The following is a 144,179-nucleotide window of genomic DNA, read 5'->3' on the forward strand; positions in this document are numbered from 1 at the left end:
ATACTGAAAGGAAAGTGGGTTTGCCTTCATATTTGAGCCAGAACAACTCAGTTCAGCATGGAAATATCATTGCAACAGGTTTTATTTAGCCATAAATCACGAGAGTAAGTTTTTATGCGCTTAAAAGCATTTTCAGGCCGAATGAGCAAATATGCCTGTTTCTGCCAAATGCAGCAAAATACTGAAAGGAAAGTGGGTTTGCCTTCATATTTGAGCCAGAACAACTCAGTTAAGCATGGAAATATCATTGCAACAGCTTTTATTTAGCCAGACATCACGAGAGTAAGTTTTTATGCGCTTAAAAGCATTTTCAGGCCGAATGAGCAAATATGCCTGTTTCTGCCAAATGCAGCAAAATACTGAAAGGAAAGTGGGTTTGCCTTCATATTTGAGCCAGAACAACTCAGTTCAGCATGGAAATATCATTGCAACAGCTTTTATTTAGCCAGAAATCAAGAGTGTAAGTTTTTATGCGCTTAAAAGCATTTTCAGGCCGAATGAGCAAATATGCCTGTTTCTGCCAAATGCAGCAAAATACTGAAAGGAAAGTGGGTTTGCCTTCATATTTGAGGCAGAACAACTCAGTTCAGTATGGAAATATCATTGCAACAGCTTTTATTTAGCCAGAAATCAAGTGTGTAAGATTTTATGCGCTTAAAAGCATTTTCAGGCCGAATGAGCAAATATGCTTGTTTCTGCCAAATGCAGCAAAATAATGAAAGGAAAGTGGGTTTGCCTTCATATTTGACCCAGAACAACTCAGTTCAGCATGGAAATATCATTGCAACAGCTTTTATTTAGCCAGAAATCAAGAGTGTAAGTTTTTATGCGCTTAAAAGCATTTTCAGGCCGAATGAGCAAATATGCCTGTTTCTGCCAAATGCAGCAAAATACTGAAAGGAAAGTGGGTTTGCCTTCATATTTGAGCCAGAACAACTCAGTTCAGCATGTAAATATCATTGCAACAACTTTTATTTAGCCAGAAATCCAGAGTGTAAGTTTTTATGCGCTTAAAAGCATTTTCAGGCCGAATGAGCAAATATGCCTGTTTCTGCCAAATGCAGCAAAATACTGAAAGGAAAGTGGGTTTGCCTTCATATTTGACCCATAACAACTCACTTCAGCATGGAAATATCATTGCAACAGCTTTTATTTAGCCAGAAATCAAGAGTGTAAGTTTTTATGCGCTTAAAAGCATTTTCAGGCCGAATGAGCAAATATGCCTGTTTCTGCCAAATGCAGCAAAATACTGAAAGGAAAGTGGGTTTGCCTTCATATTTGAGCCAGAACAACTCAGTTCAGCATGGAAATATCATTGCAACAGCTTTTATTTAGCCAGAAATCCAGAGTGTAAGTTTTTATGCGCTTAAAAGCATTTTCAGGTCGAATGAGCTGATTTCTGCCAAATGCAGCAAAATACTGAAAGGAAAGTGGGTTTGCCTTCATATTTGAGCCAGAACAACTCAGTTCAGCATGGAAATATCATTGCAACAGTTTTATTTAGCCAGAAATCCAGAGTGTAAGTTTTTATGCGCTTAAAAGCATTTTCAGGCCGAATGAGCAAATATGCCTGTTTCTGCCAAATGCAGCAAAATACTGAAAGGAAAGTGTGTTTGCCTTCATATTTGAGCGAGAACAACTCAGTTCAGCATGTAAATATCATTGCAACAGCTTTTATTTAGCCAGAAATCCAGAGTGTAAGTTTTTATGCGCTTAAAAGCATTTTCAGGCCGAATGAGCAAATATGCCTGTTTCTGCCAAATGCAGCAAAATACTGAAAGGAAAGTGTGTTTGCCTTCATATTTGAGCCAGAACAACTCAGTTCAGCATGGAAATATCATTGCAACAGCTTTTATTTAGCCGGAAATCAAGAGTGTAAGTTTTTATGCGCTTAAAATCATTTTCAGGCCGAATGAGCTGATTTCTGCCAAATGCAGCAAAATACTGAAAGTAAAGTAAGTTTGCCTTCATATTTGACCCAGAACAACTCAGTTCAGCATGGAAATATCATTGCAACAGCTTTTATTTAGCCAGAAATCAAGAGTGTAAGTTTTTATGCACTTAAAAGCATTTTCAGGCCGAATGAGCAAATATGCTTGTTTCTGACAAATGCAGCAAAATACTGAAAGGAAAGTGGGTTTGCCTTCATATTTGAGCCAGACCAACTCAGTTCAGCATGGAAATATCATTGCAACAGGTTTTATTTAGCCAGAAATCAAGAGTGTAAGTTTTTATGCGCTTAAAAGCATTTTCAGGCCGAATGAGCAAATATGCCTGTTTCTGCCAAATGCAGCAAAATACTGAAAGGAAAGTGGGTTTGCCTTCATATTTGAGCCAGGACAACTCAGTTCAGCATGGAAATATCATTGCAACAGCTTTTATTTAGCCAGAAATCAAGTGTGTAAGTTTTTATGCGCTTAAAAGCATTTTCAGGCCGAATGAGCAAATATGCTTGTTTCTGCCAAATGCAGCAAAATACTGAAAGGAAAGTGGGTTTGCCTTCATATTAGACCCAGAACAACTCAGTTCAGCATGGAAATATCATTGCAACAGCTTTTATTTAGCCAGAAATCCAGAGTGTAAGTTTTTATGCGCTTAAAAGCATTTTCAGGCCAAATGAGCTGATTTCTGCCAAATGCAGCAAAATACTGAAAGGAAAGTGGGTTTGCCTTCATATTTGAGCCAGAACAACTCAGTTCAGCATGGAAATATCATTGCAACAGCTTTTATTTAGCCAGAAATCAAGAGTGTAAGTTTTTATGCGCTTAAAAGAATTTTCAGGCCGAATGAGCAAATATGCCTGTTTCTGCCAAATGCAGCAAAATACTGAAAGGAAAGTGGGTTTGCCTTCATATTTGAGCCAGAACAACTCAGTTCAGCATGGAAATATCTTTGAAACAGCTTTTATTTAGCCAGAAATCAAGAGTGTAAGTTTTTATGCGCTTAAAAGCATTTTCAGGCCGAATGAGCAAATATGCTCTTTTCTGCCAAATGCAGCAAAATACTGAAAGGAAAGTGGGTTTGCCTTCATATTTGACCCAGAACAACTCAGTTCAGCATGGAAATATCATTGCAACAGCTTTTATTTAGCCAGAAATCAAGAGTGTAAGTTTTTATGCGCTTAAAAGGATTTTCAGGCCGAATGAGCAAATATGCCTGTTTCTGCCAAATGCAGCAAAATACTGAAAGGAAAGTGGTTTTGCCTTCATATTTGAGCCAGACCAACTCAGTTCAGCATGGAAATATCATTGCAACAGCTTTTATTTAGCCAGAAGTCAAGAGTGTAAGTTTTTATGCGCTTAAAAGCATTTTCAGGCCGAATGAACTGATTTCTGCCAAATGCAGCAAAATACTGAAAGGAAAGTGGGTTTGCCTTCATATTTGAGCCAGGACAACTCAGTTTAGCATGGAAATATCATTGCAACTGCTTTTATTTAGCCAGAAATCAAGTGTGTAAGATTTTATGCGCTTAAAAGCATTTTCAGGCCGAATGAGCAAATATGCTTGTTTCTGCCAAATGCAGCAAAATAATTAAAGGAAAGTGGGTTTGCCTTCATATTTGACCCAGAACAACTCAGTTCAGCATGGAAATATCATTGCAACAGCTTTTATTTAGCCAGAAATCAAGAGTGTAAGTTTTTATGCGCTTAAAAGCATTTTCAGGCCGAATGAGCAAATATGCCTGTTTCTGCCAAATGCAGCAAAATACTGAAAGGAAAGTGGGTTTGCCTTCATATTTGAGCCAGAACAACTCAGTTCAGCATGGAAATATCATTGCAACAGCTTTTATTTAGCCAGAAATCAAGAGTGTAAGTTTTTATGCGCTTAAAAGCATTTTCAGGCCGAATGAGCAAATATGCCTGTTTCTGCCAAATGCAGCAAAATACTGAAAGGAAAGTGGGTTTGCCTTCATATTTGAGCCAGAACAACTCAGTTCAGCATGTAAATATCATTGCAACAACTTTTATTTAGCCAGAAATCCAGAGTGTAAGTTTTTATGCGCTTAAAAGCATTTTCAGGCCGAATGAGCAAATATGCCTGTTTCTGCCAAATGCAGCAAAATACTGAAAGGAAAGTGGGTTTGCCTTCATATTTGACCCATAACAACTCACTTCAGCATGGAAATATCATTGCAACAGCTTTTATTTAGCCAGAAATCAAGAGTGTAAGTTTTTATGCGCTTAAAAGCATTTTCAGGCCGAATGAGCAAATATGCCTGTTTCTGCCAAATGCAGCAAAATACTGAAAGGAAAGTGGGTTTGCCTTCATATTTGAGCCAGAACAACTCAGTTCAGCATGGAAATATCATTGCAACAGCTTTTATTTAGCCAGAAATCCAGAGTGTAAGTTTTTATGCGCTTAAAAGCATTTTCAGGTCGAATGAGCTGATTTCTGCCAAATGCAGCAAAATACTGAAAGGAAAGTGGGTTTGCCTTCATATTTGAGCCAGAACAACTCAGTTCAGCATGGAAATATCATTGCAACAGTTTTATTTAGCCAGAAATCCAGAGTGTAAGTTTTTATGCGCTTAAAAGCATTTTCAGGCCGAATGAGCAAATATGCCTGTTTCTGCCAAATGCAGCAAAATACTGAAAGCAAAGTGGGTTTGCCTTCATATTTGAGCCAGAACAACTCAGTTCAGCATGGAAATATCATTGCAACAGCTTTTATTTAGCCAGAAATCAAGAGTGTAAGTTTTTATGCGCTTAAAAGCATTTTTAGACCGAATGAGCAAATATGCCTGTTTCTGCCAAATGCAGCAAAATACTGAAAGGAAAGTGGGTTTGCCTTCATATTTGAGCCAGGACAACTCAGTTCAGCATGGAAATATCATTGCAACAGCTTTTATTTAGCCAGAAATCAAGAGTGTAAGTTTTTATGTGCTTAAAAGCATTTTCAGGCCGAATGAGCAAATATGCTTGTTTCTGCCAAATGCAGCAAAATACTGAAAGGAAAGTGGGTTTGCCTTCATATTAGACCCAAAACAACTCAGTTCAGCATGGAAATATCATTGCAACAGCTTTTATTTAGCCAGAAATCCAGAGTGTAAGTTTTTATGCGCTTAAAAGCATTTTCAGGCCAAATGAGCTGATTTCTGCCAAATGCAGCAAAATACTGAAAGGAAAGTGGGTTTGCCTTCATAATTGATCCAGAAAAACTCAGTTCAGCATGGAAATATCATTGCAACAGCTTTTATTTAGCCAGAAATCAAGTGTGTAAGTTTTTATGCGCTTAAAAGCATTTTCAGGCCGAATGAGCAAATATGCTTGTTTCTGCCAAATGCAGCAAAATACTGAAAGGAAAGTGGGTTTGCCTTCATATTTGAGCCAGGACAACTCAGTTCAGCATGGAAATATCATTGCAACAGCTTTTATTTAGCCAGAAATCAAGTGTGTAAGTTTTTATGCGCTTAAAAGCATTTTCAGGCCGAATGAGCAAATATGCTTGTTTCTGCCAAATGCAGCAAAATACTGAAAGCAAAGTGGGTTTGCCTTCATATTTGAGCCAGAACAACTCAGTTCAGCATGGAAATATCATTGCAACAGCTTTTATTTAGCCAGAAATCAAGAGTGTAAGTTTTTATGCGCTTAAAAGCATTTTTAGACCGAATGAGCAAATATGCCTGTTTCTGCCAAATGCAGCAAAATACTGAAAGGAAAGTGGGTTTGCCTTCATATTTGAGCCAGGACAACTCAGTTCAGCATGGAAATATCATTGCAACAGCTTTTATTTAGCCAGAAATCAAGAGTGTAAGTTTTTATGTGCTTAAAAGCATTTTCAGGCCGAATGAGCAAATATGCTTGTTTCTGCCAAATGCAGCAAAATACTGAAAGGAAAGTGGGTTTGCCTTCATATTAGACCCAGAACAACTTAGTTCAGCATGGAAATATCATTGCAACAGCTTTTATTTAGCCAGAAATCCAGAGTGTAAGTTTTTATGCGCTTAAAAGCATTTTCAGGCCAAATGAGCTGATTTCTGCCAAATGCAGCAAAATACTGAAAGGAAAGTGGGTTTGCCTTCATAATTGATCCAGAAAAACTCAGTTCAGCATGGAAATATCATTGCAACAGCTTTTATTTAGCCAGAAATCAAGTGTGTAAGTTTTTATGCGCTTAAAAGCATTTTCAGGCCGAATGAGCAAATATGCTCTTTTCTGCCAAATGCAGCAAAATACTGAAAGGAAAGTGGGTTTGCCTTCATATTTGACCCAGAACAACTCAGTTCAGCATGGAAATATCATTGCAACAGCTTTTATTTAGCCAGAAATCCAGAGTGTAAGTTTTTATGCGCTTAAAAGCATTTTCAGGTCGAATGAGCTGATTTCTGCCAAATGCAGCAAAATACTGAAAGGAAAGTGGGTTTGCCTTCATATTTGAGCCAGAACAACTCAGTTCAGCATGGAAATATCATTGCAACAGCTTTTATTTAGCCAGAAATCCAGAGTGTAAGTTTTTATGCGCTTAAAAGCATTTTCAGGCCAAATGAGCTGATTTCTGCCAAATGCAGCAAAATACTGAAAGGAAAGTGGGTTTGCCTTCATATTTGAGCCAGAACAACTCAGTTCAGCATGGAAATATCATTGCAACAGGTTTTATTTAGCCATAAATCACGAGAGTAAGTTTTTATGCGCTTAAAAGCATTTTCAGGCCGAATGAGCAAATATGCCTGTTTCTGCCAAATGCAGCAAAATACTGAAAGGAAAGTGGGTTTGCCTTCATATTTGAGCCAGAACAACTCAGTTAAGCATGGAAATATCATTGCAACAGCTTTTATTTAGCCAGACATCACGAGAGTAAGTTTTTATGCGCTTAAAAGCATTTTCAGGCCGAATGAGCAAATATGCCTGTTTCTGCCAAATGCAGCAAAATACTGAAAGGAAAGTGGGTTTGCCTTCATATTTGAGCCAGAACAACTCAGTTCAGCATGGAAATATCATTGCAACAGCTTTTATTTAGCCAGAAATCAAGAGTGTAAGTTTTTATGCGCTTAAAAGCATTTTCAGGCCGAATGAGCAAATATGCCTGTTTCTGCCAAATGCAGCAAAATACTGAAAGGAAAGTGGGTTTGCCTTCATATTTGAGGCAGAACAACTCAGTTCAGTATGGAAATATCATTGCAACAGCTTTTATTTAGCCAGAAATCAAGTGTGTAAGATTTTATGCGCTTAAAAGCATTTTCAGGCCGAATGAGCAAATATGCTTGTTTCTGCCAAATGCAGCAAAATAATGAAAGGAAAGTGGGTTTGCCTTCATATTTGACCCAGAACAACTCAGTTCAGCATGGAAATATCATTGCAACAGCTTTTATTTAGCCAGAAATCAAGAGTGTAAGTTTTTATGCGCTTAAAAGCATTTTCAGGCCGAATGAGCAAATATGCCTGTTTCTGCCAAATGCAGCAAAATACTGAAAGGAAAGTGGGTTTGCCTTCATATTTGAGCCAGAACAACTCAGTTCAGCATGTAAATATCATTGCAACAACTTTTATTTAGCCAGAAATCCAGAGTGTAAGTTTTTATGCGCTTAAAAGCATTTTCAGGCCGAATGAGCAAATATGCCTGTTTCTGCCAAATGCAGCAAAATACTGAAAGGAAAGTGGGTTTGCCTTCATATTTGACCCATAACAACTCACTTCAGCATGGAAATATCATTGCAACAGCTTTTATTTAGCCAGAAATCAAGAGTGTAAGTTTTTATGCGCTTAAAAGCATTTTCAGGCCGAATGAGCAAATATGCCTGTTTCTGCCAAATGCAGCAAAATACTGAAAGGAAAGTGGGTTTGCCTTCATATTTGAGCCAGAACAACTCAGTTCAGCATGGAAATATCATTGCAACAGCTTTTATTTAGCCAGAAATCCAGAGTGTAAGTTTTTATGCGCTTAAAAGCATTTTCAGGTCGAATGAGCTGATTTCTGCCAAATGCAGCAAAATACTGAAAGGAAAGTGGGTTTGCCTTCATATTTGAGCCAGAACAACTCAGTTCAGCATGGAAATATCATTGCAACAGTTTTATTTAGCCAGAAATCCAGAGTGTAAGTTTTTATGCGCTTAAAAGCATTTTCAGGCCGAATGAGCAAATATGCCTGTTTCTGCCAAATGCAGCAAAATACTGAAAGGAAAGTGTGTTTGCCTTCATATTTGAGCGAGAACAACTCAGTTCAGCATGTAAATATCATTGCAACAGCTTTTATTTAGCCAGAAATCCAGAGTGTAAGTTTTTATGCGCTTAAAAGCATTTTCAGGCCGAATGAGCAAATATGCCTGTTTCTGCCAAATGCAGCAAAATACTGAAAGGAAAGTGTGTTTGCCTTCATATTTGAGCCAGAACAACTCAGTTCAGCATGGAAATATCATTGCAACAGCTTTTATTTAGCCGGAAATCAAGAGTGTAAGTTTTTATGCGCTTAAAATCATTTTCAGGCCGAATGAGCTGATTTCTGCCAAATGCAGCAAAATACTGAAAGTAAAGTAAGTTTGCCTTCATATTTGACCCAGAACAACTCAGTTCAGCATGGAAATATCATTGCAACAGCTTTTATTTAGCCAGAAATCAAGAGTGTAAGTTTTTATGCACTTAAAAGCATTTTCAGGCCGAATGAGCAAATATGCTTGTTTCTGACAAATGCAGCAAAATACTGAAAGGAAAGTGGGTTTGCCTTCATATTTGAGCCAGACCAACTCAGTTCAGCATGGAAATATCATTGCAACAGGTTTTATTTAGCCAGAAATCAAGAGTGTAAGTTTTTATGCGCTTAAAAGCATTTTCAGGCCGAATGAGCAAATATGCCTGTTTCTGCCAAATGCAGCAAAATACTGAAAGGAAAGTGGGTTTGCCTTCATATTTGAGCCAGGACAACTCAGTTCAGCATGGAAATATCATTGCAACAGCTTTTATTTAGCCAGAAATCAAGTGTGTAAGTTTTTATGCGCTTAAAAGCATTTTCAGGCCGAATGAGCAAATATGCTTGTTTCTGCCAAATGCAGCAAAATACTGAAAGGAAAGTGGGTTTGCCTTCATATTAGACCCAGAACAACTCAGTTCAGCATGGAAATATCATTGCAACAGCTTTTATTTAGCCAGAAATCCAGAGTGTAAGTTTTTATGCGCTTAAAAGCATTTTCAGGCCAAATGAGCTGATTTCTGCCAAATGCAGCAAAATACTGAAAGGAAAGTGGGTTTGCCTTCATATTTGAGCCAGAACAACTCAGTTCAGCATGGAAATATCATTGCAACAGCTTTTATTTAGCCAGAAATCAAGAGTGTAAGTTTTTATGCGCTTAAAAGAATTTTCAGGCCGAATGAGCAAATATGCCTGTTTCTGCCAAATGCAGCAAAATACTGAAAGGAAAGTGGGTTTGCCTTCATATTTGAGCCAGAACAACTCAGTTCAGCATGGAAATATCTTTGAAACAGCTTTTATTTAGCCAGAAATCAAGAGTGTAAGTTTTTATGCGCTTAAAAGCATTTTCAGGCCGAATGAGCAAATATGCTCTTTTCTGCCAAATGCAGCAAAATACTGAAAGGAAAGTGGGTTTGCCTTCATATTTGACCCAGAACAACTCAGTTCAGCATGGAAATATCATTGCAACAGCTTTTATTTAGCCAGAAATCAAGAGTGTAAGTTTTTATGCGCTTAAAAGGATTTTCAGGCCGAATGAGCAAATATGCCTGTTTCTGCCAAATGCAGCAAAATACTGAAAGGAAAGTGGTTTTGCCTTCATATTTGAGCCAGACCAACTCAGTTCAGCATGGAAATATCATTGCAACAGCTTTTATTTAGCCAGAAGTCAAGAGTGTAAGTTTTTATGCGCTTAAAAGCATTTTCAGGCCGAATGAACTGATTTCTGCCAAATGCAGCAAAATACTGAAAGGAAAGTGGGTTTGCCTTCATATTTGAGCCAGGACAACTCAGTTTAGCATGGAAATATCATTGCAACTGCTTTTATTTAGCCAGAAATCAAGTGTGTAAGATTTTATGCGCTTAAAAGCATTTTCAGGCCGAATGAGCAAATATGCTTGTTTCTGCCAAATGCAGCAAAATAATTAAAGGAAAGTGGGTTTGCCTTCATATTTGACCCAGAACAACTCAGTTCAGCATGGAAATATCATTGCAACAGCTTTTATTTAGCCAGAAATCAAGAGTGTAAGTTTTTATGCGCTTAAAAGCATTTTCAGGCCGAATGAGCAAATATGCCTGTTTCTGCCAAATGCAGCAAAATACTGAAAGGAAAGTGGGTTTGCCTTCATATTTGAGCCAGAACAACTCAGTTCAGCATGGAAATATCATTGCAACAACTTTTATTTAGCCAGAAATCCAGAGTGTAAGTTTCTATGCGCTTAAAAGCATTTTCAGGCCGAATGAGCAAATATGCCTGTTTCTGCCAAATGCAGCAAAATACTGAAAGGAAAGTGGGTTTGCCTTCATATTAGACCCAGAACAACTCAGTTCAGCATGGAAATATCATTGCAACAGCTTTTATTTAGCCAGAAATCAAGAGTGTAAGTTTTTATGCGCTTAAAAGCATTTTCAGGCCGAATGAGCAAATATGCCTGTTTCTGCCAAATGCAGCAAAATACTGAAAGGAAAGTGGGTTTGCCTTCATATTTGAGCCAGAACAACTCAGTTCAGCATGGAAATATCATTGCAACAGCTTTTATTTAGCCAGAAATCCAGAGTGTAAGTTTTTATGCGCTGAAAAGCATTTTCAGGTCGAATGAGCTGATTTCGGCCAAATGCAGCAAAATACTGAAAGGAAAGTGGGTTTGCCTTCATATTTGAGCCAGAACAACTCAGTTCAGCATGGAAATATCATTGCAACAGCTTTTATTTAGCCAGAAATCAAGAGCGTAAGTTTTTATGCCCTTAAAAGGATTTTCAGGTCGAATGAGCAAATATGCCTGTTTCTGCCAAATGCAGCAAAATACTGAAAGGAAAGTGGGCTTGCCTTCATATTTGAGCCAGAACAACTCAGTTCAGCATGGAAATATCATTGCAACAGCTTTTATTTAGCCAGAAATCAAGAGTGTAAGTTTTTATGCGCTTAAAAGTATTTTCAGGCCGAATGAGCTGATTTCTGCCAAATGCAGCAAAATACTGAAAGGAAAGTGGGTTTGCCTTCATATTTGAGCCAGGACAACTCAGTTCAGCATGGAAATATCATTGCAACTGCTTTTATTTAGCCAGAAATCAAGTGTGTAAGATTTTATGCGCTTAAAAGCATTTTCAGGCCGAATGAGCAAATATGCTTGTTTCTGCCAAATGCAGCAAAATACTGAAAGGAAAGTGGGTTTGCCTTCATATTTGACCCAGAACAACTCAGTTCAGCATGGAAATATCATTGCAACAGCTTTTATTTAGCCAGAAATCAAGAGTGTAAGTTTTTATGCGCTTAAAAGCATTTTCAGGCCGAATGAGCAAATATGCCTGTTTCTGCCAAATGCAGCAAAATACTGAAAGGAAAGTGGGTTTGCCTTCATATTTGAGCCAGAACAACTCAGTTCAGCATGGAAATATCATTGCAACAGCTTTTATTTAGCCAGAAATCCAGAGTGTAAGTTTTTATGCGCTTAAAAGCATTTTCAGGCCGAATGAGCTGATTTCTGCCAAATGCAGCAAAATACTGAAAGGAAAGTGGGTTTGCCTTCATATTTGAGCCAGAACAACTCAGTTCAGCATGGAAATATCATTGCAACAGCTTTTATTTAGCCAGAAATCCAGAGTGTAAGTTTTTATGCGCTTAAAAGCATTTTCAGGCCGAATGAGCTGATTTCTGCCAAATGCAGCAAAATACTGAAAGTAAAGTAGGTTTGCCTTCATATTTGACCCAGAACAACTCAGTTCAGCATGGAAATATCATTGCAACAGCTTTTATTTAGCCAGAAATCAAGAGTGTAAGTTTTTATGCGCTTAAAAGCATTTTCAGGCCGAATGAGCTGATTTCTGCCAAATGCAGCAAAATACTGAAAGGAAAGTGGGTTTGCCTTCATATTTGAGCCAGGACAACTCAGTTCAGCATGGAAATATCATTGCAACAGCTTTTATTTAGCCAGAAATCAAGAGTGTAAGTTTTTATGCGCTTAAAAGCATTTTCAGGCCGAATGAGCAAATATGCCTGTTTCTGCCAAATGCAGCAAAATACTGAAAGGAAAGTGGGTTTGCCTTCATATTTGAGCCAGAACAACTCAGTTCAGCATGGAAATATCATTGCAACAGCTTTTATTTAGCCAGAAATCCAGAGTGTAAGTTTTTATGCGCTTAAAAGCATTTTCAGGCCGAATGAGCTGATTTCTGCCAAATGCAGCAAAATACTGAAAGGAAAGTGGGTTTGCCTTCATATTTGAGCCAGAACAACTCAGTTCAGCATGGAAATATCATTGCAACAGCTTTTATTTAGCCAGAAATCCAGAGTGTAAGTTTTTTGCGCTTAAAAGCATTTTCAGGCCGAATGAGCAAATATGCTTGTTTCTGACAAATGCAGCAAAATACTGAAAGGAAAGTGGGTTTGCCTTCATATTTGACCCAGACCAACTCAGTTCAGCATGGAAATATCATTGCAACAGCTTTTATTTAGCCAAAAATCAAGAGTGTAAGTTTTTATGCGCTTAAAAGCATTTTCAGGCCGAATAAGCTGATTTCTGCCAAATGCAGCAAAATACTGAAAGTAAAGTAGGTTTGCCTTCATATTTGACCCAGAACAACTCAGTTCAGCATGGAAATATCATTGCAACTGCTTTTATTTAGCCAGAAATCGGGTGTGTAAATTTTTATGCGCTTAAAAGCATTTTCAGGCAGAATGAGCAAATATGCTTGTTTCTGCCAAATGCAGCAAAATAATGAAAGGAAAGTGGGTTTGCCTTCATATTTGACCCAGAACAACTCAGTTCAGCATGGAAATATCATTGCAACAGCTTTTATTTAGCCAGAAATCAAGAGTGTAAGTTTTTATGCGCTTAAAAGCATTTTCAGGCCGAATGAGCAAATATGCCTGTTTCTGCCAAATGCAGCAAAATACTGAAAGGAAAGTGGGTTTGCCTTCATATTTGAGCGAGAACAACTCAGTTCAGCATGGAAATATCATTGCAACAACTTTTATTTAGCCAGAAATCCAAAGTGTAAGTTTACATGCGCTTAAAAGCATTTTCAGGCCGAATGAGCAAATATGCTTGTTTCTGACAAATGCAGCAAAATACTGAAAGGAAAGTGGGTTTGCCTTCATATTTGACCCAGACCAACTCAGTTCAGCATGGAAATATCATTGTAACAGGTTTTATTTAGCCAGAAATCAAGAGTGTAAGTTTTTATGCGCTTAAAAGCATTTTCAGGCAGAATGAGCAAATATGCCTGTTTCTGCCAAATGCAGCAAAATACTGAAAGGAAAGTGGGTTTGCCTTCATATTTGAGCCAGGACAACTCAGTTCAGCATGGAAATATCATTGCAACAGCTTTTATTTAGCCAGAAATCAAGAGTGTAAGTTTTTATGCGCTTAAAAGCATTTTCAGGCCGAATGAGCAAATATGCCTGTTTCTGCCAAATGCAGCAAAATACTGAAAGGAAAGTGGGTTTGCCTTCATATTTGAGCCAGAACAACTCAGTTCAGCATGGAAATATCATTGCAACAGCTTTTATTTAGCCAGAAATCCAGAGTGTAAGTTTTTATGCGCTTAAAAGCATTTTCAGGCCGAATGAGCTGATTTCTGCCAAATGCAGCAAAATACTGAAAGGAAAGTGGGTTTGCCTTCATATTTGACCCAGAACAACTCAGTTCAGCATGGAAATATCATTGCAACAGCTTTTATTTAGCCAGAAATCAAGAGTGTAAGTTTTATGCGCTTAAAAGCATTTTCAGGCCGAATGAGCAAATATGCTTGTTTCTGACAAATGCAGCAAAATACTGAAAGGAAAGTGGGTTTGCCTTCATATTTGACCCAGACCAACTCAGTTCAGCATGGAAATATCAATGCAACAGCTTTTATTTAGCCAGAAATCAAGAGTGTAAGTTTTTATGCGCTTAAAAGCATTTTCAGGCCGAATAAGCTGATTTCTGCCAAATGCAGCAAAATACTGAAAGTAAAGTAGGTTTGCCTTCATATTTGACCCAGAACAACTCAGTTCAGCATGGAAATATCATTGCAACTGCTTTTATTTAGCCAGAAATCAAGTGTGTAATTTTTTATGCGCTTAAAAGCATTTTCAGGCAGAATGAGCAAATATGCTTGTTTCTGCCAAATGCAGCAAAATAATGAAAGGAAAGTGGGTTTGCCTTCATATTTTACCCAGAACAACTCAGTTCAGCATGGAAATATCATTGCAACAGCTTTTATTTAGCCAGAAATCAAGAGTGTAAGTTTTTATGCGCTTAAAAGCATTTTCAGGCCGAATGAGCAAATATGCCTGTTTCTGCCAAATGCAGCAAAATACTGAAAGGAAAGTGGGTTTGCCTTCATATTTGAGCGAGAACAACTCAGTTCAGCATGGAAATATCATTGCAACAACTTTTATTTAGCCAGAAATCCAAAGTGTAAGTTTACATGCGCTTAAAAGCATTTTCAGGCCGAATGAGCAAATATGCTTGTTTCTGACAAATGCAGCAAAATACTGAAAGGAAAGTGGGTTTGCCTTCATATTTGACCCAGACCAACTCAGTTCAGCATGGAAATATCATTGTAACAGGTTTTATTTAGCCAGAAATCAAGAGTGTAAGTTTTTATGCGCTTAAAAGCATTTTCAGGCAGAATGAGCAAATATGCCTGTTTCTGCCAAATGCAGCAAAATACTGAAAGGAAAGTGGGTTTGCCTTCATATTTGAGCCAGGACAACTCAGTTCAGCATGGAAATATCATTGCAACAGCTTTTATTTAGCCAGAAATCAAGAGTGTAAGTTTTTATGCGCTTAAAAGCATTTTCAGGCCGAATGAGCTGATTTCTGCCAAATGCAGCAAAATACTGAAAGGAAAGTGGGTTTGCCTTCATATTTGAGCCAGAACAACTCAGTTCAGCATGGAAATATCATTGCAACAGCTTTTATTTAGCCAGAAATCAAGAGTGTAAGTTTTTATGCGCTTAAAAGCATTTTCAGGCCGAATGAGCAAATATGCCTGTTTCTGCCAAATGCAGCAAAATACTGAAAGGAAAGTGGGTTTGCCTTCATATTTGAGCCAGAACAACTCAGTTCAGCATGGAAATATCATTGCAACAGCTTTTATTTAGCCAGAAATCCAGAGTGTAAGTTTTTATGCGCTTAAAAGCATTTTCAGGCCGAATGAGCTGATTTCTGCCAAATGCAGCAAAATACTGAAAGGAAAGTGGGTTTGCCTTCATATTTGAGCCAGAACAACTCAGTTCAGCATGGAAATATCATTGCAACAGCTTTTATTTAGCCAGAAATCAAGAGTGTAAGTTTTTTGCGCTTAAAAGCATTTTCAGGCCGAATGAGCAAATATGCTTGTTTCTGACAAATGCAGCAAAATACTGAAAGGAAAGTGGGTTTGCCTTCATATTTGACCCAGACCAACTCAGTTCAGCATGGAAATATCATTGCAACAGCTTTTATTTAGCCAGAAATCAAGAGTGTAAGTTTTTATGCGCTTAAAAGCATTTTCAGGCCGAATAAGCTGATTTCTGCCAAATGCAGCAAAATACTGAAAGTAAAGTAGGTTTGCCTTCATATTTGACCCAGAACAACTCAGTTCAGCATGGAAATATCATTGCAACTGCTTTTATTTAGCCAGAAATCAAGTGTGTAATTTTTTATGCGCTTAAAAGCATTTTCAGGCAGAATGAGCAAATATGCTTGTTTCTGCCAAATGCAGCAAAATAATGAAAGGAAAGTGGGTTTGCCTTCATATTTGACCCAGAACAACTCAGTTCAGCATGGAAATATCATTGCAACAGCTTTTATTTAGCCAGAAATCAAGAGTGTAAGTTTTTATGCGCTTAAAAGCATTTTCAGGCCGAATGAGCAAATATGCCTGTTTCTGCCAAATGCAGCAAAATACTGAAAGGAAAGTGGGTTTGCCTTCATATTTGAGCGAGAACAACTCAGTTCAGCATGGAAATATCATTGCAACAACTTTTATTTAGCCAGAAATCCAAAGTGTAAGTTTACATGCGCTTAAAAGCATTTTCAGGCCGAATGAGCAAATATGCTTGTTTCTGACAAATGCAGCAAAATACTGAAAGGAAAGTGGGTTTGCCTTCATATTTGAGCCAGGACAACTCAGTTCAGCATGGAAATATCATTGCAACAGCTTTTATTTAGCCAGAAATCAAGAGTGTAAGTTTTTATGCGCTTAAAAGCATTTTCAGGCCGAATGAGCAAATATGCCTGTTTCTGCCAAATGCAGCAAAATACTGAAAGGAAAGTGGGTTTGCCTTCATATTTGAGCCAGAACAACTCAGTTCAGCATGGAAATATCATTGCAACAGCTTTTATTTAGCCAGAAATCAAGAGTGTAAGTTTTTTGCGCTTAAAAGCATTTTCAGGCCGAATGAGCAAATATGCTTGTTTCTGACAAATGCAGCAAAATACTGAAAGGAAAGTAGGTTTGCCTTCATATTTGACCCAGACCAACTCAGTTCAGCATGGAAATATCATTGCAACAGCTTTTATTTAGCCAGAAATCAAGAGTGTAAGTTTTTATGCGCTTAAAAGCATTTTCAGGCCGAATGAGCAAATATGCCTGTTTCTGCCAAATGCAGCAAAATACTGAAAGGAAAGTGGGTTTGCCTTCATATTTGAGCCAGGACAACTCAGTTCAGCATGGAAATATCATTGCAACAGCTTGTATTTAGCCAGAAATCAAGAGTGTAAGTTTTTATGTGCTTAAAAGCATTTTCAGGCCGAATGAGCAAATATGCTTGTTTCTGCCAAATGCAGCAAAATACTGAAAGGAAAGTGGGTTTGCCTTCATATTTGAGCCAGAACAACTCAGTTCAGCATGGAAATATCATTGCCACAGGTTTTATTTACCCAGAAATCAAGTGTGTAAGTTTTTATGCGCTTAAAAGCATTTTCAGGCCGAATGAGCAAATATGCTTGTTTCTGCCAATTGCAGCAAAATACTGAAAGGAAAGTGGGTTTGCCTTCATATTTGAGCCAGAACAACTCAGTTCAGCATGGAAATATCATTGCAACAGCTTTTATTTAGCCAGAAATCAAGAGTGTAAGTTTTTATGCGCTTAAAAGCATTTTTAGGCCGAATGAGCAAATATGCCTGTTTCTGCCAAATGCAGCAAAATACTGAAAGGAAAGTGGGTTTGCCTTCATATTTGAGCCAGAACAACTCAGTTCAGCATGGAAATATCATTGCAACAGCTTTTATTTAGCCAGAAATCCAGAGTGTAAGTTTTTATGCGCTTAAAAGCATTTTCAGGCCAAATGAGCTGATTTCTGCCAAATGCAGCAAAATACTGAAAGGAAAGTGGGTTTGCCTTCATATTTGAGCCAGAACAACTCAGTTCAGCATGGAAATATCATTGCAACAGCTTTTATTTAGCCAGAAATCAAGAGTGTAAGTTTTTATGCGCTTAAAAGCATTTTCAGGCCGAATGAGCAAATATGCCTGTTTCTGCCAAATGCAGCAAAATACTGAAAGGAAAGTGGGTTTGCCTTCATATTTGAGCCAGAACAACTCAGTTCAGCATGGAAATATCATTGCAACAGCTTTTATTTAGCCAGAAATCCAGAGTGTAAGTTTTTATGCGCTTAAAAGCATTTTCAGCCCGAATGAGCTGATTTCTGCCAAATGCAGCAAAATACTGAAAGGAAAGTGGGTTTGCCTTCATATTTGACCCAGAACAACTCAGTTCAGCATGGAAATATCATTGCAACAGCTTTTATTTAGCCAGAAATCAAGAGTGTAAGTTTTTATGCGCTTAAAAGCATTTTCAGGCCCAATGAGCAAATATGCCTGTTTCTGCCAAATGCAGCAAAATACTGAAAGGAAAGTGGGTTTGCCTTCATATTTTAGTCAGAACAACTCAGTTCAGCATGGAAATATCTTTGAAACAGCTTTTATTTAGCCAGAAATCAAGAGTGTAAGTTTTTATGCGCTTAAAAGCATTTTCAGGCCGAATGAGCAAATATGCCTGTTTCTGCCAAATGCAGCAAAATACTGAAAGGAAAGTGGGTTTGCCTTCTTATTTGAGCCAGAACAACTCAGTTCAGTATGGAAAAATCATTGCAACAGCTTTTATTTAGCCAGAAATCAAGAGTGTAAGTTTTTATGCGCTTAAAAGCATTTTCAGGCCGAATGAGCTGATTTCTGCCAAATGCAGCAAAATAATGAAAGGAAAGTGGGTTTGCCTTCATATTTGACCCAGAACAACTCAGTTCAGCATGGAAATATCATTGCAACAGCTATTGTTTAGCCAGAAATCAAGAGTGTAAGTTTTTATGCACTTAAAAGCATTTTCAGGCCGAATGAGCAAATATGCTTGTTTCTGACAAATGCAAAAAAATACTGAAAGGAAAGTGGGTTTGCCTTCATATTTGAGCCAGAACAACTCAGTTCAGCATGGAAATATCATTGCAACAACTTTTATTTAGCCAGAAATCTAGAGTGTAAGTTTTTATGCGCTTAAAAGCATTTTCAGGCCGAATGAGCTGATTTCTGCCAAATGCAGCAAAATACTGAAAGGAAAGTGGGTTTGCTTCATATTTGAGCCAGCACAACTCAGTTCAGTATGGAAATATCATTGCAACAGCTTTTATTTAGCCAGAAATCAAGAGTGTAAGTTTTTTGCGCTTAAAAGCATTTTCAGGCCGAATGAGCAAATATGCTTGTTTCTGACAAATGCAGCAAAATACTGAAAGGAAAGTGGGTTTGCCTTCATATTTGACCCAGACCAACTCAGTTCAGCATGGAAATATCATTGCAACAGCTTTTATTTAGCCAGAAATCAAGAGTGTAAGTTTTTATGCGCTTAAAAGCATTTTCAGGCCGAATAAGCTGATTTCTGCCAAATGCAGCAAAATACTGAAAGTAAAGTAGGTTTGCCTTCATATTTGACCCAGAACAACTCAGTTCAGCATGGAAATATCATTGCAACTGCTTTTATTTAGCCAGAAATCAAGTGTGTAATTTTTTATGCGCTTAAAAGCATTTTCAGGCCGAATGAGCAAATATGCTTGTTTCTGCCAAATGCAGCAAAATAATGAAAGGAAAGTGGGTTTGCCTTCATATTTGACCCAGAACAACTCAGTTCAGCATGGAAATATCATTGCAACAGCTTTTATTTAGCCAGAAATCAAGAGTGTAAGTTTTTATGCGCTTAAAAGCATTTTCAGGCCGAATGAGCAAATATGCCTGTTTCTGCCAAATGCAGCAAAATACTGAAAGGAAAGTGGGTTTGCCTTCATATTTGAGCGAGAACAACTCAGTTCAGCATGGAAATATCATTGCAACAACTTTTATTTAGCCAGAAATCCAAAGTGTAAGTTTACATGCGCTTAAAAGCATTTTCAGGCCGAATGAGCAAATATGCTTGTTTCTGACAAATGCAGCAAAATACTGAAAGGAAAGTGGGTTTGCCTTCATATTTGAGCCAGGACAACTCAGTTCAGCATGGAAATATCATTGCAACAGCTTTTATTTAGCCAGAAATCAAGAGTGTAAGTTTTTATGCGCTTAAAAGCATTTTCAGGCCGAATGAGCAAATATGCCTGTTTCTGCCAAATGCAGCAAAATACTGAAAGGAAAGTGGGTTTGCCTTCATATTTGAGCCAGAACAACTCAGTTCAGCATGGAAATATCATTGCAACAGCTTTTATTTAGCCAGAAATCAAGAGTGTAAGTTTTTTGCGCTTAAAAGCATTTTCAGGCCGAATGAGCAAATATGCTTGTTTCTGACAAATGCAGCAAAATACTGAAAGGAAAGTAGGTTTGCCTTCATATTTGACCCAGACCAACTCAGTTCAGCATGGAAATATCATTGCAACAGCTTTTATTTAGCCAGAAATCAAGAGTGTAAGTTTTTATGCGCTTAAAAGCATTTTCAGGCCGAATGAGCAAATATGCTTGTTTCTGACAAATGCAGCAAAATACTGAAAGGAAAGTGGGTTTGCCTTCATATTTGACCCAGACCAACTCAGTTCAGCATGGAAATATCATTGCAACAGCTTTTATTTAGCCAGAAATCAAGAGTGTAAGTTTTTATGCGCTTAAAAGCATTTTCAGGCCGAATAAGCTGATTTCTGCCAAATGCAGCAAAATACTGAAAGTAAAGTAGGTTTGCCTTCATATTTGACCCAGAACAACTCAGTTCAGCATGGAAATATCATTGCAACTGCTTTTATTTAGCCAGAAATCAAGTGTGTAATTTTTTATGCGCTTAAAAGCATTTTCAGGCAGAATGAGCAAATATGCTTGTTTCTGCCAAATGCAGCAAAATAATGAAAGGAAAGTGGGTTTGCCTTCATATTTGACCCAGAACAACTCAGTTCAGCATGGAAATATCATTGCAACAGCTTTTATTTAGCCAGAAATCAAGAGTGTAAGTTTTTATGCGCTTAAAAGCATTTTCAGGCCGAATGAGCAAATATGCCTGTTTCTGCCAAATGCAGCAAAATACTGAAAGGAAAGTGGGTTTGCCTTCATATTTGAGCGAGAACAACTCAGTTCAGCATGGAAATATCATTGCAACAACTTTTATTTAGCCAGAAATCCAAAGTGTAAGTTTGCATGCGCTTAAAAGCATTTTCAGGCCGAATGAGCAAATATGCTTGTTTCTGACAAATGCAGCAAAATACTGAAAGGAAAGTGGGTTTGCCTTCATATTTGAGCCAGGACAACTCAGTTCAGCATGGAAATATCATTGCAACAGCTTTTATTTAGCCAGAAATCAAGAGTGTAAGTTTTTATGCGCTTAAAAGCATTTTCAGGCCGAATGAGCAAATATGCCTGTTTCTGCCAAATGCAGCAAAATACTGAAAGGAAAGTGGGTTTGCCTTCATATTTGAGCCAGAACAACTCAGTTCAGCATGGAAATATCATTGCAACAGCTTTTATTTAGCCAGAAATCAAGAGTGTAAGTTTTTTGCGCTTAAAAGCATTTTCAGGCCGAATGAGCAAATATGCTTGTTTCTGACAAATGCAGCAAAATACTGAAAGGAAAGTAGGTTTGCCTTCATATTTGACCCAGACCAACTCAGTTCAGCATGGAAATATCATTGCAACAGCTTTTATTTAGCCAGAAATCAAGAGTGTAAGTTTTTATGCGCTTAAAAGCATTTTCAGGCCGAATGAGCAAATATGCCTGTTTCTGCCAAATGCAGCAAAATACTGAAAGGAAAGTGGGTTTGCCTTCATATTTGAGCCAGGACAACTCAGTTCAGCATGGAAATATCATTGCAACAGCTTGTATTTAGCCAGAAATCAAGAGTGTAAGTTTTTATGTGCTTAAAAGCATTTTCAGGCCGAATGAGCAAATATGCTTGTTTCTGCCAAATGCAGCAAAATACTGAAAGGAAAGTGGGTTTGCCTTCATATTTGAGCCAGAACAACTCAGTTCAGCATGGAAATATCATTGCCACAGGTTTTATTTACCCAGAAATCAAGTGTGTAAGTTTTTATGCGCTTAAAAGCATTTTCAGGCCGAATGAGCAAATATGCTTGTTTCTGCCAATTGCAGCAAAATACTGAAAGGAAAGTGGGTTTGCCTTCATATTTGAGCCAGAACAACTCAGTTCAGCATGGAAATATCATTGCAACAGCTTTTATTTAGCCAGAAATCAAGAGTGTAAGTTTTTATGCGCTTAAAAGCATTTTTAGGCCGAATGAGCAAATATGCCTGTTTCTGCCAAATGCAGCAAAATACTGAAAGGAAAGTGGGTTTGCCTTCATATTTGAGCCAGAACAACTCAGTTCAGCATGGAAATATCATTGCAACAGCTTTTATTTAGCCAGAAATCCAGAGTGTAAGTTTTTATGCGCTTAAAAGCATTTTCAGGCCAAATGAGCTGATTTCTGCCAAATGCAGCAAAATACTGAAAGGAAAGTGGGTTTGCCTTCATATTTGAGCCAGAACAACTCAGTTCAGCATGGAAATATCATTGCAACAGCTTTTATTTAGCCAGAAATCAAGAGTGTAAGTTTTTATGCGCTTAAAAGCATTTTCAGGCCGAATGAGCAAATATGCCTGTTTCTGCCAAATGCAGCAAAATACTGAAAGGAAAGTGGGTTTGCCTTCATATTTGAGCCAGAACAACTCAGTTCAGCATGGAAATATCATTGCAACAGCTTTTATTTAGCCAGAAATCCAGAGTGTAAGTTTTTATGCGCTTAAAAGCATTTTCAGGCCGAATGAGCTGATTTCTGCCAAATGCAGCAAAATACTGAAAGGAAAGTGGGTTTGCCTTCATATTTGACCCAGAACAACTCAGTTCAGCATGGAAATATCATTGCAACAGCTTTTATTTAGCCAGAAATCAAGAGTGTAAGTTTTTATGCGCTTAAAAGCATTTTCAGGCCCAATGAGCAAATATGCCTGTTTCTGCCAAATGCAGCAAAATACTGAAAGGAAAGTGGGTTTGCCTTCATATTTTAGTCAGAACAACTCAGTTCAGCATGGAAATATCTTTGAAACAGCTTTTATTTAGCCAGAAATCAAGAGTGTAAGTTTTTATGCGCTTAAAAGCATTTTCAGGCCGAATGAGCAAATATGCCTGTTTCTGCCAAATGCAGCAAAAAACTGAAAGGAAAGTGGGTTTGCCTTCTTATTTGAGCCAGAACAACTCAGTTCAGTATGGAAAAAATCATTGCAACAGCTTTTATTTAGCCAGAAATCAAGAGTGTAAGTTTTTATGCGCTTAAAAGCATTTTCAGGCCGAATGAGCTGATTTCTGCCAAATGCAGCAAAATAATGAAAGGAAAGTGGGTTTGCCTTCATATTTGACCCAGAACAACTCAGTTCAGCATGGAAATATCATTGCAACAGCTATTGTTTAGCCAGAAATCAAGAGTGTAAGTTTTTATGCACTTAAAAGCATTTTCAGGCCGAATGAGCAAATATGCTTGTTTCTGACAAATGCAAAAAAATACTGAAAGGAAAGTGGGTTTGCCTTCATATTTGAGCCAGAACAACTCAGTTCAGCATGGAAATATCATTGCAACAACTTTTATTTAGCCAGAAATCTAGAGTGTAAGTTTTTATGCGCTTAAAAGCATTTTCATGCCGAATGAGCTGATTTCTGCCAAATGCAGCAAAATACTGAAAGGAAAGTGGGTTTGCTTCATATTTGAGCCAGCACAACTCAGTTCAGTATGGAAATATCATTGCAACAGCTTTTATTTAGCCAGAAATTAAGAGTGTAAGTTTTTATGCGCTTAAAAGCATTTTCAGGCCGAGTGAACAAATATGCCTGTTTCTGCCAAATGCAGCAAAATACTGAAAGGAAAGTGGGATTGCCTTCATATTTGACCCAGAATAACTCAGTTCAGCATTGAAATATCATTGCAACAGCTTTTATTTATCCAGAAATCAAGAGTGTAAGTTTTTATGCGCTTAAAAGCATTTTCAGGCCGAATGAGCAAATATGCCTGTTTCTGCCAAATGCAGCAAAATACTGAAAGGAAAGTGGGTTTGCCTTCATATTTGACCCAGAACAACTCAGATCAGCATGGAAATATCATTGCAACAGCTTTTATTTAGCCAGAAATCAAGATTGTAAGTTTTTATGCGCTTAAAAGTATTTTCAGGCCGAATGAGCTGATTTCTGCCAAATGCAGCAAAATACTGAAAGGAAAGTGGGTTTGCCTTCATATTTGACCAAGAACAACTCAGTTCAGCATGGAAATATCATTGCAAAGCTTTTATTTAGCCAGAAATCAAGAGTGTAAGTTTTTATGCACTTAAAAGCATTTTCAGGCCGAATGAGCAAATATGCCTGTTTCTGCCAAATGCAGCAAAATACTGAAAGGAAACTGGGTTTGCCTTCATATTTGAGCCAGAACAACTCAGTTCAGCATGGAAATATCATTGCAACAGGTTTTATTTAGCCAGAAATCAATAGTGTAAGTTTTTATGCGCTTAAAAGCATTTTCAGGCCGAATGAGCAAATATGCTTGTTTCTGCCAATGGCAGCAAAATACTGAAAGGAAAGTGGGTTTGCCTTCATATTTGACCCAGAACAACTCAGTTCAGCATGGAAATATCATTGCAACAGCTTTTATTTAGCCAGAAATCAAGAGTGTAAGTTTTTTTGCGCTTGAAAGCATTTTCAGGACAAATGAGCTGATGTCTGCCAATTGCAGCAAAAAACTGAAGGGAAAGTGTGTTTGCCTTCATATTTGACGCAGAACAACTCAGTTCAGCATGGAAGTATCATTGCAACAGCTTTTATTTAGCCAGAAATCAAGAGTGTAAATTTTTATGCGCTTAAAAGCATTTTCAGGCCGAATGAGCAAATTTGCTTGTTTCTGCCAATTGCAGCAAAATACTGAAAGGAAAGTGGGTTTGCCTTCATATTTGAGCCAGGACAACTAATTCAGCATGGAAATATCATTGCAACAGCTTTTATTTAGCCAGAAATCAAGAGTGTAAGTTTTTATGCGCTTAAAAGCATTTTCAGGCCGAATGAGCAAATATGCCTGTTTCTGCCAAATGCAGCAAAATACTGAAAGGAAAGTGGGTTTGCCTTCATATTTGAGCCAGAACAACTCAGTTCAGCATGGAAATATCATTGCAACAGCTTTTAATTAGCCAGAAATCCAGAGTGTAAGTTTTTATGCGCTTAAAAGCATTTTCAGGTCGAATGAGCTGATTTCTGCCAAATGCAGCAAAATACTGAAAGGAAAGTGGGTTTGCCTTCATATTTGAGCCAGAACAACTCAGTTCAGCATGGAAATATCATTGCAACAGCTTTTATTTAGCCAGAAATCCAGAGTGTAAGTTTTTATGCGCTTAAAAGCATTTTCAGGCCGAATGAGCAAATATGCCTGTTTCTGCCAAATGCAGCAAAATACTGAAAGGAAAGTGTGTTTGCCTTCATATTTGAGCGAGAACAACTCAGTTCAGCATGGAAATATCATTGCAACAGCTTTTATTTAGCCAGAAATCCAGAGTGTAAGTTTTTATGCGCTTAAAAGCATTTTCAGGCCGAATGAGCAAATATGCCTGTTTCTGCCAAATGCAGCAAAATACTGAAAGGAAAGTGGGTTTGCCTTCATATTTGAGGCAGAACAACTCAGTTCAGTATGGAAATATCATTGCAACAGCTTTTATTTAGCCAGAATTCAAGAGTGTAAGTTTTTATGTGCTTAAAAGCATTTTCAGGCCGAATGAGCTGATTTCTGCCAAATGCAGCAAAATACTGAAAGGAAAGTGGGTTTGCCTTCATATTTGAGCCAGCACAACTCAGTTCAGCATGGAAATATCATTGCAACAGCTTTTATTTAGCCAGAAATTAAGAGTGTAAGTTTTTATGCGCTTAAAAGCATTTTCAGGCCGAGTGAGCAAATATGCCTGTTTCTGCCAAATGCAGCAAAATACTGAAAGGAAAGTGGGATTGCCTTCATATTTGACCCAGAACAATTCAGTTCAGCATTGAAATATCATTGCAACAGCTTTTATTTAGCCAGAAATCAAGAGTGTAAGTTTTTATATGCTTAAAAGCATTTTCAGGCCGAATGAGCAAATATGCCTGTTTCTGCCAAACTCAGCAAAATACTGAAAGGAAAGTGGGTTTGCCTTCATATTTGAGCCAGGACAACTGAGTTCAGCATGGAAATATCATTGCAACAGCTTTTATTTAGCCAGACATCACGAGAGTAAGTTTTTATGCGCTTAAAAGCATTTTCAGGCCGAATGAGCAAATATGCCTGTTTCTGCCAAATGCAGCAAAATACTGAAAGGAAAGTGGGTTTGCCTTCATATTTGAGCCAGAACAACTCAGTTAAGCATGGAAATATCATTGCAACAGGTTTTATTTAGCCATAAATCACGAGAGTAAGTTTTTATGCGCTTAAAAGCATTTTCAGGCCGAATGAGCAAATATGCCTGTTTCTGCCAAATGCAGCAAAATACTGAAAGGAAAGTGGGTTTGCCTTCATATTTGATCCAGAACAACTCAGTTCAGCATGGAAATATCATTGCAACAGCTTTTATTTAGCCGGAAATCAAGTGTGTAAGTTTTTATGCGCTTAAAAGCATTTTCAGGCCGAATGAGCAAATATGCTCTTTTCTGCCAAATGCAGCACAATACTGAAAGGAAAGTGGGTTTGCCTTCATATTTGACCCAGAACAACTCAGTTCAGCATGGAAATATCATTGCAACAGCTTTTATTTAGCCAGAAATCAAGAGTGTAAGTTTTTATGCGCTTAAAAGGATTTTCAGGCCGAATGAGCAAATATGCCTGTTTCTGCTAAATGCAGCAAAATACTGAAAGGAAAGTGGGTTTGCCTTCATATTTGAGCCAGAACAACTCAGTTCAGCATGGAAATATCATTGCAACAGCTTTTATTTAGCCAGAAATCCAGAGTGTAAGTTTTTATGCGCTTAAAAGCATTTTCAGGTCGAATGAGCTGATTTTTGCCAAATGCAGCAAAATACTGAAAGGAAAGTGGGTTTGCCTTCATATTTGAGCCAGAACAACTCAGTTCAGCATGGAAATATCATTGCAACAGCTTTTATTTAGCCAGAAATCCAGAGTGTAAGTTTTTATGCGCTTAAAAGCATTTTCAGGCCAAATGAGCTGATTTCTGCCAAATGCAGCAAAATACTGAAAGGAAAGTGGGTTTGCCTTCATATTTGAGCCAGAACAACTCAGTTAAGCATGGAAATATCATTGCAACAGCTTTTATTTAGCCAGAAATCCAGAGTGTAAGTTTTTATGCGCTTAAAAGCATTTTCAGGTCGAATGAGCTGATTTCTGCCAAATGCAGCAAAATACTGAAAGGAAAGTGGGTTTGCCTTCATATTTGAGCCAGAACAACTCAGTTCAGCATGGAAATATCATTGCAACAGGTTTTATTTAGCCATAAATCACGAGAGTAAGTTTTTATGCGCTTAAAAGCATTTTCAGGCCGAATGAGCAAATATGCCTGTTTCTGCCAAATGCAGCAAAATACTGAAAGGAAAGTGGGTTTGCCTTCATATTTGAGCCAGAACAACTCAGTTAAGCATGGAAATATCATTGCAACAGCTTTTATTTAGCCAACCATCACGAGAGTAAGTTTTTATGCGCTTAAAAGCATTTTCAGGCCGAATGAGCAAATATGCCTGTTTCTGCCAAATGCAGCAAAATACTGAAAGGAAAGTGGGTTTGCCTTCATATTTGAGCCAGAACAACTCAGTTCAGCATGGAAATATCATTGCAACAGCTTTTATTTAGCCAGAAATCAAGAGTGTAAGTTTTTATGCGCTTAAAAGCATTTTCAGGCCGAATGAACTGATTTCTGCCAAATGCAGCAAAATACTGAAAGGAAAGTGGGTTTGCCTTCATATTTGAGCCAGGACAACTCAGTTCAGCATGGAAATATCATTGCAACTGCTTTTATTTAGCCAGAAATCAAGTGTGTAAGATTTTATGCGCTTAAAAGCATTTTCAGGCCGAATGAGCAAATATGCTTGTTTCTGCCAAATGCAGCAAAATAATGAAAGGAAAGTGGGTTTGCCTTCATATTTGACCCAGAACAACTCAGTTCAGCATGGAAATATCATTGCAACAGCTTTTATTTAGCCAGAAATCAAGAGTGTAAGTTTTTATGCGCTTAAAAGCATTTTCAGGCCGAATGAGCAAATATGCCTGTTTCTGCCAAATGCAGCAAAATACTGAAAGGAAAGTGGGTTTGCCTTCATATTTGACCCATAACAACTCACTTCAGCATGGAAATATCATTGCAACAGCTTTTATTTAGCCAGAAATCAAGAGTGTAAGTTTTTATGCGCTTAAAAGCATTTTCAGGCCGAATGAGCAAATATGCCTGTTTCTGCCAAATGCAGCAAAATACTGAAAGGAAAGTGGGTTTGCCTTCATATTTGAGCCAGAACAACTCAGTTCAGCATGGAAATATCATTGCAACAGCTTTTATTTAGCCAGAAATCCAGAGTGTAAGTTTTTATGCGCTTAAAAGCATTTTCAGGTCGAATGAGCTGATTTTTGCCAAATGCAGCAAAATACTGAAAGGAAAGTGGGTTTGCCTTCATATTTGAGCCAGAACAACTCAGTTCAGCATGGAAATATCATTGCAACAGCTTTTATTTAGCCAGAAATCCAGAGTGTAAGTTTTTATGCGCTTAAAAGCATTTTCAGGCCGAATGAGCAAATATGCCTGTTTCTGCCAAATGCAGCAAAATACTGAAAGGAAAGTGTGTTTGCCTTCATATTTGAGCGAGAACAACTCAGTTCAGCATGTAAATATCATTGCAACGGCTTTTATTTAGCCAGAAATCCAGAGTGTAAGTTTTTATGCGCTTAAAAGCATTTTCAGGCCGAATGAGCAAATATGCCTGTTTCTGCCAAATGCAGCAAAATACTGAAAGGAAAGTGGGTTTGCCTTCATATTTGAGCCAGAACAACTCAGTTCAGCATGGAAATATCATTGCAACAGCTTTTATTTAGCCGGAAATCAAGAGTGTAAGTTTTTATGCGCTTAAAATCATTTTCAGGCCGAATGAGCTGATTTCTGCCAAATGCAGCAAAATACTGAAAGTAAAGTAAGTTTGCCTTCATATTTGACCCAGAACAACTCAGTTCAGCATGGAAATATCATTGCAACAGCTTTTATTTAGCCAGAAATCAAGAGTGTAAGTTTTTATGCACTTAAAAGCATTTTCAGGCCGAATGAGCAAATATGCTTGTTTCTGACAAATGCAGCAAAATACTGAAAGGAAAGTGGGTTTGCCTTCATATTTGAGCCAGACCAACTCAGTTCAGCATGGAAATATCATTGCAACAGGTTTTATTTAGCCAGAAATCAAGAGTGTAAGTTTTTATGCGCTTAAAAGCATTTTCAGGCCGAATGAGCAAATATGCCTGTTTCTGCCAAATGCAGCAAAATACTGAAAGGAAAGTGGGTTTGCCTTCATATTTGAGCCAGGACAACTCAGTTCAGCATGGAAATATCATTGCAACAGCTTTTATTTAGCCAGAAATCAAGTGTGTAAGTTTTTATGCGCTTAAAAGCATTTTCAGGCCGAATGAGCAAATATGCTTGTTTCTGCCAAATGCAGCAAAATACTGAAAGCAAAGTGGGTTTGCCTTCATATTTGAGCCAGAACAACTCAGTTCAGCATGGAAATATCATTGCAACAGCTTTTATTTAGCCAGAAATCAAGAGTGTAAGTTTTTATGCGCTTAAAAGCATTTTTAGACCGAATGAGCAAATATGCCTGTTTCTGCCAAATGCAGCAAAATACTGAAAGGAAAGTGGGTTTGCCTTCATATTTGAGCCAGGACAACTCAGTTCAGCATGGAAATATCATTGCAACAGCTTTTATTTAGCCAGAAATCAAGAGTGTAAGTTTTTATGTGCTTAAAAGCATTTTCAGGCCGAATGAGCAAATATGCTTGTTTCTGCCAAATGCAGCAAAATACTGAAAGGAAAGTGGGTTTGCCTTCATATTAGACCCAGAACAACTCAGTTCAGCATGGAAATATCATTGCAACAGCTTTTATTTAGCCAGAAATCCAGAGTGTAAGTTTTTATGCGCTTAAAAGCATTTTCAGGCCAAATGAGCTGATTTCTGCCAAATGCAGCAAAATACTGAAAGGAAAGTGGGTTTGCCTTCATAATTGATCCAGAAAAACTCAGTTCAGCATGGAAATATCATTGCAACAGCTTTTATTTAGCCAGAAATCAAGTGTGTAAGTTTTTATGCGCTTAAAAGCATTTTCAGGCCGAATGAGCAAATATGCTTGTTTCTGCCAAATGCAGCAAAATACTGAAAGGAAAGTGGGTTTGCCTTCATATTTGAGCCAGGACAACTCAGTTCAGCATGGAAATATCATTGCAACAGCTTTTATTTAGCCAGAAATCAAGTGTGTAAGTTTTTATGCGCTTAAAAGCATTTTCAGGCCGAATGAGCAAATATGCTTGTTTCTGCCAAATGCAGCAAAATACTGAAAGCAAAGTGGGTTTGCCTTCATATTTGAGCCAGAACAACTCAGTTCAGCATGGAAATATCATTGCAACAGCTTTTATTTAGCCAGAAATCAAGAGTGTAAGTTTTTATGCGCTTAAAAGCATTTTTAGACCGAATGAGCAAATATGCCTGTTTCTGCCAAATGCAGCAAAATACTGAAAGGAAAGTGGGTTTGCCTTCATATTTGAGCCAGGACAACTCAGTTCAGCATGGAAATATCATTGCAACAGCTTTTATTTAGCCAGAAATCAAGAGTGTAAGTTTTTATGTGCTTAAAAGCATTTTCAGGCCGAATGAGCAAATATGCTTGTTTCTGCCAAATGCAGCAAAATACTGAAAGGAAAGTGGGTTTGCCTTCATATTAGACCCAGAACAACTTAGTTCAGCATGGAAATATCATTGCAACAGCTTTTATTTAGCCAGAAATCCAGAGTGTAAGTTTTTATGCGCTTAAAAGCATTTTCAGGCCAAATGAGCTGATTTCTGCCAAATGCAGCAAAATACTGAAAGGAAAGTGGGTTTGCCTTCATAATTGATCCAGAAAAACTCAGTTCAGCATGGAAATATCATTGCAACAGCTTTTATTTAGCCAGAAATCAAGTGTGTAAGTTTTTATGCGCTTAAAAGCATTTTCAGGCCGAATGAGCAAATATGCTCTTTTCTGCCAAATGCAGCAAAATACTGAAAGGAAAGTGGGTTTGCCTTCATATTTGACCCAGAACAACTCAGTTCAGCATGGAAATATCATTGCAACAGCTTTTATTTAGCCAGAAATCCAGAGTGTAAGTTTTTATGCGCTTAAAAGCATTTTCAGGTCGAATGAGCTGATTTCTGCCAAATGCAGCAAAATACTGAAAGGAAAGTGGGTTTGCCTTCATATTTGAGCCAGAACAACTCAGTTCAGCATGGAAATATCATTGCAACAGCTTTTATTTAGCCAGAAATCCAGAGTGTAAGTTTTTATGCGCTTAAAAGCATTTTCAGGCCAAATGAGCTGATTTCTGCCAAATGCAGCAAAATACTGAAAGGAAAGTGGGTTTGCCTTCATATTTGAGCCAGAACAACTCAGTTCAGCATGGAAATATCATTGCAACAGGTTTTATTTAGCCATAAATCACGAGAGTAAGTTTTTATGCGCTTAAAAGCATTTTCAGGCCGAATGAGCAAATATGCCTGTTTCTGCCAAATGCAGCAAAATACTGAAAGGAAAGTGGGTTTGCCTTCATATTTGAGCCAGAACAACTCAGTTAAGCATGGAAATATCATTGCAACAGCTTTTATTTAGCCAGACATCACGAGAGTAAGTTTTTATGCGCTTAAAAGCATTTTCAGGCCGAATGAGCAAATATGCCTGTTTCTGCCAAATGCAGCAAAATACTGAAAGGAAAGTGGGTTTGCCTTCATATTTGAGCCAGACCAACTCAGTTCAGCATGGAAATATCATTGCAACAGGTTTTATTTAGCCAGAAATCAAGAGTGTAAGTTTTTATGCGCTTAAAAGCATTTTCAGGCCGAATGAGCAAATATGCCTGTTTCTGCCAAATGCAGCAAAATACTGAAAGGAAAGTGGGTTTGCCTTCATATTTGAGCCAGGACAACTCAGTTCAGCATGGAAATATCATTGCAACAGCTTTTATTTAGCCAGAAATCAAGTGTGTAAGTTTTTATGCGCTTAAAAGCATTTTCAGGCCGAATGAGCAAATATGCTTGTTTCTGCCAAATGCAGCAAAATACTGAAAGCAAAGTGGGTTTGCCTTCATATTTGAGCCAGAACAACTCAGTTCAGCATGGAAATATCATTGCAACAGCTTTTATTTAGCCAGAAATCAAGAGTGTAAGTTTTTATGCGCTTAAAAGCATTTTTAGACCGAATGAGCAAATATGCCTGTTTCTGCCAAATGCAGCAAAATACTGAAAGGAAAGTGGGTTTGCCTTCATATTTGAGCCAGGACAACTCAGTTCAGCATGGAAATATCATTGCAACAGCTTTTATTTAGCCAGAAATCAAGAGTGTAAGTTTTTATGTGCTTAAAAGCATTTTCAGGCCGAATGAGCAAATATGCTTGTTTCTGCCAAATGCAGCAAAATACTGAAAGGAAAGTGGGTTTGCCTTCATATTAGACCCAGAACAACTCAGTTCAGCATGGAAATATCATTGCAACAGCTTTTATTTAGCCAGAAATCCAGAGTGTAAGTTTTTATGCGCTTAAAAGCATTTTCAGGCCAAATGAGCTGATTTCTGCCAAATGCAGCAAAATACTGAAAGGAAAGTGGGTTTGCCTTCATAATTGATCCAGAAAAACTCAGTTCAGCATGGAAATATCATTGCAACAGCTTTTATTTAGCCAGAAATCAAGTGTGTAAGTTTTTATGCGCTTAAAAGCATTTTCAGGCCGAATGAGCAAATATGCTTGTTTCTGCCAAATGCAGCAAAATACTGAAAGGAAAGTGGGTTTGCCTTCATATTTGAGCCAGGACAACTCAGTTCAGCATGGAAATATCATTGCAACAGCTTTTATTTAGCCAGAAATCAAGTGTGTAAGTTTTTATGCGCTTAAAAGCATTTTCAGGCCGAATGAGCAAATATGCTTGTTTCTGCCAAATGCAGCAAAATACTGAAAGCAAAGTGGGTTTGCCTTCATATTTGAGCCAGAACAACTCAGTTCAGCATGGAAATATCATTGCAACAGCTTTTATTTAGCCAGAAATCAAGAGTGTAAGTTTTTATGCGCTTAAAAGCATTTTTAGACCGAATGAGCAAATATGCCTGTTTCTGCCAAATGCAGCAAAATACTGAAAGGAAAGTGGGTTTGCCTTCATATTTGAGCCAGGACAACTCAGTTCAGCATGGAAATATCATTGCAACAGCTTTTATTTAGCCAGAAATCAAGAGTGTAAGTTTTTATGTGCTTAAAAGCATTTTCAGGCCGAATGAGCAAATATGCTTGTTTCTGCCAAATGCAGCAAAATACTGAAAGGAAAGTGGGTTTGCCTTCATATTAGACCCAGAACAACTTAGTTCAGCATGGAAATATCATTGCAACAGCTTTTATTTAGCCAGAAATCCAGAGTGTAAGTTTTTATGCGCTTAAAAGCATTTTCAGGCCAAATGAGCTGATTTCTGCCAAATGCAGCAAAATACTGAAAGGAAAGTGGGTTTGCCTTCATAATTGATCCAGAAAAACTCAGTTCAGCATGGAAATATCATTGCAACAGCTTTTATTTAGCCAGAAATCAAGTGTGTAAGTTTTTATGCGCTTAAAAGCATTTTCAGGCCGAATGAGCAAATATGCTCTTTTCTGCCAAATGCAGCAAAATACTGAAAGGAAAGTGGGTTTGCCTTCATATTTGACCCAGAACAACTCAGTTCAGCATGGAAATATCATTGCAACAGCTTTTATTTAGCCAGAAATCCAGAGTGTAAGTTTTTATGCGCTTAAAAGCATTTTCAGGTCGAATGAGCTGATTTCTGCCAAATGCAGCAAAATACTGAAAGGAAAGTGGGTTTGCCTTCATATTTGAGCCAGAACAACTCAGTTCAGCATGGAAATATCATTGCAACAGCTTTTATTTAGCCAGAAATCCAGAGTGTAAGTTTTTATGCGCTTAAAAGCATTTTCAGGCCAAATGAGCTGATTTCTGCCAAATGCAGCAAAATACTGAAAGGAAAGTGGGTTTGCCTTCATATTTGAGCCAGAACAACTCAGTTCAGCATGGAAATATCATTGCAACAGGTTTTATTTAGCCATAAATCACGAGAGTAAGTTTTTATGCGCTTAAAAGCATTTTCAGGCCGAATGAGCAAATATGCCTGTTTCTGCCAAATGCAGCAAAATACTGAAAGGAAAGTGGGTTTGCCTTCATATTTGAGCCAGAACAACTCAGTTAAGCATGGAAATATCATTGCAACAGCTTTTATTTAGCCAGACATCACGAGAGTAAGTTTTTATGCGCTTAAAAGCATTTTCAGGCCGAATGAGCAAATATGCCTGTTTCTGCCAAATGCAGCAAAATACTGAAAGGAAAGTGGGTTTGCCTTCATATTTGAGCCAGAACAACTCAGTTCAGCATGGAAATATCATTGCAACAGCTTTTATTTAGCCAGAAATCAAGAGTGTAAGTTTTTATGCGCTTAAAAGCATTTTCAGGCCGAATGAGCAAATATGCCTGTTTCTGCCAAATGCAGCAAAATACTGAAAGGAAAGTGGGTTTGCCTTCATATTTGAGGCAGAACAACTCAGTTCAGTATGGAAATATCATTGCAACAGCTTTTATTTAGCCAGAAATCAAGTGTGTAAGATTTTATGCGCTTAAAAGCATTTTCAGGCCGAATGAGCAAATATGCTTGTTTCTGCCAAATGCAGCAAAATAATGAAAGGAAAGTGGGTTTGCCTTCATATTTGACCCAGAACAACTCAGTTCAGCATGGAAATATCATTGCAACAGCTTTTATTTAGCCAGAAATCAAGAGTGTAAGTTTTTATGCGCTTAAAAGCATTTTCAGGCCGAATGAGCAAATATGCCTGTTTCTGCCAAATGCAGCAAAATACTGAAAGGAAAGTGGGTTTGCCTTCATATTTGAGCCAGAACAACTCAGTTCAGCATGTAAATATCATTGCAACAACTTTTATTTAGCCAGAAATCCAGAGTGTAAGTTTTTATGCGCTTAAAAGCATTTTCAGGCCGAATGAGCAAATATGCCTGTTTCTGCCAAATGCAGCAAAATACTGAAAGGAAAGTGGGTTTGCCTTCATATTTGACCCATAACAACTCACTTCAGCATGGAAATATCATTGCAACAGCTTTTATTTAGCCAGAAATCAAGAGTGTAAGTTTTTATGCGCTTAAAAGCATTTTCAGGCCGAATGAGCAAATATGCCTGTTTCTGCCAAATGCAGCAAAATACTGAAAGGAAAGTGGGTTTGCCTTCATATTTGAGCCAGAACAACTCAGTTCAGCATGGAAATATCATTGCAACAGCTTTTATTTAGCCAGAAATCCAGAGTGTAAGTTTTTATGCGCTTAAAAGCATTTTCAGGTCGAATGAGCTGATTTCTGCCAAATGCAGCAAAATACTGAAAGGAAAGTGGGTTTGCCTTCATATTTGAGCCAGAACAACTCAGTTCAGCATGGAAATATCATTGCAACAGTTTTATTTAGCCAGAAATCCAGAGTGTAAGTTTTTATGCGCTTAAAAGCATTTTCAGGCCGAATGAGCAAATATGCCTGTTTCTGCCAAATGCAGCAAAATACTGAAAGGAAAGTGTGTTTGCCTTCATATTTGAGCGAGAACAACTCAGTTCAGCATGTAAATATCATTGCAACAGCTTTTATTTAGCCAGAAATCCAGAGTGTAAGTTTTTATGCGCTTAAAAGCATTTTCAGGCCGAATGAGCAAATATGCCTGTTTCTGCCAAATGCAGCAAAATACTGAAAGGAAAGTGTGTTTGCCTTCATATTTGAGCCAGAACAACTCAGTTCAGCATGGAAATATCATTGCAACAGCTTTTATTTAGCCGGAAATCAAGAGTGTAAGTTTTTATGCGCTTAAAATCATTTTCAGGCCGAATGAGCTGATTTCTGCCAAATGCAGCAAAATACTGAAAGTAAAGTAAGTTTGCCTTCATATTTGACCCAGAACAACTCAGTTCAGCATGGAAATATCATTGCAACAGCTTTTATTTAGCCAGAAATCAAGAGTGTAAGTTTTTATGCACTTAAAAGCATTTTCAGGCCGAATGAGCAAATATGCTTGTTTCTGACAAATGCAGCAAAATACTGAAAGGAAAGTGGGTTTGCCTTCATATTTGAGCCAGACCAACTCAGTTCAGCATGGAAATATCATTGCAACAGGTTTTATTTAGCCAGAAATCAAGAGTGTAAGTTTTTATGCGCTTAAAAGCATTTTCAGGCCGAATGAGCAAATATGCCTGTTTCTGCCAAATGCAGCAAAATACTGAAAGGAAAGTGGGTTTGCCTTCATATTTGAGCCAGGACAACTCAGTTCAGCATGGAAATATCATTGCAACAGCTTTTATTTAGCCAGAAATCAAGTGTGTAAGTTTTTATGCGCTTAAAAGCATTTTCAGGCCGAATGAGCAAATATGCTTGTTTCTGCCAAATGCAGCAAAATACTGAAAGGAAAGTGGGTTTGCCTTCATATTAGACCCAGAACAACTCAGTTCAGCATGGAAATATCATTGCAACAGCTTTTATTTAGCCAGAAATCCAGAGTGTAAGTTTTTATGCGCTTAAAAGCATTTTCAGGCCAAATGAGCTGATTTCTGCCAAATGCAGCAAAATACTGAAAGGAAAGTGGGTTTGCCTTCATATTTGAGCCAGAACAACTCAGTTCAGCATGGAAATATCATTGCAACAGCTTTTATTTAGCCAGAAATCAAGAGTGTAAGTTTTTATGCGCTTAAAAGAATTTTCAGGCCGAATGAGCAAATATGCCTGTTTCTGCCAAATGCAGCAAAATACTGAAAGGAAAGTGGGTTTGCCTTCATATTTGAGCCAGAACAACTCAGTTCAGCATGGAAATATCTTTGAAACAGCTTTTATTTAGCCAGAAATCAAGAGTGTAAGTTTTTATGCGCTTAAAAGCATTTTCAGGCCGAATGAGCAAATATGCTCTTTTCTGCCAAATGCAGCAAAATACTGAAAGGAAAGTGGGTTTGCCTTCATATTTGACCCAGAACAACTCAGTTCAGCATGGAAATATCATTGCAACAGCTTTTATTTAGCCAGAAATCAAGAGTGTAAGTTTTTATGCGCTTAAAAGGATTTTCAGGCCGAATGAGCAAATATGCCTGTTTCTGCCAAATGCAGCAAAATACTGAAAGGAAAGTGGTTTTGCCTTCATATTTGAGCCAGACCAACTCAGTTCAGCATGGAAATATCATTGCAACAGCTTTTATTTAGCCAGAAGTCAAGAGTGTAAGTTTTTATGCGCTTAAAAGCATTTTCAGGCCGAATGAACTGATTTCTGCCAAATGCAGCAAAATACTGAAAGGAAAGTGGGTTTGCCTTCATATTTGAGCCAGGACAACTCAGTTTAGCATGGAAATATCATTGCAACTGCTTTTATTTAGCCAGAAATCAAGTGTGTAAGATTTTATGCGCTTAAAAGCATTTTCAGGCCGAATGAGCAAATATGCTTGTTTCTGCCAAATGCAGCAAAATAATTAAAGGAAAGTGGGTTTGCCTTCATATTTGACCCAGAACAACTCAGTTCAGCATGGAAATATCATTGCAACAGCTTTTATTTAGCCAGAAATCAAGAGTGTAAGTTTTTATGCGCTTAAAAGCATTTTCAGGCCGAATGAGCAAATATGCCTGTTTCTGCCAAATGCAGCAAAATACTGAAAGGAAAGTGGGTTTGCCTTCATATTTGAGCCAGAACAACTCAGTTCAGCATGGAAATATCATTGCAACAACTTTTATTTAGCCAGAAATCCAGAGTGTAAGTTTCTATGCGCTTAAAAGCATTTTCAGGCCGAATGAGCAAATATGCCTGTTTCTGCCAAATGCAGCAAAATACTGAAAGGAAAGTGGGTTTGCCTTCATATTAGACCCAGAACAACTCAGTTCAGCATGGAAATATCATTGCAACAGCTTTTATTTAGCCAGAAATCAAGAGTGTAAGTTTTTATGCGCTTAAAAGCATTTTCAGGCCGAATGAGCAAATATGCCTGTTTCTGCCAAATGCAGCAAAATACTGAAAGGAAAGTGGGTTTGCCTTCATATTTGAGCCAGAACAACTCAGTTCAGCATGGAAATATCATTGCAACAGCTTTTATTTAGCCAGAAATCCAGAGTGTAAGTTTTTATGCGCTGAAAAGCATTTTCAGGTCGAATGAGCTGATTTCGGCCAAATGCAGCAAAATACTGAAAGGAAAGTGGGTTTGCCTTCATATTTGAGCCAGAACAACTCAGTTCAGCATGGAAATATCATTGCAACAGCTTTTATTTAGCCAGAAATCAAGAGCGTAAGTTTTTATGCCCTTAAAAGGATTTTCAGGTCGAATGAGCAAATATGCCTGTTTCTGCCAAATGCAGCAAAATACTGAAAGGAAAGTGGGCTTGCCTTCATATTTGAGCCAGAACAACTCAGTTCAGCATGGAAATATCATTGCAACAGCTTTTATTTAGCCAGAAATCAAGAGTGTAAGTTTTTATGCGCTTAAAAGTATTTTCAGGCCGAATGAGCTGATTTCTGCCAAATGCAGCAAAATACTGAAAGGAAAGTGGGTTTGCCTTCATATTTGAGCCAGGACAACTCAGTTCAGCATGGAAATATCATTGCAACTGCTTTTATTTAGCCAGAAATCAAGTGTGTAAGATTTTATGCGCTTAAAAGCATTTTCAGGCCGAATGAGCAAATATGCTTGTTTCTGCCAAATGCAGCAAAATACTGAAAGGAAAGTGGGTTTGCCTTCATATTTGACCCAGAACAACTCAGTTCAGCATGGAAATATCATTGCAACAGCTTTTATTTAGCCAGAAATCAAGAGTGTAAGTTTTTATGCGCTTAAAAGCATTTTCAGGCCGAATGAGCAAATATGCCTGTTTCTGCCAAATGCAGCAAAATACTGAAAGGAAAGTGGGTTTGCCTTCATATTTGAGCCAGAACAACTCAGTTCAGCATGGAAATATCATTGCAACAGCTTTTATTTAGCCAGAAATCCAGAGTGTAAGTTTTTATGCGCTTAAAAGCATTTTCAGGCCGAATGAGCTGATTTCTGCCAAATGCAGCAAAATACTGAAAGTAAAGTAGGTTTGCCTTCATATTTGACCCAGAACAACTCAGTTCAGCATGGAAATATCATTGCAACAGCTTTTATTTAGCCAGAAATCAAGAGTGTAAGTTTTTATGCGCTTAAAAGCATTTTCAGGCCGAATGAGCTGATTTCTGCCAAATGCAGCAAAATACTGAAAGGAAAGTGGGTTTGCCTTCATATTTGAGCCAGAACAACTCAGTTCAGCATGGAAATATCATTGCAACAGCTTTTATTTAGCCAGAAATCCAGAGTGTAAGTTTTTATGCGCTTAAAAGCATTTTCAGGCCGAATGAGCTGATTTCTGCCAAATGCAGCAAAATACTGAAAGTAAAGTAGGTTTGCCTTCATATTTGACCCAGAACAACTCAGTTCAGCATGGAAATATCATTGCAACAGCTTTTATTTAGCCAGAAATCAAGAGTGTAAGTTTTTATGCGCTTAAAAGCATTTTCAGGCCGAATGAGCTGATTTCTGCCAAATGCAGCAAAATACTGAAAGGAAAGTGGGTTTGCCTTCATATTTGAGCCAGGACAACTCAGTTCAGCATGGAAATATCATTGCAACAGCTTTTATTTAGCCAGAAATCAAGAGTGTAAGTTTTTATGCGCTTAAAAGCATTTTCAGGCCGAATGAGCAAATATGCCTGTTTCTGCCAAATGCAGCAAAATACTGAAAGGAAAGTGGGTTTGCCTTCATATTTGAGCCAGAACAACTCAGTTCAGCATGGAAATATCATTGCAACAGCTTTTATTTAGCCAGAAATCCAGAGTGTAAGTTTTTATGCGCTTAAAAGCATTTTCAGGCCGAATGAGCTGATTTCTGCCAAATGCAGCAAAATACTGAAAGGAAAGTGGGTTTGCCTTCATATTTGAGCCAGAACAACTCAGTTCAGCATGGAAATATCATTGCAACAGCTTTTATTTAGCCAGAAATCCAGAGTGTAAGTTTTTATGCGCTTAAAAGCATTTTCAGGCCGAATGAGCTGATTTCTGCCAAATGCAGCAAAATACTGAAAGGAAAGTGGGTTTGCATTCATATTTGAGCCAGAACAACTCAGTTCAGCATGGAAATATCATTGCAACAGCTTTTATTTAGCCAGAAATCAAGAGTGTAAGTTTTTTGCGCTTAAAAGCATTTTCAGGCCGAATGAGCAAATATGCTTGTTTCTGACAAATGCAGCAAAATACTGAAAGGAAAGTGGGTTTGCCTTCATATTTGACCCAGACCAACTCAGTTCAGCATGGAAATATCATTGCAACAGCTTTTATTTAGCCAAAAATCAAGAGTGTAAGTTTTTATGCGCTTAAAAGCATTTTCAGGCCGAATAAGCTGATTTCTGCCAAATGCAGCAAAATACTGAAAGTAAAGTAGGTTTGCCTTCATATTTGACCCAGAACAACTCAGTTCAGCATGGAAATATCATTGCAACTGCTTTTATTTAGCCAGAAATCGGGTGTGTAAATTTTTATGCGCTTAAAAGCATTTTCAGGCAGAATGAGCAAATATGCTTGTTTCTGCCAAATGCAGCAAAATAATGAAAGGAAAGTGGGTTTGCCTTCATATTTGACCCAGAACAACTCAGTTCAGCATGGAAATATCATTGCAACAGCTTTTATTTAGCCAGAAATCAAGAGTGTAAGTTTTTATGCGCTTAAAAGCATTTTCAGGCCGAATGAGCAAATATGCCTGTTTCTGCCAAATGCAGCAAAATACTGAAAGGAAAGTGGGTTTGCCTTCATATTTGAGCGAGAACAACTCAGTTCAGCATGGAAATATCATTGCAACAACTTTTATTTAGCCAGAAATCCAAAGTGTAAGTTTACATGCGCTTAAAAGCATTTTCAGGCCGAATGAGCAAATATGCTTGTTTCTGACAAATGCAGCAAAATACTGAAAGGAAAGTGGGTTTGCCTTCATATTTGACCCAGACCAATTCAGTTCAGCATGGAAATATCATTGTAACAGGTTTTATTTAGCCAGAAATCAAGAGTGTAAGTTTTTATGCGCTTAAAAGCATTTTCAGGCAGAATGAGCAAATATGCCTGTTTCTGCCAAATGCAGCAAAATACTGAAAGGAAAGTGGGTTTGCCTTCATATTTGAGCCAGGACAACTCAGTTCAGCATGGAAATATCATTGCAACAGCTTTTATTTAGCCAGAAATCAAGAGTGTAAGTTTTTATGCGCTTAAAAGCATTTTCAGGCCGAATGAGCAAATATGCTTGTTTCTGACAAATGCAGCAAAATACTGAAAGGAAAGTGGGTTTGCCTTCATATTTGACCCAGACCAACTCAGTTCAGCATGGAAATATCAATGCAACAGCTTTTATTTAGCCAGAAATCAAGAGTGTAAGTTTTTATGCGCTTAAAAGCATTTTCAGGCCGAATAAGCTGATTTCTGCCAAATGCAGCAAAATACTGAAAGTAAAGTAGGTTTGCCTTCATATTTGACCCAGAACAACTCAGTTCAGCATGGAAATATCATTGCAACTGCTTTTATTTAGCCAGAAATCAAGTGTGTAATTTTTTATGCGCTTAAAAGCATTTTCAGGCAGAATGAGCAAATATGCTTGTTTCTGCCAAATGCAGCAAAATAATGAAAGGAAAGTGGGTTTGCCTTCATATTTTACCCAGAACAACTCAGTTCAGCATGGAAATATCATTGCAACAGCTTTTATTTAGCCAGAAATCAAGAGTGTAAGTTTTTATGCGCTTAAAAGCATTTTCAGGCCGAATGAGCAAATATGCCTGTTTCTGCCAAATGCAGCAAAATACTGAAAGGAAAGTGGGTTTGCCTTCATATTTGAGCGAGAACAACTCAGTTCAGCATGGAAATATCATTGCAACAACTTTTATTTAGCCAGAAATCCAAAGTGTAAGTTTACATGCGCTTAAAAGCATTTTCAGGCCGAATGAGCAAATATGCTTGTTTCTGACAAATGCAGCAAAATACTGAAAGGAAAGTGGGTTTGCCTTCATATTTGACCCAGACCAACTCAGTTCAGCATGGAAATATCATTGTAACAGGTTTTATTTAGCCAGAAATCAAGAGTGTAAGTTTTTATGCGCTTAAAAGCATTTTCAGGCAGAATGAGCAAATATGCCTGTTTCTGCCAAATGCAGCAAAATACTGAAAGGAAAGTGGGTTTGCCTTCATATTTGAGCCAGGACAACTCAGTTCAGCATGGAAATATCATTGCAACAGCTTTTATTTAGCCAGAAATCAAGAGTGTAAGTTTTTATGCGCTTAAAAGCATTTTCAGGCCGAATGAGCTGATTTCTGCCAAATGCAGCAAAATACTGAAAGGAAAGTGGGTTTGCCTTCATATTTGAGCCAGAACAACTCAGTTCAGCATGGAAATATCATTGCAACAGCTTTTATTTAGCCAGAAATCAAGAGTGTAAGTTTTTATGCGCTTAAAAGCATTTTCAGGCCGAATGAGCAAATATGCCTGTTTCTGCCAAATGCAGCAAAATACTGAAAGGAAAGTGGGTTTGCCTTCATATTTGAGCCAGAACAACTCAGTTCAGCATGGAAATATCATTGCAACAGCTTTTATTTAGCCAGAAATCCAGAGTGTAAGTTTTTATGCGCTTAAAAGCATTTTCAGGCCGAATGAGCTGATTTCTGCCAAATGCAGCAAAATACTGAAAGGAAAGTGGGTTTGCCTTCATATTTGAGCCAGAACAACTCAGTTCAGCATGGAAATATCATTGCAACAGCTTTTATTTAGCCAGAAATCAAGAGTGTAAGTTTTTTGCGCTTAAAAGCATTTTCAGGCCGAATGAGCAAATATGCTTGTTTCTGACAAATGCAGCAAAATACTGAAAGGAAAGTGGGTTTGCCTTCATATTTGACCCAGACCAACTCAGTTCAGCATGGAAATATCATTGCAACAGCTTTTATTTAGCCAGAAATCAAGAGTGTAAGTTTTTATGCGCTTAAAAGCATTTTCAGGCCGAATAAGCTGATTTCTGCCAAATGCAGCAAAATACTGAAAGTAAAGTAGGTTTGCCTTCATATTTGACCCAGAACAACTCAGTTCAGCATGGAAATATCATTGCAACTGCTTTTATTTAGCCAGAAATCAAGTGTGTAATTTTTTATGCGCTTAAAAGCATTTTCAGGCAGAATGAGCAAATATGCTTGTTTCTGCCAAATGCAGCAAAATAATGAAAGGAAAGTGGGTTTGCCTTCATATTTGACCCAGAACAACTCAGTTCAGCATGGAAATATCATTGCAACAGCTTTTATTTAGCCAGAAATCAAGAGTGTAAGTTTTTATGCGCTTAAAAGCATTTTCAGGCCGAATGAGCAAATATGCCTGTTTCTGCCAAATGCAGCAAAATACTGAAAGGAAAGTGGGTTTGCCTTCATATTTGAGCGAGAACAACTCAGTTCAGCATAGAAATATCATTGCAACAACTTTTATTTAGCCAGAAATCCAAAGTGTAAGTTTACATGCGCTTAAAAGCATTTTCAGGCCGAATGAGCAAATATGCTTGTTTCTGACAAATGCAGCAAAATACTGAAAGGAAAGTGGGTTTGCCTTCATATTTGAGCCAGGACAACTCAGTTCAGCATGGAAATATCATTGCAACAGCTTTTATTTAGCCAGAAATCAAGAGTGTAAGTTTTTATGCGCTTAAAAGCATTTTCAGGCCGAATGAGCAAATATGCCTGTTTCTGCCAAATGCAGCAAAATACTGAAAGGAAAGTGGGTTTGCCTTCATATTTGAGCCAGAACAACTCAGTTCAGCATGGAAATATCATTGCAACAGCTTTTATTTAGCCAGAAATCAAGAGTGTAAGTTTTTTGCGCTTAAAAGCATTTTCAGGCCGAATGAGCAAATATGCTTGTTTCTGACAAATGCAGCAAAATACTGAAAGGAAAGTAGGTTTGCCTTCATATTTGACCCAGACCAACTCAGTTCAGCATGGAAATATCATTGCAACAGCTTTTATTTAGCCAGAAATCAAGAGTGTAAGTTTTTATGCGCTTAAAAGCATTTTCAGGCCGAATGAGCAAATATGCCTGTTTCTGCCAAATGCAGCAAAATACTGAAAGGAAAGTGGGTTTGCCTTCATATTTGAGCCAGGACAACTCAGTTCAGCATGGAAATATCATTGCAACAGCTTGTATTTAGCCAGAAATCAAGAGTGTAAGTTTTTATGTGCTTAAAAGCATTTTCAGGCCGAATGAGCAAATATGCTTGTTTCTGCCAAATGCAGCAAAATACTGAAAGGAAAGTGGGTTTGCCTTCATATTTGACCCAGAACAACTCAGTTCAGCATGGAAATATCATTGCAACAGCTTTTATTTAGCCAGAAATCAAGAGTGTAAGTTTTTATGCGCTTAAAAGCATTTTCAGGCCCAATGAGCAAATATGCCTGTTTCTGCCAAATGCAGCAAAATACTGAAAGGAAAGTGGGTTTGCCTTCATATTTTAGTCAGAACAACTCAGTTCAGCATGGAAATATCTTTGAAACAGCTTTTATTTAGCCAGAAATCAAGAGTGTAAGTTTTTATGCGCTTAAAAGCATTTTCAGGCCGAATGAGCAAATATGCCTGTTTCTGCCAAATGCATCAAAATACTGAAAGGAAAGTGGGTTTGCCTTCTTATTTGAGCCAGAACAACTCAGTTCAGTATGGAAAAATCATTGCAACAGCTTTTATTTAGCCAGAAATCAAGAGTGTAAGTTTTTATGCGCTTAAAAGCATTTTCAGGCCGAATGAGCTGATTTCTGCCAAATGCAGCAAAATAATGAAAGGAAAGTGGGTTTGCCTTCATATTTGACCCAGAACAACTCAGTTCAGCATGGAAATATCATTGCAACAGCTATTGTTTAGCCAGAAATCAAGAGTGTAAGTTTTTATGCACTTAAAAGCATTTTCAGGCCGAATGAGCAAATATGCTTGTTTCTGACAAATGCAAAAAAATACTGAAAGGAAAGTGGGTTTGCCTTCATATTTGAGCCAGAACAACTCAGTTCAGCATGGAAATATCATTGCAACAACTTTTATTTAGCCAGAAATCTAGAGTGTAAGTTTTTATGCGCTTAAAAGCATTTTCAGGCCGAATGAGCTGATTTCTGCCAAATGCAGCAAAATACTGAAAGGAAAGTGGGTTTGCTTCATATTTGAGCCAGCACAACTCAGTTCAGTATGGAAATATCATTGCAACAGCTTTTATTTAGCCAGAAATCAAGAGTGTAAGTTTTTTGCGCTTAAAAGCATTTTCAGGCCGAATGAGCAAATATGCTTGTTTCTGACAAATGCAGCAAAATACTGAAAGGAAAGTGGGTTTGCCTTCATATTTGACCCAGACCAACTCAGTTCAGCATGGAAATATCATTGCAACAGCTTTTATTTAGCCAGAAATCAAGAGTGTAAGTTTTTATGCGCTTAAAAGCATTTTCAGGCCGAATAAGCTGATTTCTGCCAAATGCAGCAAAATACTGAAAGTAAAGTAGGTTTGCCTTCATATTTGACCCAGAACAACTCAGTTCAGCATGGAAATATCATTGCAACTGCTTTTATTTAGCCAGAAATCAAGTGTGTAATTTTTTATGCGCTTAAAAGCATTTTCAGGCCGAATGAGCAAATATGCTTGTTTCTGCCAAATGCAGCAAAATAATGAAAGGAAAGTGGGTTTGCCTTCATATTTGACCCAGAACAACTCAGTTCAGCATGGAAATATCATTGCAACAGCTTTTATTTAGCCAGAAATCAAGAGTGTAAGTTTTTATGCGCTTAAAAGCATTTTCAGGCCGAATGAGCAAATATGCCTGTTTCTGCCAAATGCAGCAAAATACTGAAAGGAAAGTGGGTTTGCCTTCATATTTGAGCGAGAACAACTCAGTTCAGCATGGAAATATCATTGCAACAACTTTTATTTAGCCAGAAATCCAAAGTGTAAGTTTACATGCGCTTAAAAGCATTTTCAGGCCGAATGAGCAAATATGCTTGTTTCTGACAAATGCAGCAAAATACTGAAAGGAAAGTGGGTTTGCCTTCATATTTGAGCCAGGACAACTCAGTTCAGCATGGAAATATCATTGCAACAGCTTTTATTTAGCCAGAAATCAAGAGTGTAAGTTTTTATGCGCTTAAAAGCATTTTCAGGCCGAATGAGCAAATATGCCTGTTTCTGCCAAATGCAGCAAAATACTGAAAGGAAAGTGGGTTTGCCTTCATATTTGAGCCAGAACAACTCAGTTCAGCATGGAAATATCATTGCAACAGCTTTTATTTAGCCAGAAATCAAGAGTGTAAGTTTTTTGCGCTTAAAAGCATTTTCAGGCCGAATGAGCAAATATGCTTGTTTCTGACAAATGCAGCAAAATACTGAAAGGAAAGTAGGTTTGCCTTCATATTTGACCCAGACCAACTCAGTTCAGCATGGAAATATCATTGCAACAGCTTTTATTTAGCCAGAAATCAAGAGTGTAAGTTTTTATGCGCTTAAAAGCATTTTCAGGCCGAATGAGCAAATATGCTTGTTTCTGACAAATGCAGCAAAATACTGAAAGGAAAGTGGGTTTGCCTTCATATTTGACCCAGACCAACTCAGTTCAGCATGGAAATATCATTGCAACAGCTTTTATTTAGCCAGAAATCAAGAGTGTAAGTTTTTATGCGCTTAAAAGCATTTTCAGGCCGAATAAGCTGATTTCTGCCAAATGCAGCAAAATACTGAAAGTAAAGTAGGTTTGCCTTCATATTTGACCCAGAACAACTCAGTTCAGCATGGAAATATCATTGCAACTGCTTTTATTTAGCCAGAAATCAAGTGTGTAATTTTTTATGCGCTTAAAAGCATTTTCAGGCAGAATGAGCAAATATGCTTGTTTCTGCCAAATGCAGCAAAATAATGAAAGGAAAGTGGGTTTGCCTTCATATTTGACCCAGAACAACTCAGTTCAGCATGGAAATATCATTGCAACAGCTTTTATTTAGCCAGAAATCAAGAGTGTAAGTTTTTATGCGCTTAAAAGCATTTTCAGGCCGAATGAGCAAATATGCCTGTTTCTGCCAAATGCAGCAAAATACTGAAAGGAAAGTGGGTTTGCCTTCATATTTGAGCGAGAACAACTCAGTTCAGCATGGAAATATCATTGCAACAACTTTTATTTAGCCAGAAATCCAAAGTGTAAGTTTGCATGCGCTTAAAAGCATTTTCAGGCCGAATGAGCAAATATGCTTGTTTCTGACAAATGCAGCAAAATACTGAAAGGAAAGTGGGTTTGCCTTCATATTTGAGCCAGGACAACTCAGTTCAGCATGGAAATATCATTGCAACAGCTTTTATTTAGCCAGAAATCAAGAGTGTAAGTTTTTATGCGCTTAAAAGCATTTTCAGGCCGAATGAGCAAATATGCCTGTTTCTGCCAAATGCAGCAAAATACTGAAAGGAAAGTGGGTTTGCCTTCATATTTGAGCCAGAACAACTCAGTTCAGCATGGAAATATCATTGCAACAGCTTTTATTTAGCCAGAAATCAAGAGTGTAAGTTTTTTGCGCTTAAAAGCATTTTCAGGCCGAATGAGCAAATATGCTTGTTTCTGACAAATGCAGCAAAATACTGAAAGGAAAGTAGGTTTGCCTTCATATTTGACCCAGACCAACTCAGTTCAGCATGGAAATATCATTGCAACAGCTTTTATTTAGCCAGAAATCAAGAGTGTAAGTTTTTATGCGCTTAAAAGCATTTTCAGGCCGAATGAGCAAATATGCCTGTTTCTGCCAAATGCAGCAAAATACTGAAAGGAAAGTGGGTTTGCCTTCATATTTGAGCCAGGACAACTCAGTTCAGCATGGAAATATCATTGCAACAGCTTGTATTTAGCCAGAAATCAAGAGTGTAAGTTTTTATGTGCTTAAAAGCATTTTCAGGCCGAATGAGCAAATATGCTTGTTTCTGCCAAATGCAGCAAAATACTGAAAGGAAAGTGGGTTTGCCTTCATATTTGAGCCAGAACAACTCAGTTCAGCATGGAAATATCATTGCCACAGGTTTTATTTACCCAGAAATCAAGTGTGTAAGTTTTTATGCGCTTAAAAGCATTTTCAGGCCGAATGAGCAAATATGCTTGTTTCTGCCAATTGCAGCAAAATACTGAAAGGAAAGTGGGTTTGCCTTCATATTTGAGCCAGAACAACTCAGTTCAGCATGGAAATATCATTGCAACAGCTTTTATTTAGCCAGAAATCAAGAGTGTAAGTTTTTATGCGCTTAAAAGCATTTTTAGGCCGAATGAGCAAATATGCCTGTTTCTGCCAAATGCAGCAAAATACTGAAAGGAAAGTGGGTTTGCCTTCATATTTGAGCCAGAACAACTCAGTTCAGCATGGAAATATCATTGCAACAGCTTTTATTTAGCCAGAAATCCAGAGTGTAAGTTTTTATGCGCTTAAAAGCATTTTCAGGCCAAATGAGCTGATTTCTGCCAAATGCAGCAAAATACTGAAAGGAAAGTGGGTTTGCCTTCATATTTGAGCCAGAACAACTCAGTTCAGCATGGAAATATCATTGCAACAGCTTTTATTTAGCCAGAAATCAAGAGTGTAAGTTTTTATGCGCTTAAAAGCATTTTCAGGCCGAATGAGCAAATATGCCTGTTTCTGCCAAATGCAGCAAAATACTGAAAGGAAAGTGGGTTTGCCTTCATATTTGAGCCAGAACAACTCAGTTCAGCATGGAAATATCATTGCAACAGCTTTTATTTAGCCAGAAATCAAGAGTGTAAGTTTTTATGCGCTTAAAAGCATTTTCAGGCCCAATGAGCAAATATGCCTGTTTCTGCCAAATGCAGCAAAATACTGAAAGGAAAGTGGGTTTGCCTTCATATTTGAGCCAGAACAACTCAGTTCAGCATGGAAATATCATTGCAACAGCTTTTATTTAGCCAGAAATCCAGAGTGTAAGTTTTTATGCGCTTAAAAGCATTTTCAGGCCAAATGAGCTGATTTCTGCCAAATGCAGCAAAATACTGAAAGGAAAGTGGGTTTGCCTTCATATTTGAGCCAGAACAACTCAGTTCAGCATGGAAATATCATTGCAACAGCTTTTATTTAGCCAGAAATCCAGAGTGTAAGTTTTTATGCGCTTAAAAGCATTTTCAGGCCGAATGAGCTGATTTCTGCCAAATGCAGCAAAATACTGAAAGGAAAGTGGGTTTGCCTTCATATTTGACCCAGAACAACTCAGTTCAGCATGGAAATATCATTGCAACAGCTTTTATTTAGCCAGAAATCAAGAGTGTAAGTTTTTATGCGCTTAAAAGCATTTTCAGGCCCAATGAGCAAATATGCCTGTTTCTGCCAAATGCAGCAAAATACTGAAAGGAAAGTGGGTTTGCCTTCATATTTTAGTCAGAACAACTCAGTTCAGCATGGAAATATCTTTGAAACAGCTTTTATTTAGCCAGAAATCAAGAGTGTAAGTTTTTATGCGCTTAAAAGCATTTTCAGGCCGAATGAGCAAATATGCCTGTTTCTGCCAAATGCAGCAAAAAACTGAAAGGAAAGTGGGTTTGCCTTCTTATTTGAGCCAGAACAACTCAGTTCAGTATGGAAAAAATCATTGCAACAGCTTTTATTTAGCCAGAAATCAAGAGTGTAAGTTTTTATGCGCTTAAAAGCATTTTCAGGCCGAATGAGCTGATTTCTGCCAAATGCAGCAAAATAATGAAAGGAAAGTGGGTTTGCCTTCATATTTGACCCAGAACAACTCAGTTCAGCATGGAAATATCATTGCAACAGCTATTGTTTAGCCAGAAATCAAGAGTGTAAGTTTTTATGCACTTAAAAGCATTTTCAGGCCGAATGAGCAAATATGCTTGTTTCTGACAAATGCAAAAAAATACTGAAAGGAAAGTGGGTTTGCCTTCATATTTGAGCCAGAACAACTCAGTTCAGCATGGAAATATCATTGCAACAACTTTTATTTAGCCAGAAATCTAGAGTGTAAGTTTTTATGCGCTTAAAAGCATTTTCAGGCCGAATGAGCTGATTTCTGCCAAATGCAGCAAAATACTGAAAGGAAAGTGGGTTTGCTTCATATTTGAGCCAGCACAACTCAGTTCAGTATGGAAATATCATTGCAACAGCTTTTATTTAGCCAGAAATTAAGAGTGTAAGTTTTTATGCGCTTAAAAGCATTTTCAGGCCGAGTGAACAAATATGCCTGTTTCTGCCAAATGCAGCAAAATACTGAAAGGAAAGTGGGATTGCCTTCATATTTGACCCAGAATAACTCAGTTCAGCATTGAAATATCATTGCAACAGCTTTTATTTATCCAGAAATCAAGAGTGTAAGTTTTTATGCGCTTAAAAGCATTTTCAGGCCGAATGAGCAAATATGCCTGTTTCTGCCAAATGCAGCAAAATACTGAAAGGAAAGTGGGTTTGCCTTCATATTTGACCCAGAACAACTCAGATCAGCATGGAAATATCATTGCAACAGCTTTTATTTAGCCAGAAATCAAGATTGTAAGTTTTTATGCGCTTAAAAGTATTTTCAGGCCGAATGAGCTGATTTCTGCCAAATGCAGCAAAATACTGAAAGGAAAGTGGGTTTGCCTTCATATTTGACCAAGAACAACTCAGTTCAGCATGGAAATATCATTGCAAAGCTTTTATTTAGCCAGAAATCAAGAGTGTAAGTTTTTATGCACTTAAAAGCATTTTCAGGCCGAATGAGCAAATATGCCTGTTTCTGCCAAATGCAGCAAAATACTGAAAGGAAACTGGGTTTGCCTTCATATTTGAGCCAGAACAACTCAGTTCAGCATGGAAATATCATTGCAACAGGTTTTATTTAGCCAGAAATCAATAGTGTAAGTTTTTATGCGCTTAAAAGCATTTTCAGGCCGAATGAGCAAATATGCTTGTTTCTGCCAATGGCAGCAAAATACTGAAAGGAAAGTGGGTTTGCCTTCATATTTGACCCAGAACAACTCAGTTCAGCATGGAAATATCATTGCAACAGCTTTTATTTAGCCAGAAATCAAGAGTGTAAGTTTTTTTGCGCTTGAAAGCATTTTCAGGACAAATGAGCTGATGTCTGCCAATTGCAGCAAAAAACTGAAGGGAAAGTGTGTTTGCCTTCATATTTGACGCAGAACAACTCAGTTCAGCATGGAAGTATCATTGCAACAGCTTTTATTTAGCCAGAAATCAAGAGTGTAAATTTTTATGCGCTTAAAAGCATTTTCAGGCCGAATGAGCAAATTTGCTTGTTTCTGCCAATTGCAGCAAAATACTGAAAGGAAAGTGGGTTTGCCTTCATATTTGAGCCAGGACAACTAATTCAGCATGGAAATATCATTGCAACAGCTTTTATTTAGCCAGAAATCAAGAGTGTAAGTTTTTATGCGCTTAAAAGCATTTTCAGGCCGAATGAGCAAATATGCCTGTTTCTGCCAAATGCAGCAAAATACTGAAAGGAAAGTGGGTTTGCCTTCATATTTGAGCCAGAACAACTCAGTTCAGCATGGAAATATCATTGCAACAGCTTTTAATTAGCCAGAAATCCAGAGTGTAAGTTTTTATGCGCTTAAAAGCATTTTCAGGTCGAATGAGCTGATTTCTGCCAAATGCAGCAAAATACTGAAAGGAAAGTGGGTTTGCCTTCATATTTGAGCCAGAACAACTCAGTTCAGCATGGAAATATCATTGCAACAGCTTTTATTTAGCCAGAAATCCAGAGTGTAAGTTTTTATGCGCTTAAAAGCATTTTCAGGCCGAATGAGCAAATATGCCTGTTTCTGCCAAATGCAGCAAAATACTGAAAGGAAAGTGTGTTTGCCTTCATATTTGAGCGAGAACAACTCAGTTCAGCATGGAAATATCATTGCAACAGCTTTTATTTAGCCAGAAATCCAGAGTGTAAGTTTTTATGCGCTTAAAAGCATTTTCAGGCCGAATGAGCAAATATGCCTGTTTCTGCCAAATGCAGCAAAATACTGAAAGGAAAGTGGGTTTGCCTTCATATTTGAGGCAGAACAACTCAGTTCAGTATGGAAATATCATTGCAACAGCTTTTATTTAGCCAGAATTCAAGAGTGTAAGTTTTTATGTGCTTAAAAGCATTTTCAGGCCGAATGAGCTGATTTCTGCCAAATGCAGCAAAATACTGAAAGGAAAGTGGGTTTGCCTTCATATTTGAGCCAGCACAACTCAGTTCAGCATGGAAATATCATTGCAACAGCTTTTATTTAGCCAGAAATTAAGAGTGTAAGTTTTTATGCGCTTAAAAGCATTTTCAGGCCGAGTGAGCAAATATGCCTGTTTCTGCCAAACTCAGCAAAATACTGAAAGGAAAGTGGGTTTGCCTTCATATTTGAGCCAGGACAACTGAGTTCAGCATGGAAATATCATTGCAACAGCTTTTATTTAGCCAGACATCACGAGAGTAAGTTTTTATGCGCTTAAAAGCATTTTCAGGCCGAATGAGCAAATATGCCTGTTTCTGCCAAATGCAGCAAAATACTGAAAGGAAAGTGGGTTTGCCTTCATATTTGAGCCAGAACAACTCAGTTAAGCATGGAAATATCATTGCAACAGGTTTTATTTAGCCATAAATCACGAGAGTAAGTTTTTATGCGCTTAAAAGCATTTTCAGGCCGAATGAGCAAATATGCCTGTTTCTGCCAAATGCAGCAAAATACTGAAAGGAAAGTGGGTTTGCCTTCATATTTGATCCAGAACAACTCAGTTCAGCATGGAAATATCATTGCAACAGCTTTTATTTAGCCGGAAATCAAGTGTGTAAGTTTTTATGCGCTTAAAAGCATTTTCAGGCCGAATGAGCAAATATGCTCTTTTCTGCCAAATGCAGCACAATACTGAAAGGAAAGTGGGTTTGCCTTCATATTTGACCCAGAACAACTCAGTTCAGCATGGAAATATCATTGCAACAGCTTTTATTTAGCCAGAAATCAAGAGTGTAAGTTTTTATGCGCTTAAAAGGATTTTCAGGCCGAATGAGCAAATATGCCTGTTTCTGCTAAATGCAGCAAAATACTGAAAGGAAAGTGGGTTTGCCTTCATATTTGAGCCAGAACAACTCAGTTCAGCATGGAAATATCATTGCAACAGCTTTTATTTAGCCAGAAATCAAGAGTGTAAGTTTTTATGCGCTTAAAAGCATTTTTAGGCCGAATGAACTGATTTCTGCCAAATGCAGCAAAATACTGAAAGGAAAGTGGGTTTGCCTTCATATTTGAGCCAGGACAACTCAGTTCAGCATGGAAATATCATTGCAACTGCTTTTATTTAGCCAGAAATCAAGTGTGTAAGATTTTATGCGCTTAAAAGCATTTTCAGGCCGAATGAGCAAATATGCTTGTTTCTGCCAAATGCAGCAAAATAATGAAAGGAAAGTGGGTTTGCCTTCATATTTGACCCAGAACAACTCAGTTCAGCATGGAAATATCATTGCAACAGCTTTTATTTAGCCAGAAATCAAGAGTGTAAGTTTTTATGCGCTTAAAAGCATTTTCAGGCCGAATGAGCAAATATGCCTGTTTCTGCCAAATGCAGCAAAATACTGAAAGGAAAGTGGGTTTGCCTTCATATTTGAGCGAGAACAACTCAGTTCAGCATGGAAATATCATTGCAACAACGTTTATTTAGCCAGAAATCCAGAGTGTAAGTTTTTATGCGCTTAAAAGCATTTTCAGGCCGAATGAGCAAATATGCCTGTTTCTGCCAAATGCAGCAAAATGCTGAAAGGAAAGTGGGTTTGCCTTCATATTTGAGCCAGGACAACTCAGTTCAGCATGGAAATATCATTGCAACAGCTTTTATTTAGCCAGAAATCAAGAGTGTAAGTTTTTATGCGCTTAAAAGCATTTTCAGGCCGAATGAGCAAATATGCCTGTTTCTGCCAAATGCAGCAAAATACTGAAAGGAAAGTGGGTTTGCCTTCATATTTGAGCCAGAACAACTCAGTTCAGCATAGAAATATCATTGCAACAGCTTTTATTTAGCCAGAAATCCAGAGTGTAAGTTTTTATGCGCTTAAAAGCATTTTCAGGTCGAATGAGCTGATTTCTGCCAAATGCAGCAAAATACTGAAAGGAAAGTGGGTTTGCCTTCATATTTGAGCCAGAACAACTTAGTTCAGCATGGAAATATCATTGCAACAGCTTTTATTTAGCCAGAAATCAAGAGTGTAAGTTTTTATGCGATTAAAAGCATTTTCAGGCCAAATGAGCTGATTTCTGCCAAATGCAGCAAAATACTGAAAGGAAAGTGGGTTTGCCTTCATATTTGAGCCAGAAAAACTCAGTTCAGCATGGAAATATCATTGCAACAACTTTTATTTAGCCAGAAATCCAGAGTGTAAGTTTTTATGCGCTTAAAAGCATTTTCAGGCCGAATGAGCAAATATGCCTGTTTCTGCCAAATGCAGCAAAATACTGAAAGGAAAGTGGGTTTGCCTTCATATTTGAGCCAGAACAACTCAGTTCAGCATGGAAATATCATTGCAACAGCTTTTATTTAGCCAGAAATCCAGAGTGTAAGTTTTTATGCGCTTAAAAGCATTTTCAGGTCGAATGAGCTGATTTCTGCCAAATGCAGCAAAATACTGAAAGGAAAGTGGGTTTGCCTTCATATTTGAGCCAGAACAACTCAGTTCAGCATGGAAATATCATTGCAACAGCTTTTATTTAGCCAGAAATCCAGAGTGTAAGTTTTTATGCGCTTAAAAGCATTTTCAGGCCAAATGAGCTGATTTCTGCCAAATGCAGCAAAATACTGAAAGGAACGTGGGTTTGCCTTCATATTTGAGCCAGAACAACTCAGTTCAGCATGGAAATATCATTGCAACAGCTTTTATTTAGCCAGAAATCAAGAGTGTAAGTTTTTATGCGCTTAAAAGCATTTTCAGGCGGAATGAGCAAATATGCCTGTTTCTGCCAAATGCAGCAAAATACTGAAAGGAAAGTGGGTTTGCCTTCATATTTGAGCCAGAACAACTCAGTTCAGCATGGAAATATCATTGCAACAGCTTTTATTTAGCCAGAAATCAAGAGTGTAAGTTTTTATGCGCTTAAAAGCATTTTCAGGCCGAATGAGCAAATATGCCTGTTTCTGCAAAATGCAGCAAAATACTGAAAGGAAAGTGGGTTTGCCGTCATATTTGAGCCAGAACAACTCAGTTCAGCATGGAAATATCATTGCAACAGCTTTTATTTAGCCAGAAATCAAGAGTGTAAGTTTTTATGCGCTTAAAAGCATTTTCAGGCCGAATGAGCAAATATGCCTGTTTCTGCCAAATGCAGCAAAATACTGAAAGGAAAGTGGGTTTGCCTTCATATTTGAGCCAGAACAACTCAGTTCAGCATGGAAATATCATTGCAACAGCTTTTATTTAGCCAGAAATCAAGAGTGTAAGTTTTTATGCGCTTAAAAGCATTTTCAGGCCGAATGAGCAAATATGCCTGTTTCTGCCAAATGCAGCAAAATACTGAAAGGAAAGTGGGTTTGCCTTCATATTTGAGCCAGAACAACTCAGTTCAGCATGGAAATATCATTGCAACAGCTTTTATTTAGCCAGAAATCAAGAGTGTAAGTTTTTATGCGCTTAAAAGCATTTTCAGGCCGAATGAACTGATTTCTGCCAAATGCAGCAAAATACTGAAAGGAAAGTGGGTTTGCCTTCATATTTGAGCCAGGACAACTCAGTTCAGCATGGAAATATCATTGCAACTGCTTTTATTTAGCCAGAAATCAAGTGTGTAAGATTTTATGCGCTTAAAAGCATTTTCAGGCCGAATGAGCAAATATGCCTGTTTCTGCCAAATACAGCAAAATAATGAAAGGAAAGTGGGTTTGCCTTCATATTTGACCCAGAACAACTCAGTCCAGCATGGAAATATCTTTGAAACAGCTTTTATTTAGCCAGAAATCAACAGTGTAAGTTTTTATGCGCTTAAAAGCATTTTCAGGCCGAATGAGCAAATATGCCTGTTTCTGCCAAATACAGCAAAATACTGAAAGGAAAGTGGGTTTGCCTTCATATTTGAGCCAGAACAACTCAGTTCAGCATGGAAATATCATTGCAACAGCTTTTATTTAGCCGGAAATCAAGAGTGTAAGTTTTTATGCGCTTAAAATCATTTTCAGGCCGAATGAGCTGATTTCTGCCAAATGCAGCAAAATACTGAAAGTAAAGTAAGTTTGCCTTCATATTTGACCCAGAACAACTCAGTTCAGCATGGAAATATCATTGCAACAGCTTTTATTTAGCCAGAAATCAACAGTGTAAGTTTTTATGCACTTAAAAGCATTTTCAGGCCGAATGAGCAAATATGCTTGTTTCTGACAAATGTAACAAAATACTGAAAGGAAAGTGGGTTTGCCTTCATATTTGACCCAGAACAACTCAGTTCAGCATGGAAATATCATTGCAACAGCTTTTATTTAGCCAGAAATCAAGAGTGTAAGTTTTTATGCGCTTAAAAGCATTTTCAGGCCAAATGAGCAAATATGCCTGTTTCTGCCAAATGCAGCAAAATACTGAAAGGAAAGTGGGTTTGCCTTCATATTTGACCCAGAACAACTCAGTTCAGCATGGAAATATCATTGCAACAGCTTTTATTTAGCCAGAAATCAAGAGTGTAAGTTTTTATGCGCTTAAAAGCATTTTCAGGCAGAATGAGCAAATATGCCTGTTTCTGCCAAATGCAGCAAAATACTGAAAGGAAAGTGGGTTTGCCTTCATATTTGAGCCAGAACAACTCAGTTCAGCATGGAAATATCATTGCAACAACTTTTATTTAGCCAGAAATCCAGAGTGTAAGTTTTTATGCGCTTAAAAGCATTTTCAGGCCGAATGAGCAAATATGCCTGTTTCTGCCAAATGCAGCAAAATATGAAAGGAAAGTGGGTTTGCCTTCATATTTGACCCAGACCAACTCAGTTCAGCATGGAAATATCATTGCAACAGCTTTTATTTAGCCAGAAATCAAGAGTGTAAGTTTTTATGCGCTTAAAAGCATTTTTAGGCCGAATGAGCAAATATGCTTGTTTCTGCCAAATGCAGCAAAATACTGAAAGGAAAGTGGGTTTGCCTTCATATTTGAGCCAGGACAACTCAGTTCAGCATGGAAATATCATTGCAACTGCTTTTATTTAGCCAGAAATCAAGTGTGTAAGTTTTTATGCGCTTAAAAGCATTTTCAGGCCGAATGAGCAAATATGCTTGTTTCTGCCAAATGCAGCAAAATACTGAAAGCAAAGTGGGTTTGCCTTCATATTTGAGCCAGAACAACTCAGTTCAGCATGGAAATATCATTGCAACAGCTTTTATTTAGCCAGAAATCAAGAGTGTAAGTTTTTATGCGCTTAAAAGCATTTTTAGGCCGAATGAGCAAATATGCCTGTTTCTGCCAAATGCAGCAAAATACTGAAAGGAAAGTGGGTTTGCCTTCATATTTGAGCCAGGACAACTCAGTTCAGCATGGAAATATCATTGCAACAGCTTTTATTTAGCCAGAAATCAAGAGTGTAAGTTTTTATGTGCTTAAAAGCATTTTCAGGCCGAATGAGCAAATATGCTTGTTTCTGCCAAATGCAGCAAAATACTGAAAGGAAAGTGGGTTTGCCTTCATATTAGACCCAGAACAACTCAGTTCAGCATGGAAATATCATTGCAACAGCTTTTATTTAGCCAGAAATCCAGAGTGTAAGTTTTTATGCGCTTAAAAGCATTTTCAGGCCAAATGAGCTGATTTCTGCCAAATGCAGCAAAATACTGAAAGGAAAGTGGGTTTGCCTTCATATTTGAGCCAGAACAACTCAGTTCAGCATGGAAATATCATTGCAACAGCTTTTATTTAGCCAGAAATCAAGAGTGTAAGTTTTTATGCGCTTAAAAGCATTTTCAGGCCGAATGAGCAAATATGCCTGTTTCTGCCAAATGCAGCAAAATACTGAAAGGAAAGTGGGTTTGCCTTCATATTTGAGCCAGAACAACTCAGTTAAGCATGGAAATATCATTGGAACAGGTTTTATTTAGCCATAAATCACGAGAGTAAGTTTTTATGGGCTTAAAAGCATTTTCAGGCCGAATGAGCAAATATGCTCTTTTCTGCCAAATGCAGCAAAATACTGAAGGGAAAGTAGGTTTGTCTTCATATTTGACCCAGAACAACTCAGTTCAGCATGGAAATATCATTGCAACAGCTTTTATTTAGCCAGAAATCAAGAGTGTAAGTTTTTATGCGCTTAAAAGGATTTTCAGGCCTTATGAGCAAATATGCCTGTTTCTGACAAATGCAGCAAAATACTGAAAGGAAAGTGGTTTTGCCTTCATATTTGAGCCAGACCAACTCAGTTCAGCATGGAAATATCATTGCAACAGCTTTTATTTAGCCAGAAGTCAAGAGTGTAAGTTTTTATGCGCTTAAAAGCATTTTCAGGCCGAATGAACTGATTTCTGCCAAATGCAGCAAAATACTGAAAGGAAAGTGGGTTTGCCTTCATATTTGAGCCAGGACAACTCAGTTCAGCATGGAAATATCATTGCAACTGCTTTTATTTAGCCAGAAATCAAGTGTGTAAGATTTTATGCGCTTAAAAGCATTTTCAGGCCGAATGAGCAAATATGCTTGTTTCTGCCAAATGCAGCAAAATAATGAAAGGAAAGTGGGTTTGCCTTCATATTTGACCCAGAACAACTCAGTTCAGCATGGAAATATCATTGCAACAGCTTTTATTTAGCCAGAAATCAAGAGTGTAAGTTTTTATGCGCTTAAAAGCATTTTCAGGCCGAATGAGCAAATATGCCTGTTTCTGCCAAATGCAGCAAAATACTGAAAGGAAAGTGGGTTTGCCTTCATATTTGAGCCAGAACAACTCAGTTCAGCATGGAAATATCATTGCAACAACTTTTATTTAGCCAGAAATCCAGAGTGTAAGTTTCTATGCGCTTAAAAGCATTTTCAGGCCGAATGAGCAAATATGCCTGTTTCTGCCAAATGCAGCAAAATACTGAAAGGAAAGTGGGTTTGCCTTCATATTAGACCCAGAACAACTCAGTTCAGCATGGAAATATCATTGCAACAGCTTTGATTTAGCCAGAAATCAAGAGTGTAAGTTTTTATGCTCTTAAAAGCATTTTCAGGCCGAATGAGCAAATATGCCTGTTTCTGCCAAATGCAGCAAAATACTGAAAGGAAAGTGGGTTTGCCTTCATATTTGAGCCAGAACAACTCAGTTCAGCATGGAAATATCATTGCAACAGCTTTTATTTAGCCAGAAATCCAGAGTGTAAGTTTTTATGCGCTTAAAAGCATTTTCAGGCCAAATGAGCTGATTTCGGCCAAATGCAGCAAAATACTGAAAGGAAAGTGGGTTTGCCTTCATATTTGAGCCAGAACAACTCAGTTCAGCATGGAAATATCATTGCAACAGCTTTTATTTAGCCAGAAATCAAGAGCGTAAGTTTTTATGCCCTTAAAAGGATTTTCAGGTCGAATGAGCAAATATGCCTGTTTCTGCCAAATGCAGCAAAATACTGAAAGGAAAGTGGGCTTGCCTTCATATTTGAGCCAGAACAACTCAGTTTAGCATGGAAATATCATTGCAACAGCTTTTATTTAGCCAGAAATCAAGAGTGTAAGTTTTTATGCGCTTAAAAGTATTTTCAGGCCGAATGAGCTGATTTCTGCCAAATGCAGCAAAATACTGAAAGGAAAGTGGGTTTGCCTTCATATTTGAGCCAGGACAACTCAGTTCAGCATGGAAATATCATTGCAACTGCTTCTATTTAGCCAGAAATCAAGTGTGTAAGATTTTATGCGCTTAAAAGCATTTTCAGGCCGAATGAGCAAATATGCTTGTTTCTGCCAAATGCAGCAAAATACTGAAAGGAAAGTGGGTTTGCCTTCATATTTGACCCAGAACAACTCAGTTCAGCATGGAAATATCATTGCAACAGCTTTTATTTAGCCAGAAATCAAGAGTGTAAGTTTTTATGCGCTTAAAAGCATTTTCAGGCCGAATGAGCAAATATGCCTGTTTCTGCCAAATGCAGCAAAATACTGAAAGGAAAGTGGGTTTGCCTTCATATTTGACCCAGAACAACTCAGTTCAGCATGGAAATATCATTGCAACAGCTTTTATTTAGCCAGAAATCAAGAGTGTAAGTTTTTATGCGCTTAAAAGCATTTTCAGGCCGAATGAGCTGATTTCTGCCAAATGCAGCAAAATACTGAAAGGAAAGTGGGTTTGCCTTCATATTTGAGCCAGGACAACTCAGTTCAGCATGGAAATATCATTGCAACAGCTTTTATTTAGCCAGAAATCAAGAGTGTAAGTTTTTATGCGCTTAAAAGCATTTTCAGGCCGAATGAGCTGATTTCTGCCAAATGCAGCAAAATACTGAAAGGAAAGTGGGTTTGCCTTCATATTTGAGCCAGGACAACTCAGTTCAGCATGGAAATATCATTGCAACAGCTTTTATTTAGCCAGAAATCAAGAGTGTAAGTTTTTATGCGCTTAAAAGCATTTTCAGGCCGAATGAGCAAATATGCCTGTTTCTGCCAAATGCAGCAAAATACTGAAAGGAAAGTGGGTTTGCCTTCATATTTGAGCCAGAACAACTCAGTTCAGCATGGAAATATCATTGCAACAGCTTTTATTTAGCCAGAAATCAAGAGTGTAAGTTTTTATGCGCTTAAAAGCATTTTCAGGCCGAATGAGCTGATTTCTGCCAAATGCAGCAAAATACTGAAAGGAAAGTGGGTTTGCCTTCATATTTGAGCCAGAACAACTCAGTTCAGCATGGAAATATCATTGCAACAGCTTTTATTTAGCCAGAAATCAAGAGTGTAAGTTTTTATGCGCTTAAAAGCATTTTCAGGCCGAATAAGCTGATTTCTGCCAAATGCAGCAAAATACTGAAAGTAAAGTAGGTTTGCCTTCATATTTGACCCAGAACAACTCAGTTCAGCATGGAAATATCATTGCAACTGCTTTTATTTAGCCAGAAATCAAGTGTGTAATTTTTTATGCGCTTAAAAGCATTTTCAGGCAGAATGAGCAAATATGCTTGTTTCTGCCAAATGCAGCAAAATAATGAAAGGAAAGTGGGTTTGCCTTCATATTTGACCCAGAACAACTCAGTTCAGCATGGAAATATCATTGCAACAGCTTTTATTTAGCCAGAAATCAAGAGTGTAAGTTTTTATGCGCTTAAAAGCATTTTCAGGCCGAATGAGCAAATATGCCTGTTTCTGCCAAATGCAGCAAAATACTGAAAGGACAGTGGGTTTGCCTTCATATTTGAGCGAGAACAACTCAGTTCAGCATGGAAATATCATTGCAACAACTTTTATTTAGCCACAAATCCAAAGTTTAAGTTTACATGCGCTTAAAAGCATTTTCAGGCCGAATGAGCAAATATGCTTGTTTCTGACAAATGCAGCAAAATACTGAAAGGAAAGTGGGTTTGCCTTCATATTTGACCCAGACCAACTCAGTTCAGCATGGAAATATCATTGTAACAGGTTTTATTTAGCCAGAAATCAAGAGTGTAAGTTTTTATGCGCTTAAAAGCATTTTCAGGCAGAATGAGCAAATATGCCTGTTTCTGCCAAATGCAGCAAAATACTGAAAGGAAAGTGGGTTTGCCTTCATATTTGAGCCAGGACAACTCAGTTCAGCATGGAAATATCATTGCAACAGCTTTTATTTAGCCAGAAATCAAGAGTGTAAGTTTTTATGCGCTTAAAAGCATTTTCAGGCCGAATGAGCAAATATGCCTGTTTCTGCCAAATGCAGCAAAATACTGAAAGGAAAGTGGGTTTGCCTTCATATTTGAGCCAGAACAACTCAGTTCAGCATGGAAATATCATTGCAACAGCTTTTATTTAGCCAGAAATCCAGAGTGTAAGTTTTTATGCGCTTAAAAGCATTTTCAGGCCGAATGAGCTGATTTCTGCCAAATGCAGCAAAATACTGAAAGGAAAGTGGGTTTGCCTTCATATTTGAGCCAGAACAACTCAGTTCAGCATGGAAATATCATTGCAACAGCTTTTATTTAGCCAGAAATCAAGAGTGTAAGTTTTTTGCGCTTAAAAGCATTTTCAGGCCGAATGAGCAAATATGCTTGTTTCTGCCAAATGCAGCAAAATACTGAAAGGAAAGTGGGTTTGCCTTCATATTTGAGCCAGAACAACTCAGTTCAGCATGGAAATATCATTGCAACAGCTTTTATTTAGCCAGAAATCCAGAGTGTAAGTTTTTATGCGCTTAAAAGCATTTTCAGGCCGAATGAGCTGATTTCTGCCAAATGCAGCAAAATACTGAAAGGAAAGTGGGTTTGCCTTCATATTTGAGCCAGAACAACTCAGTTCAGCATGGAAATATCATTGCAACAGCTTTTATTTAGCCAGAAATCAAGAGTGTAAGTTTTTTGCGCTTAAAAGCATTTTCAGGCCGAATGAGCAAATATGCTTGTTTCTGACAAATGCAGCAAAATACTGAAAGGAAAGTGGGTTTGCCTTCATATTTGACCCAGACCAACTCAGTTCAGCATGGAAATATCATTGTAACAGGTTTTATTTAGCCAGAAATCAAGAGTGTAAGTTTTTATGCGCTTAAAAGCATTTTCAGGCAGAATGAGCAAATATGCCTGTTTCTGCCAAATGCAGCAAAATACTGAAAGGAAAGTGGGTTTGCCTTCATATTTGAGCCAGGACAACTCAGTTCAGCATGGAAATATCATTGCAACAGCTTTTATTTAGCCAGAAATCAAGAGTGTAAGTTTTTATGCGCTTAAAAGCATTTTCAGGCCGAATAAGCTGATTTCTGCCAAATGCAGCAAAATACTGAAAGTAAAGTAGGTTTGCCTTCATATTTGACCCAGAACAACTCAGTTCAGCATGGAAATATCATTGCAACTGCTTTTATTTAGCCAGAAATCAAGTGTGTAATTTTTATGCGCTTAAAAGCATTTTCAGGCAGAATGAGCAAATATGCTTGTTTCTGCCAAATGCAGCAAAATAATGAAAGGAAAGTGGGTTTGCCTTCATATTTGACCCAGAACAACTCAGTTCAGCATGGAAATATCATTGCAACAGCTTTTATTTAGCCAGAAATCAAGAGTGTAAGATTTTATGCGCTTAAAAGCATTTTCAGGCCGAATGAGCAAATATGCCTGTTTCTGCCAAATGCAGCAAAATACTGAAAGGAAAGTGGGTTTGCCTTCATATTTGAGCGAGAACAACTGAGTTCAGCATGGAAATATCATTGCAACAACTTTTATTCAGCCAGAAATCCAAAGTGTAAGTTTACATGCGCTTAAAAGCATTTTCAGGCCGAATGAGCAAATATGCTTGTTTCTGACAAATGCAGCAAAATACTGAAAGGAAAGTGGGTTTGTCTTCATATTTGACCCAGACCAACTCAGTTCAGCATGGAAATATCATTGTAACAGGTTTTATTTAGCCAGAAATCAAGAGTGTAAGTTTTTATGCGCTTAAAAGCATTTTCAGGCAGAATGAGCAAATATGCCTGTTTCTGCCAAATGCAGCAAAATACTGAAAGGAAAGTGGGTTTGCCTTCATATTTGAGCCAGGACAACTCAGTTCAGCATGGAAATATCATTGCAACAGCTTTTATTTAGCCAGAAATCAAGAGTGTAAGTTTTTATGCGCTTAAAAGCATTTTCAGGCAGAATGAGCAAATATGCTTGTTTCTGCCAAATGCAGCAAAATAATGAAAGGAAAGTGGGTTTGCCTTCATATTTGACCCAGAACAACTCAGTTCAGCATGGAAATATCATTGCAACAGCTTTTATTTAGCCAGAAATCAAGAGTGTAAGTTTTTATGCGCTTAAAAGCATTTTCAGGCCGAATGAGCAAATATGCCTGTTTCTGCCAAATGCAGCAAAATACTGAAAGGAAAGTGGGTTTGCCTTCATATTTGAGCGAGAACAACTCAGTTCAGCATGGAAATATCATTGCAACAACTTTTATTTAGCCAGAAATCCAAAGTGTAAGTTTACATGCGCTTAAAAGCATTTTCAGGCCGAATGAGCAAATATGCTTGTTTTTGACAAATGCAGCAAAATACTGAAAGGAAAGTGGGTTTGCCTTCATATTTGACCCAGACCAACTCAGTTCAGCATGGAAATATCATTGTAACAGGTTTTATTTAGCCAGAAATCAAGAGTGTAAGTTTTTATGCGCTTAAAAGCATTTTCAGGCAGAATGAGCAAATATGCCTGTTTCTGCCAAATGCAGCAAAATACTGAAAGGAAAGTGGGTTTGCCTTCATATTTGAGCCAGAACAACTCAGTTCAGCATGGAAATATCATTGCAACAGCTTTTATTTAGCCAGAAATCAAGAGTGTAAGTTTTTTGCGCTTAAAAGCATTTTCAGGCCGAATGAGCAAATATGCTTGTTTCTGACAAATGCAGCAAAATACTGAAAGGAAAGTGGGTTTGCCTTCATATTTGACCCAGACCAACTCAGTTCAGCATGGAAATATCATTGCAACAGCTTTTATTTAGCCAGAAATCAAGAGTGTAAGTTTTTATGCGCTTAAAAGCATTTTCAGGCCGAATGAGCAAATATGCCTGTTTCTGCCAAATGCAGCAAAATACTGAAAGGAAAGTGGGTTTGCCTTCATATTTGAGCCAGGACAACTCAGTTCAGCATGGAAATATCATTGCAACAGCTTGTATTTAGCCAGAAATCAAGAGTGTAAGTTTTTATGCGCTTAAAAGCATTTTCAGGCCGAATGAGCAAATATGCTTGTTTCTGCCAAATGCAGCAAAATACTGAAAGGAAAGTGGGTTTGCCTTCATATTTGACCCAGAACAACTCAGTTCAGCATGGAAATATCATTGCAACAGCTTTTATTAAGCCAGAAATCCAGAGTGTAAATTTTTATGCGCTTAAAAGCATTTTCAGGCCGAATGAGCTGATTTCTGCCAAATGCAGTAAAATACTGAAAGGAAAGTGGGTTTCCATTCATATTTGAGCCAGACCAACTCAGTTCAGCATGGAAATATCATTGCAACAGGTTTTATTTAGCCAGAAATCAAGTGTGTAAGTTTTTATGCGCTTAAAAGCATTTTCAGGCCGAATGAGCAAATATGCTCTTTTCTGCCAAATGCAGCAAAATACTGAAAGGAAAGTGGGTTTGCCTTCATATTTGAGACAGGACAACTCAGTTCAGCATGGAAATATCATTGCCACAGGTTTTATTTACCCAGAAATCAAGTGTGTAAGTTTTTATGCGCTTAAAAGCATTTTCAGGCCGAATGAGCAAATATGCTCTTTTCTGCCAAATGCAGCAAAATACTGAAAGGAAAGTGGGTTTACCTTCATATTTGACCCAGAACAACTCAGTTCAGCATGGAAATATCATTGCAACAGCTTTTATTTAGCCAGAAATCAAGCGTGTAAGTTTTTATGCGCTTAAAAGCATTTTCAGGCCGAATGAGCAAATATGCTCTTTTCTGCCGAATGCAGCAAAATACTGAAAGGAAAGTGGGTTTGCCTTCATATTTGACCCAGAACAACTCAGTTCAGCATGGAAATATCATTGCAACAGCTTTTATTTAGCCAGAAATCAAGAGTGTAAGTTTTTATGCGCTTAAAAGGATTTTCAGGCCGAATGAGCAAATATGCCTGTTTCTGCCAAATGCAGCAAAATACTGAAAGGAAAGTGGGTTTGCCTTCATATTTGAGCCAGAACAACTCAGTTCAGCATGGAAATATCATTGCAACAGCTTTTATTTAGCCAGAAATCAAGAGTGTAAGTTTTTATGCCCTTAAAAGGATTTTCAGGCCGAATGAGCAAATATGCCTGTTTCTGCCAAATGCAGCAAAATACTGAAAGGAAAGTGGGTTTGCCTTCATATTTGAGCCAGAACAACTCAGTTCAGCATGGAAATATCATTGCAACAGCTTTTATTTAGACAGAAATCAAGAGTGTAAGTTTTTATTCGCTTAAAAGCATTTTCAGGCCGAATGAGCTGATTTCTGCCAAATGCAGCAAAATACTGAAAGGAAAGTGGGTTTGCCTTCATATTTGAGCCAGAACAACTCAGTTCAGCATGGAAATATCATTGCAACAGCTTTTATTTACCCAGAAATCAAGAGTGTAAGTTTTTATGCGCTTAAAAGCATTTTCAGGCCGAATGAGCAAATATGCCTGTTTCTGCCAAATGCAGCAAAATACTGAAAGGAAAGTGGGTTACCCTTCATATTTGAGCCAGGACAACTCAGTTCAGCATGGAAATATCATTGCAACTGCTTTTATTTAGCCACAAATCAAGTGTGTAAGTTTTTATGCGCTTAAAAGCATTTTCAGGCCGAATGAGCAAATATGCCTGTTTCTGCCAAATGCAGCAAAATACTGAAAGGAAAGTGGGTTTGCCTTCATATTTGAGCCAGAACAACTCAGTTCAGCATGGAAATATCATTGCAACAGCTTTTATTTAGCCAGAAATCAAGAGTGTAAGTTTTTATGCGCTTAAAAGCATTTTCAGGCCGAATGAGCTGATTTCTGCCAAATGCAGCAAAATACTGAAAGGAAAGTGGGTTTGCCTTCATATTTGAGCCAGAACAACTCAGTTCAGCATGGAAATATCATTGCAACAGCTTTTATTTAGCCAGAAATCAAGAGTGTAAGTTTTTATGCGCTTAAAAGCATTTTCAGGCCGAATAAGCTGATTTCTGCCAAATGCAGCAAAATACTGAAAGTAAAGTAGGTTTGCCTTCATATTTGACCCAGAACAACTCAGTTCAGCATGGAAATATCATTGCAACTGCTTTTATTTAGCCAGAAATCAAGTGTGTAATTTTTTATGCGCTTAAAAGCATTTTCAGGCAGAATGAGCAAATATGCTTGTTTCTGCCAAATGCAGCAAAATAATGAAAGGAAAGTGGGTTTGCCTTCATATTTGAGACAGGACAACTCAGTTCAGCATGGAAATATCATTGCCACAGGTTTTATTTACCCAGAAATCAAGTGTGTAAGTTTTTATGCGCTTAAAAGCATTTTCAGGCCGAATGAGCAAATATGCTCTTTTCTGCCAAATGCAGCAAAATACTGAAAGGAAAGTGGGTTTACCTTCATATTTGACCCAGAACAACTCAGTTCAGCATGGAAATATCATTGCAACAGCTTTTATTTAGCCAGAAATCAAGCGTGTAAGTTTTTATGCGCTTAAAAGCATTTTCAGGCCGAATGAGCAAATATGCTCTTTTCTGCCGAATGCAGCAAAATACTGAAAGGAAAGTGGGTTTGCCTTCATATTTGACCCAGAACAACTCAGTTCAGCATGGAAATATCATTGCAACAGCTTTTATTTAGCCAGAAATCAAGAGTGTAAGTTTTTATGCGCTTAAAAGGATTTTCAGGCCGAATGAGCAAATATGCCTGTTTCTGCCAAATGCAGCAAAATACTGAAAGGAAAGTGGGTTTGCCTTCATATTTGAGCCAGAACAACTCAGTTCAGCATGGAAATATCATTGCAACAGCTTTTATTTAGCCAGAAATCAAGAGTGTAAGTTTTTATGCCCTTAAAAGGATTTTCAGGCCGAATGAGCAAATATGCCTGTTTCTGCCAAATGCAGCAAAATACTGAAAGGAAAGTGGGTTTGCCTTCATATTTGAGCCAGAACAACTCAGTTCAGCATGGAAATATCATTGCAACAGCTTTTATTTAGACAGAAATCAAGAGTGTAAGTTTTTATTCGCTTAAAAGCATTTTCAGGTCGAATGAGCTGATTTCTGCCAAATGCAGCAAAATACTGAAAGGAAAGTGGGTTTGCCTTCATATTTGAGCCAGAACAACTCAGTTCAGCATGGAAATATCATTGCAACAGCTTTTATTTACCCAGAAATCAAGAGTGTAAGTTTTTATGCGCTTAAAAGCATTTTCAGGCCGAATGAGCAAATATGCCTGTTTCTGCCAAATGCAGCAAAATACTGAAAGGAAAGTGGGTTACCCTTCATATTTGAGCCAGGACAACTCAGTTCAGCATGGAAATATCATTGCAACTGCTTTTATTTAGCCACAAATCAAGTGTGTAAGTTTTTATGCGCTTAAAAGCATTTTCAGGCCGAATGAGCAAATATGCCTGTTTCTGCCAAATGCAGCAAAATACTGAAAGGAAAGTGGGTTTGCCTTCATATTTGAGCCAGAACAACTCAGTTCAGCATGGAAATATCATTGCAACAGCTTTTATTTAGCCAGAAATCAAGAGTGTAAGTTTTTATGCGCTTAAAAGCATTTTCAGGCCGAATGAGCTGATTTCTGCCAAATGCAGCAAAATACTGAAAGGAAAGTGGGTTTGCCTTCATATTTGAGCCAGAACAACTCAGTTCAGCATGGAAATATCATTGCAACAGCTTTTATTTAGCCAGAAATCAAGAGTGTAAGTTTTTATGCGCTTAAAAGCATTTTCAGGCCGAATAAGCTGATTTCTGCCAAATGCAGCAAAATACTGAAAGTAAAGTAGGTTTGCCTTCATATTTGACCCAGAACAACTCAGTTCAGCATGGAAATATCATTGCAACTGCTTTTATTTAGCCAGAAATCAAGTGTGTAATTTTTTATGCGCTTAAAAGCATTTTCAGGCAGAATGAGCAAATATGCTTGTTTCTGCCAAATGCAGCAAAATAATGAAAGGAAAGTGGGTTTGCCTTCATATTTGACCCAGAACAACTCAGTTCAGCATGGAAATATCATTGCAACAGCTTTTATTTAGCCAGAAATCAAGAGTGTAAGTTTTTATGCGCTTAAAAGCATTTTCAGGCCGAATGAGCAAATATGCCTGTTTCTGCCAAATGCAGCAAAATACTGAAAGGACAGTGGGTTTGCCTTCATATTTGAGCGAGAACAACTCAGTTCAGCATGGAAATATCATTGCAACAACTTTTATTTAGCCAGAAATCCAAAGTTTAAGTTTACATGCGCTTAAAAGCATTTTCAGGCCGAATGAGCAAATATGCTTGTTTCTGACAAATGCAGCAAAATACTGAAAGGAAAGTGGGTTTGCCTTCATATTTGACCCAGACCAACTCAGTTCAGCATGGAAATATCATTGTAACAGGTTTTATTTAGCCAGAAATCAAGAGTGTAAGTTTTTATGCGCTTAAAAGCATTTTCAGGCAGAATGAGCAAATATGCCTGTTTCTGCCAAATGCAGCAAAATACTGAAAGGAAAGTGGGTTTGCCTTCATATTTGAGCCAGGACAACTCAGTTCAGCATGGAAATATCATTGCAACAGCTTTTATTTAGCCAGAAATCAAGAGTGTAAGTTTTTATGCGCTTAAAAGGATTTTCAGGTCGAATGAGCTGATTTCTGCCAAATGCAGCAAAATACTGAAAGGAAAGTGGGTTTGCCTTCATATTTGAGCGAGAACAACTCAGTTCAGCATGGAAATATCATTGCAACAACTTTTATTTAGCCAGAAATCCAAAGTTTAAGTTTACATGCGCTTAAAAGCTTTTTCAGGCCGAATGAGCAAATATGCCTGTTTCTGCCAAATGCAGCAAAATACTGAAAGGAAAGTGGGTTTGCCTTCATATTTGAGCCAGGACAACTCAGTTCAGCATGGAAATATCATTGCAACAGCTTTTATTTAGCCAGAAATCAAGAGTGTAAGTTTTTATGCGCTTAAAAGCATTTTCAGGCCGAATGAGCAAATATGCCTGTTTCTGCCAAATGCAGCAAAATACTGAAAGGAAAGTGGGTTTGCCTTCATATTTGAGCCAGAACAACTCAGTTCAGCATGGAAATATCATTGCAACAGCTTTTATTTAGCCAGAAATCCAGAGTGTAAGTTTTTATGCGCTTAAAAGCATTTTCAGGCCGAATGAGCTGATTTCTGCCAAATGCAGCAAAATACTGAAAGGAAAGTGGGTTTGCCTTCATATTTGAGCCAGAACAACTCAGTTCAGCATGGAAATATCATTGCAACAGCTTTTATTTAGCCAGAAATCAAGAGTGTAAGTTTTTTGCGCTTAAAAGCATTTTCAGGCCGAATGAGCAAATATGCTTGTTTCTGACAAATGCAGCAAAATACTGAAAGGAAAGTGGGTTTGCCTTCATATTTGACCCAGACCAACTCAGTTCAGCATGGAAATATCATTGTAACAGGTTTTATTTAGCCAGAAATCAAGAGTGTAAGTTTTTATGCGCTTAAAAGCATTTTCAGGCAGAATGAGCAAATATGCCTGTTTCTGCCAAATGCAGCAAAATACTGAAAGGAAAGTGGGTTTGCCTTCATATTTGAGCCAGGACAACTCAGTTCAGCATGGAAATATCATTGCAACAGCTTTTATTTAGCCAGAAATCAAGAGTGTAAGTTTTTATGCGCTTAAAAGCATTTTCAGGCCGAATAAGCTGATTTCTGCCAAATGCAGCAAAATACTGAAAGTAAAGTAGGTTTGCCTTCATATTTGACCCAGAACAACTCAGTTCAGCATGGAAATATCATTGCAACTGCTTTTATTTAGCCAGAAATCAAGTGTGTAATTTTTTATGCGCTTAAAAGCATTTTCAGGCAGAATGAGCAAATATGCTTGTTTCTGCCAAATGCAGCAAAATAATGAAAGGAAAGTGGGTTTGCCTTCATATTTGACCCAGAACAACTCAGTTCAGCATGGAAATATCATTGCAACAGCTTTTATTTAGCCAGAAATCAAGAGTGTAAGTTTTTATGCGCTTAAAAGCATTTTCAGGCCGAATCAGCAAATATGCCTGTTTCTGCCAAATGCAGCAAAATACTGAAAGGAAAGTGGGTTTGCCTTCATATTTGAGCGAGAACAACTGAGTTCAGCATGGAAATATCATTGCAACAACTTTTATTTAGCCAGAAATCCAAAGTGTAAGTTTACATGCGCTTAAAAGCATTTTCAGGCCGAATGAGCAAATATGCTTGTTTCTGACAAATGCAGCAAAATACTGAAAGGAAAGTGGGTTTGCCTTCATATTTGACCCAGACCAACTCAGTTCAGCATGGAAATATCATTGTAACAGGTTTTATTTAGCCAGAAATCAAGAGTGTAAGTTTTTATGCGCTTAAAAGCATTTTCAGGCAGAATGAGCAAATATGCCTGTTTCTGCCAAATGCAGCAAAATACTGAAAGGAAAGTGGGTTTGCCTTCATATTTGAGCCAGGACAACTCAGTTCAGCATGGAAATATCATTGCAACAGCTTTTATTTAGCCAGAAATCAAGAGTGTATGTTTTTATGCGCTTAAAAGCATTTTCAGGCAGAATGAGCAAATATGCTTGTTTCTGCCAAATGCAGCAAAATAATGAAAGGAAAGTGGGTTTGCCTTCATATTTGACCCAGAACAACTCAGTTCAGCATGGAAATATCATTGCAACAGCTTTTATTTAGCCAGAAATCAAGAGTGTAAGTTTTTATGCGCTTAAAAGCATTTTCAGGCCCAATGAGCAAATATGCCTGTTTCTGCCAAATGCAGCAAAATACTGAAAGGAAAGTGGGTTTGCCTTCATATTTGACCCAGAACAACTCAGTTCAGCATGGAAATATCATTGCAACAGCTTTTATTAAGCCAGAAATCCAGAGTGTAAATTTTTATGCGCTTAAAAGCATTTTCAGGCCGAATGAGCTGATTTCTGCCAAATGCAGTAAAATACTGAAAGGAAAGTGGGTTTCCATTCATATTTGAGCCAGACCAACTCAGTTCAGCATGGAAATATCATTGCAACAGGTTTTATTTAGCCAGAAATCAAGTGTGTAAGTTTTTATGCGCTTAAAAGCATTTTCAGGCCGAATGAGCAAATATGCTCTTTTCTGCCAAATGCAGCAAAATACTGAAAGGAAAGTGGGTTTGCCTTCATATTTGAGACAGGACAACTCAGTTCAGCATGGAAATATCATTGCCACAGGTTTTATTTACCCAGAAATCAAGTGTGTAAGTTTTTATGCGCTTAAAAGCATTTTCAGGCCGAATGAGCAAATATGCTCTTTTCTGCCAAATGCAGCAAAATACTGAAAGGAAAGTGGGTTTACCTTCATATTTGACCCAGAACAACTCAGTTCAGCATGGAAATATCATTGCAACAGCTTTTATTTAGCCAGAAATCAAGCGTGTAAGTTTTTATGCGCTTAAAAGCATTTTCAGGCCGAATGAGCAAATATGCTCTTTTCTGCCGAATGCAGCAAAATACTGAAAGGAAAGTGGGTTTGCCTTCATATTTGACCCAGAACAACTCAGTTCAGCATGGAAATATCATTGCAACAGCTTTTATTTAGCCAGAAATCAAGAGTGTAAGTTTTTATGCGCTTAAAAGGATTTTCAGGCCGAATGAGCAAATATGCCTGTTTCTGCCAAATGCAGCAAAATACTGAAAGGAAAGTGGGTTTGCCTTCATATTTGAGCCAGAACAACTCAGTTCAGCATGGAAATATCATTGCAACAGCTTTTATTTAGCCAGAAATCAAGAGTGTAAGTTTTTATGCCCTTAAAAGGATTTTCAGGCCGAATGAGCAAATATGCCTGTTTCTGCCAAATGCAGCAAAATACTGAAAGGAAAGTGGGTTTGCCTTCATATTTGAGCCAGAACAACTCAGTTCAGCATGGAAATATCATTGCAACAGCTTTTATTTAGACAGAAATCAAGAGTGTAAGTTTTTATTCGCTTAAAAGCATTTTCAGGCCGAATGAGCTGATTTCTGCCAAATGCAGCAAAATACTGAAAGGAAAGTGGGTTTGCCTTCATATTTGAGCCAGAACAACTCAGTTCAGCATGGAAATATCATTGCAACAGCTTTTATTTACCCAGAAATCAAGAGTGTAAGTTTTTATGCGCTTAAAAGCATTTTCAGGCCGAATGAGCAAATATGCCTGTTTCTGCCAAATGCAGCAAAATACTGAAAGGAAAGTGGGTTACCCTTCATATTTGAGCCAGGACAACTCAGTTCAGCATGGAAATATCATTGCAACTGCTTTTATTTAGCCACAAATCAAGTGTGTAAGTTTTTATGCGCTTAAAAGCATTTTCAGGCCGAATGAGCAAATATGCCTGTTTCTGCCAAATGCAGCAAAATACTGAAAGGAAAGTGGGTTTGCCTTCATATTTGAGCCAGAACAACTCAGTTCAGCATGGAAATATCATTGCAACAGCTTTTATTTAGCCAGAAATCAAGAGTGTAAGTTTTTATGCGCTTAAAAGCATTTTCAGGCCGAATGAGCTGATTTCTGCCAAATGCAGCAAAATACTGAAAGGAAAGTGGGTTTGCCTTCATATTTGAGCCAGAACAACTCAGTTCAGCATGGAAATATCATTGCAACAGCTTTTATTTAGCCAGAAATCAAGAGTGTAAGTTTTTATGCGCTTAAAAGCATTTTCAGGCCGAATAAGCTGATTTCTGCCAAATGCAGCAAAATACTGAAAGTAAAGTAGGTTTGCCTTCATATTTGACCCAGAACAACTCAGTTCAGCATGGAAATATCATTGCAACTGCTTTTATTTAGCCAGAAATCAAGTGTGTAATTTTTTATGCGCTTAAAAGCATTTTCAGGCAGAATGAGCAAATATGCTTGTTTCTGCCAAATGCAGCAAAATAATGAAAGGAAAGTGGGTTTGCCTTCATATTTGAGACAGGACAACTCAGTTCAGCATGGAAATATCATTGCCACAGGTTTTATTTACCCAGAAATCAAGTGTGTAAGTTTTTATGCGCTTAAAAGCATTTTCAGGCCGAATGAGCAAATATGCTCTTTTCTGCCAAATGCAGCAAAATACTGAAAGGAAAGTGGGTTTACCTTCATATTTGACCCAGAACAACTCAGTTCAGCATGGAAATATCATTGCAACAGCTTTTATTTAGCCAGAAATCAAGCGTGTAAGTTTTTATGCGCTTAAAAGCATTTTCAGGCCGAATGAGCAAATATGCTCTTTTCTGCCGAATGCAGCAAAATACTGAAAGGAAAGTGGGTTTGCCTTCATATTTGACCCAGAACAACTCAGTTCAGCATGGAAATATCATTGCAACAGCTTTTATTTAGCCAGAAATCAAGAGTGTAAGTTTTTATGCGCTTAAAAGGATTTTCAGGCCGAATGAGCAAATATGCCTGTTTCTGCCAAATGCAGCAAAATACTGAAAGGAAAGTGGGTTTGCCTTCATATTTGAGCCAGAACAACTCAGTTCAGCATGGAAATATCATTGCAACAGCTTTTATTTAGCCAGAAATCAAGAGTGTAAGTTTTTATGCCCTTAAAAGGATTTTCAGGCCGAATGAGCAAATATGCCTGTTTCTGCCAAATGCAGCAAAATACTGAAAGGAAAGTGGGTTTGCCTTCATATTTGAGCCAGAACAACTCAGTTCAGCATGGAAATATCATTGCAACAGCTTTTATTTAGACAGAAATCAAGAGTGTAAGTTTTTATTCGCTTAAAAGCATTTTCAGGCCGAATGAGCTGATTTCTGCCAAATGCAGCAAAATACTGAAAGGAAAGTGGGTTTGCCTTCATATTTGAGCCAGAACAACTCAGTTCAGCATGGAAATATCATTGCAACAGCTTTTATTTACCCAGAAATCAAGAGTGTAAGTTTTTATGCGCTTAAAAGCATTTTCAGGCCGAATGAGCAAATATGCCTGTTTCTGCCAAATGCAGCAAAATACTGAAAGGAAAGTGGGTTACCCTTCATATTTGAGCCAGGACAACTCAGTTCAGCATGGAAATATCATTGCAACTGCTTTTATTTAGCCACAAATCAAGTGTGTAAGTTTTTATGCGCTTAAAAGCATTTTCAGGCCGAATGAGCAAATATGCCTGTTTCTGCCAAATGCAGCAAAATACTGAAAGGAAAGTGGGTTTGCCTTCATATTTGAGCCAGAACAACTCAGTTCAGCATGGAAATATCATTGCAACAGCTTTTATTTAGCCAGAAATCAAGAGTGTAAGTTTTTATGCGCTTAAAAGCATTTTCAGGCCGAATGAGCTGATTTCTGCCAAATGCAGCAAAATACTGAAAGGAAAGTGGGTTTGCCTTCATATTTGAGCCAGAACAACTCAGTTCAGCATGGAAATATCATTGCAACAGCTTTTATTTAGCCAGAAATCAAGAGTGTAAGTTTTTATGCGCTTAAAAGCATTTTCAGGCCGAATAAGCTGATTTCTGCCAAATGCAGCAAAATACTGAAAGTAAAGTAGGTTTGCCTTCATATTTGACCCAGAACAACTCAGTTCAGCATGGAAATATCATTGCAACTGCTTTTATTTAGCCAGAAATCAAGTGTGTAATTTTTTATGCGCTTAAAAGCATTTTCAGGCAGAATGAGCAAATATGCTTGTTTCTGCCAAATGCAGCAAAATAATGAAAGGAAAGTGGGTTTGCCTTCATATTTGACCCAGAACAACTCAGTTCAGCATGGAAATATCATTGCAACAGCTTTTATTTAGCCAGAAATCAAGAGTGTAAGTTTTTATGCGCTTAAAAGCATTTTCAGGCCGAATGAGCAAATATGCCTGTTTCTGCCAAATGCAGCAAAATACTGAAAGGACAGTGGGTTTGCCTTCATATTTGAGCGAGAACAACTCAGTTCAGCATGGAAATATCATTGCAACAACTTTTATTTAGCCAGAAATCCAAAGTTTAAGTTTACATGCGCTTAAAAGCATTTTCAGGCCGAATGAGCAAATATGCTTGTTTCTGACAAATGCAGCAAAATACTGAAAGGAAAGTGGGTTTGCCTTCATATTTGACCCAGACCAACTCAGTTCAGCATGGAAATATCATTGTAACAGGTTTTATTTAGCCAGAAATCAAGAGTGTAAGTTTTTATGCGCTTAAAAGCATTTTCAGGCAGAATGAGCAAATATGCCTGTTTCTGCCAAATGCAGCAAAATACTGAAAGGAAAGTGGGTTTGCCTTCATATTTGAGCCAGGACAACTCAGTTCAGCATGGAAATATCATTGCAACAGCTTTTATTTAGCCAGAAATCAAGAGTGTAAGTTTTTATGCGCTTAAAAGGATTTTCAGGTCGAATGAGCTGATTTCTGCCAAATGCAGCAAAATACTGAAAGGAAAGTGGGTTTGCCTTCATATTTGAGCGAGAACAACTCAGTTCAGCATGGAAATATCATTGCAACAACTTTTATTTAGCCAGAAATCCAAAGTTTAAGTTTACATGCGCTTAAAAGCTTTTTCAGGCCGAATGAGCAAATATGCCTGTTTCTGCCAAATGCAGCAAAATACTGAAAGGAAAGTGGGTTTGCCTTCATATTTGAGCCAGGACAACTCAGTTCAGCATGGAAATATCATTGCAACAGCTTTTATTTAGCCAGAAATCAAGAGTGTAAGTTTTTATGCGCTTAAAAGCATTTTCAGGCCGAATGAGCAAATATGCCTGTTTCTGCCAAATGCAGCAAAATACTGAAAGGAAAGTGGGTTTGCCTTCATATTTGAGCCAGAACAACTCAGTTCAGCATGGAAATATCATTGCAACAGCTTTTATTTAGCCAGAAATCCAGAGTGTAAGTTTTTATGCGCTTAAAAGCATTTTCAGGCCGAATGAGCTGATTTCTGCCAAATGCAGCAAAATACTGAAAGGAAAGTGGGTTTGCCTTCATATTTGAGCCAGAACAACTCAGTTCAGCATGGAAATATCATTGCAACAGCTTTTATTTAGCCAGAAATCAAGAGTGTAAGTTTTTTGCGCTTAAAAGCATTTTCAGGCCGAATGAGCAAATATGCTTGTTTCTGACAAATGCAGCAAAATACTGAAAGGAAAGTGGGTTTGCCTTCATATTTGACCCAGACCAACTCAGTTCAGCATGGAAATATCATTGTAACAGGTTTTATTTAGCCAGAAATCAAGAGTGTAAGTTTTTATGCGCTTAAAAGCATTTTCAGGCAGAATGAGCAAATATGCCTGTTTCTGCCAAATGCAGCAAAATACTGAAAGGAAAGTGGGTTTGCCTTCATATTTGAGCCAGGACAACTCAGTTCAGCATGGAAATATCATTGCAACAGCTTTTATTTAGCCAGAAATCAAGAGTGTAAGTTTTTATGCGCTTAAAAGCATTTTCAGGCCGAATAAGCTGATTTCTGCCAAATGCAGCAAAATACTGAAAGTAAAGTAGGTTTGCCTTCATATTTGACCCAGAACAACTCAGTTCAGCATGGAAATATCATTGCAACTGCTTTTATTTAGCCAGAAATCAAGTGTGTAATTTTTTATGCGCTTAAAAGCATTTTCAGGCAGAATGAGCAAATATGCTTGTTTCTGCCAAATGCAGCAAAATAATGAAAGGAAAGTGGGTTTGCCTTCATATTTGACCCAGAACAACTCAGTTCAGCATGGAAATATCATTGCAACAGCTTTTATTTAGCCAGAAATCAAGAGTGTAAGTTTTTATGCGCTTAAAAGCATTTTCAGGCCGAATCAGCAAATATGCCTGTTTCTGCCAAATGCAGCAAAATACTGAAAGGAAAGTGGGTTTGCCTTCATATTTGAGCGAGAACAACTGAGTTCAGCATGGAAATATCATTGCAACAACTTTTATTTAGCCAGAAATCCAAAGTGTAAGTTTACATGCGCTTAAAAGCATTTTCAGGCCGAATGAGCAAATATGCTTGTTTCTGACAAATGCAGCAAAATACTGAAAGGAAAGTGGGTTTGCCTTCATATTTGACCCAGACCAACTCAGTTCAGCATGGAAATATCATTGTAACAGGTTTTATTTAGCCAGAAATCAAGAGTGTAAGTTTTTATGCGCTTAAAAGCATTTTCAGGCAGAATGAGCAAATATGCCTGTTTCTGCCAAATGCAGCAAAATACTGAAAGGAAAGTGGGTTTGCCTTCATATTTGAGCCAGGACAACTCAGTTCAGCATGGAAATATCATTGCAACAGCTTTTATTTAGCCAGAAATCAAGAGTGTATGTTTTTATGCGCTTAAAAGCATTTTCAGGCAGAATGAGCAAATATGCTTGTTTCTGCCAAATGCAGCAAAATAATGAAAGGAAAGTGGGTTTGCCTTCATATTTGACCCAGAACAACTCAGTTCAGCATGGAAATATCATTGCAACAGCTTTTATTTAGCCAGAAATCAAGAGTGTAAGTTTTTATGCGCTTAAAAGCATTTTCAGGCCCAATGAGCAAATATGCCTGTTTCTGCCAAATGCAGCAAAATACTGAAAGGAAAGTGGGTTTGCCTTCATATTTGAGCGAGAACAACTCAGTTCAGCATGGAAATATCATTGCAACAATTTTTATTTAGCCAGAAATCCAAAGTGTAAGTTTACATGCGCTTAAAAGCATTTTCAGGCCGAATGAGCAAATATGCTTGTTTCTGACAAATGCAGCAAAATACTGAAAGGAAAGTGGGTTTGCCTTCATATTTGACCCAGACCAACTCAGTTCAGCATGGAAATATCATTGTAACAGGTTTTATTTAGCCAGAAATCAAGAGTGTAAGTTTTTATGCGCTTAAAAGCATTTTCAGGCAGAATGAGCAAATATGCCTGTTTCTGCCAAATGCAGCAAAATACTGAAAGGAAAGTGGGTTTGCCTTCATATTTGAGCCAGAACAACTCAGTTCAGCATGGAAATATCATTGCAACAGCTTTTATTTAGCCAGAAATCAAGAGTGTAAGTTTTTTGCGCTTAAAAGCATTTTCAGGCCGAATGAGCAAATATGCTTGTTTCTGACAAATGCAGCAAAATACTGAAAGGAAAGTGGGTTTGCCTTCATATTTGACCCAGACCAACTCAGTTCAGCATGGAAATATCATTGCAACAGCTTTTATTTAGCCAGAAATCAAGAGTGTAAGTTTTTATGCGCTTAAAAGCATTTTCAGGCCGAATGAGCAAATATGCCTGTTTCTGCCAAATGCAGCAAAATACTGAAAGGAAAGTGGGTTTGCCTTCATATTTGAGCCAGGACAACTCAGTTCAGCATGGAAATATCATTGCAACAGCTTGTATTTAGCCAGAAATCAAGAGTGTAAGTTTTTATGCGCTTAAAAGCATTTTCAGGCCGAATGAGCAAATATGCTTGTTTCTGCCAAATGCAGCAAAATACTGAAAGGAAAGTGGGTTTGCCTTCATATTTGACCCAGAACAACTCAGTTCAGCATGGAAATATCATTGCAACAGCTTTTATTAAGCCAGAAATCCAGAGTGTAAATTTTTATGCGCTTAAAAGCATTTTCAGGCCGAATGAGCTGATTTCTGCCAAATGCAGTAAAATACTGAAAGGAAAGTGGGTTTCCATTCATATTTGAGCCAGACCAACTCAGTTCAGCATGGAAATATCATTGCAACAGGTTTTATTTAGCCAGAAATCAAGTGTGGAAGTTTTTATGCGCTTAAAAGCATTTTCATGCCGAATGAGCAAATATGCTCTTTTCTGCCAAATGCAGCAAAATACTGAAAGGAAAGTGGGTTTGCCTTCATATTTGAGACAGGACAACTCAGTTCAGCATGGAAATATCATTGCCACAGGTTTTATTTACCCAGAAATCAAGTGTGTAAGTTTTTATGCGCTTAAAAGCATTTTCAGGCCGAATGAGCAAATATGCTCTTTTCTGCCAAATGCAGCAAAATACTGAAAGGAAAGTGGGTTTGCCTTCATATTTGACCCAGAACAACTCAGTTCAGCATGGAAATATCATTGCAACAGCTTTTATTTAGCCAGAAATCAAGCGTGTAAGTTTTTATGCGCTTAAAAGCATTTTCAGGCCGAATGAGCAAATATGCTCTTTTCTGCCGAATGCAGCAAAATACTGAAAGGAAAGTGGGTTTGCCTTCATATTTGACCCAGAACAACTCAGTTCAGCATGGAAATATCATTGCAACAGCTTTTATTTAGCCAGAAATCAAGAGTGTAAGTTTTTATGCGCTTAAAAGGATTTTCAGGCCGAATGAGCAAATATGCCTGTTTCTGCCAAATGCAGCAAAATACTGAAAGGAAAGTGGGTTTGCCTTCATATTTGAGCCAGAACAACTCAGTTCAGCATGGAAATATCATTGCAACAGCTTTTATTTAGCCAGAAATCAAGAGTGTAAGTTTTTATGCCCTTAAAAGGATTTTCAGGCCGAATGAGCAAATATGCCTGTTTCTGCCAAATGCAGCAAAATACTGAAAGGAAAGTGGGTTTGCCTTCATATTTGAGCCAGAACAACTCAGTTCAGCATGGAAATATCATTGCAACAGCTTTTATTTAGACAGAAATCAAGAGTGTAAGTTTTTATTCGCTTAAAAGCATTTTCAGGCCGAATGAGCTGATTTCTGCCAAATGCAGCAAAATACTGAAAGGAAAGTGGGTTTGCCTTCATATTTGAGCCAGAACAACTCAGTTCAGCATGGAAATATCATTGCAACAGCTTTTATTTACCCAGAAATCAAGAGTGTAAGTTTTTATGCGCTTAAAAGCATTTTCAGGCCGAATGAGCAAATATGCCTGTTTCTGCCAAATGCAGCAAAATACTGAAAGGAAAGTGGGTTACCCTTCATATTTGAGCCAGGACAACTCAGTTCAGCATGGAAATATCATTGCAACTGCTTTTATTTAGCCACAAATCAAGTGTGTAAGTTTTTATGCGCTTAAAAGCATTTTCAGGCCGAATGAGCAAATATGCTTGTTTCTGCCAAATTCAGCAAAATACTGAAAGGAAAGTGGGTTTGCCTTCATATTTGAGCCAGAACAACTCAGTTCAGCATGGAAATATCATTGCAACAGCTTTTATTTAGCCAGAAATCAAGAGTGTAAGTTATTATGCGCTTAAAAGCATTTTTAGGCCGAATGAGCAAATATGCCTGTTTCTGCCAAATGCAGCAAAATACTGAAAGGAAAGTGGGTTTGCCTTCATATTTGAGCCAGAACAACTCAGTTCAGCATGGAAATATCATTGCAACAGCTTTTATTTAGCCAGAAATCCAGAGTGTAAGTTTTTATGCGCTTAAAAGCATTTTCAGGCCAAATGAGCTGATTTCTGCCAAATGCAGCAAAATACTGAAAGGAAAGTGGGTTTGCCTTCATATTTGAGCCAGAACAACTCAGTTCAGCATGGAAATATCATTGCAACAGCTTTTATTTAGCCAGAAATCAAGAGTGTAAGTTTTTATGCGCTTAAAAGCATTTTCAGGCCGAATGAGCAAATATGCCTGTTTCTGCCAAATGCAGCAAAATACTGAAAGGAAAGTGGGTTTGCCTTCATATTTGAGCCAGAACAACTCAGTTCAGCATGGAAATATCATTGCAACAGCTTTTATTTAGCCAGAAATCCAGAGTGTAAGTTTTTATGCGCTTAAAAGCATTTTCAGGCCGAATGAGCTGATTTCTGCCAAATGCAGCAAAATACTGAAAGGAAAGTGGGTTTGCCTTCATATTTGACCCAGAACAACTCAGTTCAGCATGGAAATATCATTGCAACAGCTTTTATTTAGCCAGAAATCAAGAGTGTAAGTTTTTATGCGCTTAAAAGCATTTTCAGGCCCAATGAGCAAATATGCCTGTTTCTGCCAAATGCAGCAAAATACTGAAAGGAAAGTGGGTTTGCCTTCATATTTTAGTCAGAACAACTCAGTTCAGCATGGAAATATCTTTGAAACAGCTTTTATTTAGCCAGAAATCAAGAGTGTAAGTTTTTATGCGCTTAAAAGCATTTTCAGGCCGAATGAGCAAATATGCCTGTTTCTGCCAAATGCAGCAAAATACTGAAAGGAAAGTGGGTTTGCCTTCTTATTTGAGCCAGAACAACTCAGTTCAGCATGGAAAAATCATTGCAACAGCTTTTATTTAGCCAGAAATCAAGAGTGTAAGTTTTTATGCGCTTAAAAGCATTTTCAGGCCGAATGAGCTGATTTCTGCCAAATGCAGCAAAATAATGAAAGGAAAGTGGGTTTGCCTTCATATTTGAGCGAGAACAACTCAGTTCAGCATGGAAATATCATTGCAACAGCTATTATTTAGCCAGAAATCAAGAGTGTAAGTTTTTATGCGCTTAAAAGCATTTTCAGGCAGAATGAGCAAATATGCCTGTTTCTGCCAAATGCAGCAAAATACTGAAAGGAAAGTGGGTTTGCCTTCATATTTGAGCCAGGACAACTCAGTTCAGCATGGAAATATCATTGCAACAGCTTTTATTTAGCCAGAAATCAAGAGTGTAAGTTTTTATGCGCTTAAAAGCATTTTCAGGCAGAATGAGCAAATATGCTTGTTTCTGCCAAATGCAGCAAAATAATGAAAGGAAAGTGGGTTTGCCTTCATATTTGACCCAGAACAACTCAGTTCAGCATGGAAATATCATTGCAACAGCTTTTATTTAGCCAGAAATCAAGAGTGTAAGTTTTTATGCGCTTAAAAGCATTTTCAGGCCGAATGAGCAAATATGCCTGTTTCTGCCAAATGCAGCAAAATACTGAAAGGAAAGTGGGTTTGCCTTCATATTTGAGCGAGAACAACTCAGTTCAGCATGGAAATATCATTGCAACAACTTTTATTTAGCCAGAAATCCAAAGTGTAAGTTTACATGCGCTTAAAAGCATTTTCAGGCCGAATGAGCAAATATGCTTGTTTCTGACAAATGCAGCAAAATACTGAAAGGAAAGTGGGTTTGCCTTCATATTTGACCCAGACCAACTCAGTTCAGCATGGAAATATCATTGTAACAGGTTTTATTTAGCCAGAAATCAAGAGTGTAAGTTTTTATGCGCTTAAAAGCATTTTCAGGCAGAATGAGCAAATATGCCTGTTTCTGCCAAATGCAGCAAAATACTGAAAGGAAAGTGGGTTTGCCTTCATATTTGAGCCAGAACAACTCAGTTCAGCATGGAAATATCATTGCAACAGCTTTTATTTAGCCAGAAATCAAGAGTGTAAGTTTTTTGCGCTTAAAAGCATTTTCAGGCCGAATGAGCAAATATGCTTGTTTCTGACAAATGCAGCAAAATACTGAAAGGAAAGTGGGTTTGCCTTCATATTTGACCCAGACCAACTCAGTTCAGCATGGAAATATCATTGCAACAGCTTTTATTTAGCCAGAAATCAAGAGTGTAAGTTTTTATGCGCTTAAAAGCATTTTCAGGCCGAATGAGCAAATATGCCTGTTTCTGCCAAATGCAGCAAAATACTGAAAGGAAAGTGGGTTTGCCTTCATATTTGAGCCAGGACAACTCAGTTCAGCATGGAAATATCATTGCAACAGCTTGTATTTAGCCAGAAATCAAGAGTGTAAGTTTTTATGCGCTTAAAAGCATTTTCAGGCCGAATGAGCAAATATGCTTGTTTCTGCCAAATGCAGCAAAATACTGAAAGGAAAGTGGGTTTGCCTTCATATTTGACCCAGAACAACTCAGTTCAGCATGGAAATATCATTGCAACAGCTTTTATTAAGCCAGAAATCCAGAGTGTAAATTTTTATGCGCTTAAAAGCATTTTCAGGCCGAATGAGCTGATTTCTGCCAAATGCAGTAAAATACTGAAAGGAAAGTGGGTTTCCATTCATATTTGAGCCAGACCAACTCAGTTCAGCATGGAAATATCATTGCAACAGGTTTTATTTAGCCAGAAATCAAGTGTGTAAGTTTTTATGCGCTTAAAAGCATTTTCAGGCCGAATGAGCAAATATGCTCTTTTCTGCCAAATGCAGCAAAATACTGAAAGGAAAGTGGGTTTGCCTTCATATTTGAGACAGGACAACTCAGTTCAGCATGGAAATATCATTGCCACAGGTTTTATTTACCCAGAAATCAAGTGTGTAAGTTTTTATGCGCTTAAAAGCATTTTCAGGCCCAATGAGCAAATATGCCTGTTTCTGCCAAATGCAGCAAAATACTGAAAGGAAAGTGGGTTTGCCTTCATATTTTAGTCAGAACAACTCAGTTCAGCATGGAAATATCTTTGAAACAGCTTTTATTTAGCCAGAAATCAAGAGTGTAAGTTTTTATGCGCTTAAAAGGATTTTCAGGCCGAATGAGCAAATATGCTCTTTTCTGCCAAATGCAGCAAAATACTGAAAGGAAAGTGGGTTTGCCTTCATATTTGACCCAGAACAACTCAGTTCAGCATGGAAATATCATTGCAACAGCTTTTATTTAGCCAGAAATCAAGAGTGTAAGTTTTTATGCGCTTAAAAGGATTTTCAGGCCGAATGAGCAAATATGCCTGTTTCTGCCAAATGCAGCAAAATACTGAAAGGAAAGTGGGTTTGCCTTCATATTTGAGCCAGAACAACTCAGTTCAGCATGGAAATATCATTGCAACAGCTTTTATTTAGCCAGAAATCAAGAGTGTAAGTTTTTATGCCCTTAAAAGGATTTTCAGGCCGAATGAGCAAATATGCCTGTTTCTGCCAAATGCAGCAAAATACTGAAAGGAAAGTGGGTTTGCCTTCATATTTGAGCCAGAACAACTCAGTTCAGCATGGAAATATCATTGCAACAGCTTTTATTTAGACAGAAATCAAGAGTGTAAGTTTTTATTCGCTTAAAAGCATTTTCAGGCCGAATGAGCTGATTTCTGCCAAATGCAGCAAAATACTGAAAGGAAAGTGGGTTTGCCTTCATATTTGAGCCAGAACAACTCAGTTCAGCATGGAAATATCATTGCAACAGCTTTTATTTACCCAGAAATCAAGAGTGTAAGTTTTTATGCGCTTAAAAGCATTTTCAGGCCGAATGAGCAAATATGCCTGTTTCTGCCAAATGCAGCAAAATACTGAAAGGAAAGTGGGTTACCCTTCATATTTGAGCCAGGACAACTCAGTTCAGCATGGAAATATCATTGCAACTGCTTTTATTTAGCCACAAATCAAGTGTGTAAGTTTTTATGCGCTTAAAAGCATTTTCAGGCCGAATGAGCAAATATGCTTGTTTCTGCCAAATTCAGCAAAATACTGAAAGGAAAGTGGGTTTGCCTTCATATTTGAGCCAGAACAACTCAGTTCAGCATGGAAATATCATTGCAACAGCTTTTATTTAGCCAGAAATCAAGAGTGTAAGTTATTATGCGCTTAAAAGCATTTTTAGGCCGAATGAGCAAATATGCCTGTTTCTGCCAAATGCAGCAAAATACTGAAAGGAAAGTGGGTTTGCCTTCATATTTGAGCCAGAACAACTCAGTTCAGCATGGAAATATCATTGCAACAGCTTTTATTTAGCCAGAAATCCAGAGTGTAAGTTTTTATGCGCTTAAAAGCATTTTCAGGCCGAATGAGCTGATTTCTGCCAAATGCAGCAAAATACTGAAAGGAAAGTGGGTTTGCCTTCATATTTGACCCAGAACAACTCAGTTCAGCATGGAAATATCATTGCAACAGCTTTTATTTAGCCAGAAATCAAGAGTGTAAGTTTTTATGCGCTTAAAAGCATTTTCAGGCCCAATGAGCAAATATGCCTGTTTCTGCCAAATGCAGCAAAATACTGAAAGGAAAGTGGGTTTGCCTTCATATTTTAGTCAGAACAACTCAGTTCAGCATGGAAATATCTTTGAAACAGCTTTTATTTAGCCAGAAATCAAGAGTGTAAGTTTTTATGCGCTTAAAAGCATTTTCAGGCCGAATGAGCAAATATGCCTGTTTCTGCCAAATGCAGCAAAATACTGAAAGGAAAGTGGGTTTGCCTTCTTATTTGAGCCAGAACAACTCAGTTCAGCATGGAAAAATCATTGCAACAGCTTTTATTTAGCCAGAAATCAAGAGTGTAAGTTTTTATGCGCTTAAAAGCATTTTCAGGCCGAATGAGCTGATTTCTGCCAAATGCAGCAAAATAATGAAAGGAAAGTGGGTTTGCCTTCATATTTGACCCAGAACAACTCAGTTCAGCATGGAAATATCATTGCAACAGCTATTATTTAGCCAGAAATCAAGAGTGTAAGTTTTTATGCACTTAAAAGCATTTTCAGGCCGAATGAGCAAATATGCTTGTTTCTGACAAATGCAAAAAAATACTGAAAGGAAAGTGGGTTTGCCTTCATATTTGACCCAGAACAACTCAGTTCAGCATGGAAATATCATTGCAACAGCTTTTATTTAGCCAGAAATCAAGAGTGTAAGTTTTTATGCGCTTAAAAGCATTTTCAGGCCGAATGAGCAAATATGCCTGTTTCTGCCAAATGCAGCAAAATACTGAAAGGAAAGTGGGTTTGCCTTCATATTTGAGCCAGGACAACTCAGTTCAGCATGGAAATATCATTGCAACAGCTTTTATTTAGCCAGAAATCAAGAGTGTAAGTTTTTTGCGCTTAAAAGCATTTTCAGGCCGAATGAGCAAATATGCTTGTTTCTGACAAATGCAGCAAAATACTGAAAGGAAAGTGGGTTTGCCTTCATATTTGACCCAGAACAACTCAGTTCAGCATGGAAATATCATTGCAACAGCTTTTATTAAGCCAGAAATCCAGAGTGTAAGTTTTTATGCGCTTAAAAGCATTTTCAGGCCGAATGAGCTGATTTCTGCCAAATGCAGCAAAATACTGAAAGGAAAGTGGGTTTCCATTCATATTTGACCCAGACCAACTCAGTTCAGCATGGAAATATCATTGCAACAGGTTTTATTAAGCCAGAAATCCAGAGTGTAAGTTTTTATGCGCTTAAAAGCATTTTCAGGCCGAATGAGCTGATTTCTGCCAAATGCAGCAAAATACTGAAAGGAAAGTGGGTTTCCATTCATATTTGACCCAGACCAACTCAGTTCAGCATGGAAATATCATTGCAACAGGTTTTATTTAGCCAGAAATCAAGTGTGTAAGTTTTTATGCGCTTAAAAGCATTTTCAGGCCGAATGAGCAAATATGCTCTTTTCTGCCAAATGCAGCAAAATACTGAAAGGAAAGTGGGTTTGCCTTCATATTTGAGTCAGGACAACTCAGTTCAGCATGGAAATATCATTGCCACAGGTTTTATTTAGCCAGAAATCAAGTGTGTAAGTTTTTATGCGCTTAAAAGCATTTTCAGGCCGAATGAGCAAATATGCTCTTTTCTGCCAAATGCAGCAAAATACTGAAAGGAAAGTGGGTTTGCCTTCATATTTGACCCAGAACAACTCAGTTCAGCATGGAAATATCATTGCAACAGCTTTTATTTAGCCAGAAATCAAGTGTGTAAGTTTTTATGCGCTTAAAAGCATTTTCAGGCCGAATGAGCAAATATGCTCTTTTCTGCCGAATGCAGCAAAATACTGAAAGGAAAGTGGGTTTGCCTTCATATTTGACCCAGAACAACTCAGTTCAGCATGGAAATATCATTGCAACAGCTTTTATTTAGCCAGAAATCAAGAGTGTAAGTTTTTATGCGCTTAAAAGGATTTTCAGGCCGAATGAGCAAATATGCCTGTTTCTGCCAAATGCAGCAAAATACTGAAAGGAAAGTGGGTTTGCCTTCATATTTGAGCCAGAACAACTCAGTTCAGCATGGAAATATCATTGCAACAGCTTTTATTTAGCCAGAAATCAAGAGTGTAAGTTTTTATGCCCTTAAAAGGATTTTCAGGCCGAATGAGCAAATATGCCTGTTTCTGCCAAATGCAGCAAAATACTGAAAGGAAAGTGGGTTTGCCTTCATATTTGAGCCAGAACAACTCAGTTCAGCATGGAAATATCATTGCAACAGGTTTTATTTAGCCAGAAATCAAGAGTGTAAGTTTTTATGCGCTTAAAAGCATTTTCAGGCCGAATGAGCTGATTTCTGCCAAATGCAGCAAAATACTGAAAGGAAAGTGGGTTTGCCTTCATATTTGAGCCAGAACAACTCAGTTCAGCATGGAAATATCATTGCAACAGCTTTTATTTAGCCAGAAATCAAGAGTGTAAGTTTTTATGCGCTTAAAAGCATTTTCAGGCCGAATGAGCAAATATGCCTGTTTCTGCCAAATGCAGCAAAATACTGAAAGGAAAGTGGGTTACCCTTCATATTTGAGCCAGGACAACTCAGTTCAGCATGGAAATATCATTGCAACTGCTTTTATTTAGCCAGAAATCCAAAGTGTAAGTTTACATGCGCTTAAAAGCATTTTCAGGCCGAATGAGCAAATATGCTTGTTTCTGACAAATGCAGCAAAATACTGAAAGGAAAGTGGGTTTGCCTTCATATTTGACCCAGACCAACTCAGTTCAGCATGGAAATATCATTGCAACAGCTTTTATTTAGCCAGAAATCAAGAGTGTAAGTTTTTATGCGCTTAAAAGCATTTTCAGGCCGAATGAGCAAATATGCCTGTTTCTGCCAAATGCAGCAAAATACTGAAAGGAAAGTGGGTTTGCCTTCATATTTGAGCCAGGACAACTCAGTTCAGCATGGAAATATCATTGCAACAGCTTGTATTTAGCCAGAAATCAAGAGTGTAAGTTTTTATGCGCTTAAAAGCATTTTCAGGCCGAATGAGCAAATATGCTTGTTTCTGCCAAATGCAGCAAAATACTGAAAGGAAAGTGGGTTTGCCTTCATATTTGACCCAGAACAACTCAGTTCAGCATGGAAATATCATTGCAACAGCTTTTATTAAGCCAGAAATCCAGAGTGTAAATTTTTATGCGCTTAAAAGCATTTTCAGGCCGAATGAGCTGATTTCTGCCAAATGCAGTAAAATACTGAAAGGAAAGTGGGTTTCCATTCATATTTGAGCCAGACCAACTCAGTTCAGCATGGAAATATCATTGCAACAGGTTTTATTTAGCCAGAAATCAAGTGTGTAAGTTTTTATGCGCTTAAAAGCATTTTCAGGCCGAATGAGCAAATATGCTCTTTTCTGCCAAATGCAGCAAAATACTGAAAGGAAAGTGGGTTTGCCTTCATATTTGAGACAGGACAACTCAGTTCAGCATGGAAATATCATTGCCACAGGTTTTATTTACCCAGAAATCAAGTGTGTAAGTTTTTATGCGCTTAAAAGCATTTTCAGGCCGAATGAGCAAATATGCTCTTTTCTGCCAAATGCAGCAAAATACTGAAAGGAAAGTGGGTTTGCCTTCATATTTGACCCAGAACAACTCAGTTCAGCATGGAAATATCATTGCAACAGCTTTTATTTAGCCAGAAATCAAGAGTGTAAGTTTTTATGCGCTTAAAAGGATTTTCAGGCCGAATGAGCAAATATGCTCTTTTCTGCCAAATGCAGCAAAATACTGAAAGGAAAGTGGGTTTGCCTTCATATTTGACCCAGAACAACTCAGTTCAGCATGGAAATATCATTGCAACAGCTTTTATTTAGCCAGAAATCAAGAGTGTAAGTTTTTATGCCCTTAAAAGGATTTTCAGGCCGAATGAGCAAATATGCCTGTTTCTGCCAAATGCAGCAAAATACTGAAAGGAAAGTGGGTTTGCCTTCATATTTGAGCCAGAACAACTCAGTTCAGCATGGAAATATCATTGCAACAGCTTTTATTTAGACAGAAATCAAGAGTGTAAGTTTTTATTCGCTTAAAAGCATTTTCAGGCCGAATGAGCTGATTTCTGCCAAATGCAGCAAAATACTGAAAGGAAAGTGGGTTTGCCTTCATATTTGAGCCAGAACAACTCAGTTCAGCATGGAAATATCATTGCAACAGCTTTTATTTACCCAGAAATCAAGAGTGTAAGTTTTTATGCGCTTAAAAGCATTTTCAGGCCGAATGAGCAAATATGCCTGTTTCTGCCAAATGCAGCAAAATACTGAAAGGAAAGTGGGTTACCCTTCATATTTGAGCCAGGACAACTCAGTTCAGCATGGAAATATCATTGCAACTGCTTTTATTTAGCCACAAATCAAGTGTGTAAGTTTTTATGCGCTTAAAAGCATTTTCAGGCCGAATGAGCAAATATGCTTGTTTCTGCCAAATTCAGCAAAATACTGAAAGGAAAGTGGGTTTGCCTTCATATTTGAGCCAGAACAACTCAGTTCAGCATGGAAATATCATTGCAACAGCTTTTATTTAGCCAGAAATCAAGAGTGTAAGTTATTATGCGCTTAAAAGCATTTTTAGGCCGAATGAGCAAATATGCCTGTTTTTGCCAAATGCAGCAAAATACTGAAAGGAAAGTGGGTTTGCCTTCATATTTGAGCCAGAACAACTCAGTTCAGCATGGAAATATCATTGCAACAGCTTTTATTTAGCCAGAAATCCAGAGTGTAAGTTTTTATGCGCTTAAAAGCATTTTCAGGCCAAATGAGCTGATTTCTGCCAAATGCAGCAAAATACTGAAAGGAAAGTGGGTTTGCCTTCATATTTGAGCCAGAACAACTCAGTTCAGCATGGAAATATCATTGCAACAGCTTTTATTTAGCCAGAAATCAAGAGTGTAAGTTTTTATGCGCTTAAAAGCATTTTCAGGCCCAATGAGCAAATATGCCTGTTTCTGCCAAATGCAGCAAAATACTGAAAGGAAAGTGGGTTTGCCTTCATATTTGAGCCAGGACAACTCAGTTCAGCATGGAAATATCATTGCAACAGCTTTTATTCAGCCAGAAATCAAGAGTGTAAGTTTTTATGCACTTAAAAGCATTTTCAGGCCGAATGAGCAAATATGCCTGTTTCTGCCAAATGCAGCAAAATACTGAAAGGAAAGTGGGTTTGCCTTCATATTTGAGCCAGAACAACTCAGTTCAGCATGGAAATATCATTGCAACAGCTTTTATTTAGCCAGAAATCCAGAGTGTAAGTTTTTATGCGCTTAAAAGCATTTTCAGGCAGAATGAGCTGATTTCTGCCAAATGCAGCAAAATACTGAAAGGAAAGTGGGTTTGCCTTCATATTTGAGCCAGAACAACTCAGTTCAGCATGGAAATATCATTGCAACAGCTTTTATTTAGCCAGAAATCAAGAGTGTAAGTTTTTATGCGCTTAAAAGCATTTTCAGGCCGAATGAGCAAATATGCCTGTTTCTGCCAAATGCAGCAAAATACTGAAAGGAAAGTGGGTTTGCCTTCATATTTGAGCCAGGACAACTCAGTTCAGCATGGAAATATCATTGCAACAGCTTTTATTTAGCCAGAAATCAAGAGTGTAAGTTTTTTGCGCTTAAAAGCATTTTCAGGCCGAATGAGCAAATATGCTTGTTTCTGACAAATGCAGCAAAATACTGAAAGGAAAGTGGGTTTGCCTTCATATTTGACCCAGACCAACTCAGTTCAGCATGGAAATATCATTGCAACAGCTTTTATTTAGCCAGAAATCAAGAGTGTAAGTTTTTATGCGCTTAAAAGCATTTTCAGGCCGAATGAGCAAATATGCCTGTTTCTGCCAAATGCAGCAAAATACTGAAAGGAAAGTGGGTTTGCCTTCATATTTGAGCCAGGACAACTCAGTTCAGCATGGAAATATCATTGCAACAGCTTGTATTTAGCCAGAAATCAAGAGTGTAAGTTTTTATGTGCTTAAAAGCATTTTCAGGCCGAATGAGCAAATATGCTTGTTTCTGCCAAATGCAGCAAAATACTGAAAGGAAAGTGGGTTTGCCTTCATATTTGACCCAGAACAACTCAGTTCAGCATGGAAATATCATTGCAACAGCTTTTATTAAGCCAGAAATCCAGAGTGTAAGTTTTTATGCGCTTAAAAGCATTTTCAGGCCGAATGAGCTGATTTCTGCCAAATGCAGCAAAATACTGAAAGGAAAGTGGGTTTCCATTCATATTTGACCCAGACCAACTCAGTTCAGCATGGAAATATCATTGCAACAGGTTTTATTTAGCCAGAAATCAAGTGTGTAAGTTTTTATGCGCTTAAAAGCATTTTCAGGCCGAATGAGCAAATATGCTCTTTTCTGCCAAATGCAGCAAAATACTGAAAGGAAAGTGGGTTTGCCTTCATATTTGAGTCAGGACAACTCAGTTCAGCATGGAAATATCATTGCCACAGGTTTTATTTAGCCAGAAATCAAGTGTGTAAGTTTTTATGCGCTTAAAAGCATTTTCAGGCCGAATGAGCAAATATGCTCTTTTCTGCCAAATGCAGCAAAATACTGAAAGGAAAGTGGGTTTGCCTTCACATTTGAGTCAGGACAACTCAGTTCAGCATGGAAATATCATTGCCACAGGTTTTATTTAGCCAGAAATCAAGTGTGTAAGTTTTTATGCGCTTAAAAGCATTTTCAGGCCGAATGAGCAAATATGCTCTTTTCTGCCAAATGCAGCAAAATACTGAAAGGAAAGTGGGTTTGCCTTCATATTTGACCCAGAACAACTCAGTTCAGCATGGAAATATCATTGCAACAGCTTTTATTTAGCCAGAAATCAAGAGTGTAAGTTTTTATGCGCTTAAAAGGATTTTCAGGCCGAATGAGCAAATATGCCTGTTTCTGCCAAATGCAGCAAAATACTGAAAGGAAAGTGGGTTTGCCTTCATATTTGAGCCAGAACAACTCAGTTCAGCATGGAAATATCATTGCAACAGCTTTTATTTAGCCAGAAATCAAGAGTGTAAGTTTTTATGCCCTTAAAAGGATTTTCAGGCCGAATGAGCAAATATGCCTGTTTCTGCCAAATGCAGCAAAATACTGAAAGGAAAGTGGGTTTGCCTTCATATTTGAGCCAGAACAACTCAGTTCAGCATGGAAATATCATTGCAACAGGTTTTATTTAGCCAGAAATCAAGAGTGTAAGTTTTTATGCGCTTAAAAGCATTTTCAGGCCGAATGAGCTGATTTCTGCCAAATGCAGCAAAATACTGAAAGGAAAGTGGGTTTGCCTTCATATTTGAGCCAGAACAACTCAGTTCAGCATGGAAATATCATTGCAACAGCTTTTATTTAGCCAGAAATCAAGAGTGTAAGTTTTTATGCGCTTAAAAGCATTTTCAGGCCGAATGAGCAAATATGCCTGTTTCTGCCAAATGCAGCAAAATACTGAAAGGAAAGTGGGTTACCCTTCATATTTGAGCCAGGACAACTCAGTTCAGCATGGAAATATCATTGCAACTGCTTTTATTTAGCCAGAAATCCAAAGTGTAAGTTTACATGCGCTTAAAAGCATTTTCAGGCCGAATGAGCAAATATGCTTGTTTCTGACAAATGCAGCAAAATACTGAAAGGAAAGTGGGTTTGCCTTCATATTTGACCCAGACCAACTCAGTTCAGCATGGAAATATCATTGTAACAGGTTTTATTTAGCCAGAAATCAAGAGTGTAAGTTTTTATGCGCTTAAAAGCATTTTCAGGCAGAATGAGCAAATATGTCTGTTTCTGCCAAATGCAGCAAAATACTGAAAGGAAAGTGGGTTTGCCTTCATATTTGAGCCAGAACAACTCAGTTCAGCATGGAAATATCATTGCAACAGCTTTTATTTAGCCAGAAATCAAGAGTGTAAGTTTTTTGCGCTTAAAAGCATTTTCAGGCCGAATGAGCAAATATGCTTGTTTCTGACAAATGCAGCAAAATACTGAAAGGAAAGTGGGTTTGCCTTCATATTTGACCCAGACCAACTCAGTTCAGCATGGAAATATCATTGCAACAGCTTTTATTTAGCCAGAAATCAAGAGTGTAAGTTTTTATGCGCTTAAAAGCATTTTCAGGCCGAATGAGCAAATATGCCTGTTTCTGCCAAATGCAGCAAAATACTGAAAGGAAAGTGGGTTTGCCTTCATATTTGAGCCAGGACAACTCAGTTCAGCATGGAAATATCATTGCAACAGCTTGTATTTAGCCAGAAATCAAGAGTGTAAGTTTTTATGTGCTTAAAAGCATTTTCAGGCCGAATGAGCAAATATGCTTGTTTCTGCCAAATGCAGCAAAATACTGAAAGGAAAGTGGGTTTGCCTTCATATTTGACCCAGAACAACTCAGTTCAGCATGGAAATATCATTGCAACAGCTTTTATTAAGCCAGAAATCCAGAGTGTAAATTTTTATGCGCTTAAAAGCATTTTCAGGCCGAATGAGCTGATTTCTGCCAAATGCAGTAAAATACTGAAAGGAAAGTGGGTTTCCATTCATATTTGAGCCAGACCAACTCAGTTCAGCATGGAAATATCATTGCAACAGGTTTTATTTAGCCAGAAATCAAGTGTGTAAGTTTTTATGCGCTTAAAAGCATTTTCAGGCCGAATGAGCAAATATGCTCTTTTCTGCCAAATGCAGCAAAATACTGAAAGGAAAGTGGGTTTGCCTTCATATTTGAGACAGGACAACTCAGTTCAGCATGGAAATATCATTGCCACAGGTTTTATTTACCCAGAAATCAAGTGTGTAAGTTTTTATGCGCTTAAAAGCATTTTCAGGCCGAATGAGCAAATATGCTCTTTTCTGCCAAATGCAGCAAAATACTGAAAGGAAAGTGGGTTTGCCTTCATATTTGACCCAGAACAACTCAGTTCAGCATGGAAATATCATTGCAACAGCTTTTATTTAGCCAGAAATCAAGCGTGTAAGTTTTTATGCGCTTAAAAGCATTTTCAGGCCGAATGAGCAAATATGCTCTTTTCTGCCGAATGCAGCAAAATACTGAAAGGAAAGTGGGTTTGCCTTCATATTTGACCCAGAACAACTCAGTTCAGCATGGAAATATCATTGCAACAGCTTTTATTTACCCAGAAATCAAGAGTGTAAGTTTTTATGCGCTTAAAAGCATTTTCAGGCCGAATGAGCAAATATGCCTGTTTCTGCCAAATGCAGCAAAATACTGAAAGGAAAGTGGGTTACCCTTCATATTTGAGCCAGGACAACTCAGTTCAGCATGGAAATATCATTGCAACTGCTTTTATTTAGCCACAAATCAAGTGTGTAAGTTTTTATGCACTTAAAAGCATTTTCAGGCCGAATGAGCAAATATGCTTGTTTCTGCCAAATTCAGCAAAATACTGAAAGGAAAGTGGGTTTGCCTTCATATTTGAGCCAGAACAACTCAGTTCAGCATGGAAATATCATTGCAACAGCTTTTATTTAGCCAGAAATCAAGAGTGTAAGTTATTATGCGCTTAAAAGCATTTTTAGGCCGAATGAGCAAATATGCCTGTTTCTGCCAAATGCAGCAAAATACTGAAAGGAAAGTGGGTTTGCCTTCATATTTGAGCCAGAACAACTCAGTTCAGCATGGAAATATCATTGCAACAGCTTTTATTTAGCCAGAAATCCAGAGTGTAAGTTTTTATGCGCTTAAAAGCATTTTCAGGCCAAATGAGCTGATTTCTGCCAAATGCAGCAAAATACTGAAAGGAAAGTGGGTTTGCCTTCATATTTGAGCCAGAACAACTCAGTTCAGCATGGAAATATCATTGCAACAGCTTTTATTTAGCCAGAAATCAAGAGTGTAAGTTTTTATGCGCTTAAAAGCATTTTCAGGCCGAATGAGCAAATATGCCTGTTTCTGCCAAATGCAGCAAAATACTGAAAGGAAAGTGGGTTTGCCTTCATATTTGAGCCAGAACAACTCAGTTCAGCATGGAAATATCATTGCAACAGCTTTTATTTAGCCAGAAATCCAGAGTGTAAGTTTTTATGCGCTTAAAAGCATTTTCAGGCCGAATGAGCTGATTTCTGCCAAATGCAGCAAAATACTGAAAGGAAAGTGGGTTTGCCTTCATATTTGACCCAGAACAACTCAGTTCAGCATGGAAATATCATTGCAACAGCTTTTATTTAGCCAGAAATCAAGAGTGTAAGTTTTTATGCGCTTAAAAGCATTTTCAGGCCCAATGAGCAAATATGCCTGTTTCTGCCAAATGCAGCAAAATACTGAAAGGAAAGTGGGTTTGCCTTCATATTTTAGTCAGAACAACTCAGTTCAGCATGGAAATATCTTTGAAACAGCTTTTATTTAGCCAGAAATCAAGAGTGTAAGTTTTTATGCGCTTAAAAGCATTTTCAGGCCGAATGAGCAAATATGCCTGTTTCTGCCAAATGCAGCAAAATACTGAAAGGAAAGTGGGTTTGCCTTCTTATTTGAGCCAGAACAACTCAGTTCAGCATGGAAAAATCATTGCAACAGCTTTTATTTAGCCAGAAATCAAGTGTGTAAGTTTTTATGCGCTTAAAAGCATTTTCAGGCCGAATGAGCAAATATGCTCTTTTCTGCCAAATGCAGCAAAATACTGAAAGGAAAGTGGGTTTGCCTTCACATTTGAGTCAGGACAACTCAGTTCAGCATGGAAATATCATTGCCACAGGTTTTATTTAGCCAGAAATCAAGTGTGTAAGTTTTTATGCGCTTAAAAGCATTTTCAGGCCGAATGAGCAAATATGCTCTTTTCTGCCAAATGCAGCAAAATACTGAAAGGAAAGTGGGTTTGCCTTCATATTTGACCCAGAACAACTCAGTTCAGCATGGAAATATCATTGCAACAGCTTTTATTTAGCCAGAAATCAAGAGTGTAAGTTTTTATGCGCTTAAAAGGATTTTCAGGCCGAATGAGCAAATATGCCTGTTTCTGCCAAATGCAGCAAAATACTGAAAGGAAAGTGGGTTTGCCTTCATATTTGAGCCAGAACAACTCAGTTCAGCATGGAAATATCATTGCAACAGCTTTTATTCAGCCAGAAATCAAGAGTGTAAGTTTTTATGCACTTAAAAGCATTTTCAGGCCGAATGAGCAAATATGCCTGTTTCTGCCAAATGCAGCAAAATACTGAAAGGAAAGTGGGTTTGCCTTCATATTTGAGCCAGAACAACTCAGTTCAGCATGGAAATATCATTGCAACAGCTTTTATTTAGCCAGAAATCCAGAGTGTAAGTTTTTATGCGCTTAAAAGCATTTTCAGGCAGAATGAGCTGATTTCTGCCAAATGCAGCAAAATACTGAAAGGAAAGTGGGTTTGCCTTCATATTTGAGCCAGAACAACTCAGTTCAGCATGGAAATATCATTGCAACAGCTTTTATTTAGCCAGAAATCAAGAGTGTAAGTTTTTATGCGCTTAAAAGCATTTTCAGGCCGAATGAGCAAATATGCCTGTTTCTGCCAAATGCAGCAAAATACTGAAAGGAAAGTGGGTTTGCCTTCATATTTGAGCCAGGACAACTCAGTTCAGCATGGAAATATCATTGCAACAGCTTTTATTTAGCCAGAAATCAAGAGTGTAAGTTTTTTGCGCTTAAAAGCATTTTCAGGCCGAATGAGCAAATATGCTTGTTTCTGACAAATGCAGCAAAATACTGAAAGGAAAGTGGGTTTGCCTTCATATTTGACCCAGACCAACTCAGTTCAGCATGGAAATATCATTGCAACAGCTTTTATTTAGCCAGAAATCAAGAGTGTAAGTTTTTATGCGCTTAAAAGCATTTTCAGGCCGAATGAGCAAATATGCCTGTTTCTGCCAAATGCAGCAAAATACTGAAAGGAAAGTGGGTTTGCCTTCATATTTGAGCCAGGACAACTCAGTTCAGCATGGAAATATCATTGCAACAGCTTGTATTTAGCCAGAAATCAAGAGTGTAAGTTTTTATGTGCTTAAAAGCATTTTCAGGCCGAATGAGCAAATATGCTTGTTTCTGCCAAATGCAGCAAAATACTGAAAGGAAAGTGGGTTTGCCTTCATATTTGACCCAGAACAACTCAGTTCAGCATGGAAATATCATTGCAACAGCTTTTATTAAGCCAGAAATCCAGAGTGTAAGTTTTTATGCGCTTAAAAGCATTTTCAGGCCGAATGAGCTGATTTCTGCCAAATGCAGCAAAATACTGAAAGGAAAGTGGGTTTCCATTCATATTTGACCCAGACCAACTCAGTTCAGCATGGAAATATCATTGCAACAGGTTTTATTTAGCCAGAAATCAAGTGTGTAAGTTTTTATGCGCTTAAAAGCATTTTCAGGCCGAATGAGCAAATATGCTCTTTTCTGCCAAATGCAGCAAAATACTGAAAGGAAAGTGGGTTTGCCTTCATATTTGAGTCAGGACAACTCAGTTCAGCATGGAAATATCATTGCCACAGGTTTTATTTAGCCAGAAATCAAGTGTGTAAGTTTTTATGCGCTTAAAAGCATTTTCAGGCCGAATGAGCAAATATGCTCTTTTCTGCCAAATGCAGCAAAATACTGAAAGGAAAGTGGGTTTGCCTTCACATTTGAGTCAGGACAACTCAGTTCAGCATGGAAATATCATTGCCACAGGTTTTATTTAGCCAGAAATCAAGTGTGTAAGTTTTTATGCGCTTAAAAGCATTTTCAGGCCGAATGAGCAAATATGCTCTTTTCTGCCAAATGCAGCAAAATACTGAAAGGAAAGTGGGTTTGCCTTCATATTTGACCCAGAACAACTCAGTTCAGCATGGAAATATCATTGCAACAGCTTTTATTTAGCCAGAAATCAAGAGTGTAAGTTTTTATGCGCTTAAAAGGATTTTCAGGCCGAATGAGCAAATATGCCTGTTTCTGCCAAATGCAGCAAAATACTGAAAGGAAAGTGGGTTTGCCTTCATATTTGAGCCAGAACAACTCAGTTCAGCATGGAAATATCATTGCAACAGCTTTTATTTAGCCAGAAATCAAGAGTGTAAGTTTTTATGCCCTTAAAAGGATTTTCAGGCCGAATGAGCAAATATGCCTGTTTCTGCCAAATGCAGCAAAATACTGAAAGGAAAGTGGGTTTGCCTTCATATTTGAGCCAGAACAACTCAGTTCAGCATGGAAATATCATTGCAACAGGTTTTATTTAGCCAGAAATCAAGAGTGTAAGTTTTTATGCGCTTAAAAGCATTTTCAGGCCGAATGAGCTGATTTCTGCCAAATGCAGCAAAATACTGAAAGGAAAGTGGGTTTGCCTTCATATTTGAGCCAGAACAACTCAGTTCAGCATGGAAATATCATTGCAACAGCTTTTATTTAGCCAGAAATCAAGAGTGTAAGTTTTTATGCGCTTAAAAGCATTTTCAGGCCGAATGAGCAAATATGCCTGTTTCTGCCAAATGCAGCAAAATACTGAAAGGAAAGTGGGTTACCCTTCATATTTGAGCCAGGACAACTCAGTTCAGCATGGAAATATCATTGCAACTGCTTTTATTTAGCCAGAAATCCAAAGTGTAAGTTTACATGCGCTTAAAAGCATTTTCAGGCCGAATGAGCAAATATGCTTGTTTCTGACAAATGCAGCAAAATACTGAAAGGAAAGTGGGTTTGCCTTCATATTTGACCCAGACCAACTCAGTTCAGCATGGAAATATCATTGTAACAGGTTTTATTTAGCCAGAAATCAAGAGTGTAAGTTTTTATGCGCTTAAAAGCATTTTCAGGCAGAATGAGCAAATATGTCTGTTTCTGCCAAATGCAGCAAAATACTGAAAGGAAAGTGGGTTTGCCTTCATATTTGAGCCAGAACAACTCAGTTCAGCATGGAAATATCATTGCAACAGCTTTTATTTAGCCAGAAATCAAGAGTGTAAGTTTTTTGCGCTTAAAAGCATTTTCAGGCCGAATGAGCAAATATGCTTGTTTCTGACAAATGCAGCAAAATACTGAAAGGAAAGTGGGTTTGCCTTCATATTTGACCCAGACCAACTCAGTTCAGCATGGAAATATCATTGCAACAGCTTTTATTTAGCCAGAAATCAAGAGTGTAAGTTTTTATGCGCTTAAAAGCATTTTCAGGCCGAATGAGCAAATATGCCTGTTTCTGCCAAATGCAGCAAAATACTGAAAGGAAAGTGGGTTTGCCTTCATATTTGAGCCAGGACAACTCAGTTCAGCATGGAAATATCATTGCAACAGCTTGTATTTAGCCAGAAATCAAGAGTGTAAGTTTTTATGTGCTTAAAAGCATTTTCAGGCCGAATGAGCAAATATGCTTGTTTCTGCCAAATGCAGCAAAATACTGAAAGGAAAGTGGGTTTGCCTTCATATTTGACCCAGAACAACTCAGTTCAGCATGGAAATATCATTGCAACAGCTTTTATTAAGCCAGAAATCCAGAGTGTAAATTTTTATGCGCTTAAAAGCATTTTCAGGCCGAATGAGCTGATTTCTGCCAAATGCAGTAAAATACTGAAAGGAAAGTGGGTTTCCATTCATATTTGAGCCAGACCAACTCAGTTCAGCATGGAAATATCATTGCAACAGGTTTTATTTAGCCAGAAATCAAGTGTGTAAGTTTTTATGCGCTTAAAAGCATTTTCAGGCCGAATGAGCAAATATGCTCTTTTCTGCCAAATGCAGCAAAATACTGAAAGGAAAGTGGGTTTGCCTTCATATTTGAGACAGGACAACTCAGTTCAGCATGGAAATATCATTGCCACAGGTTTTATTTACCCAGAAATCAAGTGTGTAAGTTTTTATGCGCTTAAAAGCATTTTCAGGCCGAATGAGCAAATATGCTCTTTTCTGCCAAATGCAGCAAAATACTGAAAGGAAAGTGGGTTTGCCTTCATATTTGACCCAGAACAACTCAGTTCAGCATGGAAATATCATTGCAACAGCTTTTATTTAGCCAGAAATCAAGCGTGTAAGTTTTTATGCGCTTAAAAGCATTTTCAGGCCGAATGAGCAAATATGCTCTTTTCTGCCGAATGCAGCAAAATACTGAAAGGAAAGTGGGTTTGCCTTCATATTTGACCCAGAACAACTCAGTTCAGCATGGAAATATCATTGCAACAGCTTTTATTTACCCAGAAATCAAGAGTGTAAGTTTTTATGCGCTTAAAAGCATTTTCAGGCCGAATGAGCAAATATGCCTGTTTCTGCCAAATGCAGCAAAATACTGAAAGGAAAGTGGGTTACCCTTCATATTTGAGCCAGGACAACTCAGTTCAGCATGGAAATATCATTGCAACTGCTTTTATTTAGCCACAAATCAAGTGTGTAAGTTTTTATGCACTTAAAAGCATTTTCAGGCCGAATGAGCAAATATGCTTGTTTCTGCCAAATTCAGCAAAATACTGAAAGGAAAGTGGGTTTGCCTTCATATTTGAGCCAGAACAACTCAGTTCAGCATGGAAATATCATTGCAACAGCTTTTATTTAGCCAGAAATCAAGAGTGTAAGTTATTATGCGCTTAAAAGCATTTTTAGGCCGAATGAGCAAATATGCCTGTTTCTGCCAAATGCAGCAAAATACTGAAAGGAAAGTGGGTTTGCCTTCATATTTGAGCCAGAACAACTCAGTTCAGCATGGAAATATCATTGCAACAGCTTTTATTTAGCCAGAAATCCAGAGTGTAAGTTTTTATGCGCTTAAAAGCATTTTCAGGCCAAATGAGCTGATTTCTGCCAAATGCAGCAAAATACTGAAAGGAAAGTGGGTTTGCCTTCATATTTGAGCCAGAACAACTCAGTTCAGCATGGAAATATCATTGCAACAGCTTTTATTTAGCCAGAAATCAAGAGTGTAAGTTTTTATGCGCTTAAAAGCATTTTCAGGCCGAATGAGCAAATATGCCTGTTTCTGCCAAATGCAGCAAAATACTGAAAGGAAAGTGGGTTTGCCTTCATATTTGAGCCAGAACAACTCAGTTCAGCATGGAAATATCATTGCAACAGCTTTTATTTAGCCAGAAATCCAGAGTGTAAGTTTTTATGCGCTTAAAAGCATTTTCAGGCCGAATGAGCTGATTTCTGCCAAATGCAGCAAAATACTGAAAGGAAAGTGGGTTTGCCTTCATATTTGACCCAGAACAACTCAGTTCAGCATGGAAATATCATTGCAACAGCTTTTATTTAGCCAGAAATCAAGAGTGTAAGTTTTTATGCGCTTAAAAGCATTTTCAGGCCCAATGAGCAAATATGCCTGTTTCTGCCAAATGCAGCAAAATACTGAAAGGAAAGTGGGTTTGCCTTCATATTTTAGTCAGAACAACTCAGTTCAGCATGGAAATATCTTTGAAACAGCTTTTATTTAGCCAGAAATCAAGAGTGTAAGTTTTTATGCGCTTAAAAGCATTTTCAGGCCGAATGAGCAAATATGCCTGTTTCTGCCAAATGCAGCAAAATACTGAAAGGAAAGTGGGTTTGCCTTCTTATTTGAGCCAGAACAACTCAGTTCAGCATGGAAAAATCATTGCAACAGCTTTTATTTAGCCAGAAATCAAGTGTGTAAGTTTTTATGCGCTTAAAAGCATTTTCAGGCCGAATGAGCAAATATGCTCTTTTCTGCCAAATGCAGCAAAATACTGAAAGGAAAGTGGGTTTGCCTTCACATTTGAGTCAGGACAACTCAGTTCAGCATGGAAATATCATTGCCACAGGTTTTATTTAGCCAGAAATCAAGTGTGTAAGTTTTTATGCGCTTAAAAGCATTTTCAGGCCGAATGAGCAAATATGCTCTTTTCTGCCAAATGCAGCAAAATACTGAAAGGAAAGTGGGTTTGCCTTCATATTTGACCCAGAACAACTCAGTTCAGCATGGAAATATCATTGCAACAGCTTTTATTTAGCCAGAAATCAAGAGTGTAAGTTTTTATGCGCTTAAAAGGATTTTCAGGCCGAATGAGCAAATATGCCTGTTTCTGCCAAATGCAGCAAAATACTGAAAGGAAAGTGGGTTTGCCTTCATATTTGAGCCAGAACAACTCAGTTCAGCATGGAAATATCATTGCAACAGCTTTTATTTAGCCAGAAATCAAGAGTGTAAGTTTTTATGCCCTTAAAAGGATTTTCAGGCCGAATGAGCAAATATGCCTGTTTCTGCCAAATGCAGCAAAATACTGAAAGGAAAGTGGGTTTGCCTTCATATTTGTGCCAGAACAACTCAGTTCAGCATGGAAATATCATTGCAACAGGTTTTATTTAGCCAGAAATCAAGAGTGTAAGTTTTTATGCGCTTAAAAGCATTTTCAGGCCGAATGAGCAAATATGCCTGTTTCTGCCAAATGCACCAAAATACTGAAAGGAAAGTGGGTTTGCCTTCATATTTGAGCCAGAACAACTCAGTTCAGCATGGAAATATCATTGCAACAGCTTTTATTTAGCCAGAAATCAAGAGTGTAAGTTTTTTGCGCTTAAAAGCATTTTCAGGCCGAATGAGCAAATATGCTTGTTTCTGACAAATGCAGCAAAATACTGAAAGGAAAGTGGGTTTGCCTTCATATTTGACCCAGACCAACTCAGTTCAGCATGGAAATATCATTGCAACAGCTTTTATTTAGCCAGAAATCAAGAGTGTAAGTTTTTATGCGCTTAAAAGCATTTTCAGGCCGAATGAGCAAATATGCCTGTTTCTGCCAAATGCAGCAAAATACTGAAAGGAAAGTGGGTTTGCCTTCATATTTGAGCCAGGACAACTCAGTTCAGCATGGAAATATCATTGCAACAGCTTGTATTTAGCCAGAAATCAAGAGTGTAAGTTTTTATGTGCTTAAAAGCATTTTCAGGCCGAATGAGCAAATATGCTTGTTTCTGCCAAATGCAGCAAAATACTGAAAGGAAAGTGGGTTTGCCTTCATATTTGACCCAGAACAACTCAGTTCAGCATGGAAATATCATTGCAACAGCTTTTATTAAGCCAGAAATCCAGAGTGTAAATTTTTATGCGCTTAAAAGCATTTTCAGGCCGAATGAGCTGATTTCTGCCAAATGCAGTAAAATACTGAAAGGAAAGTGGGTTTCCATTCATATTTGAGCCAGACCAACTCAGTTCAGCATGGAAATATCATTGCAACAGGTTTTATTTAGCCAGAAATCAAGTGTGTAAGTTTTTATGCGCTTAAAAGCATTTTCAGGCCGAATGAGCAAATATGCTCTTTTCTGCCAAATGCAGCAAAATACTGAAAGGAAAGTGGGTTTGCCTTCATATTTGAGACAGGACAACTCAGTTCAGCATGGAAATATCATTGCCACAGGTTTTATTTACCCAGAAATCAAGTGTGTAAGTTTTTATGCGCTTAAAAGCATTTTCAGGCCGAATGAGCAAATATGCTCTTTTCTGCCAAATGCAGCAAAATACTGAAAGGAAAGTGGGTTTGCCTTCATATTTGACCCAGAACAACTCAGTTCAGCATGGAAATATCATTGCAACAGCTTTTATTTAGCCAGAAATCAAGCGTGTAAGTTTTTATGCGCTTAAAAGCATTTTCAGGCCGAATGAGCAAATATGCTCTTTTCTGCCGAATGCAGCAAAATACTGAAAGGAAAGTGGGTTTGCCTTCATATTTGACCCAGAACAACTCAGTTCAGCATGGAAATATCATTGCAACAGCTTTTATTTACCCAGAAATCAAGAGTGTAAGTTTTTATGCGCTTAAAAGCATTTTCAGGCCGAATGAGCAAATATGCCTGTTTCTGCCAAATGCAGCAAAATACTGAAAGGAAAGTGGGTTACCCTTCATATTTGAGCCAGGACAACTCAGTTCAGCATGGAAATATCATTGCAACTGCTTTTATTTAGCCACAAATCAAGTGTGTAAGTTTTTATGCACTTAAAAGCATTTTCAGGCCGAATGAGCAAATATGCTTGTTTCTGCCAAATTCAGCAAAATACTGAAAGGAAAGTGGGTTTGCCTTCATATTTGAGCCAGAACAACTCAGTTCAGCATGGAAATATCATTGCAACAGCTTTTATTTAGCCAGAAATCAAGAGTGTAAGTTATTATGCGCTTAAAAGCATTTTTAGGCCGAATGAGCAAATATGCCTGTTTCTGCCAAATGCAGCAAAATACTGAAAGGAAAGTGGGTTTGCCTTCATATTTGAGCCAGAACAACTCAGTTCAGCATGGAAATATCATTGCAACAGCTTTTATTTAGCCAGAAATCCAGAGTGTAAGTTTTTATGCGCTTAAAAGCATTTTCAGGCCAAATGAGCTGATTTCTGCCAAATGCAGCAAAATACTGAAAGGAAAGTGGGTTTGCCTTCATATTTGAGCCAGAACAACTCAGTTCAGCATGGAAATATCATTGCAACAGCTTTTATTTAGCCAGAAATCAAGAGTGTAAGTTTTTATGCGCTTAAAAGCATTTTCAGGCCGAATGAGCAAATATGCCTGTTTCTGCCAAATGCAGCAAAATACTGAAAGGAAAGTGGGTTTGCCTTCATATTTGAGCCAGAACAACTCAGTTCAGCATGGAAATATCATTGCAACAGCTTTTATTTAGCCAGAAATCCAGAGTGTAAGTTTTTATGCGCTTAAAAGCATTTTCAGGCCGAATGAGCTGATTTCTGCCAAATGCAGCAAAATACTGAAAGGAAAGTGGGTTTGCCTTCATATTTGACCCAGAACAACTCAGTTCAGCATGGAAATATCATTGCAACAGCTTTTATTTAGCCAGAAATCAAGAGTGTAAGTTTTTATGCGCTTAAAAGCATTTTCAGGCCCAATGAGCAAATATGCCTGTTTCTGCCAAATGCAGCAAAATACTGAAAGGAAAGTGGGTTTGCCTTCATATTTTAGTCAGAACAACTCAGTTCAGCATGGAAATATCTTTGAAACAGCTTTTATTTAGCCAGAAATCAAGAGTGTAAGTTTTTATGCGCTTAAAAGCATTTTCAGGCCGAATGAGCAAATATGCCTGTTTCTGCCAAATGCAGCAAAATACTGAAAGGAAAGTGGGTTTGCCTTCTTATTTGAGCCAGAACAACTCAGTTCAGCATGGAAAAATCATTGCAACAGCTTTTATTTAGCCAGAAATCAAGTGTGTAAGTTTTTATGCGCTTAAAAGCATTTTCAGGCCGAATGAGCAAATATGCTCTTTTCTGCCAAATGCAGCAAAATACTGAAAGGAAAGTGGGTTTGCCTTCACATTTGAGTCAGGACAACTCAGTTCAGCATGGAAATATCATTGCCACAGGTTTTATTTAGCCAGAAATCAAGTGTGTAAGTTTTTATGCGCTTAAAAGCATTTTCAGGCCGAATGAGCAAATATGCTCTTTTCTGCCAAATGCAGCAAAATACTGAAAGGAAAGTGGGTTTGCCTTCATATTTGACCCAGAACAACTCAGTTCAGCATGGAAATATCATTGCAACAGCTTTTATTTAGCCAGAAATCAAGAGTGTAAGTTTTTATGCGCTTAAAAGGATTTTCAGGCCGAATGAGCAAATATGCCTGTTTCTGCCAAATGCAGCAAAATACTGAAAGGAAAGTGGGTTTGCCTTCATATTTGAGCCAGAACAACTCAGTTCAGCATGGAAATATCATTGCAACAGCTTTTATTTAGCCAGAAATCAAGAGTGTAAGTTTTTATGCCCTTAAAAGGATTTTCAGGCCGAATGAGCAAATATGCCTGTTTCTGCCAAATGCAGCAAAATACTGAAAGGAAAGTGGGTTTGCCTTCATATTTGTGCCAGAACAACTCAGTTCAGCATGGAAATATCATTGCAACAGGTTTTATTTAGCCAGAAATCAAGAGTGTAAGTTTTTATGCGCTTAAAAGCATTTTCAGGCAGAATGAGCAAATATGCCTGTTTCTGCCAAATGCACCAAAATACTGAAAGGAAAGTGGGTTTGCCTTCATATTTGAGCCAGAACAACTCAGTTCAGCATGGAAATATCATTGCAACAGCTTTTATTTAGCCAGAAATCAAGAGTGTAAGTTTTTTGCGCTTAAAAGCATTTTCAGGCCGAATGAGCAAATATGCTTGTTTCTGACAAATGCAGCAAAATACTGAAAGGAAAGTGGGTTTGCCTTCATATTTGACCCAGACCAACTCAGTTCAGCATGGAAATATCATTGCAACAGCTTTTATTTAGCCAGAAATCAAGAGTGTAAGTTTTTATGCGCTTAAAAGCATTTTCAGGCCGAATGAGCAAATATGCCTGTTTCTGCCAAATGCAGCAAAATACTGAAAGGAAAGTGGGTTTGCCTTCATATTTGAGCCAGGACAACTCAGTTCAGCATGGAAATATCATTGCAACAGCTTGTATTTAGCCAGAAATCAAGAGTGTAAGTTTTTATGTGCTTAAAAGCATTTTCAGGCCGAATGAGCAAATATGCTTGTTTCTGCCAAATGCAGCAAAATACTGAAAGGAAAGTGGGTTTGCCTTCATATTTGACCCAGAACAACTCAGTTCAGCATGGAAATATCATTGCAACAGCTTTTATTAAGCCAGAAATCCAGAGTGTAAATTTTTATGCGCTTAAAAGCATTTTCAGGCCGAATGAGCTGATTTCTGCCAAATGCAGTAAAATACTGAAAGGAAAGTGGGTTTCCATTCATATTTGAGCCAGACCAACTCAGTTCAGCATGGAAATATCATTGCAACAGGTTTTATTTAGCCAGAAATCAAGTGTGTAAGTTTTTATGCGCTTAAAAGCATTTTCAGGCCGAATGAGCAAATATGCTCTTTTCTGCCAAATGCAGCAAAATACTGAAAGGAAAGTGGGTTTGCCTTCATATTTGAGACAGGACAACTCAGTTCAGCATGGAAATATCATTGCCACAGGTTTTATTTACCCAGAAATCAAGTGTGTAAGTTTTTATGCGCTTAAAAGCATTTTCAGGCCGAATGAGCAAATATGCTCTTTTCTGCCAAATGCAGCAAAATACTGAAAGGAAAGTGGGTTTGCCTTCATATTTGACCCAGAACAACTCAGTTCAGCATGGAAATATCATTGCAACAGCTTTTATTTAGCCAGAAATCAAGCGTGTAAGTTTTTATGCGCTTAAAAGCATTTTCAGGCCGAATGAGCAAATATGCTCTTTTCTGCCGAATGCAGCAAAATACTGAAAGGAAAGTGGGTTTGCCTTCATATTTGACCCAGAACAACTCAGTTCAGCATGGAAATATCATTGCAACAGCTTTTATTTACCCAGAAATCAAGAGTGTAAGTTTTTATGCGCTTAAAAGCATTTTCAGGCCGAATGAGCAAATATGCCTGTTTCTGCCAAATGCAGCAAAATACTGAAAGGAAAGTGGGTTACCCTTCATATTTGAGCCAGGACAACTCAGTTCAGCATGGAAATATCATTGCAACTGCTTTTATTTAGCCACAAATCAAGTGTGTAAGTTTTTATGCACTTAAAAGCATTTTCAGGCCGAATGAGCAAATATGCTTGTTTCTGCCAAATTCAGCAAAATACTGAAAGGAAAGTGGGTTTGCCTTCATATTTGAGCCAGAACAACTCAGTTCAGCATGGAAATATCATTGCAACAGCTTTTATTTAGCCAGAAATCAAGAGTGTAAGTTATTATGCGCTTAAAAGCATTTTTAGGCCGAATGAGCAAATATGCCTGTTTCTGCCAAATGCAGCAAAATACTGAAAGGAAAGTGGGTTTGCCTTCATATTTGAGCCAGAACAACTCAGTTCAGCATGGAAATATCATTGCAACAGCTTTTATTTAGCCAGAAATCCAGAGTGTAAGTTTTTATGCGCTTAAAAGCATTTTCAGGCCAAATGAGCTGATTTCTGCCAAATGCAGCAAAATACTGAAAGGAAAGTGGGTTTGCCTTCATATTTGAGCCAGAACAACTCAGTTCAGCATGGAAATATCATTGCAACAGCTTTTATTTAGCCAGAAATCAAGAGTGTAAGTTTTTATGCGCTTAAAAGCATTTTCAGGCCGAATGAGCAAATATGCCTGTTTCTGCCAAATGCAGCAAAATACTGAAAGGAAAGTGGGTTTGCCTTCATATTTGAGCCAGAACAACTCAGTTCAGCATGGAAATATCATTGCAACAGCTTTTATTTAGCCAGAAATCCAGAGTGTAAGTTTTTATGCGCTTAAAAGCATTTTCAGGCCGAATGAGCTGATTTCTGCCAAATGCAGCAAAATACTGAAAGGAAAGTGGGTTTGCCTTCATATTTGACCCAGAACAACTCAGTTCAGCATGGAAATATCATTGCAACAGCTTTTATTTAGCCAGAAATCAAGAGTGTAAGTTTTTATGCGCTTAAAAGCATTTTCAGGCCCAATGAGCAAATATGCCTGTTTCTGCCAAATGCAGCAAAATACTGAAAGGAAAGTGGGTTTGCCTTCATATTTTAGTCAGAACAACTCAGTTCAGCATGGAAATATCTTTGAAACAGCTTTTATTTAGCCAGAAATCAAGAGTGTAAGTTTTTATGCGCTTAAAAGCATTTTCAGGCCGAATGAGCAAATATGCCTGTTTCTGCCAAATGCAGCAAAATACTGAAAGGAAAGTGGGTTTGCCTTCTTATTTGAGCCAGAACAACTCAGTTCAGCATGGAAAAATCATTGCAACAGCTTTTATTTAGCCAGAAATCAAGAGTGTAAGTTTTTATGCGCTTAAAAGCATTTTCAGGCCGAATGAGCTGATTTCTGCCAAATGCAGCAAAATAATGAAAGGAAAGTGGGTTTGCCTTCATATTTGACCCAGAACAACTCAGTTCAGCATGGAAATATCATTGCAACAGCTATTATTTAGCCAGAAATCAAGAGTGTAAGTTTTTATGCACTTAAAAGCATTTTCAGGCCGAATGAGCAAATATGCTTGTTTCTGACAAATGCAAAAAAATACTGAAAGGAAAGTGGGTTTGCCTTCATATTTGACCCAGAACAACTCAGTTCAGCATGGAAATATCATTGCAACAGCTTTTATTTAGCCAGAAATCAAGAGTGTAAGTTTTTATGCGCTTAAAAGCATTTTCAGGCCGAATGAGCAAATATGCCTGTTTCTGCCAAATGCAGCAAAATACTGAAAGGAAAGTGGGTTTGCCTTCATATTTGAGCCAGAACAACTCAGTTCAGCATGGAAATATCATTGCAACAACTTTTATTTAGCCAGAAATCCAGAGTGTAAGTTTTTATGCGCTTAAAAGCATTTTCAGGCCGAATGAGCAAATATGCTTGTTTCTGACAAATGCAGCAAAATACTGAAAGGAAAGTGGGTTTGCCTTCATATTTGACCCAGACCAACTCAGTTCAGCATGGAAATATCATTGCAACAGGTTTTATTTAGCCAGAAATCAATAGTGTAAGTTTTTATGCGCTTAAAAGCATTTTCAGGCCGAATGAGCAAATATGCCTGTTTCTGCCAAATGCAGCAAAATACTGAAAGGAAAGTGGGTTTGCCTTCATATTTGAGCCAGGACAACTCAGTTCAGCATGGAAATATCATTGCAACAGCTTTTATTCAGCCAGAAATCAAGAGTGTAAGTTTTTATGCACTTAAAAGCATTTTCAGGCCGAATGAGCAAATATGCCTGTTTCTGCCAAATGCAGCAAAATACTGAAAGGAAAGTGGGTTTGCCTTCATATTTGAGCCAGAACAACTCAGTTCAGCATGGAAATATCATTGCAACAGCTTTTATTTAGCCAGAAATCCAGAGTGTAAGTTTTTATGCGCTTAAAAGCATTTTCAGGCAGAATGAGCTGATTTCTGCCAAATGCAGCAAAATACTGAAAGGAAAGTGGGTTTGCCTTCATATTTGAGCCAGAACAACTCAGTTCAGCATGGAAATATCATTGCAACAGCTTTTATTTAGCCAGAAATCAAGAGTGTAAGTTTTTATGCGCTTAAAAGCATTTTCAGGCCGAATGAGCAAATATGCCTGTTTCTGCCAAATGCAGCAAAATACTGAAAGGAAAGTGGGTTTGCCTTCATATTTGAGCCAGGACAACTCAGTTCAGCATGGAAATATCATTGCAACAGCTTTTATTTAGCCAGAAATCAAGAGTGTAAGTTTTTTGCGCTTTAAAGCATTTTCAGGCCGAATGAGCAAATATGCTTGTTTCTGACAAATGCAGCAAAATACTGAAAGGAAAGTGGGTTTGCCTTCATATTTGACCCAGACCAACTCAGTTCAGCATGGAAATATCATTGCAACAGCTTTTATTTAGCCAGAAATCAAGAGTGTAAGTTTTTATGCGCTTAAAAGCATTTTCAGGCCGAATGAGCAAATATGCCTGTTTCTGCCAAATGCAGCAAAATACTGAAAGGAAAGTGGGTTTGCCTTCATATTTGAGCCAGGACAACTCAGTTCAGCATGGAAATATCATTGCCACAGGTTTTATTTAGCCAGAAATCAAGTGTGTAAGTTTTTATGCGCTTAAAAGCATTTTCAGGCCGAATGAGCAAATATGCTCTTTTCTGCCAAATGCAGCAAAATACTGAAAGGAAAGTGGGTTTGCCTTCATATTTGACCCAGAACAACTCAGTTCAGCATGGAAATATCATTGCAACAGCTTTTATTTAGCCAGAAATCAAGAGTGTAAGTTTTTATGCGCTTAAAAGGATTTTCAGGCCGAATGAGCAAATATGCCTGTTTCTGCCAAATGCAGCAAAATACTGAAAGGAAAGTGGGTTTGCCTTCATATTTGAGCCAGAACAACTCAGTTCAGCATGGAAATATCATTGCAACAGCTTTTATTTAGCCAGAAATCAAGAGTGTAAGTTTTTATGCCCTTAAAAGGATTTTCAGGCCGAATGAGCAAATATGCCTGTTTCTGCCAAATGCAGCAAAATACTGAAAGGAAAGTGGGTTTGCCTTCATATTTGTGCCAGAACAACTCAGTTCAGCATGGAAATATCATTGCAACAGGTTTTATTTAGCCAGAAATCAAGAGTGTAAGTTTTTATGCGCTTAAAAGCATTTTCAGGCAGAATGAGCAAATATGCCTGTTTCTGCCAAATGCACCAAAATACTGAAAGGAAAGTGGGTTTGCCTTCATATTTGAGCCAGAACAACTCAGTTCAGCATGGAAATATCATTGCAACAGCTTTTATTTAGCCAGAAATCAAGAGTGTAAGTTTTTTGCGCTTAAAAGCATTTTCAGGCCGAATGAGCAAATATGCTTGTTTCTGACAAATGCAGCAAAATACTGAAAGGAAAGTGGGTTTGCCTTCATATTTGACCCAGACCAACTCAGTTCAGCATGGAAATATCATTGCAACAGCTTTTATTTAGCCAGAAATCAAGAGTGTAAGTTTTTATGCGCTTAAAAGCATTTTCAGGCCGAATGAGCAAATATGCCTGTTTCTGCCAAATGCAGCAAAATACTGAAAGGAAAGTGGGTTTGCCTTCATATTTGAGCCAGGACAACTCAGTTCAGCATGGAAATATCATTGCAACAGCTTGTATTTAGCCAGAAATCAAGAGTGTAAGTTTTTATGTGCTTAAAAGCATTTTCAGGCCGAATGAGCAAATATGCTTGTTTCTGCCAAATGCAGCAAAATACTGAAAGGAAAGTGGGTTTGCCTTCATATTTGACCCAGAACAACTCAGTTCAGCATGGAAATATCATTGCAACAGCTTTTATTAAGCCAGAAATCCAGAGTGTAAATTTTTATGCGCTTAAAAGCATTTTCAGGCCGAATGAGCTGATTTCTGCCAAATGCAGTAAAATACTGAAAGGAAAGTGGGTTTCCATTCATATTTGAGCCAGACCAACTCAGTTCAGCATGGAAATATCATTGCAACAGGTTTTATTTAGCCAGAAATCAAGTGTGTAAGTTTTTATGCGCTTAAAAGCATTTTCAGGCCGAATGAGCAAATATGCTCTTTTCTGCCAAATGCAGCAAAATACTGAAAGGAAAGTGGGTTTGCCTTCATATTTGAGACAGGACAACTCAGTTCAGCATGGAAATATCATTGCCACAGGTTTTATTTACCCAGAAATCAAGTGTGTAAGTTTTTATGCGCTTAAAAGCATTTTCAGGCCGAATGAGCAAATATGCTCTTTTCTGCCAAATGCAGCAAAATACTGAAAGGAAAGTGGGTTTGCCTTCATATTTGACCCAGAACAACTCAGTTCAGCATGGAAATATCATTGCAACAGCTTTTATTTAGCCAGAAATCAAGCGTGTAAGTTTTTATGCGCTTAAAAGCATTTTCAGGCCGAATGAGCAAATATGCTCTTTTCTGCCGAATGCAGCAAAATACTGAAAGGAAAGTGGGTTTGCCTTCATATTTGACCCAGAACAACTCAGTTCAGCATGGAAATATCATTGCAACAGCTTTTATTTACCCAGAAATCAAGAGTGTAAGTTTTTATGCGCTTAAAAGCATTTTCAGGCCGAATGAGCAAATATGCCTGTTTCTGCCAAATGCAGCAAAATACTGAAAGGAAAGTGGGTTACCCTTCATATTTGAGCCAGGACAACTCAGTTCAGCATGGAAATATCATTGCAACTGCTTTTATTTAGCCACAAATCAAGTGTGTAAGTTTTTATGCACTTAAAAGCATTTTCAGGCCGAATGAGCAAATATGCTTGTTTCTGCCAAATTCAGCAAAATACTGAAAGGAAAGTGGGTTTGCCTTCATATTTGAGCCAGAACAACTCAGTTCAGCATGGAAATATCATTGCAACAGCTTTTATTTAGCCAGAAATCAAGAGTGTAAGTTATTATGCGCTTAAAAGCATTTTTAGGCCGAATGAGCAAATATGCCTGTTTCTGCCAAATGCAGCAAAATACTGAAAGGAAAGTGGGTTTGCCTTCATATTTGAGCCAGAACAACTCAGTTCAGCATGGAAATATCATTGCAACAGCTTTTATTTAGCCAGAAATCCAGAGTGTAAGTTTTTATGCGCTTAAAAGCATTTTCAGGCCAAATGAGCTGATTTCTGCCAAATGCAGCAAAATACTGAAAGGAAAGTGGGTTTGCCTTCATATTTGAGCCAGAACAACTCAGTTCAGCATGGAAATATCATTGCAACAGCTTTTATTTAGCCAGAAATCAAGAGTGTAAGTTTTTATGCGCTTAAAAGCATTTTCAGGCCGAATGAGCAAATATGCCTGTTTCTGCCAAATGCAGCAAAATACTGAAAGGAAAGTGGGTTTGCCTTCATATTTGAGCCAGAACAACTCAGTTCAGCATGGAAATATCATTGCAACAGCTTTTATTTAGCCAGAAATCCAGAGTGTAAGTTTTTATGCGCTTAAAAGCATTTTCAGGCCGAATGAGCTGATTTCTGCCAAATGCAGCAAAATACTGAAAGGAAAGTGGGTTTGCCTTCATATTTGACCCAGAACAACTCAGTTCAGCATGGAAATATCATTGCAACAGCTTTTATTTAGCCAGAAATCAAGAGTGTAAGTTTTTATGCGCTTAAAAGCATTTTCAGGCCCAATGAGCAAATATGCCTGTTTCTGCCAAATGCAGCAAAATACTGAAAGGAAAGTGGGTTTGCCTTCATATTTTAGTCAGAACAACTCAGTTCAGCATGGAAATATCTTTGAAACAGCTTTTATTTAGCCAGAAATCAAGAGTGTAAGTTTTTATGCGCTTAAAAGCATTTTCAGGCCGAATGAGCAAATATGCCTGTTTCTGCCAAATGCAGCAAAATACTGAAAGGAAAGTGGGTTTGCCTTCTTATTTGAGCCAGAACAACTCAGTTCAGCATGGAAAAATCATTGCAACAGCTTTTATTTAGCCAGAAATCAAGAGTGTAAGTTTTTATGCGCTTAAAAGCATTTTCAGGCCGAATGAGCTGATTTCTGCCAAATGCAGCAAAATAATGAAAGGAAAGTGGGTTTGCCTTCATATTTGACCCAGAACAACTCAGTTCAGCATGGAAATATCATTGCAACAGCTATTATTTAGCCAGAAATCAAGAGTGTAAGTTTTTATGCACTTAAAAGCATTTTCAGGCCGAATGAGCAAATATGCTTGTTTCTGACAAATGCAAAAAAATACTGAAAGGAAAGTGGGTTTGCCTTCATATTTGACCCAGAACAACTCAGTTCAGCATGGAAATATCATTGCAACAGCTTTTATTTAGCCAGAAATCAAGAGTGTAAGTTTTTATGCGCTTAAAAGCATTTTCAGGCCGAATGAGCAAATATGCCTGTTTCTGCCAAATGCAGCAAAATACTGAAAGGAAAGTGGGTTTGCCTTCATATTTGAGCCAGAACAACTCAGTTCAGCATGGAAATATCATTGCAACAACTTTTATTTAGCCAGAAATCCAGAGTGTAAGTTTTTATGCGCTTAAAAGCATTTTCAGGCCGAATGAGCAAATATGCTTGTTTCTGACAAATGCAGCAAAATACTGAAAGGAAAGTGGGTTTGCCTTCATATTTGACCCAGACCAACTCAGTTCAGCATGGAAATATCATTGCAACAGGTTTTATTTAGCCAGAAATCAATAGTGTAAGTTTTTATGCGCTTAAAAGCATTTTCAGGCCGAATGAGCAAATATGCCTGTTTCTGCCAAATGCAGCAAAATACTGAAAGGAAAGTGGGTTTGCCTTCATATTTGAGCCAGGACAACTCAGTTCAGCATGGAAATATCATTGCAACAGCTTTTATTCAGCCAGAAATCAAGAGTGTAAGTTTTTATGCACTTAAAAGCATTTTCAGGCCGAATGAGCAAATATGCCTGTTTCTGCCAAATGCAGCAAAATACTGAAAGGAAAGTGGGTTTGCCTTCATATTTGAGCCAGAACAACTCAGTTCAGCATGGAAATATCATTGCAACAGCTTTTATTTAGCCAGAAATCCAGAGTGTAAGTTTTTATGCGCTTAAAAGCATTTTCAGGCAGAATGAGCTGATTTCTGCCAAATGCAGCAAAATACTGAAAGGAAAGTGGGTTTGCCTTCATATTTGAGCCAGAACAACTCAGTTCAGCATGGAAATATCATTGCAACAGCTTTTATTTAGCCAGAAATCAAGAGTGTAAGTTTTTATGCGCTTAAAAGCATTTTCAGGCCGAATGAGCAAATATGCCTGTTTCTGCCAAATGCAGCAAAATACTGAAAGGAAAGTGGGTTTGCCTTCATATTTGAGCCAGGACAACTCAGTTCAGCATGGAAATATCATTGCAACAGCTTTTATTTAGCCAGAAATCAAGAGTGTAAGTTTTTTGCGCTTTAAAGCATTTTCAGGCCGAATGAGCAAATATGCTTGTTTCTGACAAATGCAGCAAAATACTGAAAGGAAAGTGGGTTTGCCTTCATATTTGACCCAGACCAACTCAGTTCAGCATGGAAATATCATTGCAACAGCTTTTATTTAGCCAGAAATCAAGAGTGTAAGTTTTTATGCGCTTAAAAGCATTTTCAGGCCGAATGAGCAAATATGCCTGTTTCTGCCAAATGCAGCAAAATACTGAAAGGAAAGTGGGTTTGCCTTCATATTTGAGCCAGGACAACTCAGTTCAGCATGGAAATATCATTGCAACAGCTTGTATTTAGCAAGAAATCAAGAGTGTAAGTTTTTATGTGCTTAAAAGCATTTTCAGGCCGAATGAGCAAATATGCTTGTTTCTGCCAAATGCAGCAAAATACTGAAAGGAAAGTGGGTTTGCCTTCATATTTGACCCAGAACAACTCAGTTCAGCATGGAAATATCATTGCAACAGCTTTTATTAAGCCAGAAATCCAGAGTGTAAGTTTTTATGCGCTTAAAAGCATTTTCAGGCCGAATGAGCTGATTTCTGCCAAATGCAGCAAAATACTGAAAGGAAAGTGGGTTTCCATTCATATTTGACCCAGACCAACTCAGTTCAGCATGGAAATATCATTGCAACAGGTTTTATTTAGCCAGAAATCAAGTGTGTAAGTTTTTATGCGCTTAAAAGCATTTTCAGGCCGAATGAGCAAATATGCTCTTTTCTGCCAAATGCAGCAAAATACTGAAAGGAAAGTGGGTTTGCCTTCATATTTGAGTCAGGACAACTCAGTTCAGCATGGAAATATCATTGCCACAGGTTTTATTTAGCCAGAAATCAAGTGTGTAAGTTTTTATGCGCTTAAAAGCATTTTCAGGCCGAATGAGCAAATATGCTCTTTTCTGCCAAATGCAGCAAAATACTGAAAGGAAAGTGGGTTTGCCTTCATATTTGACCCAGAACAACTCAGTTCAGCATGGAAATATCATTGCAACAGCTTTTATTTAGCCAGAAATCAAGTGTGTAAGTTTTTATGCGCTTAAAAGCATTTTCAGGCCGAATGAGCAAATATGCTCTTTTCTGCCGAATGCAGCAAAATACTGAAAGGAAAGTGGGTTTGCCTTCATATTTGACCCAGAACAACTCAGTTCAGCATGGAAATATCATTGCAACAGCTTTTATTTAGCCAGAAATCAAGAGTGTAAGTTTTTATGCGCTTAAAAGGATTTTCAGGCCGAATGAGCAAATATGCCTGTTTCTGCCAAATGCAGCAAAATACTGAAAGGAAAGTGGGTTTGCCTTCATATTTGAGCCAGAACAACTCAGTTCAGCATGGAAATATCATTGCAACAGCTTTTATTTAGCCAGAAATCAAGAGTGTAAGTTTTTATGCCCTTAAAAGGATTTTCAGGCCGAATGAGCAAATATGCCTGTTTCTGCCAAATGCAGCAAAATACTGAAAGGAAAGTGGGTTTGCCTTCATATTTGAGCCAGAACAACTCAGTTCAGCATGGAAATATCATTGCACCAGCTTTTATTTAGCCAGAAATCAAGAGTGTAAGTTTTTATGCGCTTAAAAGCATTTTCAGGCCGAATGAGCTGATTTCTGCCAAATGCAGCAAAATACTGAAAGGAAAGTGGGTTTGCCTTCATATTTGAGCCAGAACAACTCAGTTCAGCATGGAAATATCATTGCAACAGCTTTTATTTAGCCAGAAATCAAGAGTGTAAGTTTTTATGCGCTTAATAGCATTTTCAGGCCGAATGAGCAAATATGCCTGTTTCTGCCAAATGCAGCAAAATACTGAAAGTAAAGTGGGTTACCCTTCATATTTGAGCCAGGACAACTCAGTTCAGCATGGAAATATCATTGCAACAGCTTTTATTTAGCCAGAAATCAAGAGTGTAAGTTTTTATGCGCTTAAAAGCATTTTCAGGCCCAATGAGCAAATATGCCTGTTTCTGCCAAATGCAGCAAAATACTGAAAGGAAAGTGGGTTTGCCTTCATATTTTAGTCAGAACAACTCAGTTCAGCATGGAAATATCTTTGAAACAGCTTTTATTTAGCCAGAAATCAAGAGTGTAAGTTTTTATGCGCTTAAAAGCATTTTCAGGCCGAATGAGCAAATATGCCTGTTTCTGCCAAATGCAGCAAAATACTGAAAGGAAAGTGGGTTTGCCTTCTTATTTGAGCCAGAACAACTCAGTTCAGCATGGAAATATCATTGCAACAGCTTTTATTTAGCCAGAAATCAAGAGTGTAAGTTTTTATGCGCTTAAAAGCATTTTCAGGCCGAATGAGCAAATATGCCTGTTTCTGCCAAATGCAGCAAAATACTGAAAGGAAAGTGGGTTTGCCTTCATATTTGAGCCAGAACAACTCAGTTCAGCATGGAAATATCATTGCAACAGCTTTTATTTAGCCAGAAATCAAGAGTGTAAGTTTTTCTGCGCTTAAAAGCATTTTCAGGCCGAATGAGCTGATTTCTGCCAAATGCAGCAAAATAATGAAAGGAAAGTGGGTTTGCCTTCATATTTGACTCAGAACAACTCAGTTCAGCATGGAAATATCATTGCAACAGCTATTATTTAGCCAGAAATCAAGAGTGTAAGTTTTTATGCACTTAAAAGGATTTTCAGGCCGAATGAGCAAATATGCTTGTTTCTGAGAAATGCAACAAAATACTGAAAGGAAAGTGGGTTTGCCTTCATATTTGACCCAGAACAACTCAGTTCAGCATGGAAATATCATTGCAACAGCTTTTATTTAGCCAGAAATCAAGAGTGTAAGTTTTTATGCGCTTAAAAGCATTTTCAGGCCAAATGAGCAAATATGCCTGTTTCTGCCAAATGCAGCAAAATACTGAAAGGAAAGTGGGTTTGCCTTCATATTTGACCCAGAACAACTCAGTTCAGCATGGAAATATCATTGCAACAGCTTTTATTTAGCCAGAAATCAAGAGTGTAAGTTTTTATGCGCTTAAAAGCATTTTCAGGCCGAATGAGCAAATATGCCTGTTTCTGCCAAATGCAGCAAAATACTGAAAGGAAAGTGGGTTTGCCTTCATATTTGAGCCAGAACAACTCAGTTCAGCATGGAAATATCATTGCAACAACTTTTATTTAGCCAGAAATCCAGAGTGTAAGTTTTTATGCGCTTAAAAGCATTTTCAGGCCGAATGAGCAAATATGCTTGTTTCTGACAAATGCAGCAAAATACTGAAAGGAAAGTGGGTTTGCCTTCATATTTGACCCAGACCAACTCAGTTCAGCATGGAAATATCATTGCAACAGGTTTTATTTAGCCAGAAATCAAGAGTGTAAGTTTTTATGCGCTTAAAAGCATTTTCAGGCCGAATGAGCAAATATGCCTGTTTCTGCCAAATGCAGCAAAATACTGAAAGGAAAGTGGGTTTGCCTTCATATTTGAGCCAGGACAACTCAGTTCAGCATGGAAATATCATTGCAACACCTTTTATTTAGCCAGAAATCAAGAGTGTAAGTTTTTATGCGCTTAAAAGCATTTTCAGGCCGAATGAGCAAATATGCCTGTTTCTGCCAAATGCAGCAAAATACTGAAAGGAAAGTGGGTTTGCCTTCATATTTGAGCCAGAACAACTCAGTTCAGCATGGAAATATCATTGCAACAGGTTTTATTTAGCCAGAAATCAAGAGTGTAAGTTTTTATGCGCTTAAAAGCATTTTCAGGCCGAATGAGCAAATATGCCTGTTTCTGCCAAATGCAGCAAAATACTGAAAGGAAAGTGGGTTTGCCTTCATATTAGACCCAGAACAACTCAGTTCAGCATGGAAATATCATTGCAACAGCTTTTATTTAGCAAGAAATCAACAGTGTAAGTTTTTATGCGCTTAAAAGTATTTTCAGGCCAAATGAGCAAATATGCCTGTTTCTGCCAAATGCAGCAAAATACTGAAAGGAAAGTGGGTTTGCCTTCATATTTGAGCCAGAACAACTCAGTTCAGCATGGAAATATCATTGCAACAGCTTTTATTTAGCCAGAAATCCAGAGTGTAAGTTTTTATGCGCTTAAAAGCATTTTCAGGCAGAATGAGCTGATTTCTGCCAAATGCAGCAAAATACTGAAAGGAAAGTGGGTTTGCCTTCATATTTGAGCCAGAACAACTCAGTTCAGCATGGAAATATCATTGCAACAGCTTTTATTTAGCCAGAAATCAAGAGTGTAAGTTTTTATGCGCTTAAAAGCATTTTCAGGCCAAAAGAGCTGATTTCTGCCAAATGCAGCAAAATACTGAAAGGAAATTGGGGTTTCCCTTCATATTTGACCCAGACCAACTCAGTTCAGTATGGAAATATCATTGCAACATGTTTTATTTAGCCAGAAATCAAGAGTGTAAGTTTTTATGCGCTTAAAAGGATTTTCAGGCCGAATGAGCAAATATGCCTGTTTCTGCCAAATGCAGCAAAATACTGAAAGGAAAGTGGGTTTGCCTTCATATTTGAGCCAGAACAACTCAGTTCAGCATGGAGATATCATTGCAACAGCTTTTATTTAGCCAGAAATCAAGAGTGTAAGTTTTTATGCCCTTAAAAGGATTTTCAGGCCGAATGAGCAAATATGCCTGTTTCTGCCAAATGCAGCAAAATACTGAAAGGAAAGTGGGTTTGCCTTCATATTTGAGCCAGAACAACTCAGTTCAGCATGGAAATATCATTGCAACAGCTTTTATTTAGCCAGAAATCAAGAGTGTAAGTTTTTATGCGCTTAAAAGCATTTTCAGGCCGAATGAGCTGATTTCTGCCAAATGCAGCAAAATACTGAAAGGAAAGTGGGTTTGCCTTCATATTTGAGCCAGAACAACTCAGTTCAGCATGGAAATATCATTGCAACAGCTTTTATTTAGCCAGAAATCAAGAGTGTAAGTTTTTATGCGCTTAAAAGCATTTTCAGGCCGAATGAGCAAATATGCCTGTTTCTTCCAAATGCAGCAAAATACTGAAAGGAAAGTGGGTTTGCCTTCATATTTGAGCCAGAACAACTCAGTTAAGCATGGAAATATCATTGCAACAGCTTTTATTTAGCCAGAAATCACGAGAGTAAGTTTTTATGCGCTTAAAAGCATTTTCAGGCCGAATGAGCAAATATGCCTGTTTCTGCCAAATGCAGCAAAATACTGAAAGGAAAGTGGGTTTGCCTTCATATTTGAGCCAGAACAACTCAGTTCAGCATGGAAATATCATTGCAACAGCTTTTATTTAGCCGGAAATCAAGAGTGTAAGTTTTTATGCGCTTAAAAGCATTTTCAGGCCGAATGAGCTGATTTCTGCCAAATGCAGCAAAATACTGAAAGTAAAGTAGGTTTGCCTTCATATTTGACCCAGAACAACTCAGTTCAGCATGGAAATATCATTGCAACAGCTTTTATTTAGCCAGAAATCAAGAGTGTAAGTTTTTATGCACTTCAAAGCATTTTCAGGCCGAATGAGCAAATATGCTTGTTTCTGACAAATGCAACAAAATACTGAAAGGAAAGTGGGTTTGCCTTCATATTTGAGCCAGAACAACTCAGTTCATCATGGAAATATCATTGCAACAGCTTTTATTTAGCCAGAAATCCAGAGTGTAAGTTTTTATGCGCTTAAAAGCATTTTCAGGCAGAATGAGCTGATTTCTGCCAAATGCAGCAAAATACTGAAAGGAAAGTGGGTTTGCCTTCATATTTGAGCCAGAACAACTCAGTTCAGCATGGAAATATCATTGCAACAGCTTTTATTTAGCCAGAAATCAAGAGTGTAAGTTTTTATGCGCTTAAAAGCATTTTCAGGCCGAATGAGCAAATATGCTTGTTTCTGACAAATGCAGCAAAATACTGAAAGGAAAGTGGGTTTGCCTTCATATTTGAGCCAGAACAACTCAGTTCAGCATGGAAATATCATTGCAACAGCTTTTATTTAGCCAGAAATCAAGAGTGTAAGTTTTTATGCGCTTATAAGGATTTTCAGGCCGAATGAGCAAATATGCCTGTTTCTGCCAAATGCAGCAAAATACTGAAAGGAAAGTGGGTTTGCCTTCATATTTGAGCCAGAACAACTCAGTTCAGCATGGAAATATCAATGCAACAGCTTTTATTTAGCCAGAAATCCAGAGTGTAAGTTCTTATGCGCTTAAAAGCATTTTCAGGCCGAATGAGCTGATTTCTGCCAAATGCAGCAAAATACTGAAAGGAAAGTGGGTTTCCCTTCATATTTGACCCAGACCAACTCAGTTCAGCATGGAAATATCATTGCAACAGCTTTTATTTAGCCAGAAATCAAGAGTGTAAGTTTTTATGCGCTTAAAAGCATTTTCAGGCCGAATGAGCAAATATGCTTGTTTCTGACAAATGCAGCAAAATACTGAAAGGAAAGTAGGTTTGCCTTCATATTTGACCCAGAACAACTCAGTTCAGCATGGAAATATCATTGCAACAGCTTTTATTTAGCCAGAAATCAAGAGTGTAAGTTTTTATGCGCTTATAAGGATTTTCAGGCCGAATGAGCAAATATGCCTGTTTCTGCCAAATGCAGCAAAATACTGAAAGGAAAGTGGGTTTGCCTTCATATTTGAGCCAGAACAACTCAGTTCAGCATGGAAATATCAATGCAACAGCTTTTATTTAGCCAGAAATCCAGAGTGTAAGTTTTTATGCGCTTAAAAGCATTTTCAGGCCGAATGAGCTGATTTCTGCCAAATGCAGCAAAATACTGAAAGGAAAGTGGGTTTGCCTTCATATTTGAGCCAGAACAACTCAGTTCAGCATGGAAATATCATTGCAACAGCTTTTATTTAGCCAGAAATCAAGAGTGTAAGTTTTTATGCGCTTAAACGCATTTTCAGGCCGAATGAGCTGATTTCTGCCAAATGCAGCAAAATACTGAAAGGAAAGTGGGTTTCCCTTCATATTTGACCCAGACCAACTCAGTTCAGCATGGAAATATCATTGCAACATGTTTTATTTAGCCAGAAATCAAGAGTGTAAGTTTTTATGCGCTTAAAAGCATTTTCAGGCCAAATGAGCAAATATGCCTGTTTCTGCCAAATGCAGCAAAATACTGAAAGGAAAGTGGGTTTGCCTTCATATTTGAGACAGGACAACTCAGTTCAGCATGGAAATATCATTGCAACAGCTTTTATTTAGCCAGAAATCAAGTGTGTATGTTTTTATGCGCTTAAAAGCATTTTCAGGCCGCATGAGCAAATATGCTCTTTTCTGCGAAATGCAGCAAAATACTGAAAGGAAAGTGGGTTTGCCTTCATATTTGACCCAGAACAACTCAGTTCAGCATGGAAATATCATTGCAACAGCTTTTATTTAGCCAGAAATCAAGAGTGTAAGTTTTTATGCGCTTAAAAGCATTTTCAGGCCAAATGAGCAAATATGCTCTTTTCTGCCAAATGCAGCAAAATACTGAAAGGAAAGTGGGTTTGCCTTCATATTTGACCCAGAACAACTCAGTTCAGCATGGAAATATCATTGCAACAGCTTTTATTTAGCCAGAAATCAAGAGTGTAAGTTTTTATGCGCTTAAAAGGATTTTCAGGCCGAATGAGCAAATATGCCTGTTTCTGCCAAATGCAGCAAAATACTGAAAGGAAAGTGGGTTTGCCTTCATATTTGAGCCAGAACAACTCAGTTCAGCATGGAAATATCATTGCAACAGCTTTTATTTAGCCAGAAATCAAGAGTGTAAGTTTTTATGCGCTTAAAAGCATTTTCAGGCCGAATGAGCTGATTTTTGCCAAATGCAGCAAAATACTGAAAGGAAAGTGGGTTTGCCTTCATATTTGAGCCAGAACAACTCAGTTCAGCATGGAAATATCATTGTAACAGCTTTTATTTAGCCAGAAATCAAGAGTGTAAGTTTTTATGCGCTTAAAAGCATTTTCAGGCCGAATGAGCAAATATGCCTTTTTCTGCCAAATGCAGCAAAATACTGAAAGGAAAGTGGGTTTGCCTTCATATTTGAGCCAGAACAACTCAGTTCAGCATGGAAATATCATTGCAACAGGTTTTATTTAGCCAGAAATCACGAGAGTAAGTTTTTATGCGCTTAAAAGCATTTTCAGGCCGAATGAGCAAATATGCCTGTTTCTGCCAAATGCAGCAAAATACTGAAAGGAAAGTGGGTTTGCCTTCATATTTGAGCCAGAAAAACTCAGTTAAGCATGGAAATATCATTGCAACAGCTTTTATTTAGCCAGAAATCACGAGAGTAAGTTTTTATGCGCTTAAAAGCATTTTCAGGCCGAATGAGCAAATATGCCTGTTTCTGCCAAATGCAGCAAAATACTGAAAGGAAAGTGGGTTTGCCTTCATATTTGAGCCAGAACAACTCAGTTCAGCATGGAAATATCATTGCAACAGCTTTTATTTAGCCGGAAATCAAGAGTGTAAGTTTTTATGCGCTTAAAAGCATTTTCAGGCCGAATGAGCTGATTTCTGCCAAATGCAGCAAAATACTGAAAGTAAAGTAGGTTTGCCTTCATATTTGACCCAGAACAACTCAGTTCAGCATGGAAATATAATTGCAACAGCTTTTATTTAGCCAGAAATCAAGAGTGTAAGTTTTTATGCGCTTAAAAGCATTTTCAGGCCGAATGAGCAAATATGCTTGTTTCTGACAAATGCAGCAAAATACTGAAAGGAAAGTGGGTTTGCCTTCATATTTGACCCAGACCAACTCAGTTCAGCATGGAAATATCATTGCAACAGGTTTTATTTAGCCAGAAATCAAGAGTGTAAGTTTTTATGCGCTTAAAAGCATTTTCAGGCCGAATGAGCAAATATGCCTGTTTCTGCCAAATGCAGCAAAATACTGAAAGGAAAGTGGGTTTGCCTTCATATTTGAGCCAGGACAACTCAGTTCAGCATGGAAATATCATTGCAACAGCTTTTATTTAGCCAGAAATCGAGAGTGTAAGTTTTTATGTGCTTAAAAGCATTTTCAGGCCGAATGAGCAAATATGCTTGTTTCTGCCAAATGCCGCAAAATACTGAAAGGAAAGTGGGTTTGCCTTCATATTTGACCCAGAACAACTCAGTTCAGCATGGAAATATCATTGCAACAGCTTTTATTTAGCAAAAAATCAAGAGTGTAAGTTTTTATGCGCTTAAAAGTATTTTCAGGCCGAATGAGCAAATATGCCTGTTTTTGCCAAATGCAGCAAAATACTGAAAGGAAAGTGGGTTTGCCTTCATATTTGACCCAGAACAACTCAGTTCAGCATGGAGATATCATTGCAACAGCTTTTATTTAGCCAGAAATCAAGAGTGTAAGTTTTTATGCGCTTATAAGGATTTTCAGGCCGAATGAGCAAATATGCCTGTTTCTGCCAAATGCAGCAAAATACTGAAAGGAAAGTGGGTTTGCCTTCATATTTGAGCCAGAACAACTCAGTTCAGCATGGAAATATCAATGCAACAGCTTTTATTTAGCCAGAAATCCAGAGTGTAAGTTTTTATGCGCTTAAAAGCATTTTCAGGCCGAATGAGCTGATTTCTGCCAAATGCAGCAAAATACTGAAAGGAAAGTGGGTTTGCCTTCATATTTGAGCCAGAACAACTCAGTTCAGCATGGAAATATCATTGCAACAGCTTTTATTTAGCCAGAAATCAAGAGTGTAAGTTTTTATGCGCTTAAAAGCATTTTCAGGCCGAATGAGCAAATATGCTTGTTTCTGACAAATGCAGCAAAATACTGAAAGGAAAGTGGGTTTGCCTTCATATTTGACCCAGAACAACTCAGTTCAGCATGGAAATATCATTGCAACAGCTTTTATTTAGCCAGAAATCAAGTGTGTAAGTTTTTATGCGCTTATTAGGATTTTCAGGCCGAATGAGCAAATATGCCTGTTTCTGCCAAATGCAGCAAAATACTGAAAGGAAAGTGGGTTTGCCTTCATATTTGAGCCAGAACAACTCAGTTCAGCATGGAAATATCATTGCAACAGCTTTTATTTAGCCAGAAATCAAGAGTGTAAGTTTTTATGCGCTTAAAAGCATTTTCAGGCCGAATGAGCAAATATGCCTGTTTCTGCCAAATGCAGCAAAATACTGAAAGGAAAGTGGGTTTGCCTTCATATTTGAGCCAGGACAACTCAGTTCAGCATGGAAATATCATTGCAACAGCTTTTATTTAGCCAGAAATCAAGAGTGTAAGTTTTTATGTGCTTAAAAGCATTTTCAGGCCGAATGAGCAAATATGCTTGTTTCTGCCAAATGCAGCAAAATACTGAAAGGAAAGTGGGTTTGCCTTCATATTTGACCCAGAACAACTCAGTTCAGCATGGAAATATCATTGCAACAGCTTTTATTTAGCAAGAAATCAAGAGTGTAAGTTTTTATGCGCTTAAAAGTATTTTCAGGCCGAATGAGCAAATATGCCTGTTTTTGCCAAATGCAGCAAAATACTGAAAGGAAAGTGGGTTTGCCTTCATATTTGACCCAGAACAACTCAGTTCAGCATGGAGATATCATTGCAACAGCTTTTATTTAGCCAGAAATCAAGAGTGTAAGTTTTTATGCGCTTATAAGGATTTTCAGGCCGAATGAGCAAATATGCCTGTTTCTGCCAAATGCAGCAAAATACTTAAAGGAAAGTGGGTTTGCCTTCATATTTGAGCCAGAACAACTCAGTTCAGCATTGAAATATCAATGCAACAGCTTTTATTTAGCCAGAAATCCAGAGTGTAAGTTTTTATGCGCTTAAAAGCATTTTCAGGCCGAATGAGCTGATTTCTGCCAAATGCAGCAAAATACTGAAAGGAAAGTGGGTTTGCCTTCATATTTGAGCCAGAACAACTCAGTTCAGCATGGAAATATCATTGCAACAGCTTTTATTTAGCCAGAAATCAAGTGTGTAAGTTTTTATGCGCTTATTAGGATTTTCAGGCCGAATGAGCAAATATGCCTGTTTCTGCCAAATGCAGCAAAATACTGAAAGGAAAGTGGGTTTGCCTTCATATTTGAGCCAGAACAACTCAGTTCAGCATGGAAATATCATTGCAACAGCTTTTATTTAGCCAGAAATCAAGAGTGTAAGTTTTTATGCGCTTAAAAGCATTTTCAGGCCGAATGAGCAAATATGCTTGTTTTTGCCAAATGCAGCAAAATACTGAAAGGAAAGTGGGTTTTCCTTCATATTTGACCCAGAACAACTCAGTTCAGCATGGAAATATCATTGCAACAGCTTTTATTTAGCCAGAAATCAAGTGTGTAAGTTTTTATGCGCTTATTAGGATTTTCAGGCCGAATGAGCAAATATGCCTGTTTCTGCCAAATGCAGCAAAATACTGAAAGGAAAGTGGGTTTGCCTTCATATTTGAGCCAGAACAACTCAGTTCAGCATGGAAATATCATTGCAACAGCTTTTATTTAGCCAGAAATCAAGAGTGTAAGTTTTTATGCGCTTAAAAGGATTTTCAGGCCGAATGAGCAAATATGCCTGTTTCTGCCAAATGCACCAAAATACTGAAAGGAAAGTGGGTTTGCCTTCATATTTGAGCCAGAACAACTCAGTTCAGCATGGAAATATCATTGCAACAGCTTTTATTTAGCCAGAAATCAAGAGTGTAAGTTTTTATGCGCTTAAAAGCATTGTCAGGCCGAATGAGCAAATATGCCTGTTTCTGCCAAATGCAGCAAAATACTGAAAGGAAAGTGGGTTTGCCTTCATATTTGACCCAGAAGAACTCAGTTCAGCATGGAAATATCATTGCAACAGCTTTTATTTAGCCAGAAATCAAGAGTGTAAGTTTTTATGCGCTTAAAAGCATTTTCAGGCCAAATGAGCAAATATGCTCTTTTCTGCCAAATGCAGCAAAATACTGAAAGGAAAGTGGGTTTGCCTTCATATTTGACCCAGAACAACTCAGTTCAGCATGGAAATATCATTGCAACAGCTTTTATTTAGCCAGAAATCAAGAGTGTAAGTTTTTATGCGCTTAAAAGGATTTTCAGGCCGAATGAGCAAATATGCCTGTTTCTGCCAAATGCAGCAAAATACTGAAAGGAAAGTGGGTTTGCCTTCATATTTGAGCCAGAACAACTCAGTTCAGCATGGAAATATCATTGCAACAGCTTTTATTTAGCCAGAAATCAAGAGTGTAAGTTTTTATGCGCTTAAAAGCATTTTCAGGCCGAATGAGCTGATTTTTGCCAAATGCAGCAAAATACTGAAAGGAAAGTGGGTTTGCCTTCATATTTGAGCCAGAACAACTCAGTTCAGCATGGAAATATCATTGTAACAGCTTTTATTTAGCCAGAAATCAAGAGTGTAAGTTTTTATGCGCTTAAAAGCATTTTCAGGCCGAATGAGCAAATATGCCTTTTTCTGCCAAATGCAGCAAAATACTGAAAGGAAAGTGGGTTTGCCTTCATATTTGAGCCAGAACAACTCAGTTCAGCATGGAAATATCATTGCAACAGGTTTTATTTAGCCAGAAATCACGAGAGTAAGTTTTTATGCGCTTAAAAGCATTTTCAGGCCGAATGAGCAAATATGCCTGTTTCTGCCAAATGCAGCAAAATACTGAAAGGAAAGTGGGTTTGCCTTCATATTTGAGCCAGAAAAACTCAGTTAAGCATGGAAATATCATTGCAACAGCTTTTATTTAGCCAGAAATCACGAGAGTAAGTTTTTATGCGCTTAAAAGCATTTTCAGGCCGAATGAGCAAATATGCCTGTTTCTGCCAAATGCAGCAAAATACTGAAAGGAAAGTGGGTTTGCCTTCATATTTGAGCCAGAACAACTCAGTTCAGCATGGAAATATCATTGCAACAGCTTTTATTTAGCCGGAAATCAAGAGTGTAAGTTTTTATGCGCTTAAAAGCATTTTCAGGCCGAATGAGCTGATTTCTGCCAAATGCAGCAAAATACTGAAAGGAAAGTGGGTTTGCCTTCATATTTGAGCCAGAACAACTCAGTTCAGCATGGAAATATCATTGCAACAGCTTTTATTTAGCCAGAAATCAAGAGTGTAAGTTTTTATGCGCTTAAAAGCATTTTCAGGCCGAATGAGCAAATATGCTTGTTTCTGACAAATGCAGCAAAATACTGAAAGGAAAGTGGGTTTGCCTTCATATTTGACCCAGAACAACTCAGTTCAGCATGGAAATATCATTGCAACAGCTTTTATTTAGCCAGAAATCAAGTGTGTAAGTTTTTATGCGCTTATTAGGATTTTCAGGCCGAATGAGCAAATATGCCTGTTTCTGCCAAATGCAGCAAAATACTGAAAGGAAAGTGGGTTTGCCTTCATATTTGAGCCAGAACAACTCAGTTCAGCATGGAAATATCATTGCAACAGCTTTTATTTAGCCAGAAATCAAGAGTGTAAGTTTTTATGCGCTTAAAAGCATTTTCAGGCCGAATGAGCAAATATGCCTGTTTCTGCCAAATGCAGCAAAATACTGAAAGGAAAGTGGGTTTGCCTTCATATTTGAGCCAGGACAACTCAGTTCAGCATGGAAATATCATTGCAACAGCTTTTATTTAGCCAGAAATCAAGAGTGTAAGTTTTTATGTGCTTAAAAGCATTTTCAGGCCGAATGAGCAAATATGCTTGTTTCTGCCAAATGCAGCAAAATACTGAAAGGAAAGTGGGTTTGCCTTCATATTTGACCCAGAACAACTCAGTTCAGCATGGAAATATCATTGCAACAGCTTTTATTTAGCAAGAAATCAAGAGTGTAAGTTTTTATGCGCTTAAAAGTATTTTCAGGCCGAATGAGCAAATATGCCTGTTTTTGCCAAATGCAGCAAAATACTGAAAGGAAAGTGGGTTTGCCTTCATATTTGACCCAGAACAACTCAGTTCAGCATGGAGATATCATTGCAACAGCTTTTATTTAGCCAGAAATCAAGAGTGTAAGTTTTTATGCGCTTATAAGGATTTTCAGGCCGAATGAGCAAATATGCCTGTTTCTGCCAAATGCAGCAAAATACTTAAAGGAAAGTGGGTTTGCCTTCATATTTGAGCCAGAACAACTCAGTTCAGCATTGAAATATCAATGCAACAGCTTTTATTTAGCCAGAAATCAAGAGTGTAAGTTTTTATGCGCTTAAAAGGATTTTCAGGCCGAATGAGCAAATATGCCTGTTTCTGCCAAATGCACCAAAATACTGAAAGGAAAGTGGGTTTGCCTTCATATTTGAGCCAGAACAACTCAGTTCAGCATGGAAATATCATTGCAACAGCTTTTATTTAGCCAGAAATCAAGAGTGTAAGTTTTTATGCGCTTAAAAGCATTGTCAGGCCGAATGAGCAAATATGCCTGTTTCTGCCAAATGCAGCAAAATACTGAAAGGAAAGTGGGTTTGCCTTCATATTTGACCCAGAAGAACTCAGTTCAGCATGGAAATATCATTGCAACAGCTTTTATTTAGCCAGAAATCAAGAGTGTAAGTTTTTATGCGCTTAAAAGCATTTTCAGGCCGAATGAGCAAATATGCCTGTTTCTGCCAAATGCAGCAAAATACTGAAAGGAAAGTGGGTTTGCCTTCATATTTGAGCCAGAACAACTCAGTTCAGCATGGAAATATCATTGCAACAGCTTTTATTTAGCCAGAAATCAAGAGTGTAAGTTTTTATGCGCTTAAAAGCATTTTCAGGCCGATTGAGCTGATTTCTGCCAAATGCAGCAAAATACTGAAAGGAAAGTGGGTTTGCCTTCATATTTGAGCCAGAACAACTAAGTTCAGCATGGAAATATCATTGCAACAGCTTTTATTTAGCCAGAAATCAAGAGTGTAAGTTTTTATGCGCTTAAAAGCATTTTCAGGCCGAATGAGCAAATATGCCTGTTTCTGCCAAATGCAGCAAAATACTGAAAGGAAAGTGGGTTTGCCTTCATATTTGAGCCAGAACAACTCAGTTCAGCATGGAAATATCAATGCAACAGCTTTTATTTAGCCAGAAATCCAGAGTGTAAGTTTTTATGCGCTTAAAAGCATTTTCAGGCCGAATGAGCTGATTTCTGCCAAATGCAGCAAAATACTGAAAGGAAAGTGGGTTTGCCTTCATATTTGAGCCAGAACAACTCAGTTCAGCATGGAAATATCATTGCAACAGCTTTTATTTAGCCAGAAATCAAGTGTGTAAGTTTTTATGCGCTTATTAGGATTTTCAGGCCGAATGAGCAAATATGCCTGTTTCTGCCAAATGCAGCAAAATACTGAAAGGAAAGTGGGTTTGCCTTCATATTTGAGCCAGAACAACTCAGTTCAGCATGGAAATATCATTGCAACAGCTTTTATTTAGCCAGAAATCAAGAGTGTAAGTTTTTATGCGCTTAAAAGCATTTTCAGGCCGAATGAGCAAATATGCTTGTTTTTGCCAAATGCAGCAAAATACTGAAAGGAAAGTGGGTTTTCCTTCATATTTGACCCAGAACAACTCAGTTCAGCATGGAAATATCATTGCAACAGCTTTTATTTAGCCAGAAATCAAGTGTGTAAGTTTTTATGCGCTTAATAGGATTTTCAGGCCGAATGAGCAAATATGCCTGTTTCTGCCAAATGCAGCAAAATACTGAAAGGAAAGTGGGTTTGCCTTCATATTTGAGCCAGAACAACTCAGTTCAGCATGGAAATATCATTGCAACAGCTTTTATTTAGCCAGAAATCAAGAGTGTAAGTTTTTATGCGCTTAAAAGCATTTTCAGGCCGAATGAGCAAATATGCTTGTTTCTGCCAAATGCAGGAAAATACTGAAAGGAAAGTGGGTTTGCCTTCAGATTTGAGCCAGAACAACTCAGTTCAGCATGGAAATATCATTGCAACAACTTTTATTTAGCCAGAAATCCAGAGTGTAAGTTTTTATGCGCTTAAAAGCATTTTCAGGCCGAATGAGCAAATATGCTTGTTTCTGACAAATGCAGCAAAATACTGAAAGGAAAGTGGGTTTGCCTTCATATTTGAGCCAGAACAACTCAGTTCAGCATGGAAATATCATTGCAACAGCTTTTATTTAGCCAGAAATCAAGAGTGTAAGTTTTTATGCGCTTAAAAGCATTTTCAGGCCGTATGAGCAAATATGCCTGTTTCTGCCAAATGCAGCAAAATACTGAAAGGAAAGTGGGTTTGCCTTCATATTTGAGCCAGAACAACTCAGTTCAGCATGGAAATATCATTGCAACAGCTTTTATTTAGCCAGAAATCAAGAGTGTAAGTTTTTATGCGCTTAAAAGCATTTTCAGGCCGAATGAGCAAATATGCCTGTTTCTGCCAAATGCAGCAAAATACTGAAAGGAAAGTGGGTTTGCCTTCATATTTGAGCCAGAACAACTCAGTTCAGCATGGAAATATCATTGCAACAGCTTTTATTTAGCCAGAAATCAAGAGTGTAAGTTTTTATGCGCTTAAAAGCATTTTCAGGCCGAATGAGCTGATTTCTGCCAAATGCAGCAAAATACTGAAAGGAAAGTGGGTTTGCCTTCATATTTGAGCCAGAACAACTCAGTTCAGCATGGAAATATCATTGCAACAGCTTTTATTTAGCCAGAAATCAAGAGTGTAAGTTTTTATGCGCTTAAAAGCATTTTCAGGCCGAATGAGCAAATATGCCTGTTTCTGCCAAATGCAGCAAAATACTGAAAGGAAAGTGGGTTTGCCTTCATATTTGAGCCAGAACAACTCAGTTCAGCATGGAAATATCATTGCAACAGCTTTTATTTAGCCAGAAATCAAGAGTGTAAGTTTTTATGCTCTTAAAAGCATTTTCAGGCCGAATGAGCAAATATGCCTGTTTCTGCCAAATGTAGCAAAATACTGAAAGGGAAGTGGGTTTGCCTTCATATTTGAGCCAGAACAACTCAGTTCAGCATGGAAATATCATTGCAACAGCTTTTATTTAGCCAGAAATCAAGAGTGTAAGTTTTTATGCGCTTAAAAGCATTTTCAGGCCGAATGAGCAAATATGCCTGTTTCTGCCAAATGCAGCAAAGTACTGAAAGGAAAGTGGGTTTGCCTTCATATTTGAGCCAGAACAACTCAGTTCAGCATGGAAATATCATTGCAACAGCTTTTATTTAGCCAGAAATCAAGAGTGTAAGTTTTTATGCGCTTAAAAGCATTTTCAGGCCGAATGAGCTGATTTCTGCCAAATGCAGCAAAATACTGAAAGGAAAGTGGGTTTGCCTTCATATTTGAGCCAGAACAACTCAGTTCAGCATGGAAATATCATTACAACAGCTTTTATTTAGCCAGAAATCAAGAGTGTAAGTTTTTATGCGCTTAAAAGCATTTTCAGGCCGAATGAGTAAATATGCCTGTTTCTGCCAAATGCAGCAAAATACAGAAAGGAAAGTGGGTTTGCCTTCATATTTGAGCCAGAACAACTCAGTTCAGCATGGAAATATCATTGTAACAGCTTTTATTTAGCCAGAAATCAAGAGTGTAAGTTTTTATGCGCTTAAAAGCATTTTCAGGCCGAATGAGCTGATTTCTGCCAAATGCAGCAAAATACTGAAAGGAAAGTGGGTTTGCCTTCATATTTGAGCCAGAACAACTCAGTTCAGCATGGAAATATCATTGCAACAGCTTTTATTTAGCCAGAAATCAAGAGTGTAAGTTTTTATGCGCTTAAAAGCATTTTCAGGCCGAATGAGCTGATTTCTGCCAAATGCAGCAAAATACTGAAAGGAAAGTGGGTTTGCCTTCATATTTGAGCCAGAACAACTCAGTTCAGCATGGAAATATCATTGCAACAGCTTTTATTTAGCCAGAAATCAAGTGTGTAAGTTTTTATGCGCTTATTAGGATTTTCAGGCCGAATGAGCAAATATGCCTGTTTCTGCCAAATGCAGCAAAATACTGAAAGGAAAGTGGGTTTGCCTTCATATTTGAGCCAGAACAACTCAGTTCAGCATGGAAATATCATTGCAACAGCTTTTATTTAGCCAGAAATCAAGAGTGTAAGTTTTTATGCGCTTAAAAGCATTTTCAGGCCGAATGAGCAAATATGCTTGTTTTTGCCAAATGCAGCAAAATACTGAAAGGAAAGTGGGTTTTCCTTCATATTTGACCCAGAACAACTCAGTTCAGCATGGAAATATCATTGCAACAGCTTTTATTTAGCCAGAAATCAAGTGTGTAAGTTTTTATGCGCTTATTAGGATTTTCAGGCCGAATGAGCAAATATGCCTGTTTCTGCCAAATGCAGCAAAATACTGAAAGGAAAGTGGGTTTGCCTTCATATTTGAGCCAGAACAACTCAGTTCAGCATGGAAATATCATTGCAACAGCTTTTATTTAGCCAGAAATCAAGAGTGTAAGTTTTTATGCGCTTAAAAGGATTTTCAGGCCGAATGAGCAAATATGCCTGTTTCTGCCAAATGCACCAAAATACTGAAAGGAAAGTGGGTTTGCCTTCATATTTGAGCCAGAACAACTCAGTTCAGCATGGAAATATCATTGCAACAGCTTTTATTTAGCCAGAAATCAAGAGTGTAAGTTTTTATGCGCTTAAAAGCATTTTCAGGCCAAATGAGCAAATATGCCTGTTTCTGCCAAATGCAGCAAAATACTGAAAGGAAAGTGGGTTTGCCTTCATATTTGACCCAGAAGAACTCAGTTCAGCATGGAAATATCATTGCAACAGCTTTTATTTAGCCAGAAATCAAGAGTGTAAGTTTTTATGCGCTTAAAAGCATTTTCAGGCCGAATGAGCAAATATGCTTGTTTCTGCCAAATGCAGGAAAATACTGAAAGGAAAGTGGGTTTGCCTTCAGATTTGAGCCAGAACAACTCAGTTCAGCATGGAAATATCATTGCAACAACTTTTATTTAGCCAGAAATCCAGAGTGTAAGTTTTTATGCGCTTAAAAGCATTTTCAGGCCGAATGAGCAAATATGCTTGTTTCTGACAAATGCAGCAAAATACTGAAAGGAAAGTGGGTTTGCCTTCATATTTGAGCCAGACCAACTCAGTTCAGCATGGAAATATCATTGCAACAGGTTTTATTTAGCCAGAAATCAAGAGTTTAAGTTTTTATGCGCTTAAAAGCATTTTCAGGCCGAATGAGCAAATATGTCTGTTTCTGCCAAATGCAGCAAAATACTGAAAGGAAAGTGGGTTTGCCTTCATATTTGAGCCAGAACAACTCAGTTCAGCATGGAAATATCATTGCAACAGCTTTTATTTAGCCATAAATCAAGAGTGTAAGTTTTTATGCGCTTAAAAGCATTTTCAGGCCGTATGAGCAAATATGCCTGTTTCTGCCAAATGCAGCAAAATACTGAAAGGAAAGTGGGTTTGCCTTCATATTTGAGCCAGAACAACTCAGTTCAGCATGGAAATATCATTGCAACAGCTTTTATTTAGCCAGAAATCAAGAGTGTAAGTTTTTATGCGCTTAAAAGCATTTTCAGGCCGAATGAGCAAATATGCCTGTTTCTGCCAAATGCAGCAAAATACTGAAAGGAAAGTGGGTTTGCCTTCATATTTGAGCCAGAACAACTCAGTTCAGCATGGAAATATCATTGCAACAGCTTTTATTTAGCCAGAAATCAAGAGTGTAAGTTTTTATGCGCTTAAAAGCATTTTCAGGCCGAATGAGCAAATATGCCTGTTTCTGCCAAATGCAGCAAAATACTGAAAGGAAAGTGGGTTTGCCTTCATATTTGAGCCAGAACAACTCAGTTCAGCATGGAAATATCATTGCAACAGCTTTTATTTAGCCAGAAATCAAGAGTGTAAGTTTTTATGCGCTTAAAAGCATTTTCAGGCCGAATGAGCAAATATGCCTGTTTCTGCCAAATGCAGCAAAATACTGAAAGGAAAGTGGGTTTGCCTTCATATTTGAGCCAGAACAACTCAGTTCAGCATGGAAATATCATTGCAACAGCTTTTATTTAGCCAGAAATCAAGAGTGTAAGTTTTTATGCGCTTAAAAGCATTTTCAGGCCGAATGAGCAAATATGCCTGTTTCTGCCAAATGCAGCAAAATACTGAAAGGAAAGTGGGTTTGCCTTCATATTTGAGCCAGAACAACTCAGTTCAGCATGGAAATATCATTGCAACAGCTTTTATTTAGCCAGAAATCAAGAGTGTAAGTTTTTATGCGCTTAAAAGCATTTTCAGGCCGAATGAGCAAATATGCCTGTTTCTGCCAAATGCAGCAAAATACTGAAAGGAAAGTGGGTTTGCCTTCATATTTGAGCCAGAACAACTCAGTTCAGCATGGAAATATCATTGCAACAGCTTTTATTTAGCCAGAAATCAAGAGTGTAAGTTTTTATGCGCTTAAAAGCATTTTCAGGCCGAATGAGCAAATATGCCTGTTTCTGCCAAATGCAGCAAAATACTGAAAGGAAAGTGGGTTTGCCTTCATATTTGAGCCAGAACAACTCAGTTCAGCATGGAAATATCAATGCAACAGCTTTTATTTAGCCAGAAATCCAGAGTGTAAGTTTTTATGCGCTTAAAAGCATTTTCAGGCCGAATGAGCTGATTTCTGCCAAATGCAGCAAAATACTGAAAGGAAAGTGGGTTTGCCTTCATATTTGAGCCAGAACAACTCAGTTCAGCATGGAAATATCATTGCAACAGCTTTTATTTAGCCAGAAATCAAGAGTGTAAGTTTTTATGCGCTTAAAAGCATTTTCAGGCCGAATGAGCAAATATGCCTGTTTCTGCCAAATGCAGCAAAATACTGAAAGGAAAGTGGGTTTGCCTTCATATTTGAGCCAGAACAACTCAGTTCAGCATGGAAATATCATTGCAACAGCTTTTATTTAGCCAGAAATCAAGAGTGTAAGTTTTTATGCGCTTAAAAGCATTTTCAGGCCGAATGAGCAAATATGCTTGTTTTTGCCAAATGCAGCAAAATACTGAAAGGAAAGTGGGTTTTCCTTCATATTTGACCCAGAACAACTCAGTTCAGCATGGAAATATCATTGCAACAGCTTTTATTTAGCCAGAAATCAAGTGTGTAAGTTTTTATGCGCTTATTAGGATTTTCAGGCCGAATGAGCAAATATGCCTGTTTCTGCCAAATGCAGCAAAATACTGAAAGGAAAGTGGGTTTGCCTTCATATTTGAGCCAGAACAACTCAGTTCAGCATGGAAATATCATTGCAACAGCTTTAATTTAGCCAGAAATCAAGAGTGTAAGTTTTTATGCGCTTAAAAGGATTTTCAGGCCGAATGAGCAAATATGCCTGTTTCTGCCAAATGCAGCAAAATACTGAAAGGAAAGTGGGTTTGCCTTCATATTTGAGCCAGAACAACTCAGTTCAGCATGGAAATATCATTGCAACAGCTTTTATTTAGCCAGAAATCAAGAGTGTAAGTTTTTATGCGCTTAAAAGCATTTTCAGGCCAAATGAGCAAATATGCCTGTTTCTGCCAAATGCAGCAAAATACTGAAAGGAAAGTGGGTTTGCCTTCATATTTGACCCAGAAGAACTCAGTTCAGCATGGAAATATCATTGCAACAGCTTTTATTTAGCCAGAAATCAAGAGTGTAAGTTTTTATGCGCTTAAAAGCATTTTCAGGCCGAATGAGCAAATATGCTTGTTTCTGCCAAATGCAGGAAAATACTGAAAGGAAAGTGGGTTTGCCTTCAGATTTGAGCCAGAACAACTCAGTTCAGCATGGAAATATCATTGCAACAACTTTTATTTAGCCAGAAATCCAGAGTGTAAGTTTTTATGCGCTTAAAAGCATTTTCAGGCCGAATGAGCAAATATGCTTGTTTCTGACAAATGCAGCAAAATACTGAAAGGAAAGTGGGTTTGCCTTCATATTTGAGCCAGACCAACTCAGTTCAGCATGGAAATATCATTGCAACAGGTTTTATTTAGCCAGAAATCAAGAGTTTAAGTTTTTATGCGCTTAAAAGCATTTTCAGGCCGAATGAGCAAATATGTCTGTTTCTGCCAAATGCAGCAAAATACTGAAAGGAAAGTGGGTTTGCCTTCATATTTGAGCCAGAACAACTCAGTTCAGCATGGAAATATCATTGCAACAGCTTTTATTTAGCCAGAAATCAAGAGTGTAAGTTTTTATGCGCTTAAAAGCATTTTCAGGCCGTATGAGCAAATATGCCTGTTTCTGCCAAATGCAGCAAAATACTGAAAGGAAAGTGGGTTTGCCTTCATATTTGAGCCAGAACAACTCAGTTCAGCATGGAAATATCATTGCAACAGCTTTTATTTAGCCAGAAATCAAGAGTGTAAGTTTTTATGCGCTTAAAAGCATTTTCAGGCCGAATGAGCAAATATGCCTGTTTCTGCCAAATGCAGCAAAATACTGAAAGGAAAGTGGGTTTGCCTTCATATTTGAGCCAGAACAACTCAGTTCAGCATGGAAATATCATTGCAACAGCTTTTATTTAGCCAGAAATCAAGAGTGTAAGTTTTTATGCGCTTAAAAGCATTTTCAGGCCGAATGAGCTGATTTCTGCCAAATGCAGCAAAATACTGAAAGGAAAGTGGGTTTGCCTTCATATTTGAGCCAGAACAACTCAGTTCAGCATGGAAATATCATTGCAACAGCTTTTATTTAGCCAGAAATCAAGAGTGTAAGTTTTTATGCGCTTAAAAGCATTTTCAGGCCGAATGAGCAAATATGCCTGTTTCTGCCAAATGCAGCAAAATACTGAAAGGAAAGTGGGTTTGCCTTCATATTTGAGCCAGAACAACTCAGTTCAGCATGGAAATATCATTGCAACAGCTTTTATTTAGCCAGAAATCAAGAGTGTAAGTTTTTATGCGCTTAAAAGCATTTTCAGGCCGAATGAGCAAATATGCCTGTTTCTGCCAAATGTAGCAAAATACTGAAAGGGAAGTGGGTTTGCCTTCATATTTGAGCCAGAACAACTCAGTTCAGCATGGAAATATCATTGCAACAGCTTTTATTTAGCCAGAAATCAAGAGTGTAAGTTTTTATGCGCTTAAAAGCATTTTCAGGCCGAATGAGCAAATATGCCTGTTTCTGCCAAATGCAGCAAAATACTGAAAGGAAAGTGGGTTTGCCTTCATATTTGAGCCAGAACAACTCAGTTCAGCATGGAAATATCATTGCAACAGCTTTTATTTAGCCAGAAATCAAGAGTGTAAGTTTTTATGCGCTTAAAAGCATTTTCAGGCCGAATGAGCAAATATGCCTGTTTCTGCCAAATGCAGCAAAATACTGAAAGGAAAGTGGGTTTGCCTTCATATTTGAGCCAGAACAACTCAGTTCAGCATGGAAATATCATTGCAACAGCTTTTATTTAGCCAGAAATCAAGAGTGTAAGTTTTTATGCGCTTAAAAGCATTTTCAGGCCGAATGAGCAAATATGCCTGTTTCTGCCAAATGCAGCAAAATACTGAAAGGAAAGTGGGTTTGCCTTCATATTTGAGCCAGAACAACTCAGTTCAGCATGGAAATATCATTGCAACAGCTTTTATTTAGCCAGAAATCAAGAGTGTAAGTTTTTATGCGCTTAAAAGCATTTTCAGGCCGAATGAGCAAATATGCCTGTTTCTGCCAAATGCAGCAAAATACTGAAAGGAAAGTGGGTTTGCCTTCATATTTGAGCCAGAACAACTCAGTTCAGCATGGAAATATCATTGCAACAGCTTTTATTTAGCCAGAAATCAAGAGTGTAAGTTTTTATGCGCTTAAAAGCATTTTCAGGCCGAATGAGCAAATATGCCTGTTTCTGCCAAATGCAGCAAAATACTGAAAGGAAAGTGGGTTTGCCTTCATATTTGAGCCAGAACAACTCAGTTCAGCATGGAAATATCATTGCAACAGCTTTTATTTAGCCAGAAATCAAGAGTGTAAGTTTTTATGCGCTTAAAAGCATTTTCAGGCCGAATGAGCAAATATGCCTGTTTCTGCCAAATGCAGCAAAATACTGAAAGGAAAGTGGGTTTGCCTTCATATTTGAGCCAGAACAACTCAGTTCAGCATGGAAATATCATTGCAACAGCTTTTATTTAGCCAGAAATCAAGAGTGTAAGTTTTTATGCGCTTAAAAGCATTTTCAGGCCGAATGAGCAAATATGCCTGTTTCTGCCAAATGCAGCAAAATACTGAAAGGAAAGTGGGTTTGCCTTCATATTTGAGCCAGAACAACTCAGTTCAGCATGGAAATATCATTGCAACAGCTTTTATTTAGCCAGAAATCAAGAGTGTAAGTTTTTATGCGCTTAAAAGCATTTTCAGGCCGAATGAGCAAATATGCCTGTTTCTGCCAAATGCAGCAAAATACTGAAAGGAAAGTGGGTTTGCCTTCATATTTGAGCCAGAACAACTCAGTTCAGCATGGAAATATCATTGCAACAGCTTTTATTTAGCCAGAAATCAAGAGTGTAAGTTTTTATGCGCTTAAAAGCATTTTCAGGCCGAATGAGCAAATATGCCTGTTTCTGCCAAATGCAGCAAAATACTGAAAGGAAAGTGGGTTTGCCTTCATATTTGAGCCAGAACAACTCAGTTCAGCATGGAAATATCAATGCAACAGCTTTTATTTAGCCAGAAATCCAGAGTGTAAGTTTTTATGCGCTTAAAAGCATTTTCAGGCCGAATGAGCTGATTTCTGCCAAATGCAGCAAAATACTGAAAGGAAAGTGGGTTTGCCTTCATATTTGAGCCAGAACAACTCAGTTCAGCATGGAAATATCATTGCAACAGCTTTTATTTAGCCAGAAATCAAGTGTGTAAGTTTTTATGCGCTTATTAGGATTTTCAGGCCGAATGAGCAAATATGCCTGTTTCTGCCAAATGCAGCAAAATACTGAAAGGAAAGTGGGTTTGCCTTCATATTTGAGCCAGAACAACTCAGTTCAGCATGGAAATATCATTGCAACAGCTTTTATTTAGCCAGAAATCAAGAGTGTAAGTTTTTATGCGCTTAAAAGCATTTTCAGGCCGAATGAGCAAATATGCTTGTTTTTGCCAAATGCAGCAAAATACTGAAAGGAAAGTGGGTTTTCCTTCATATTTGACCCAGAACAACTCAGTTCAGCATGGAAATATCATTGCAACAGCTTTTATTTAGCCAGAAATCAAGTGTGTAAGTTTTTATGCGCTTATTAGGATTTTCAGGCCGAATGAGCAAATATGCCTGTTTCTGCCAAATGCAGCAAAATACTGAAAGGAAAGTGGGTTTGCCTTCATATTTGAGCCAGAACAACTCAGTTCAGCATGGAAATATCATTGCAACAGCTTTTATTTAGCCAGAAATCAAGAGTGTAAGTTTTTATGCGCTTAAAAGGATTTTCAGGCCGAATGAGCAAATATGCCTGTTTCTGCCAAATGCACCAAAATACTGAAAGGAAAGTGGGTTTGCCTTCATATTTGAGCCAGAACAACTCAGTTCAGCATGGAAATATCATTGCAACAGCTTTTATTTAGCCAGAAATCAAGAGTGTAAGTTTTTATGCGCTTAAAAGCATTTTCAGGCCGAATGAGCAAATATGCCTGTTTCTGCCAAATGCAGCAAAATACTGAAAGGAAAGTGGGTTTGCCTTCATATTTGAGCCAGAACAACTCAGTTCAGCATGGAAATATCATTGCAACAGCTTTTATTTAGCCAGAAATCAAGAGTGTAAGTTTTTATGCGCTTAAAAGCATTTTCAGGCCAAATGAGCAAATATGCCTGTTTCTGCCAAATGCAGCAAAATACTGAAAGGAAAGTGGGTTTGCCTTCATATTTGACCCAGAAGAACTCAGTTCAGCATGGAAATATCATTGCAACAGCTTTTATTTAGCCAGAAATCAAGAGTGTAAGTTTTTATGCGCTTAAAAGCATTTTCAGGCCGAATGAGCAAATATGCTTGTTTCTGCCAAATGCAGGAAAATACTGAAAGGAAAGTGGGTTTGCCTTCAGATTTGAGCCAGAACAACTCAGTTCAGCATGGAAATATCATTGCAACAACTTTTATTTAGCCAGAAATCCAGAGTGTAAGTTTTTATGCGCTTAAAAGCATTTTCAGGCCGAATGAGCAAATATGCTTGTTTCTGACAAATGCAGCAAAATACTGAAAGGAAAGTGGGTTTGCCTTCATATTTGAGCCAGACCAACTCAGTTCAGCATGGAAATATCATTGCAACAGGTTTTATTTAGCCAGAAATCAAGAGTTTAAGTTTTTATGCGCTTAAAAGCATTTTCAGGCCGAATGAGCAAATATGTCTGTTTCTGCCAAATGCAGCAAAATACTGAAAGGAAAGTGGGTTTGCCTTCATATTTGAGCCAGAACAACTCAGTTCAGCATGGAAATATCATTGCAACAGCTTTTATTTAGCCAGAAATCAAGAGTGTAAGTTTTTATGCGCTTAAAAGCATTTTCAGGCCGTATGAGCAAATATGCCTGTTTCTGACAAATGCAGCAAAATACTGAAAGGAAAGTGGGTTTGCCTTCATATTTGAGCCAGAACAACTCAGTTCAGCATGGAAATATCATTGCAACAGCTTTTATTTAGCCAGAAATCAAGAGTGTAAGTTTTTATGCGCTTAAAAGCATTTTCAGGCCGAATGAGCAAATATGCCTGTTTCTGCCAAATGCAGCAAAATACTGAAAGGAAAGTGGGTTTGCCTTCATATTTGAGCCAGAACAACTCAGTTCAGCATGGAAATATCATTGCAACAGCTTTTATTTAGCCAGAAATCAAGAGTGTAAGTTTTTATGCGCTTAAAAGCATTTTCAGGCCGAATGAGCTGATTTCTGCCAAATGCAGCAAAATACTGAAAGGAAAGTGGGTTTGCCTTCATATTTGAGCCAGAACAACTCAGTTCAGCATGGAGATATCATTGCAACAGCTTTTATTTAGCCAGAAATCAAGAGTGTAAGTTTTTATGCGCTTAAAAGCATTTTCAGGCCGAATGAGCAAATATGCCTGTTTCTGCCAAATGCAGCAAAATACTGAAAGGAAAGTGGGTTTGCCTTCATATTTGAGCCAGAACAACTCAGTTCAGCATGGAAATATCATTGCAACAGCTTTTATTTAGCCAGAAATCAAGAGTGTAAGTTTTTATGCGCTTAAAAGCATTTTCAGGCCGAATGAGCAAATATGCCTGTTTCTGCCAAATGTAGCAAAATACTGAAAGGGAAGTGGGTTTGCCTTCATATTTGAGCCAGAACAACTCAGTTCAGCATGGAAATATCATTGCAACAGCTTTTATTTAGCCAGAAATCAAGAGTGTAAGTTTTTATGCGCTTAAAAGCATTTTCAGGCCGAATGAGCAAATATGCCTGTTTCTGCCAAATGCAGCAAAGTACTGAAAGGAAAGTGGGTTTGCCTTCATATTTGAGCCAGAACAACTCAGTTCAGCATGGAAATATCATTGCAACAGCTTTTATTTAGCCAGAAATCAAGAGTGTAAGTTTTTATGCGCTTAAAAGCATTTTCAGGCCGAATGAGCTGATTTCTGCCAAATGCAGCAAAATACTGAAAGGAAAGTGGGTTTGCCTTCATATTTGAGCCAGAACAACTCAGTTCAGCATGGAAATATCATTACAACAGCTTTTATTTAGCCAGAAATCAAGAGTGTAAGTTTTTATGCGCTTAAAAGCATTTTCAGGCCGAATGAGTAAATATGCCTGTTTCTGCCAAATGCAGCAAAATACAGAAAGGAAAGTGGGTTTGCCTTCATATTTGAGCCAGAACAACTCAGTTCAGCATGGAAATATCATTGTAACAGCTTTTATTTAGCCAGAAATCAAGAGTGTAAGTTTTTATGCGCTTAAAAGCATTTTCAGGCCGAATGAGCTGATTTCTGCCAAATGCAGCAAAATACTGAAAGGAAAGTGGGTTTGCCTTCATATTTGAGCCAGAACAACTCAGTTCAGCATGGAAATATCATTGCAACAGCTTTTATTTAGCCAGAAATCAAGAGTGTAAGTTTTTATGCGCTTAAAAGCATTTTCAGGCCGAATGAGCAAATATGCCTGTTTCTGCCAAATGCAGCAAAATACTGAAAGGAAAGTGGGTTTGCCTTCATATTTGAGCCAGAACAACTCAGTTCAGCATGGAAATATCATTGCAACAGCTTTTATTTAGCCAGAAATCAAGAGTGTAAGTTTTTATGCGCTTAAAAGCATTTTCAGGCCGAATGAGCAAATATGCCTGTTTCTGCCAAATGCAGCAAAATACTGAAAGGAAAGTGGGTTTGCCTTCATATTTGAGCCAGAACAACTCAGTTCAGCATGGAAATATCATTGCAACAGCTTTTATTTAGCCAGAAATCAAGAGTGTAAGTTTTTATGCGCTTAAAAGCATTTTCAGGCCGAATGAGCAAATATGCCTGTTTCTGCCAAATGCAGCAAAATACTGAAAGGAAAGTGGGTTTGCCTTCATATTTGAGCCAGAACAACTCAGTTCAGCATGGAAATATCATTGCAACAGCTTTTATTTAGCCAGAAATCAAGAGTGTAAGTTTTTATGCGCTTAAAAGCATTTTCAGGCCGAATGATCAAATATGCCTGTTTCCACCAAATGCAGCAAATTACTGAAAGGAAAGTGGGTTTGCCTTCATATTTGAGCCAGAACAACTCAGTTCAGCATGGAAATATCATTGCAACAGCTTTTATTTAGCCAGAAATCAAGAGTGTAAGTTTTTATGCGCTTAAAAGCATTTTCAGGCCGAATGAGCAAATATGCCTGTTTCTGCCAAATGCAGCAAAATACTGAAAGGAAAGTGGGTTTGCCTTCATATTTGAGCCAGAACAACTCAGTTCAGCATGGAAATATCATTGCAACAGCTTTTATTTAGCCAGAAATCAAGAGTGTAAGTTTTTATGCGCTTAAAAGCATTTTCAG

Source organism: Channa argus, unplaced genomic scaffold (assembly GCF_033026475.1).
Source record: "Channa argus isolate prfri unplaced genomic scaffold, Channa argus male v1.0 Contig005, whole genome shotgun sequence".
NCBI classification, from domain to species: Eukaryota; Metazoa; Chordata; class Actinopteri; order Anabantiformes; family Channidae; genus Channa; species Channa argus.